The sequence below is a fragment of the Rhipicephalus microplus genome, chromosome 5 (assembly GCF_043290135.1).
Source record: "Rhipicephalus microplus isolate Deutch F79 chromosome 5, USDA_Rmic, whole genome shotgun sequence".
In the NCBI taxonomy this organism is placed as follows: Eukaryota; Metazoa; Arthropoda; class Arachnida; order Ixodida; family Ixodidae; genus Rhipicephalus; species Rhipicephalus microplus.
The window spans coordinates 53,986,613-54,108,508 of record NC_134704.1 but is presented as its reverse complement, the minus strand read 5'-3'; the positions used below and the strand labels follow the sequence as shown (position 1 = coordinate 54,108,508).

General features: G+C 44.3%; 6 protein-coding genes, 1 long non-coding RNA gene and 1 pseudogene across 11 annotated transcripts in view; 5 read left to right on the top strand and 3 right to left on the bottom strand.

Moving 5' to 3' along the window:
- The first annotated feature begins 4,754 nt into the window (after positions 1-4,754).
- LOC142817256 (uncharacterized) lies at positions 4,755-9,247 on the top strand. Its single transcript, XR_012895134.1, has 2 exons — positions 4,755-5,032; positions 9,058-9,247. It is a non-coding gene; the product is annotated as an uncharacterized LOC142817256 (long non-coding RNA).
- Positions 9,248-19,899: 10,652 nt separating this feature from the next.
- Positions 19,900-24,300, top strand: LOC142817790 (uncharacterized). Its single transcript, XM_075895485.1, has 2 exons — positions 19,900-20,241; positions 22,108-24,300. The coding sequence occupies exons 1-2, from the start codon at positions 20,017-20,019 to the stop codon at positions 24,184-24,186; spliced, it is 2,304 nt and encodes a 767-aa protein (XP_075751600.1). The 5' UTR covers positions 19,900-20,016; the 3' UTR covers positions 24,187-24,300.
- A 1-nt stretch (position 24,301) lies between these two features.
- On the bottom strand, positions 24,302-51,177 carry Caf1-105 (chromatin assembly factor 1, p105 subunit). Its single transcript, XM_037425483.2, has 14 exons — positions 51,079-51,177; positions 50,688-50,812; positions 49,131-49,236; positions 49,011-49,037; positions 47,404-47,506; positions 47,224-47,327; positions 46,124-46,220; positions 44,229-44,316; positions 42,888-43,054; positions 42,197-42,291; positions 39,091-39,130; positions 38,882-39,007; positions 37,628-37,759; positions 24,302-25,270 (listed from the first exon to the last, which is right to left on the bottom strand). Exons 2-14 carry the CDS (start codon positions 50,808-50,810, stop codon positions 24,559-24,561), a joined length of 1,920 nt encoding a protein of 639 aa, XP_037281380.2. The 5' UTR covers positions 50,811-50,812; positions 51,079-51,177; the 3' UTR covers positions 24,302-24,558.
- LOC142817168 (protein GVQW3-like) lies at positions 35,031-36,167 on the top strand (annotated as a pseudogene).
- A 421-nt stretch (positions 51,178-51,598) lies between the features above and the next one.
- Positions 51,599-52,355, top strand: LOC119174537 (cysteine-rich PDZ-binding protein). Its single transcript, XM_037425485.2, has one exon. It carries the CDS (start codon positions 51,720-51,722, stop codon positions 52,017-52,019), a length of 300 nt encoding a protein of 99 aa, XP_037281382.1. The 5' UTR covers positions 51,599-51,719; the 3' UTR covers positions 52,020-52,355.
- A 1,254-nt stretch (positions 52,356-53,609) lies between these two features.
- Positions 53,610-88,988, bottom strand: Cul5 (cullin 5). The gene is made up of 16 exons (XM_037425484.2): positions 88,883-88,988; positions 88,025-88,134; positions 86,137-86,236; positions 84,911-85,120; positions 82,967-83,205; positions 81,441-81,744; positions 78,648-78,755; positions 77,276-77,340; positions 73,475-73,607; positions 71,430-71,561; positions 63,306-63,429; positions 60,017-60,189; positions 56,852-57,013; positions 55,643-55,761; positions 55,442-55,565; positions 53,610-54,140 (listed from the first exon to the last, which is right to left on the bottom strand). Exons 1-16 carry the CDS (start codon positions 88,898-88,900, stop codon positions 53,946-53,948), a joined length of 2,316 nt encoding a protein of 771 aa, XP_037281381.2. The 5' UTR covers positions 88,901-88,988; the 3' UTR covers positions 53,610-53,945.
- An 84-nt stretch (positions 88,989-89,072) lies between these two features.
- LOC119174538 (PEST proteolytic signal-containing nuclear protein) lies at positions 89,073-92,731 on the top strand. The gene is made up of 5 exons (XM_037425487.2): positions 89,073-89,227; positions 89,632-89,858; positions 91,994-92,071; positions 92,146-92,198; positions 92,267-92,731. Exons 1-5 carry the CDS (start codon positions 89,173-89,175, stop codon positions 92,382-92,384), a joined length of 531 nt encoding a protein of 176 aa, XP_037281384.2. The 5' UTR covers positions 89,073-89,172; the 3' UTR covers positions 92,385-92,731.
- An 11,755-nt stretch (positions 92,732-104,486) lies between these two features.
- Positions 104,487-121,896, bottom strand: part of LOC119174539 (SAM and SH3 domain-containing protein 1) — a 347,279-nt gene continuing 329,869 nt past the window's right edge. For 4 of the 5 annotated variants that reach the window (XM_037425489.2, XM_075895481.1, XM_075895482.1 and 1 more), the window contains 9 exons: positions 118,105-118,185; positions 117,439-117,573; positions 116,599-116,686; positions 115,513-115,670; positions 114,550-114,756; positions 113,296-113,446; positions 109,955-110,661; positions 107,757-107,888; positions 104,487-105,032 (listed from right to left, as the gene is read on the bottom strand). In XM_037425489.2, coding sequence (XP_037281386.2) covers positions 104,757-105,032; positions 107,757-107,888; positions 109,955-110,661; positions 113,296-113,446; positions 114,550-114,756; positions 115,513-115,670; positions 116,599-116,686; positions 117,439-117,573; positions 118,105-118,185 — 1,935 coding nt within the window. In that variant the 3' untranslated portion in view covers positions 104,487-104,756. The remainder of the gene's footprint in view (positions 105,033-107,756; positions 107,889-109,954; positions 110,662-113,295; positions 113,447-114,549; positions 114,757-115,512; positions 115,671-116,598; positions 116,687-117,438; positions 117,574-118,104; positions 118,186-121,896) is intronic. The other variant, XM_075895480.1, reaches the window with a different exon arrangement.

The window sequence follows — 121,896 nt, the reverse complement described above, 5'->3', positions numbered from 1 at the left end:
GTGTAAACAGTTGGCAGCATCAGGGGTGCAGGGAACACTCCTCCAGTGAGTGCACACAGTGAACCGCTTTACACTCTTGAACGGGTTTCATCTTTTCTAGGCAATGAAGAGAAAGCTACAGGGGCGGAACTTCTGTACAGGTACTATACGACGCGAAGCAGTCCGGTATGTCATGCGTTCTGTATACTCCCCTGTGCAAAGTGATGGCTGTGCGCGACTATAGTGTTTCATATCGACGCAGACGCCGCTCGGCGTTCGAGGGACATGCAAAGGGCGCGCTTTTCTGACGCGTTCGACCAAAACCACAGCATATCCACGGAGCGAAGGATGATGAGTGGGGCGAAGCTTCCGTCAGTTCATCTGTTCATCCGTTCATCCGTCTGTGCGTCCGTCTGTGCGTCCGTCTGTGCGTCAAACAGACTGACAGTCGACGAGCAGACGCGGCCGGCGGATTATTGATGGTTTGCCGATAAAACCCTCCGGAGCTTCGCCCCACTCATCATCATTCACTCCGTGGATATGCTGTGAGGTGGTTACCGCATACATGCATACATACAGGTGACGACTGACCCACGCCTTAAGGAGCTTCGCCCCTGAAACGGAAGTGACAACGAATAACTTTGAAATAAATACGAATGTCTTACTGGTGTGAGCTGCATCCTGCGTCAAAGAGCTACATGCAAAAATGAAGGTAGTATTTTTCATGTCTCCTGTCGAAAATAAGGACACAATTGTACGACTGAATTCATTAACGGTAGGATATGCGCGATTTGGCTCTGTAGCCTTCACTGCGCGCATTGCCAAGAAAAGCTGTCCACGACTATTGCAACCTTTCTCCCTAGAAAAAAGGTAGTATCACAAAGGAAAACACTCATGCCCGGGGGAAGGGAGCGCAAACCGCCGAAATATCCTAATCCCTGACAAACGGTAAAAAAAAAAATGCTACTACGCAGGGAACAACCAATCATATGAACATGGAAGGCAGACGATAAGGAGGCCACCTATGGCTTTATCGACGCCTTTCACGATTCGCCATTTTAAACGACGAAATATATAGAGACGACGTAATTCAACCATCGGCCAGCCCATGGGTCCGTTTGCTGAAAGCAACTGGTTCTAACAAAATGAGACGCGCATGATCATGCATGGTAGTCAGAAAAAATTAGAAAATAAAATTTGGCGGTTCCCACGTACCTTGTTAATGGATGTTATGCGAAGCATGCGGATGGAAGGTGACTGCAGTGTTGTAATTTTTTTAAAGAAAACATTACTAAGTGGCGCTGAAGATATGTACAAGTGCACACACAGATACACGTTAAACAGCTGCATATGTTTTATATCACCCGTTGTTTACAGTTGCGTAACAATGCCAACAACAACACGGATATTAACAACACCAGAAGCAGTGAGCTGATGTGAAGCGCTGGTGCTCGAAGGTGGTAGCCCTGGACACTGCAACGTAAATCGACTACAGTGCATTGAACTTAACTACAATTCACGTTAACCCGGCGTGACGGGGCTGTATCACAGAAATACACTGGCAAGGTTTGTAAAACTGAAAGCGAGCGCTGCAACCACAATTGACGTTTCGCAAACAATATGACTTATCTCAAAAGTAGTTCCGAGACCTGGCGTGACTTCGTGATAGAATACTTGATTGGCTGATTGCTAAGCTTCGATTCATTCTGGGAACCTATTTATTCTTTTCATTCGTCGGGTCAACGCTGCCAATTCCAGCTTTTTCTTAACGCTTTCGAGTTACGATTTCCCATGCCTGTTCTTGCCATTTCTGGGTAGATGTAAACTGTCAATCACATGTGGCACATACCCGCATACCTTTAGCATACACATACAGGACCGCGGGTATATGTCATGCGCCTGGTGAAAAGGGCTTGACGACATACGCGATGAGATTGTGACATTCATGTCATCACCAGCGAGTCGTATTATCGTACCTAAAAAAGGGCCCCAAAACACTTTTCCAAGTAACCTGAATTGGATTAAATAAATCAGGTTATTGCCTCACCAATTCAATGCCGCATTAATTTAAAGAATCCGTCCAGTACGAGCGGCTCTGCAAAGATTTGTCACACGCTGAAATCGCATTCTCTATTCTCTCGTGCCGACGAAAGCCCTGGAAGCTAAGCAAGGGGGATGGCATAGGAAACGAAAATACGCCACGCGCGTCTAATGACCTTGAGTATTTTTTTTTTTTTTTTTTAAGATACGTCGGTTTTTTAGTGTGATCGCCCAAGCACGCATGGACAAGTCGCGGCCTCCCGCGGTGATCCCTGTAACGACCAAGCGCGCCGTGTTCAAATGGCTGATAGATGGCCTTCTACGACTCTTTTATCTTCCTCCGTCATTTGTGGAGAGAAGAGAAAGCAATTTTCAGCTGAATTTGATAATTTATAGCGAATTGCAGGCTGCGTGGTGCGAGATATTATTTGGTTCGCGTGTTCTCGGGAGGTTCTACTACCGATCGGCAGTGTTTTCTGACCATGCTCGAAAAGTGTTCCATGGCCCCTCTAAAGCTTTTTTTCATAGCATAAAGTAGTGCACAATAGCCATTATTGTAATAATAAAACATTCCAACCCCCCCCCACCCCACCCCAAAAAAAACATGGTTGATCCCTCCACCATAGGAATCGGTATAACACGAAAGCTAAATGTCTCTTTACAAAAGTGGTTTAGTGCTTATTGTACATTGATACAAACAGAGCTTATACCGTCTGTTGGTGTTCGACAGCTGAATCACCATTTTTCGCAAATACATCCACGTTGACATTTAGTGATGCATCTCCATCTCGACGACTGACGTGCATGATTAATGATTGATTAATGGTTAAACATGTCCCGGTGGTTATGGATGCCTGTGGAAGCTGTAGTACTTAATAACGGTGAAAGCGGAAAGTGGTGTGACGGCCGGAGGAGCATGACTGATTGTACGCTACTCTTGGGCTACGGTTTTCTACTCGCGGCATGTTAGAGTTATTGAACGCCACTGCCCCATTAGAGGGCAATACAACGCGCGTTGCGTCGTCCCTCTTGGCCAGCCACGATTTTTGGCCTGGCGAGTGTAAGCGGGGAACGCGAAGTTACATCCAGGCAAAGCAAGCGCGTTGCTCTATGCGTTGCAGAACTATTGTTGGTATGGATGGATGCTATGAGCCATGCCGACGCTTTGGGTGAGGTCGCCACTTCGCAGTGTGTTAAGGCGCTCGTAAGATTGAACTACTTCTATTGGAAACGTACCGAAAACAACGGGCGCGTACAAACGACGTGTTGAAAGAAGTAATCATGAATTTTGCGGAAATATCTGCAGAGATTATTGTGAGCGGGCTGGGGTAGAAATAAAGAGCATGTTTTGAAAGCCTGCAAAGAGTGTGGCCGGGGCACAGCGGATAGTGTACGCGGCAGCTATAGTCGCCGACCGAGAAGTTGTAGCTTTGTAGCTTCGACTCCCGTTTTAGACGTAGTTTCTATGACGGAAGTACGCTACGGAAACCTTGGTGGACCCAGGCATAAAGCACTTTCGTGTTAATAAGTCCTTACCTCAGCAGTGTGAAAGAAAGAGCTGCCTCAGCTAAATGCTAGAGCCACGTGAACGCCTCCACGTGTAAATCCTTCGATCACACGAGACCTCACTTTCTTTAGTCGACCGGGTTGGCAACATGTGTAGAGCAGATGTCATAAGATGAATTGCACCGAAAGAACCTTTTTATATTTGCTAGGTGGTTGCTAACCAACCTACACATATTATTATGATACCCATTGGAATAATCCTGCTTGAAAGGGTTAATAATGTTCATCACTGAGATCGACGGAGCCACGAGTGCGATGGGAGGCTGGAGTTGGATCTGAACGGGTGCAGGGGTTCTTGGGTCACGAGAACCCCGATTACCTCGAATGCGCCGAGTTTTCCGTCAAACGCAGAAGCAAAGAAACGTAAAAGAAACGCACCGTGCATTGCCTCGTTGAAAAGTAAGGGCGTACCGTGAGGATTTCGCGCATTGTGTTATCGCACAACGTCGGCTGAACGAGAGAGCTCCACAATCGCTTACGTAAGAAAATTTTCCTTCAAACGACTACCCCTGCATTGACGTAACATTTACGTAACGATATATGATCTGCGCGCCATTACACGTGTGCGAGCAGAAACAGGAACTTTCTTTCAATTACATTCATTGCGAACTGATTTTTGTACAGTGCTCAACTCTCTTGTCTATAACGATGGAGCATCGTGCATGAAACAGCACGAGCGACATCTGTAGTCGCAAATACGCCACATCTGAGCATGCACGGCGCCGTGCAGTGATGTGCTTGCCTCGCAGTTTCCGCCTTCCTTTATATCCACGGCTGCAATGGCTGCTTTGGCCATCGAAGCGCTGTCAACACTATAGTAGAACCGAAAGAAAAGGAGAAAAAAAACAAACCAGCAATTGGCCGGATAGGCACCTTTTATACTCTAAACATATTATCGCTTCGTGGTATTAAATCGCGGCGAGAACTGTTCGCTTCGTTTTTCTCGCTCGCTTTTTGTTTTGTTTTCGCTAAATCATTCAGAGCGCTTTCGACGGCCGAATCGGTTATTGCATATGCGCGGAGATAAGCAGGAATCAGTATTGCAAGGCAGGCCCATCTTTGGCGTCGCGCATGCTCAGATGGGACGTTTTTGCGACGGCAGATGTCGCTCGTGCTGTTCCACGCACGGTGCTGAGAGTTGAGCACATGCTAAGAAGTGCAGAGCCAACACGTGTCAAACATGTATCACCGTCTCCTGTTACGTCACAGGCAATCATCCTATGCATTTTCCGTTGTCTGCCAAAAAAAAAAAAGGCTGTTCTGTGCTTGTTCCTGGCCCGGCTATGTCACCATTTACAACAGTGGCTACGAAGATGACCTCACTCCGGTGCCTACCCACAATCATCGGCGACACTGGGATTCTAGGACGCTGAATGTGACCACCGCCACGGAACGTCGACAGTCATAGTCATAATGCTTGGCATTCAAATTTTCGGTGAAAATCAAGGTAAGTAGAACATTTACTCAGATGAACGCACTTTTTGAAGCGAATGACAGTGGCACAGAAGATGAAAAGGGCGCTTTTGATTTCAACGCTCCCAGCGAAGGTGGTCGGCGTTCTTGCGGGACACTGCGCTCTCCACAAACTAAATCAGCTAAGTTACGAGGAAACACTTGCCCTGTTAAATGCCGACTTCACACCGAAGCGCAATAGTAATATTATAATAATATGAAGTTTTACGTTCTTAAACCATGATATATATATGATAGACGTATAGTAGAGGGCTCCACAAAAACTGTCCATCTGGAGTTCTTTCACTTTCACTGACATCTCACAGCACATGGGCCTCTGCCATTTCGCCTCTATCGAAATGTGACGGAAGTCACCCGGAGATCACCCGGGATTGAACGGGTGACCTCCGGGTCAGCAGCCGAGCGCCACAACCACCGATCCGCAGAGGTTGCCGCAAGTGATCAGTTCTTCACTAGGGGCCAAGCTGCCACCGATTCTGTCCAAGAATACATGTTGCTGAGCTCCGCAAGCTGGCAAATAAGAGTAACTTCGGCACCTGCCTTGACCGTATACGTCACGCGAGCGCATCGTCTGTGGCATCCGAAATCGCGCTGTGGCAGAGAACACTGCTCGAAAGAAGCGAGCTTACACTGGCCAGAACTCAAGTCGTGACTGCAGAAGCCACTACGCAGGAAGCCGTGAGCAAACGTGACGAAACAGCCCCGCCGCGGTGGTCCAGTGGCTAAGGTACTCGGCTGCTGACCCGCAGGTCGCGGGTTCGAATCCCGGCTGCGGCTGCTGCATTTCCGATGGAGGCGGAAATGTTGTAGGCCCGTGTGCTCAGATTTGGGTGCACGTTGAAGAACCCCAGGTGGTGTAAACTTCCGGAGCCCTCCACTGCGACGTCTCTCATAATCATACGGTGGTTTTGGGACGTTAAACCCCACATATCAATCAATCATCAACGTGACGAAACAGTGGTGTGCAGTTTAGCTGGAAAATCGCGCCGCTATCGAACCCCCTCCAAAGAGAAGAATCAACGTGTTACAGGTTGCGCATGCTGCAGAAGCTATGATCAGCAAGCAGAGGCACGTGGCCCCACCAAAGAGAGCGATCGATGTTTTAGCTGTCGGAATACATGTCATCTCGCAAGAAAATGCCACTTCCAGACGAGGCTGTAGGGGCTCATGGCAGGCGTGGTATGGCACCGCTTACGCAGATCAGTATGAGAGCGCTGCATCTGAAGCAAAATAAAGCGATATTTTACGTCTTCACAATACTATACACTGGATAAGCAACACCTGCTACAGGCGTTTCGCAAGGCCATTAGTCGAGCAGAGAGAGGGAAATGAAAAAAAAAAGCTTGCGTTGCTTTTGAGATTCCATACATGTTCATGCGGAAGGGTGTAGTCAGACAAACTGGGTGGTGCGTTAATGATCGCTTGCGAGAACCTATTAATAATTTAAAAACCGGTACAGAAAAACGGTACGAAGGTGCGCGAGCTGCACTCGTTTTTGTCTGTTAAATGTCTTATCACCGGTTTCAACCACATCTGTCCGTGACGTCGGCCGCTTTATATCATCTTGCCTTACGTGGTGCCAAGTACGGATGCATCCCCAGCCTGTGTGATGTCACCCTTCTTATACGCTATTGAAATAGGCGCACTCGAGAAATATTTCAGGGATTTCTAGTCGCCTAAGGAGATGTGTATCAGTGTGCCATCACATGGCCCATTATTGTGCGAATCTGCTACCAGACGTCACGTCCATGACAGAAAAAAAAATTTTACGTATTTTTTGTTCAAACTGCTTTCATTTTTCCACTTCTCATTGAACGCATGCTGCAAAAAACGAAACATCTGTGCGAGTAACTGGGGCTGTTAATTCTCATTGTTATTGTGGCTGTTTAATATCCCAGAAGATGCATGAAATAATTATCGCAACGACATATATTCAACAATGTTCTGACGAAAATATATCGCTAGTGTATAAAAAACATGCGAAGCTCTATATGATTTCCATAAAAGACATACAAAAGAATTATAGATATGGCACAGATTTCCGTAAAAATTGAAGTAGATCGCAAACATATAAAATATGTAAACTTTATATGAATTTTGTAATAACCATACAGATTTACTGCAGTGGGCTGCGCAAAGAGTCAGTATGGACGTGAAAAGTAAACCTTGTCAAAATAAAGAGAAGCCGCAGTGTCCTTGAGTATCTTGGGCGAGTCTAGTGACCTCAGTCCACGACCCATATTACCTGTCACAAAGCAAGCTTTTTTGACCAAATCTAGCCGTTCCTGAGAGTCAACTCACTATGCACATGGATACTTTTTCACCGTTGTGTCGAGGGAATGTTTCATACCTGATGAAAAGTGTATAACGTAACGAACTTTTACATCGGAGGAAAGCTAAATACTCTTTGAGAAACAGTTTGAACAGCGCTCCCCACCTTCAACTACATACACCAAACTAGCCCCTACTTTGACCCTTGTGGTGTTTCTTTTTTAAAAAATTGGTCACACGAGCTTATATATATATATATATATATATATATATATATATATATATATATATATATATATATATATATATATATATATATATATATATATATATATATATATTCAATAAACATTAAACATTCAGTTATCAGTAAGCACACGTGTTGTTGTCATTGTCGCTATGACGTCAAGAGTGGCGATGTGGGCTTGTTGGTGAAACATTTGAAAGAAATTTATGTAGCGCGAGGTGAAAAAACGAACACAGGGAAGAATAGACTGAGAAGACTGAGCGCTACTATCAACAACATGTTTATTTTTGACCTCCAAGCTGCTTTTAAGCCATAATAGTCAGGTGACCAAGAAGATAAGCACGTGTAATTCAGATACATGCACGACAATGCCATCTACCTACAAGAAAAATTGTTTTTTCTTGTAGGTAGATGGCATTGTCGTGCATGTATCTGAATTACACGTGCTTATGTGCTTGGTCGCCTGACGATTACGGCTTAAAAGCAGCTTGGAGGTTGAAAATAAACATGTTGCTGATAGTGGCGCTCTGTCTTCTCAGTCTATTCTTTCCTGTGTTCGTGTTGTCGCCTCGCGCTACATAAATTGCTATGACGTCATTGTAGCAAAACATGCGGTGGTCCCGTGGCCGTGGATTGGATCAGGAAGAAAGGAAGGAAGCAAGCGAAATTATATATAATATACCAAAAAAATGGCTGCAATTATTGTGCAATTATGCTATGAGACTCGAAAGACGTATTTGTAGCCTGACCAGAACAATTATTATCCCTCTTCATTTCTTTCTGCCTTGTAGGAAGGGCAGGTCCAGACCACGCCCATTGTACCTGCAGTGCTACTACAATGCGCACATCATGGATGGGACACTTTCGGGTGCCATTTAACCCTTTCAGACGCCATCTATCAAGGACTGTCTGTAAATGTGTCAAATCACTACGTTACTTCGGGGCACTCGCTGTTCTATTGCTACAAAAATAACAAGATAATTGTTGAATCTATAGTGTGTGTATCATAGTAACTTGTTTTAATTAAGTTGCAATTAAATATATATTTAACCTGAACTCATTGATGCTTACTTTTGGCATAAATAGAATCTAATCTTAGGCTAAAATATAGTGCGAATTCATTTTTGCTAATGTCAATTGTGAGCAAGAAAATGTTCTGCTTTTCACATTGCTCTCAGGAAGTGGCACGTCGCACGACTCGTCAAACGTGGTAGTGCATTCAGAAAAGTGATTATATGTGTTATTACACTGCAAAATGAGGTTGAATGAAGAAAAATTAATCACGTAGGAGGTTCAATTCATCTAATGCACGATATATCTTACTCTTTCTTAGCCTCTACTTTATGCAAATAACAAAAATGAGTGGTGTACACAGCTGTGTACATAGCGTCTGAAAGGGTCAAGTATATAGTTGAGGGTTTGGAAACACCCGATTTGCAATTTACGCCACGAAATTTCCTCTCTTTTGTCGAATTGTTTAGCTGCATCTGGACAGATCTTACGATCTGATCCTTGGAGGCCTTACTACGGAGCCACGACGCCGAAGAACAACGTAAAAATAATCGGTCTCGCCCTGACCGCCGACAACTTGGGATATGACGAACGGGACAGAGGCCAAAGCCTTCTTTCCCGTCATCCCCGACGGGTGCAAATAAACGTCATTTCTCTCTTTCCATCTCTCTGCTTTACACAGTGACCCTGCACCATGCTCTCTTGTAGGCAACGTCTCGCAATGTTTCATTACATTTTAATAAAATTGGTTGTGAGTTGATTTCTGTCAAAAAAGGTAAGCCTATACTTACATATGACTTTGAAAATATATATAACTTTCATCTTCGTACATTTTATTCAATTTAATTAAAATTAGATGTGGGCGTGGCACAAAAAGTAAACCTATATTGTGTTTAATAATATAGTATTCTTCGGTTTCGGAATGTTCCGTCATGTTTTATTAAAGGCAACTGTCGGAAAAAAGAAAAGGGCCATAGCCTTCGATAAAGTGGCAATCTTGTCTCATAATATTTCGGCAAATATCTGTGGAAGTCATTGTGGCTGCATTTCGGCAAAAAAAGAAGGTAAGTCTTTGGCAATCTAGTAATATTCTGCCTCTAAGTGTTTCGTCATGTTTCAGTAAAATTGGCTGTGGGTGAATCATCGAGAAAAAAGGACGTTCTTCAAAATTTTAGTATTTGAATGAGGATAGCTTTTGGAAGTTTAGCAATCTTCGCTGTCCAAATGCGTCATCAAATGACATCAGATTGGCTGTGAGTGAATTCCAAACAAAAAGGAAAGGTAAGTACAGCCTTTGTTAACTACGCTATCTTACGGTATCGTACCATTGCGCCGAATTTCATTAGAATTGCTGTGAGCAAAGGTTTTAAAGTGTGTAAGCCTTTTACATTTAGAAATTTGGTCAAATTCGGTCTCGCACTGTTTCGCCGCATTTCATCAAAATTGGATGAGGGTGAGCTTCCCGCAAAAGAGAGAGGGAGAGATAGAAAGGAATCTTGTAGTGTCCCTTGGCCACCTAAACATTAGTTTAGCCAACGTCTCCTTCATTTCTTTAGTTGCCAGTGCAAACGCGCGCTCCTCAACAGGAGCCATGCATCGGTCCGCTTTAGTTCAGGGAGTGGTCGTGATGCGGCGCCACATAAATGGAGAGGGAGGGGGGGGGGGGCAAGTTCTTTTAGGTAAGGTTGCTTGCGTCACAAGTGCGTATAAGTGCTTTCCCGTGCATATGCGATAGACCTGTTTCCCTCCCCAATATCGTACGCTTGTCAGATTTCTTCCTTCGTGCTCCTCCTTTGTCGCTCAAAGCAATAACGCTGCCAACTGGCGGCACTCCTAAAGGTGGCGCGTGCACTGGAGCAACATCGCAGAGACGATTCTCCATTGGTTGCCTGCATAGCGCCACGAACGGCGACACGCTGTCTCGGAACGCCGTATCAGAGCCAGCGTGACCGCCAACACTGGCACCATAAGGAATGCAGAACGCCGCCACGTGGATCTGTACACAACTGAATGTAAAATTGCTTCGTATGACTTTCGCCGGGTGTCACCACATGATGGGCTCTTTCCCATATGACCGCAAAGCACACGCCGAGCCTAGGCGATGGGCGGGAACAGGAAAGGACTAGAAAAGAGAGTAAACGGCTTGATCGGGCGTATCTGGCTAGCATTGAAAGAATAGAGGAGTTGGTTTAGCATTGAATTTTCGTGAACGCTAAATGTTCCCGACGTTTGCAGATTATTCCACGTCGGCTTCACAAATCTTGCACAAGAGAGTATTTATATTGAACTAACACGAAATTCAATTAATCCTTCATAGAGGCTGTTGTGATGTTTTATTTTCCTTTAAAGTTTGCGTGACCCATCGGGATGGTTCAGGTGCAACCTTCAGCGGGGATATGTAGCCCAGTAGGCCAGACACTCGTCTCCGCAGCGTGAGGTCCTGGTTTCGAAACCCAGTGTCCCCAAGATGTGTCTTTTTCTTTTACGTATTATAACAATCAACATGTTGCGGGAGGGGAAAGCGATGTGGACGGACGAACCCCTGGATTGCAATTTTCTCACTGGGTCCATATAAAAATGGTTGTTATGTAGCTGTGTTGTTTTGTTTTTCTGCGTCACCAGTCGTATGGTTTAGATATATTCATTGTTTGCAAGCAGGGGTGTTTGGCCGAATGGTCAAAGCACTGGGCTTGAGAGCGTGAGGACGCGGGTTGAGACTTGGCACCGCGAAAGTGGTCTTTCAGCGTTTTTTTTTCTTTTTAATAAAGATTCATCTTCCATGAAAGAGGGATGGTCGGGCAACAAAGTACACCAGTTTCTCGTCGAGTCGGCACAGAAATGCTCGCACATTTCAATACCCCCCTGCCCCTCGCATACTATATGGTTTTAGTTTATAGAAAGCTGCATCGAAACTACCTGCAAAGTGAGCTGTTTCTTAATGCTATGAAAAGTAAAATTACGCAAAATTGACAAACCACAAATTAATGTCTTCAGCGTAAAATTTCCGGCACTACGGCGTTTTTCGCAATGATATGGTTGTTTTGAGAGGTTAAACCTCACATGCCAATCAGCTAGATGTTTCAGCATAACAAATCTATGCACTATTGAGCACAATTTGATTATGAAGTAATCATCCTCACATTTAATTTATTTCAGTTGTTCGAATAGGTGCGCCTGCTTGGACAGTTCTCATGCATTTCAATAGCAGAGTTCAGAGATACAGATTTCCCTGATGTGTTGGCTTCCCCGCAACGAACGTCAAAAACCACTCGAAAAAAACTCCCAAGCATTTCCCCGAGGGTGAACATGGTTAAGTGCGAATACACGGGGTGATGCTATGAGGGGTATTTATTAATTCGCACTATTATATTTATGAATCACACTATAATGCCTCTATGGTGTAATGGTTCGTGGGAATTGCAATTTGATCACAAGGGGGAGTTTACCTTAACTCACTGGTGAATGCCAACGGATTTTAACTTTACTCCCCCTCACGACCCGCTCTCGACGGGAGACTGAGAGAGAAGGCGGGCGCGCGAGAGAGGGGTGCGCGCGCAGCTGCAGCGAGCGAGGAGAGCGGAGGAGCGAGCGAAGGGGGAGGGCGTATAAGGCGCGTTACTGACACCGATATCAGCGTCGCGTCCGTGGCTTAAGGCCAAACCTCATAAGCGCGAAAATGCACGCGACAGCGACAAGCGACGCGACGTAGATCGGCTTCGCGCGATCAGTCGCTAGCGCAGGCAAACCTCATTCACGCGACGGCTTCGGCGAGCGAATTCCACTGTTGCTGGCATGAGGCCGTCTACTCGCACCAAGGAAACCGCGTAGCGAGCGGTATGCAATTTAAAAATAAGATATATTGTTGTGTAACGAAACGGAAAATGTTTATTATTGCCTTGCAGCATTTGTATATGCACATGCGTAATGAACATTGCGTTATTTCTTGTTGCGCATACGTGACTCGGGCCGGGTCACGTGCACCTATGTAGTCTTTGTATTTTCCGGTATTTCGCTATTGGCTGCTTGAGCCCAGCACTTCCGGGCGATGAGCGACGGTTTCCAAATCTGGAGAACCGAGCGATCACGCGAAAACGAGCACGCGACACGTCGCGCGAACGCCCTGTTTCGTCGCTCATAGCGTCGCTCGTCGCTGTCGCGTGCATTTTCGCGCTTATGAGGTTTGGCCCTTATTCGGTAAAGTGTCGCGCTGCGGCCCGCCAAGTCCTCTTTCTTTTAAAGATAGAGAGAAGGCTGCGGACGCCGCCGACGGCGGTGGATGGTTTGGGGTCGCTTATAAAGTCTATTCACTCTTAAAAGTTGAGGCCCTTATCGCCCATTATAAGGCTGAACTTTTTTCTGACGTCACACCCTGCAGTCACGGAACATCTGTGCGGTTTTCCCAGCTAATGATTCCTCTGATGTGTCAGCTTCACCTCAAGAAACGTCGAAAACCACTGAAAAAGTTGAGGTGCTTATCACCCTTGATAAGGCTCAACTATTGTTTGACGTCACGCCTGGTGACGTGGACATACTGTACGTTTGTTTCGAGCTAAAGGTTCCCCTAAGAAGTTGGCTTCCCCGCAATGCATGGTCGAAACCCAGCGAAAACTTTTGAGGCCCTTATCACGCATGATAAGGCTCGACTTTTGTCTGACGTCACGCCTTGACACGTGGGCGTACTGTACGTATGTTTCGAGCTAATGGTCCGCCTCAGAAGTTGGTTTTTCCACCATGCATGGTGAAAACTAGCGAAAAAAGTTGAGGCCCTTATCACCCCTGATAAGGTTCAAATTCTGTCTGACGTCCTGCCTTGTCACGTGGGCATGCTGTACGTTTGTTTCGAGCTAAAGGTTTTCCTGAGAAGTTGGCTTCCCCGTATTGCATGCTCAAAACTAGCGAAAAAAGTTGAGGCCCTTACCACTCACGATAAGGCTCAAGTTTTGTCTGACGTCACAACTTCTCACGTGGGATTACTGTACATTTGTTCCAAGCTAAAGGTTCTCCTGAGAAGTTAGCTTCCCCGCAATGCATGTTCGAAACTAGCGAAAAAACTTGAGGCTCTTATCATCCCTGATAAGGCTCAACTCTTGTCTAACGTCACAACTTCTCACGTGGGAGTACTGTAGGTTTGTTCCGAGCTAAATGTTGTCCTGAGAAGTTAGCATCCCCGCAGTGTGTGGTCAATACTAGCCAAAAAAGTTGAGGCCCTTATCACACCTGATAAGGCTAATTTTTTGTCTAACGTCACGCCTTGTCACGTGGACGTACTGTACGTTTGTTTCGAGCTAAAGTGGCCCCTGTGAAGTCGGCTTCCCCGCAATGCATGGTCAAAAAGTTGTGACGTCAGACAAAACTTGAGCCTAATAATGAGGGATAAGGGCCTCAACTTTTTTCGCTAGTTTTGAGCATGTAATACGGAGAAGCCAACTTCTCAGGAAAACCTTTAGCTCGGAACAAACGTACAGTACTCCCACGTGAGTTGTGACGTCAGACAAAACTTGAGCCTTATCATGAGTGATAAGAGCCTCAACTTTTTTCGCTAGTTTTGAGCATGCATTGCGGGGAAGCTAACTTCTCAGTAGAACCTTTAGCTCGGAACAAATGTACAGTACTCCCACGTGAGAAGTTGTGATGCCAGACAAAAGTTGAGCCTTATCAGGGGTGATAAGGGCCTCAACTTTTTTCGCTGGTTTTGACCATGCATTGCGGGGAAGCCAACTTTTCAGGGAAACGTTTAGCTCGGAACAAACGTACAGTACTCCCACGTGAGAAGTTGTGACGTCAGACAAAACTTAAGCCTTATCATGAGTGATAAGAGCCTCAACTTTTTTCGCTAGTTTTGAGCATGCAATAGGGAGAAGCCAACTTCTCAGGAAAACCTTTAGCTCGAAACAAACGTACATACTCCCACGTGAGAAGTTGTGACGTCAGACAAAACTTGAGCCTTATCATGAGTGATAAGGGCCTCAACTTTTTTCGCTAGTTTTAAGCATGCAATACGGGGAAGCCAACTTCTCAGGAAAACCTTTAGCTCGGAACAAACGTACATACTCCCACGTGAGAAGTTGTGACGTCAGACAAAACTTGAGCCTTATCTTGAGTGGTAAGGGCCTCAACTTTTTTCGCTAGTTTTGAGCATGCAATACGGGGAAGCCAACTTCTCAGGAAAACCTTTAGCTCGAAACAAACGTACATACTCCCACGTGAGAAGTTGTGACGTCAGACAAAGCTTGAGCCTTATCATGAGTGATAAGGGCCTCAACTTTTTTCACTGGTTTCGACCATGCATTGCAGGGAAGCCAGCTTCTCATGGGACTCTATCTCAGTACAAACGTACATCACGTCCACGTGACAAGGCATGACGTCAGACAAAATTGGAGCCCTATCACGGGTGATAAGGGCCTCAACTTTTTTCGCTGGTGTGATCATGCATTGCGGGGAAGCCTATTTCAAGGGGAACATCTCGCTCGAAACAAACGCACCGTACGACCACTTGACAAGGCGTGACGTCAGAGAAATGTTGAGCCTTATCAGGGGTGATAAGGGCCTCAACTTTTTTCGCTGGTTTTGACCATGCATTGCGGGGAAGCCAACTTTTCAGGGAAACGTTTAGCTCGGAACAAACGTACAGTACTCCCACGTGAGAAGTTGTGACATGAGACAAAAATTAAACCTACTTATGGTTGATAAGGGCCTCGAAATGTTTGGCTGGTTTCGACCATGCATTGCGGGGAAGCCAACTTCTCAAGGGAACCTATTGCTCAAAACACACGTACAGTACGCCCACGTGACAAGGCGTGACGTGAGACAAAAGTTGAGGCTTATCAGGGGTGGTAAGGGCCTCAACTTTGGTAAGCACATAGCTCATAACGGGGAAGGAATATACAGCTGATAGGCGAGCCGAGGGCATTAATAAATTCTTTCAACACACGAAAAAGTATAGAATTAACACACTTCAAGAGGAATATTAAATGCATTCTTCTTGAAATCTCAATTGAGATTGTAAGCGGGGGTGACGTTGACAGCTATTTTAATTTGAATTAACGTCTTGAGCGGACGCTAGGTGGTGCCAGAGTTGGATGAGCCGTTTGGTGGCGATTGCCAGTGCAAAATTGGCGTAAACGAGATGCAAAACAGGCTAATCAAATTCTCCGGGTTCAAGCGTTCACGTTTCCATTCAATTAACATAGTCCGGAAGCCGTTTTGTATTCATTCAATGAAACCACTGCGCGGTATTCTGAGCTAAAGTTGAGCTAATGTCTCAATCAAATGAACGTGTTCTACTGGCGATAGGAACAAGATAGGGGAATGCTTTGTAATTCGTAAGCATTTCTTTGCCAATTCAATCGGAAAATATCCAGTCCTTTCGTCCGTCCCCCTGTTGCGCGAAACATGGCCATCGATGAAAAGAAATAAAAAGTAAAAGAAACTGTCTTGGAAGAGTTGGGATTCGAACGCAGACCCTGCGCTCCGTAGGCGAGTGTCTTACCTGTTGAACTACAGGCCAACGCTTGGTTAGGGGGGGGGGGGGGGGAGTGTATCTGACCCAAGTGATTGTGTTTTACCAGAGATAAAAAAAGCGAAAAATTATTATGCCGCCTTTCTTGAAGTGGTTCATGGTGGTCGAATAAAAGCCCCCTTTAGAAGGAAATGTCATGCCGACACGATGCGCTGCAATATCAGCGTCAAATGAAACCCGAACAGTGGCAAGTCTTGTCGACAGTGTAGTGCGCACCGTCCAGTTATCATAGCTTGATGGCACGCACTATACCATCGCAAAGGCTTGTCGCTGTTCGGGTTTTATTTGAAGCTGATAGTATACGTAAGAAATGTATGCCTCTGCGAAAATTGAATGTCAGACATGCGTTTTGATGACTGTGATATGGGCGGGTCAATCGGTTTAAGATGCTTAGAAACGCTAAATGTATGACTCCATAATTTCCAAAAAGTAAAGGCTTGGTTTTAACTCAAGTTGAATGACTAACTTAAATTAGATTTGATTTAATTTGACGAAACATTTCTAGACCGAGAAATACTCGGGGGGCTACTGATCAGATGGAACTAATTACCACGATAAAAGTTGTTATCGCATGCTTGCCATTAGCGTTGGCCCGGCAACAGTTCTGACGTAACCAAGCCCGCAGCCCCTAGCGCTGGGTCAGAGTGCTATAGCGCTGCCCGCGTCGATAGACGATGGCTATAAACAAGGCTACGCATGTTGGCTCTAAGCGCAGGTGCGAAAGTGATTGATTTCAAAGGCTTATGACAGGTTTACCTTGATTGCCTGAAACTCACCCCCGGACAATTTTAATTACATTTGACGAAACATTCCTCGACCGAGGATACCAGTTAGCGGGGCTTACCTTCATTGCTAGAGATCGCCCCACAACTAAATTTAGCGCTATGTAACGGGACATTCCGGGATCGTAAAAATACCAAATTTCCAAAGGCTTACCTTTATTAACACTTACCTTTATGGTAGAAATTCATCCACAAACATTTTCTTTAAAATGACGCAATGCATTCTGACACACAACCCACAAGGAAGAACTGCATGAGCAGGGTCCCGGAGAAATGGAGAGAAAAGGGGGGGCTAGTGGTTGTCCTTGTCAGTTTATTACTGCAGCTGTCGTTTGATTACGTCGCTGCCCAACAGTTGTTTATCTTTTAAGTATTTTGTACTTCCCCTTCATTTATTTTTTATTGTGTACTATCCACGCGAATGTATAAATGTTCGGATGACCCGAGTATTGCCCAATCTCCCTGGATATGTACAATAATAACGTGAAATCAAACAAACAAGCAAACGAAAAATAAAATATATTCGGCGGAGGCAGCCTGGACGCCAACAAGAGCCGGAGGGTGGCCGATGGTGAAGGATGGCTGGTGACCCCCGTCTTCTCCAAGAAGTCCAGTAGACTGAGGAACGATTGGATGTGCGGACGCGCCAGAAACATCAAGTTCGTGAAGGTCGCAGAAGGGAAGCCCGGTACCCCGATGCAGGCTGCTCGCGGTGGCCCTCTCCGCATGACGTAGTGACGACGTCACAGCAGAGCGCTCAGGCATTCTCTTACCTAAGTAGTGTTGCCTGTAAACTGTAATGACGCCGGAGCGTTCCTGGGCCAGGGCTGCCCAGGCCCTAGGTGTTTGTCATGCTACTCCAGGTGCTGGGTCATTATGATACACTGATGAACAAATAACACATGTAGCCACACACGCATAGACTACAATATTTACAAAGTTCCATTCAGGCTTGAGGCTCGAAAAAAGTCTGAAGCGTTTTCGTGGCGCGTAACGCGCTGGAGCTGCTTGACCAGGGGCCCAGAATGTATCAACTAAGTTCGAGTCCCGTAGCAGGCTCAAGGCCGCCTTCAGAGAATATCTGTAGTGCGTTTCGCCTGTATTCACAGAGGACATGATTGAGATCTTCTGGAAGTATCTCTGGGACGCTCGAAATACGAGTGAATCCCCCACTGGGATAAATATGCGCCTCTTGGATGGAAGACCTGTGCACACTGCACGCTTCATGACATTATGCTACACGCACAGAAAATCTGGCCTCATCGCTTCCGTCGCTACGGGCCTGGCAATGCAAATTTCTGTCCAAGTATCATGATTCGAAGAACTGTAGTCCACAGACCTGCCACCAAGGAGGCAATTGAGCGTGGTCTGTGTTATCATTACTGTATATGCAACCTGGAAAGCTCGACAAGCATGAAGGCCTTGCAGATGTAGCTAAAGACTTGAAGACTCTCAAATCCATTATGCATACAATGAAAGAATCAACTGCATCAATGCATGAAAAGGTGAAGCACTTCCACAGACCTGCCACCAAGGAGGCAGTTGAGCGTGGTCTGTGTTATCATTACTGTATATGCAACCTAGAAAGGGTCCTGCAACACTCGCAAGTAACCATCTAGTGGCTTCATTCAAGGTATTTAGTGCCTCGTGCACCAGCCGCCACAAGTACGTAAAGTACGAAAGGAGTTCCAGATTTGTCACTCGCTGTGATTGCTTTACGTCTACTCTCTTCCAGACGAGCGCGCTGGAAGCTAGACTGGGAGGGATGGCACGTGATAAAAAGTGTGACAGCGCGTGTGCGCGTGGCGACCTCGGAAGCTACGCAGCTCACGACGCTCAAATCAGTCAATGGCCGCGAATTTGGGTATACGGCGCGATCATTCGGTTACATGGCACCATTGGTAGATAGAAAAAAGGAACGACTTGATGAAAATTATTTGCAAGTTCCAGGCCACATACGGATCTATATTGTTTGGCTCCCGTGTTCTCACCTTGCCGATAAAGTGCCGCGGGGTTAAGATAGCTTATACAGTGACTCTAGTCAGTCTCTCTCCCACTGGGCTTAGCTGCTGCGCGCGCCTGCGACTTTCACCATGGCTTTACTCGCCATTCCTGCGAGTGTGTCAGTGACGAGACACTTACAATGCTCTTGAAACCTTCCTTACCTTTCCTTCAAGAACTATTATCGGCTTTGGTGGCTGCTGCTGCCGTCTTGGTATTTCGTCACGCAGGACTTCGGTGGTCCTCCGGTAGGCGACTCTGGCACAGCCGGCTCCTGCATCTTGCAGGCTCACACGTTCAATTTCACATTGAATAATGATGCAGTAATCACGATCCACAAGTGTTAAAGTATCCCGGAATTTGTTCCGTTTATGAATTCAAAAGGTTATAATAATTCCTGGGGTTTTACGGGCCAAAACCACAATATGGTAATGAGACACGCAGTAGTGGAGGGCTACGGGTAATATCGACCACCAGGAGTTTCCTAAAGGGACACTAAAGTGAAACAATGAATGAGTTTAGATTTAGAAACTATGCTCCAAGAATTCTAATCTCGCTAATTTCCCTATCATAAGTTTATTAGCAGAGTAGATAAGCAAGTTCAATGTTACATTTTAAAATTTCGCGCTGAAATCTGAGCACGTAACATCACGGGTATTAGTGTACTTAACTCCTTTTTGACGACATTGGCTCAACAAAATTAGCCGAAGCTTCGTATGTTAAGTCTATGGTCTCGTGGGAGATCAATTTGCTTCATCTTTACCAATAAGGAACTAAGTAGGACCCAGTACACGTCGAAATTTCAAGTCCCCCCCCTCCTCTACACCCACTGTCATTTGCCAACCCTCATCCTCATCGACGGTATGCCGTGTGCGACACCCCGCTGCGTAGAGTTACTCCTTTAGATATCTAAAGGTAGCATCCACAGTACATTTACCGCTGTGGTCATTTGCTAGTAATCATTATCGGCAGCATGCCGCGTGCTAGAGCGTGCCGGCAGCAGCTAGCGCACGGCTCGTGCCCTCGCAGGAACGTTGGCTCGACGTGGAGCTGCGGGAGCCCCGTCCGCCACGCTGACCGCGCGCAAAGTAGGCCAACGTCCCCGCTACGCCTGGTCCGGTCCGACCATGGCCAGCCTGTCCGAGAAGAGGCTGCTGGTGGGCTTCGACGACTTGGGCATCCCCGACTGGACGCAGGTCGAGTTCCTGACCTTCTCGCGCGAGATACGCCTGTGCTCGCTGTGCGGCGTCGTCTCAGCGAAAACAGCCACCGTCGGCTGCCAGCATGTCCTCTGCAGCTTTTGCTTCCGCGACCAGGGAGAGGGCCCCAGCATCGTCTGCCCCATTGACAAGGTGCGGAATAGCGCGTGCCATATATGGATCTTCAGCGCTTCATATACAATAAATTATACTAGAGAAAAATCTGGTGACCGTTTAGGGAAGCTTCCAGTATGGCGGGCTCTTGCGCCGATTTGACCAAACGTTGCTTTCGTGGCATAAAACTGAGTTGTGGCTTAGGAAATGAATCGCCCAACATAAGACTGCAGTGTTGTGCATGCAGTCATATGAAACGCAGAAATTTGATCTAACTGGTAGTAACCGAACTTATACATCTTAACAAGCGCAAAACCACAATCGCACGGGGGATACGTGAAGAGGAAGCGCGCTAGTGCTGTTCACGTCTTTACTTTGCGTGATTGTGGCTTTGCGCTTATTAAGACGTGCAAGTCTTACGCGTATAGAAAAGCAACACAGCTTCGAAAATTGAGGCTAAAAGCAAATTCATCTAGCTGCAGCCCGCAGGAACGTTTTTGAGCCTTCTCACTTAACTCATTTTGTCAGTTGCATGACGTCACACATGACGTTGCCTATCCAGTCACGTGATTCCCGCCAGTGAAGGCTACCAAAGTTAACTTGTAGCGTTCTTTAGAATATTTTGACATGTTCTTCATTCTTTCCGAATAAAAGGAGGTGGGGCCAGTAAAAGGGGCTCTGCAACACTTTTACAGTCAACCATCGGATGACTGCATTGAAGTGTATGGCCTCACGAATCGACCACCGCAAAAATTTTCAGAACCCGCAAAGTACGGGCGGAGATAGAGATTAGTCGCACGCTGCAATTAATTTCTCTCTCCTATCGTCCCGACGAGTGCGCTGGAAGCTGCACGGCACGGGGAACGAAGTTCCGCGCGCATCACTTCTTTTTTTTTTTTTTTTATCGACCGCGCGGCTTACGTTCAGTGTGCCGGGTGCCTCCAGTGGCGGCCGCGGTCAGTATGCAGCTCACGATGTTCAAATAAGCCTATGGCCGTGTGTTTAAGTATACGGCGGGGTCATTTGGGTATATGACATCATCTGTAGAAAAGAGAGGGAAATATTTCTAGCTGAGAATCATCAGTTTCGGGTCGTGTGCTGCGATATGTTTGGCCCGAGTGTTCCCAGGAGCCTAGACTACCGATCGACAGCTCTTTCTGACCACGTTGAAAAAGTGTCGCAAGACCCCTTTGAGTGAGCACGACGCACATGCTCGCCCGTAAGAAGTCGGGAGCACGCAAGCTCTACTTTGGCAGTGACACTCACTTCGCGGTGGCGAGGCAGGGGCATAACCTGGGGATGGCACACCTTGCTCCCATGCCCCCTCCCACCCCCGAAATACGCGAAAAATAGGGCGAAAATGACCATTTCAAGGGGGTGCCCCTTGCGAGCTCGCCCCCCCCCCCCTCTACCCCGGGAAAAATTTCTGGCTATGCGCCCGTGGCAAAGTAACAGTGAGAGCATTATCATATTTAGTTTGCCTAACAAGAATACGATTAAAAAATTCTCTAAATTTCAGTGGCGTCTGGTAAGGAGGTCCATTATTAAAGGCGTCCGACATTACAGAACCACCCCGTAAACTGACAAGACACTAACTAAAGAAAAATTTTAACACTCTCTGTTCTTGCCGGATCAGCAATATCTCAATATCTTTGTTCATCCTCTGCTGCCTTGTCATGTAAATGAGAAAACTGTGGGCCAGTAAACAGCAGCACACTTCTACTGCAAAATCTATGACACCAATTTGTAGCACTATACATTCCCTCTGACCATATATCAATTCTGAGAAAGCTACTGGTCCATTTTCTATCTAGGACATGAAAGTTTTTTTGTCTGCTATGCGTGGATTCGCTACATTGTGGTGTGAAGGCAGAGCTGGTGTCAATTACGCTTTATTGGACCCAGGTGGAGACTTCTACCAGCAAGGCCAAGTTCGAACGGAACAACACCGAGCTGCTACTGTCGCTGCGCGTGGCATGCGTCAACCGTCGCAATGGGTGCCGCCTGCTGGACACACTGCGGGGCATGAAGGATCACCTCAAGCAGTGCGAGTTCCAGGCCGTCCAATGCCAGATGTGTGGCAAGAAGATTAAGCTTCACGAGGTTCCAGGCCACGCACGCAAGGACTGTTCCCGCATTCCCAAGTCTGAAAACAATAAGCGAGCCGCCGCAGCGCCAGCTGCCCAGCCAGCAGTACCTGCGATGCGCACAGCGCCACCGAAAACCATGGTTGAGCAGACAACCATGGGACCAGTGCAGAGCCACGTAGTGCAAACTGGGCCGTCTCAGGCCATGCAGGCTCCGGCTATGCCACCACAAATGATCATGCAACCAATGCCCATGACACCACAGGCAATGATGACACAGCACCTCCAAGCGGCACCTGTCATCATGCAACAGGCACCGTGGCTTGATGAAGTTACGACGCTGCAGCAGAAGGTGAACAAGGTGCATGAAGACGTACGCAAGATGGCCACCAGGATGCAGGCACTCAAGGATGAGACCACCCGGGAGCTAGAAGTAGTCAAGAAGGAATTGCAGAAGATGCAGAATGAGAAGGGAGATTACAGTATGATTGTCAATGGCATTTCTAGCTTGCGCAACCAAATGAAAGACAACATGGCAGATGTGACTGAGGAATTCGATGCCATTAAGGAAGAGCTGAGGGTTTATGGAACAAGCATTGAGGACCTTGGAGTACTGAAGGAGACCATGGAACTGAGGATCGGAGATATTGTTCAGCATGTGGAGTTGCTGAGTGAAAGTGTGGAGGAATATGCAAACCTGAGTACCACAGTGACCGAGATGAAGAACTCAATTGCTGCTATTCAGGACATGAAGCATGTGATGGAATTCGTCACAGACTTTGAGCAGACTTTACTTGGTGACATTACGAGTAGTTCTGGCGACAAGAAGAAAGCATTTACCCAGCAAGTGGAGATGCTTAAGAAATGCGTTGAAGTAATCGATGAACTAAAGTCTACGGTCAAGCTTAAGGATATGGAGCAAGTTGTCAATGAACTAAGCACTATCAAGGATGATCTGGGAAAATATAGTGCCCTTAATGACAAGGTTGAAGGAATATCATCAGATCTAACTGGGCTGAAGGCAGTAGTGAAGGAGGCTGGGGACTTCGCCAGGAGCAATCCTGTGCTGACTCAGGAATACCGCACCGAGCTTGACGGGTACAGGACGGAGGTCAAACTGATACAAGAGAAAATGCAGAAAATCGGCACTGACATCGATCATCTGAAGAGCACCTCAGAAGATACAAAGAACAAAGTTGGACTTGATGAAGTAGTTGCTGAAGTTTCAAATCTAAAAATGAAATTTGAAGACATTGATGCCATAGAAGAATCGCTTCAAGAAACTAAGGATGGATTCCTGCGTATTAATATTCTGTCAGTGGAGCTTGACAAAATACGCGAGAAAATCGATAAACTTGAACAAAGCGAAGCAATTAACAAGGACACAGCCAAGAAACTGGAAGAGGCCACCACACAGTTGTCTTCCATGCAGACAGTAAACGACAGTATCCAGAGGTTGCAAAACAGCTTGCAGACACTAAACAAGCGCTTCATTAAAAAGACTGAAGAGCTGCAGGCAAGCATTGGGGCTACTGTGTCAGAAAAGCTTGAAGCTTCAGAAAAGTTTAAGGAACTGGCAGAAGTAAAAGCAACTCTCGCCGAGGTAAAGAAGGATGTCCAACTGTTGAATGACCTGAAAGACACATTCTCTACAAAAAGCGATACCAAGCAAGAAGGCCTTGCAGATGTAGCTAAAGACTTGAAGACTCTAAAATCCATTATGCATACAATGAAAGAATCAACTGCATCAATGCATGAAAAGGTGAAGCACTTTCAAGAGCTGCGAAAGTCGGTTGATGCGATAAAAGAAGACATGAAGGATTACCAAGAGTTAAAGACAAACTTTGCCACTCTAAAGAAGACCGTAGAGAAACTACTGAAGAGTGCCGACGACTGAGCATTCCACATCAAAGGCTCTAGTTGTACAGTGCCCACGGTGCAGAACTCTTGTGCTCAATGCAGTAAGGACATCTCGCGAGACGAAAATAAAGGCTTGCTCACTACAACCATAGTACATTGCCACAATACATTTATTACAAAAGCATCGTATAGGCTTAACATGCAAAGTAATTGGCAGCGCTACAAAATGTTAAAATTTAAGTTACAGTGTCATGTACAATGAATTGCAAGTGAAATATCAATACAGGAATGCCAGCTCTCCTGGTTTCATGCTCAATATTCTCCAAGTGCTTCTGATGCACCTCAGGCCAGTTATCATTCCCATATTGGGCTTCCACTTGCAACTTTACCACCAAAGTCTGCTAATTCGTCACAATTTCTTTGTACATAATGTAACCAGCTGAACTCGTCGTGGAGCTTTCTTTGGGAGGTCTGCCGCATTCCCAGATTCTGGTTTTCCACCACCACTCGGCTCGGGAGATTGTTTCTTGTCCTTGATTTCAATGGGGGCAGCCGTATCACAATCCTGACCACTTAAGGGGTTATTTGCAACTTGGGCGATGCTAGCCCCCTCACAAGCTTCCTTGGACTGCTGAAGCTTTTCCGGCGATTGCTGCTCGATTTCTCCCAAGTCCATCTTCACGTCGCCTACGGCTTTGGGCACCATATTGTCTTTACTGCACTCATTTACCATGTCATCATTACCACCGCTGTCTTCTTGATAGTTGTTGCTTTTAACTGCATCTTTTAGAGTGGTGCTGAGTTTTTCAACGCTGCTGTCTCTCCTTGTCTGCTGGCCTTCCTCAAGCCCAACTCCATTGCATTTCTTGTTTTCCAGAGCTGCTTCGACATTTCCGTTAGACTGTTCAGAATTTTTCCCATCATCAATGCTGTCTTCGTCAATGATGATAACCTCACTCGGTGTCTTAATGGTGCATGGACTGGTACTAATTTTTGTTGTGGCTCCTGATATTTTGGAACTGGCACTTTTCCTTTTGCTGCTTCTAAATATGTCCACCTTCTTGGCTGAATTATTTTTGGGTTCTGAAGGAGAATTGCTTTTTGATCCAGACGGGGAGTCACTGCAATTAAAAATAACAAAGGCGTTAACGGGAGTTTTTACTTAAGCAGTACTGTGAAGTTCAACTACGGCTAGGCATCAAGAGCACAGGGAGCCACTGCGTCTACGACCTGAGAAATGTAGTGATGTTCTTAAAGGGACACTAAAGGCAACTATTAAGTCGACGTTGATTGTTGAAATAGCGGTCCAGAAACCTCTAGGCATTACTTTTGTGCCAAGAAAGTGGTAATTTTGAAATAAAATAACGTTTTAGTGGTTTGCATCAGGTTAGCGCACTTCAAATTACCTGCCTCAAGTGGAACATGCCATGTCACTGTTGCGGCACACAACGTTGCCCGACTGGACTGCGCGGCCACCGACACTATAGCAGCAGAACGAAAGCAGCGAACCGACCATTGAACAAGTCCTGCCATAGGCTCGAGGTGGCAGACGTGTTTTGGTTCAACTGGGCCCCACTAGATGTCACGACCTGTCCTATTTATATTTAATCAGGCAAAGATTGAACTTTTGAACCACTCGTGCCATTCCCCATAGTAACGTCCGACATTTTTTTTTTGCGTGAATTGAACAAACGAACAAGCAGCATTTTATTACGTCTCTTAATGCACAGGTTTGTTATTTAGTGCAGCTAATTCAATTAATAGTGATTAATTGTAGGCGGTACGTATGATGTAATAAGCATCATTTTGCTAGTGTCCTATCATAGCGCATGTGTTCTCATGCATTTATTTTAATTTCTCAGTAAGTAGGGCACTGATGTTGATAATATAGTTGTTTTAGACACCATACATTGAGCTTTTACTCTGACAAATTGTTGTTTGACTTTAGTGTCCCTTTGATTTCGCAATACTCCATTTTTATCTATTGCTCCCAGCTAGCTGATAATTTAGACAGCTTGAGACAAACAATTGGACAATATAAAAAAAACAGATTTGCAGCAAACCCATAAACTATTTCTGCAAAAAGTATGATTTCTGAAATTAACAGCCAAATGTTGCTTACAACAGTGGTGCAAGGGAAATCAGTTGTATATTTTTAAATTATTTTTTTTAACAGGAAGAGCTACAATACTGCCTTGTTTTCAAGAGCTCTGAACAAGTTCAAAAGATGTACCGTGGTGAAGAAACAACACACGAGAGAAGCAGCAACCACAATGCTAACAGTGCTTATACCCCTGTCTTATGGGCACTTCAAAAGCCTTCCAATCAATGGTCTATTGACTCAAGGGTCAAATTTGCAGGCGTGAGTCAACAGTCCATTGAGCCAATGGAGCACCCCACAACTCTATCGAAACTTCGATGTGGACGGAACAATGGAAGTGGAAACAGCATGAACATGCCCTCTTTCACAATGTGCATGCAGTTGCAATTAGAAAAAAAAAATGTGCTTGCATGCTTTAAAAGCACTATTATATGAACATTACGAATTATTGAATAGGGCATTCTTGCCACTTGAAATGTGGCAACAGCACGTACTCAAAATAACAGCAATGTGCTAGTCTTAACCCCACCATTTTGCTGAATATAGCCCGCCACAGTGGCGCTGGTCAAGAACTTAAAAACAAAATGTGTATTCACAACAAATAAACAATTTATTGAAATGTTTGAACAAAAACAACACACGTGTTCAACCTTTTAACTGAATTCATATAATTTAACGGTATACCGCATGAATACGAAAATAAATATCTGCAGCAGCACGCAATTTTTGTGAAACACGCCACAAACGCACAATAGCTATTCAAAGCCCATGTAGCAGTGTGAAAACTTGATTGAGCCAACGAGGTCATGGCGTTTTGATGGCCATGGCCTGGGTGGCTTTTCGAAAGTGCCTGTGTGACACAGGCACTGAACACTGAAGTGTGCCAGAAATTGCGCTGCCAAAAAACAATGAGAACTTCTTACCAGGTTTACCAATGAAACCCGCCTAACTATGTTTTTATTTCCTATGACTATATTCCCTTGCGCACAATTGCTTAATTAGGAACGGCTCCTTGTAATCATCCTGTGAGTCTCAAGAAGATTTTGGTCATTGCGCACAGCTTGTCCTAAAAACTTGGAGAACGCTTGAGCTTCGCCTTGAAAACTGAAATGTGATAATATGGTCGCAATCCGTTCATATCACCTTCCCATTCTATTGCAATGCTTCACTTTTCAAAGGACAGCTCAGCTGTGTCGCATTGTAAGGAACAACGATGTGCATAATATTGGTTGTTTTAGTGGGAGATGCAACTCGAAAAAAGTATTTTTTAATTACATATTTTTTGCTTTTAATTGCTTTGACAAGTTTAGTTTCTCCGCTTTCATGACAAAAAAAAAGTCAAAGATTTAGTTAAATGCGAAGTAGGCTAAAATCACCTGTAAGAGGACAAGGTGGCTAAAAAAACTAAAAAGGAGCTCATTGTCTAGAATCCCCTAGAAATAGTCCCCTGGCTGTGTTTGTTTTGACCAAGAATAGTCCTGAGCTATAAACGGGCTGATGCCATTTAAACAGGTGGACACATTGAACTCAATGTGTACAGCAAGGCGCAGGGATATGGAATTGTAGCAAAATGGCAGAATTTAACCATTGCTGGCCCTTTGATACTATCACCTTAATACATGAAGGATAGGTTGATATACTTAGATGCTCTGAAATAACAGTGAACATTAAAGAAACAAAACAAACTGCGATAGAGCTGAGTGGCTGCAAAAGCTGGTTTGTACGGCGAGTTCGATGACAAATGTCGCCTGCCTTTTGTGAACATGCCAGGGGTTTGCACAGAATCCTCCTTCAGCAGCCTTCTGGAAAATGCATTGGAATGTCATCAAATGCGGCACATGTTTACTAACCCTCAGACATTGGCACACCGACGGGGAGGGGGTTTAGGGGGTTGTATACCCCCCCCCGCTAGAGGCCACCCTAACCTTCCTATTATAAGTCCCAATGTCCTTGTCGCCGAGTCACCTATGTCAGTGGTGTACTGAAGGGGGCGGGAATCAGGGGTTTTAATTCCCCCCACAAGAGGTCAACCCCCCTCCCTCTGTAAGTGCAGCCTTGTTTTCAAGTTGTCGTCATTTCAATCCAAGAAGTGGCTGGAGGGCAAAATTGCCTGATTTATTCTATTAATTATGTCGTATTCACATATATGCTTCTATACTGAAAGAGCAGAAACTGCATGCTATGTAACTTAAGCTGCGTTCATTTCCAGTGAAGTAGCTTTGTACAAAAATAAACGGAGTGTTGTGACGAGTCGTTAGTCTGACCGTTCTTATTTTATTCTTGGTGGAAGTCTAAGAGGGGCTGTGTACAATGACAATGTCCTGCGTAACTTGGTCATTGGCTTCGGTGCACAGTGCATGTCCCTTCAAAATGTATCACATCTAGCAGCTCAACCAGCTGTGTATGCAATGTTAAATACATGTACGTTGGAAATGAGCAACATTTGCAACATACATTTACAATACTTGTGTCTATTTGCTTCGAGTTGTCGATGAATACACCCTTGTGTTGTCAAATGCTAGCTTCCTGGTTAGCTCAATTGGCACAGCGACTACCCCAGATAGGTGTTGGCACTGGTTCAAACCGCGTACTAGGACGAATTTTTCGGCAACTAAAAGGCTTTCTTTTTGAGAAATTAGTATGAATTTCCTTGTGGCTTCATGCTACAAACATGTGGTGTCTTCTTTCCCTTTCATACATGTACGTCCAGAACAAGAGTTCGCAGTGTTGTTCACTGTTTAGAACATTATCCGGTTCACACGGGCAAATCTACTGCACTGACTTGTATACATGCAAATACCTGGTTCACTTGGACGCTCCTAATGCAATTAAATAGTGTGATGTGGCGAAGCTGCAAAGTAATAACAATACGCTCATGTTGCTTCAAATGTGCAACTTTCTTCAAATAAAAAGTCATGAATGTAATTTTATAGGAATAACAGGTAAGTTTATTCAATGGCCTTACTCGCTATAGAAGTGAAACACGTGGTGCCCATTTCCAGTTTCGATGCCGTTAGTAGTTTTGTTACTTTTCCCCAAATCTTTTACATTATAGCGAACATGAACTGTATCTGTCATGTAGCTTGTTTGCCTTTAAATAGTCAACAATAAGCACACTACTTGCTGAAAAACATTCTTTTTGATTCACGAAGTAAGAACAACGAAAAGACTCAGTAAGAACGAAGGCAAATGCGTGTCGCCGCTACAATGCTCTTCAAATTTAAAGTCTTTTCAATTAGCGTCACTGTTGACGTGCAAATGGTGTATAATTCAAATTGGCACGATGAAGCCAAGTTAACTATCCTCTGAAAGAAAAAAAAAGAAAAAAGCATTTCAGGCACCCTTGCCTTTCCAGATACATTGTGCGACTCTACTTTTTCATGCCTCATCACAATGCATCAAGTTTGCTAAATATAGAAACTTTATCATTATTATTTCACTATTTGGAACTCTGAGCACGTGTCTGCATGTCGCCGTGACAAATATAACAATAAAACACACAAGGAACACGCTTTTATTCTATTCCAACCGTATCTGTATTTTCTCAAGCACCAGATTCATCTGAAGGACAGTCGTTTCATGAGATCTTAAGTCGCATTTATTCTCTCATCTAAATTTATTGATTAAGTATTCAGTTCCCCCTTGAAACAGAGGCTCATAGTCACTTTTGGATGTTCTCGCAACCTGAAAATAAAACTGCAAACACAGCTACCCGAACTGATATTATCAGTTCACTTCAGACCACCCGAAAATCCGCGATACATCAGAAGTAAAGACAGTAATGAAAAGAGCTGCAATCCAGTGAGCACACAACTAAAAAAAAGAAGAAAAAATGATATATTTAGCAATCTCGCCAGAAACGGTTACCCAGGATTGTTTGTTCAAAATCAATTCCATCCCGAAAACACAGCGATGCAACCTTAGAAATGTTGCAACAGTATTACCCCCCTGAACACCACGACAGAAACGTATCACTGTTAACATGCGCCAGCGAAACCATCGCCCGTTTGAAGGGAACTCGGGCGACGTGCCATTCGTGGAAGGCTGAGTTGGGTGATAGTAAGCACGCGAGTGGCCCGTCCACTTTCACTGCGGCCACACACACTCACACTCCGAAAAAGGAGGAATAAAGGCCGAGCTAGGGTCAGTTCTAAACCAGAAACGATGCTGCGCACGGGACTTCAAAGTGAAACCACACGTTCGAAGAACTGTTTACATACTCAGCTACAGAAAAATAGAAAGCAAAAAAGTCTCGCTGACTTCTGACACTCCGAATGCGTTTCCCGCAGCCCAGAATGGGGAAGCGTGGTTTGTGCCTCCCCTTTTTGAACTCTAAAGAAAAACAGTATGCATTCCAAAATGTCGGGACAATACCCACTCAAAGTCCTAAAAATAAGAAGGCGCTTCGAAGCACATGTTTTCTGTTTTCTTCAGGGTTTGCATTTTCTGCAGGCAAATGGTGTCTCCAGACAGCGGACATACTATGAGCACTGGAGTGGCGAGAAGAAAGACGACCTTGCACGCGGCTTGTTCGTCAAAGCTACCGCAAACCGCAGAGGCTTTGCACCAGAAGCACATGGCCATATTAGTTTAAGCGCACACTGAGGTTCCTGCATTTCTTAGCAAGACTTATAGCGTGTGCGCTGCCAGCATGGTCGCCAGCCACTCCGCAGCACCGCACACATGCAGGGACCCCAAGCAAGCACGACTGTTATGCGAAACCTACAGTTGCGAAGAAGGAAGTAGTAAGACGCCGTGGTATAATGAGGGAAAAATGGCTTTGGAAACTTGTGAAAGGTATATTGGTGGAGCTCACCTTTTCTTGCTTTTTATTTTTCAGAAGCAATGTGTCACGCTCTCTTCTTTCACCCCTTCTTTCTTTCTTGCACGTGGTACATCGGACGAAAGCCACCCATGCATGCATACATTCAGTTCGCTCGCCACAACTTGCGCTCTGCGTCTGCTGCGCGAAGGTGCGTCAGTAGGGCACTTCCAAACATACCACAGGCATCGCTGAAGTGCCAGTAGAACGCGATCCTCACCGACCTCCCGAAAGAGATTCCGCATTGAGATGCAAGACACGCAGCAACAGCACCGGAATCCTCGATTACAGCCAAAAAAAAGCAATTACTCAGCACATACCGCCGTGAGATGTGTCCATCGATTAGTCATTACTGAGGATGCTTCAGTCGCCAAACTTGAGCACCCGAATGACATCTCAAATGGGTAAGCGTAGTTACAATGCAGTTGATCCATAAACTGACAATTTTACTACACGTGTGCTGCGTTGAGCTGTACATACTCATTATACTCAATACTACAAAGCTTATAAACAATACTTACAGTGCACTTTTACACTTGTAGTCTGACGAGGCTCAAAGGAAGTTAAATATATAGGATATTCTGTTCGCATTATCCAGAAAATCCTCAGCTGCATTTCTTTAACAGCTAAAGACACAGCGCCAGGTGTGGCCACGTGTCTTTCTTGAGTTACTTTTGTTTGCTCTACCATAGAAGTCATATGCTCAAACAGCATTGTTTGACCGCGAGCCGGCCGACACGTCAGCACCAGAATCATTAAACGGAGCTTGAAAAGCTAGAAAAAATAAGTATTTGCCAGACATCTCTATTGAGAACTGTGTTACGCCTTGTTTTATTCAATTTCCCCTTTATTTTATATGTGCACTGCTTCATCGGATGGTTTCTTAGCCTTCTCAAGCTCTCCCAGTAAAAACACCCAGACATCGTTGTCATTGTCATCTCATATAATGTAGGAATTGAGCCTAGCCCGCTGCCTTCGCGCAGGCTTTGCCGCCTTTTCTGCCGTTCTCATGTCTCGACATGTCTCCCTCCCCTCCGCTGTCTGCCGCGCTGAAAGAGCGGAGTGACATATAACCCCCTCACCCGGTAACGGATGTTGACTGTGGCGCCGTGCGCGGAGTCTCCCGAGAGGTTTTCGCGCGCTGCGTCGGGAGCGGGACAGCAGACGGTGAGCCACGTAATCTTTTCCGTCCATCGTCTCCCGTCGCTCAGGGCTTGTCAGACCTCGCTGACGGCGCCTCGCGCCCGAGGCGAACGCTCACCTTTTGTTGCCCCACTGGGTACACTCGGCCGAAGGGTGGTATGGTGTCCTAGTGCGTGGCCTAGCTACGCCGACCCGTCTCCCTCCGAAGCCAGCTCAAGCGCCTTTGCCCTCGCTCGAGCGACCGGGCCTTCGTCCTGGTGTCTCCGTGGATCACCTTTACCGTGGAGACGTGCTCGTGGCACCCTGTGTAGTACTTTTATGCCCATAGCGTGGATAAGCCTATTTGCTTTCCCACTGTACTGCGTTTGGTGTTGCCACAGACAATAAAGTGTTGCGACTTTGAGCATAATCGTGTTCTCGCCACGGCGACGGTAAACGCGTGCCCTGCGGCTCGCTAAGACCGGACCCACGCTAGTGGCCGCACTCTTTCGGGATACGTGTCACTACAATAATAATAACAATATTGATAATATTCATTATTATATTGCAGGTAATATAGCCTATAATAATTATTTAGTAGTGGTACTTTAGTTTTATCTCAAGTTTCGCCGCCCCCCCCCCCCCCCTCTTAGAGAAATCCTGGGTGCACTAATGCCCTCAGATATCAACAAAGTATAGTTTTTTGCTTTTTTTTCATACTGTCATTATTCTTCTCAAATTTCCTTGTGGTCCCTTATGAGTCAGCAGAAAAAATGCATCAGGGACAATGCTAAGATGTTGAATTTCGGTACTGCAAAGTGAAGTGCAGATTTTATGAAATTTATTATATTAAGGTATAACTGCAGTCTAGTTGATGTAGATTTGCAGCACTGATTGCCAAGTGGTGTCCCTGTGAATTAGTTGAAAAATAGCAGCAACTACTGAGCAATTAGCAGTAATGCTGTGCTAAAATACTTTGCGCCTGTAGGTCAGCGTATGGTTCTTGCAACAACTTTAGTGTTCACACTGGTTGTGTACCCAACTCTGTTGCCTGCTAACGATGTAGGTACAGTTGATCCGGGTGTATCAAACTCGAAGGGGATCGCGAAATAGTTCAATATATAATTTGAAACACAAAATATGCATATTTAAGGCCTAAATTAAAGCATTTCAGGCCTCGGAAATCGTTACAAGTGCTAACATATTGATTCGCTCGCAGTATAAGGAAGAACAAGAAGTGAGCTGCAAGTTTCTGCACTTTATTTTGTCCGTAAACATGTCTTGCTTCTTGTGTGCCATGAAGTTCCAGTCATTTCCAATATCATTGAAACTTTTCAAATAATCGAATTCAAATACTTTGGCCACAACAGCGTTGATTGACGCAGAACATCGATGCAAGTTTTATAGCGCGGCGAAGTTTGGTTAGCGGTGGCAGCGAAGGCATAGGCATATTCATAACCGTACGGGCACACTTCCGCGGTACCGGCAACGGCAGCCATGATCTTGCACCGATGAAGTTGCTAACTGTCCGAGATGATGCCCAGAAATGCTGATAAGTCGCAGAATTCACTGAGGCACTGTAAGCCGTTGTCAGTGGTCATGACGCACCTGAAGTCGTCACCTTGCCCTCAAGAAAAGTTTATGACGGTGCTTTACTTAACGTCCCTCCAAGCACCGGTCATAATTTTCACTACTGCATGCGGGTTAACGTTCTGTTCAACTCCCGAAACAGGATTTATCAGGAACGGGGCGAGAAGTACACAAGACCACAAGGCGCAAAAGACAACGCCGAGTTCCCAGCGTCGGCATGTTGGTAATACCGATGTCACTCGTGGCTTTGTAGCTGGCAGCGGCTGCTTTCAGCTGCTTTCATGCGAAAAGCTAGAAAAAGCGTAGCCTCCGAGACATGCATTTTAAAACTGAAAACACTGCATATATGGCACGAGATTGCACATCTCAAAGGTTATGCTTTTCAGGCTCGCATGCTATTGTGCGCCAACAAACAAGGAAGGGAATGCGAACATTGCAACGAGATCACCGAGTCACTTCGCATTCTCATTTTGGTGTCCTCAGCAATTGGTCTTTTTTGAAACACTATGCTAGGCCCACACGTTAAGACCTGCAAATTGTGCATAAAACATACCGGTGCACTCGCGAGCGCCGCGCGACGAACCAGATGAGCGAAATGGAATAACACCGCCTTTTTGTCACCTACACGCAGACAGGAATCGAAACTTGTTAGCACGCGGCCGAATATTGATCAATACTTGGTCGGAAAAATGCACTTCTTGGGCTTTGCTTCAGCGTATGATATAGCTGATGTCTTGCTGTGCGGGAGTTCAATATACGGGTGCAACGGTCTCATTCTTATGCGTGGGACATACGAGGGGATTCCTCAACTGTTCAATATAACCAATAATTCAATACATTCGATTTCGGTACATCCAGGATTGACTGTACCTATGTAGGGACTAACAGGGTACCCAGCATAAAACCGTTAACTCAGACGTAGATTGGGAACACTCATGATAGCTTGTGAATTTGTTTCCTGTGAAACTATTTGATTTTGACTGGAACCTCTAGCTGTTTGAACCTTATTGAGATATACTGACCTTAAAAACAGCATAGTTGCACTTTAAAAGGTTTTTAACAAACTAGAGATCGAAGTTTAGTTGTATTCCAGTTGTGCTCGAGTCTGGAACAAACATGCAGCCGTGACAGTTTTCCGGAACAGTGCCGTAGTAGCAGAGTTACACGTGGCTGATGACCTAAGAGAAGCCCTCGCTCATTTTGCTCTTTCTTTTGCTATGCTCCATTAGTTGGATCATCTATCCTAATGGTTGAGTGCTTCTCCTCGCTGCGCAACCAAGAAGAACAGGGAGTGTGCGTACCCTCAAGCAGACAAACAGGTTCTTTTTGTGGACGACATGACAAGAAGTGCATGGCGAAGCTACTACCAACTTTGGGGATACCGAAAGACCACGAGAGAAGCAAAGGACTGTTCTTTTCATTTTGTCGCACACATGCAGCTCATAGCGCTGCCGCATTTGAAATTGCCGATCACGGCGGCATTTAGGGACTCGATGCTAGTGTTTACTTGAAATGTTAACAAGTATATATACGAGGTCTGTTAGAAAAGTATCCGACCTTACTTTTTTTACGAGTACCTGACGGATGTTAGACAAGCGCGCTTGCATTAGTCGACATTGATCCTTCGTGCGCATTTGTGAATTTTTTCCCACCTGCCAATAGCGTCAGTCACTGGGACTCAGAGATTGAGTGGGTAGTGCCCAGTGCTCTCGTCAATTTTCCATTGCAAGGAAAACGACGGAGCGACTGGAGCAGCGCTACTGCATCAAATTTTGTCAGAAACTGGGAGACAGCCAAGTGGAAACCATTCGGAAGATCAAGACGGCTTTTGGTGACAATGCTATGAGCCGCACAAAGATTAAGTAGTGGTACGACCCATTTAAAGACGGCTGCACATCGGTGGAGAGCGAGCCACGCTACCGTCAGCCATCAACATGCCGAAATGACCAGGTCATTGCCAAAGTGAACGTTGCGGTGATGTGGGACCGTCGTGTGACTATCTGGGAAACTGTAGAAAAGGTTGGCATCAGCACTTTCTTTTCACGTTCCATTATAGCCGAAGCTTTGGGCATGAAGAGAGTTGCAACGAAATTCGTGCCAAAGCTGTTCACGGTGGAGCAAAGGCAACTTCGTGTTGAAGTCTCACAGAACATGCTGGATTTCACAAGCAGTGACCCTAACTTTATGAACATCATTATCACCGGTGATGAGTCTTGGGTGTACGAGTACGACCCGGAAAACAAATCCCAGTAGTCACAGTGGAAGCATTCAACATCACCAAGACCAAAGAAGGCCCGCCAAGTGCAAAGCAACGTCAAAGTGATGCTGAGTGCACAACGAGAATTCGCTGCATTGGAGAAAAGCATCTGATAGTGAAGGAGCCAAAAGCAGCGCATAACATCCGCAGCAATCAAAAAAGACATCGTTTCATGGACAGACTGCAGTACACCCCGAACTGGAAACGCTACTCGCCAAATTTGTCCAGGAGCTGCGTGCAAGGCTGCTACCCGTAACAGCGGAGTGTATCCGCGTGAAAGCTCTCGAGATAGTGCACGACTTTGGGCTCACGAGGCTGCAATTCCAGGGATCGCCACCGTGGGTGTGCCGATTTATGAAGCGGAAGGGCTTTGAGCTGAGGCAGCGTACTTCCGTCTTTCTGCAAATGCTGCATCAGAAATGCACTGGATGGTACGGAGGATGATGCACTCTGGGGCATTACTAGTGAAAAACAGACGTCGTTGGACGAGTCCGAGTGATAGTGCTTTGTGGCCTTCTGTCGTTTAACTACATAAGATTGGTGTCTAAATAAAAAAATGTCCCCACAGTGCAGCTGGTTGCATCACGTATTTATCAACGTATGGGTGAGCCACGATACTTTGCGATTTTTAAAAATTTCTTATTCGGAGATTCAAAGTTTGAGGGGGTCGATCTATATTCCGGTTTTTACGGTACGTGCACGGCCTCCAAAACATGAGGGAAAGGGAAAGTCGGAGCCTAGGACAAGGCGCGTCGACGCTTCCCTGACCATTACAGCCACCCCTGAGGAAGAGACCAAGCCGGTCTCGAAACGTCGGGTTCTCTCCAAGATTGTGGCTGGAGGCAATTCAACTTCCGTAATCTTCCACCCAGCCAGATGAAGTTCTGTCAAAATGTTTGCATTTAAGACCACATTTGTGTCGGCAGCGGTTGCGGCAGAATGCAGTTATGCTGGGACTGCTCGTGTGTGCACATTCACGACGTGTGGTTGTCATTCACGATCGCATGGTTAGTGACGACGAGCAGTAGTTTTGTTTTGAGCATGACTTCAAAAACATGGTGGGGGTTCTTTAAACTTGTGATTCTGTCACGGCCCGCACGTACATCAAGTCCACTGGCAATGTCAAGGTGGATGGGCGAGTTGTTGCTGAGAATCTCAGTGGCGATAAATTTAGCGGGATGTGCATATGTGGTGGCAGAAAGTGTGATTCCGATGAAGACACGGTTGCTGCGATATAAATCTATGACCATATATGGCCGTGCACTCTGGATGTCATGAGTTGGTAGCGGAATTTTGCGGCAATCCTAGGAAAGTTCCTTTTTTTTTTCAGGTGTAGTACTCGAAATAACTTTGTTAAAGCAAGAATATGCAGGAAAAGCATTTGTTGTGATGACACATTTTTCACATTGTTTTCTATGGGCGGCTGACGGGGAATTGAAAATTATTTGTTGTGTGTAGCGAACTTCGTTGTAGCGGGATTTGACTGTATTTAAGTACAAGAGAAATTTTCTCCAGGTATCTTGGGTCTCACTTGCATGCGATATGGGATTTAACTATACATATATAGAAAAAGTTTATGCACGTACCTAGTGTTTTCTACAGTTTCCTTGTAAGGGAAAGAGCCATCGTAGACTTCGCCCAACTCTTTCTCCCCAAAAGTGATCAAGGAACAGTAGCCATCAGTCGACGAAGCAGCTAACACCCGGCCGTCGGAAGACCTAGAGAAAAACAAGACAAATTTATCGGGAAAAGATGCCTGCCAAATGGGCTAAGATGCATGTCAAAGAACCCCAGCTAGTACTATAGCATGCCTCAATCATATCACGCTTTTGAAGCATAAATAGCCCCCCTCCCCCCCTTTTTTAACGATGAAGGCTCAAAGCTCACTCCAACCTTCGTAGTGTGAAGTGCCAGGGAAATTAATGAAGCAAGCATCAATGAACAAAGTGAATAGAATCTGATTGCTACTACAGTAACATTTACGGCTTTCTTGTTGCGTTGCCACTTTTGCAAACTAATACTGAGTTAAGCTGTATTCTCAGACAACTTGGGAAGTAAAAACAGTGCAAAAATATAGACAAGGACAGACGAAGAGACGGCACCGCGCTGAACTCTCAACTAAACTTTATTGAAAGATACACGCACATATATCAAGCATTTGATGCAGTCCTGTGGACAACCAAAGGCGTCTGCGCATCAAAGCGAACAAGGTATGAAACAAGCCTAATCATATTGATAATCAACATGATTAGGCTTGTTTCATACCTTGTTCGCTTTGATGCACAGACGCCTTTGGTTGTCCACGTGACCAGATCAAATGCTTGATATATGTGTGTGTATAATCAATGTGATTAGACTTGTTTCATACCTTGTTCGCTTTGATGCGCAGACGCCTTTGGTTGTCCACGGGACCGGATCAAATGCTTAATGTATGTGCATGTATCTATCAATAAAGTTTAGTTGCGAGTTCAGCGCGGTGACATCTCTTTGTCTGTCCTTGTCTATATTTTTGCGCTGTTTTTACTTCCCAAGTATGAACCACCAACTAGCCCAACTTTCGCTATTATTCTCAGACAAGTCACAGTTAATGAAAGACTGCCGAGATTTTCGTCTGGCCACTTCCATAGATTAGGGGAAAGCCGGTTCATCTTTGATCATACCAACGTGGGCAAGTCCATTACCCAATCTAACTACTAAGTAAAATACTTTCCGAAACACTAATGCAGTGCGAAGCCTGATAGCAGGAGACAACGTTCTGGTTGCCAGAGCAACATACAGTTTCCTTGATTCTTGAGCGAGACTTGCAATTAACACAGAAGGACCAATGGAATGGGACATACCAAGTCAAGTCGCTGAGCCTTGTGTAGTGAATGTTGGAGATGTGGGCAAAAGGTGCACTGCGCTGAGTGTCATACAACAATATGGCCTTCTGCGTGGCCACGGCAAACACCATTTTGTATGGCAAGCTGCGAGCAAACAACAGAGAAATCATCAACAGACACGCAGGAAACGAAAGGAGTCAGCCAAGAGTGATGTGAATCAACATTACCTTATTAATGGCTCCTCAAATTCTTCCTTGCTAGTTCCATCTATGAATAAAACAGAGACAAACTGTCTGTCAGGTTCCTTATGCAAGTATTTCTATTCATATCCACGACAGCATCAATTACAAGCCAACATCCAAAAAATAGACAAATGAAAGCTAGGAAGGTGTTACTCTCAAATGCACATCGATCTTTCATGCCTTACTTTCAGCACCGATTCCTTGATAGAAGCGAAGCCTCCTTAGGCCCGCGCCCTTTTCCCAACTGTCCGCTTTCCTCTCCCTCTTTCTTATTCTCTGTCCTTCCCCTTAAATGTTGCCTGGGCCGGCTTGCACTGCACCACCCGCAACGCACTCTTACTTGCTCAGTCATTCCCGCCACCAAGTGCAGCAGATGCTCTCCCTACCCAACCACCTTCGTGAAAGCCAGCGCCGAGATCAGGCGCATAGTCATCTGCATCCCATTTGAATAACTACACAGAAGCACAGCTAATTTTTTGTCACTTTTACACTTTAGTGAGTATGTCTAATTTTATAATCACAGGATACGTAATCATAAATGCTCTTATGTAGCATATAACATTGTCGTGCATATACCCTCCACCAAAAATACAGAAAAATGTGCTTAAAGAGTACGGGTGTGCAGGTTACACGCAGTTTCATTTTTGAAGAGGTTAAGTTAAAGGTTCATATTAAAAGAAAAGCAGCGCACAAAAAGACGGAGACAAAAAAGAGAACCACACACAGCGCTGCATTCACAACTGTGAATGCAGTTGTGAATGCAGCGCTGTGTGTGGTTCTCTTCTTTGTCTCGGTCTTTTTGTGCGCCGCTTTTCTTTTAATATGAATATACACCAACTCGCCCAACTTTCTATTCTGTTACTTTAAGTTAAAGGGGCAGATTTATGTAGGAGTTAGTTATACTGAAGAAAATATGGTAATTAATGAAATCATCCTTGATTATGACACATTATGCCATTGCTTCACATCCAATATTGCAAACTTGCATCCTGCTACGGTGTTTGCAACTGACCTGGACATAATATCTCGTGCACTAACTTTGATGACATTGACGTGGGCATTTTTTTTAAACTGGGGCCTCACATGTGATAAAGAATGAAACAACATGGCTGTTGCAATATCAGCCAAGCAGCACACACGTAGGCATGCGACTATTTCGAAATTTTCGTCCGTTACGGGACACCAAGTATAAAGCGACAATGCAATGCATCCACCTACCCAGCCTGACATTCATGGACCAGAGCCTGCACCCTCTTGAAAGGGTTTTAGGCCCCTTAAAATGTTATTGCAGTGCGAACCTGGAAACAACTAGACGGCACGCCAACAACTGAGCAAAGGGCGAGAAAGACACTATTCCTTATTCTGAATCGCACAAATTCGTCTACTGTACTATCTGTGATCTCAACAATACTCATGAAAAGAGGAAAAATGTCACAGATATGCAGCTCTTAGACACATCACTGATGACAATGTTGTGTGGCCCTATCAACTAAGACGAGGACTCTTGACTACTATGAAGTCGTATTAGTACACATTCACGTTTAACTTTACCACCAATAATCAGTCAAAGGTACCTACATATACAGGACAACAGAACAAAACCTAACCATCTCGAGTTTGAAATCTCTATGTGAACTGCCCTTTAGAAATCCCCCCTCCAGTAGGACACACACGCCTTCATTTCTCCATATGTCTGTTACGATGCAGTTGCTCAGTTTTACAACTAGAAAGGGCTCTGACAGTAGCATCTATGAAATATTCAAGTGTGGCAGTTTAAAAGATCCTGACAATGGCCAGCACATGGATTTACTTTGTGCCCTTGGCTTCGGGCAACTTTGTATACTTGAAGCCGATCCTTTCATCAAAACATTCCAAATCGTCTCAATTGATTACATATTTGCAGAAATAATAAGAATAGTATTTAGGCTTTCACATCCCGCAACCGATGATATGATGCCGTAGCGAAAGGCGCCAGAAATTTCAATTGTGAGGTGTTCTCCTGCACTGATATCCCACAGTACACGAGCCTCTACGTTTTAGCGTCCACGGAAATTCGACTGTCACGGCCGGAATCACACCTGCGACCTTTGGGTCAGTAGTCGAGCACCATAACCTTTGATCCACTGTGGCGAGATCCCTGCAAAAAATCTTACTACTTTCTGTATGTATGAAAACTGGATTGAAATGAAATTTAGTCGAGTAAAGGTACATAAAGTGTACTACAGAAAAGTGAAAGCATACAGGCAAGCCATATGCATGTACAAAAAGTAGGCTCGTGTGAATATTCGAACACTTCGAATATTCGAATGAATAACTTATTTGAATTTGCTATAATTTGAATTTAAATTATCAGAAAATTCTAAGTGTTCGCAACGAACGAATAGCTGCATAATAGTCCGCATGCAAACAAACCCCTGCCGTGTGACGATATATCTGGTCATTGTTTGATTCGAGTAAATGTGCTTTTTTCTCCTATGGACGGAATATGAAAGTCGTCGTAAGATGAGAGGTCGGCGTAAAACTGCGTCGTATAGACAAGGTTTTTAATACATTATTCCTATGGAGATTTCGCCGGGACCAGACAGATTCGCCGTAAATTGGGGTCGTCGCAAAACTATGGGACGCATAATCGAAGTTCTATTGTACTTCCTTTGAACCATTAAACATTTCCTCGCACCTTGTTTCAATAATAACAATAAAAAAATATTGCCCAGTTTAGTAGGGTCATGACAAACATTCTCATTTTTCTTTATAACATGTACTATTGTACATATATATTTATATATGTACTTTGTAATATGTAATATGTACAACAATATGTACGAATATGTATATGCACTATTCGAATTTGATTAGGAATTATTCAAAACGAATCACCATTTGCCTTGAACCTAAAATTTACTATTCGCACAAGCCTAACAAACAGTCTTTCTAATTACAGCTGAGTACTTGCTATGCTAGTGTTCCCTCTAGTAATTTTAGTGAGAAAGTGCGAGTACATCTTTTCCTTTCTGCGTTATGAAAATGTAGAAAGTTGCAGTATGAAGGATGCATGCCAGTGGCCCGTACACTGGGCTTATTGAAGACTTACCATCGTTCACACCAGGCATCTGCAGCTTGAAAAAAAGTGGACAGAAGCGTATAACCAAACTTGGCTTCTCTCCGATGGGCAAGTAGTAGGCCGGTCTGCAAGGTGGCACGCTTTAGAACGTAGCACGTAGCAGTCGCAAACCTATCATCAAGCACAACAGTGACTGCAATTATACATAGAAAACATTAGTAGTGCCTGCCTCATAAGGATGTTTAAAAAAGAATGCCGATTCACATTTGACTGAGAGGCTATCTTTTGCTCTATTTTTATTGATACCAGTGCAGTGACAAGTTGATAATTATAATCTGAAATATATAAAACACATCAATATATAGATGTATAGTTATATTAACTATAAATAAAACAAAAAAGAAAAAGCTTGCACATGCACTTCTATCGGGTTTACATAACACTAAAACCTGTGTCATACTAAACTTCAAGTTTTCTTTAGAGCTTTTATGACTTACAGGTGATTGATGCAGTCTGGTTTAGTTTCTAGCTCATTTAGCATACAACCAATTCCGTTTTAGCTAAACGAAATACATAACAGTGCTCCCTCCTTCTGATATCAGACCTTAAAATTCAAATCTTTAGTACGAGAGTTAGTACTACAGTGCCAGAGTTGCAGAAACACGTAGTGAACACCAGCACACCACTGCTGCAGGTAGGCCAGTCTGAAGTAAAAACTCACTCAGAAAGATCGCTCCGAGCGAAGACGTAAACCACATTCACCACTCTGCCGCTGTCCTGCTCTATGATGCCAGAAGGTGCCACCAGCAGTTCACCATCGGGCGAGAATGCTAACCGCCGACAGAAGGACTTCAATGTATCGTCATAAAACAACCTAGTTCCTTTCTCCTAAAAAAGAAAAAAAAAAGAAAGAGATGCACCAAATTTGGTTACTATTTCGCTCTGGAATAATCACATGTTACAAGAATATACTGTGAGCTCTCAGTAAATGAAAAGGTCTGTTGAACTGCTGAATAAAAGAAGTGCTACCTATAACATGATTGGTTTCATACTTGAATTCGCAATCCTGTTCATTTTACAGTAAATGAAACTCCTGTCAAACAGAGCACATTTTCCTGGTACTTTACAAGTAAAAAAAAGAGAAAAATTGTGGGACTTATCTTTCTTGCTAGGAAGTGCAGCCACTATTCCACAGAACACACAACACAAGCGCTTAACATAAGCGCTTGTGTTGTGTGTTCTGTGGAATAGTGGCTGCGCTTCCTAGCAAAATGGATCCTTACCAACTGGCTTGATACAATTGTTTATTGTGGGACTTAATGTCCCAAAATCACGACATGGTTATAAAGAAGGCCATAGTGGAGGGCTCCGACAATTTCTGCTACCTGTGGTTCTTTACCGTTTATTTATATCTAAGTACACGAACCTCAAGCCTTTTTGTATCCACTGAAAATGCAGCCGCGGAGGGTGCACGCAAAAATAAAATCATCAACATCCTATTAAAGGCGACTCTGTCAGTTTTGGGGGGTCAAAGGACTTCGAAGAAATTCACTGTGCCTGTTCCCTTGCACACTTCCATGTATGCAAAAGAGTGGGCTTGAGAAATGTGCAGATTTATTATTAGTTTTATTGATTACAACAAACTGCTCACTTGGTTTTTTAGCAGGAATTGGCCTCATTGTACGCGACTTGTGTACAAGCATGCGGCACATAAGTGACGGAGAGTGTTGCCGGCCGCATCAAGGGGTAGTTACAATGTACAATGTTTGTGAGCTAGCATTCGGCGCTAAATATTGCTGTTGCTAGAAAGAGAGAAGGAATATAGGAAAGGCAGAGAGGTTAACTAGGCTCTGCCCAGTAACATTATATGTGGAAGATTGATTCTCAAGACATGCTCAGCTTTTGCTCCCATAATTCAGTGACTTACTTTCAAAAGACATTACCTTACAAGCCTACTTGTCATCAACACTTCCTTTCCAAGGTTTCCCTCATTCATGGCTTAACATTGAATGAATGTCCAAGTCATGATCATATGTGTTGAACTTTTTATATCAAGAATTACCTTATCGCTGAGCCCTTCATGGGGGACGACTGCCTTGTGTATCTTGTAGGCGACCTTCTTGTTGCTGACCTTGAATATACGCAATGACCTGCATGAAAAAATTAAACAGAGAACTGCAAGTTACACTGTTTCCTTTCCAGGATCAAGAGTGAGACATTTGTTGTCGTAAACTACAATGGCAAAAGGGACACAAGGCCAACAAAAAGGATGCTCAACTTGCTAGTAGAGCTTAATAGACATGAGGACTCATTCGACATGAGGGGAGGTTATTTGCTCACAAAATAAAATAAAACCTACAAAGCAGGATATGTTATCCATATGGATAGAGAGAGAAAGAGAACAAATCGAGAGAAAGGCAGGGAGCTTATTGTCCACGTGGAATATTTAACAGCTCAATACAGGTCGGGAACAAATGAAGAGGCTGCACCCAATACTGGCTTGAAGAAAGTTATTATAAAAGGCAAGTACGGTAAATTTAACACTTTACCAGATGGAGCTAACAAGAAAGCCAAATGATCACAAGAGAACAATGTGATGCATAAAAAAGAGCAAAAACAGTGCCAACTGTCAGTGCCTCACGATATCGATATTGCTCTGTACAAGGACGAGCTGCACCTTCCCTAGCAGCAGCACCGAGACAAATTGCAGCACGCACTGCAAGCTTGTCAACTGAGAAACATAAAAAGCGCCAGAATAGAAAACAGCGCTAGATGGTACGCATTCATACCTCGGATTGAGCAGCATTCAAAGTGTCGACAAAGTTAAGAAATGACCTGTTGATTTTTTTTTAAATTGTCCTTGCTTGTCACATAAACCTAAAGATGAATAATGGCTTTTTCATGTGCAATCTTCGCGACGTGCCATCATCTTCCAGTACACAGCTGAAACGTGGTTGAATGAAGTGGTGGCGGCACCCAAATTATTTCCTTAAACTGGGATGTTTGTAAAATCAAGAAAGGAATTTACTGGTCCTTTGCAATGAAAAATCGTACCATAGGGACAGCCAAAAGCTACCGTGGCATTTTGTTTGCCATTGACACACGCCTGTGCATGTGAAAAGAGCGCGAGGGCAGCCTCGACACGGTGCTTCCCATGTCCACACCATACACGCAAGGTACATTGCCACGCGTAGCTACGACAGGTTACCGACATGGCAAGGAATGGGAGAATGAATGCCGTGGTTGTGCGAGCAGGAAGGACAAAAAAGATGTAAGGAGACGATAAGTATCAGCTGTTGCAAAAGCCTATAAATGACCAAGTTAGCCTCCATGTTCCTGTGGGAGCATTTACAGGAACAACAAACCACCCCCAGTGTCCTTAAGTACACAAAAGCGCTACCGACTGTTGAGTATGTTCTGCGCGTGGGCACAGCTTGCAGCCTCGTCCAAATAAAAACTGCGGCCATCACTATGGCGGCCAAGGGTTTTAGCACCGCACCGCAAGCCTGTAGCAAAACTTTTGATCGTCAAAGTTAGAAAGGTATCTCTGAATTTTTACCCATTTGTTCATCAAAAAGTTTTACTGAATTGAGTTTAGTGCCATTGTAGCTTCGTTAATTAGAGTAGATGTCAACACTGAGCTTTATGGGCCTCGGTCAGTATATGGAGATTCCTTCATTCGATTGGAGAATTTGTAAAATTGGGCTATTGCAGTCTAAACTACAATAATTGTTCTGTGTAAGCACACCCTGCATATTTCCTAGCACTTTCATGGCAAAACGAGAAAGCCTAAATCTCGAGGGATAACCCGACTTACGTGTGATGAACTCAAACATTTCTGAGGTTCGATGTTGTTGAGGAAGCAGGTTCCAATAGTAAGGCAATACTATGGCAACTTGGAAAGGTGTTGTAGGGTCCCTTAGAAAAACATGACGCCAGTAAAATTCAAACATTTACCGGTCAGAACTGAGGGTGGTGAAGTAAGTGTCCCTGGGATCCCAGGCGACGCCTTGGACGAAACCTTTGTTTTCATTCAGCAGAGATATCTTCTTTCCTGTAAATCAAACTTTATTAGCTAACATCAATCTGAACACACTTAGCAAAACTAGCCTATGAAAAGCCCCCCTCCATACTGTCTCCATGCAATCGAGATCCACTGCATATGTGTGCAGTAAATGAAATCATGTATCGTAATACAATGCAGTAGATTTACGATATGTGTGGTTAATGTGCACTAAAACTTGAGCTTCTTGTAAATAGACACATAACATCAGTTTCACAGTGAAGTGTACATTATTCGCTTTAATAACTGTTCACTTCCTTCTAATGCTAGTTTTTAAGAAAGAATCCTCCGCAACACTTCATAGCTGAAAGACCTTTCCATACGAATGCTACTTGTTAACGGAATGATGCTTGTTAACACTATATCCAACACCAGATGCTACGGTGTGAGCAAATCACATGATACCACAGAAAGTAGCTATGCTTAGCTAGTGCCGATTTTTTTGTGCAACTGCTCGAAGTTGCAAATAGCAATTTTTTATTTATACTGAAATACAAAGCAAATATTTACGTAAGTTGATTGGATCTATAAAAGGTTTGAGTAATGTGCAGCCACTTTCACAGGTCACATTAGTACTCTAGAACTTATGTTGATAAGTTTCCATAGTGTACTGCACATAATAAAGTATCGGTCAATCACACAATCTAATAACTAAAAATAAACCTTTCAATTTAACACGGCTATCATTTATGGGTGTCCTAGAACATTCAGAAAATTTTTATATTTATGAGTACTGAAGCCCCTCTATGGGATAAAATGCAACTTGTTATGTTAAGCAAATATTTCAATATATGCACACCCCAATCCCTTTTTAGAACACTCGGCGATGTCATTTAGCAACAACTAACCCTGAAGTTATCGATCGTGTCCTTTTTAAAGAAAGGCAAGGCAATTTTTATTGATATAGTTAGATACCAGAAATAACACGCAGTTCACCTTCAACGAGACTCTTACAGTAGGCCACAGATATTCAGACGATAAGAAATGAACACACCTTTTTCAACGTGCCAGATGATGGCAGAGTTGTCCACTGAACCAGACAGTAGGTAGATATTATCGGGCGACCAACAAATGTCACAGACGTCATCGATGTGCCCTCTGACGCAAAAAAAAAACAAATGGCAAGCGTGAACAAAGCTTAGCTATGACGTTCCTGCGCATAGGCAAACCTCACCTTAGTACTTTCTGTGCAACCCAGTGTTCCTTGTTTTCTATCGTGTCATCGAACACGTCACCGGGACTTTTGTCAACTTGTTTCCAGATTATAACATTTGCATCTGCAACGGAATCCATGAAATGCCCTTGCAGACAACGTGCTGACACAGAGCTGGGCTGGCTAGGTCAGCACCGGTACTATTCTTGCCGATAATAGAGAATAAAGTAGAAGGCAAGGGCTATAGGAAGATGATTGTCAAAGTTGAGCAATAGCTTTGAGGTAGATCAGTTAAAATATGGTGCTGGTAGAGAAGGCAAAAGCCTACTGATGGAATTCAGGAGAGATTTGCCTCAGACATTACTCCAGACGGACATGATAAAAACTGAAATCATGTGCATGGTAATAAGCCATAGCACGTACAAAACACACCACAACATTTAACTAAGAAGTTCTCATTGAGACAGTTGTCCTTAATGAAGCTTACGAGTGCCTCGCAAGCGCCTCACTGCGGTGGTCTAGTAACTAAGGTACTCGGCTGCTGAGCCGCAGGTCGCGGGATCGAATCCCGGCTGTGGCGGCTGCATTTCCGATGGAGGCGGAAATGTTGTAGGCCCGTGTGCTCAGATTGGGGTGCACATTAAAGAACCCCAGGTGGCCGAAATTTCCAGATTTCTCCACTACGCTGTTTCTCATAATAATATGGTGGTTTTAGGATGTTAAACCCCAACAATTATTACGAGTGCCGCGCAAGCTGCAATAGCATCATTATTTCTGGGGCCACGCACGCGTTGCATCCCAAAAGATGATAGTCAATTCATTACATGTTCAGAGGAGCAATTAGAGGCATTCTAACATCAACAGATCTGCATCTCGAAAGTTGGTATTCGTTTTATGACAAGTTCAATGTGGCAATTAGGAATCCTCTAACATGAATAGATGTGCATCTCAAAGGATGAAAATCGCTTGATGATATGTTCAATGGAGTGATGCATTCGATTAATTGATGCTGTGAGCCATATGAGTGCTAACTAAATTGGTTTCTGAATCGAGCCATGTTACGACTGATGTCGACGCACACTGAAGGCATGAAGCTGTATGGGGAACAGCCTCAACGAATAACCGCACTTGATAAGCTTCATGGCTGAACTGAAAGACTCGTGCTAAACTTTTTGAACTTGCGTCACAAAATGCTACTAATTTGTAGTCAAAGCTCCTTATATAGCACTCTTTAGGATGAAAGGGGCACTTGGGGCTTCTGATAACTGCCCACAGCAGTTATAGTTAATGAATTAGGAAACATATTGCAGTGGGAGATTTGTAAGGCACAGAGACCAGTTGTGATGTTTTATGGTTACTCTAAAACATACTGCGAGGTTTATTCAAGGTGGTAAAATACAGCCGTCTTCATAAAGTGACGGAGGGGAGTCGAAGAGGATACTTTCTTCTTTTTGAAGTTCGGGTGTAAACGCGACTTTGCAGAAAATTCAGATCCTGCTTTGAGTTGCTGTGGCCACGGAGTGTTTTTGCAGCCTTCTCCGATTATTATCAATCCCTTCCTCTGTGCCTCGGTCAGTCAATGCATACACAAGGACTCGAAAAATAAAATAGGTAAGTGGTAAGCTCACCATCATCTCCAGATGCAAGCAGCTCCCCTGAAAGACAACGAAACAGGTTCAATGTACGAACGAAAGCGTGTCGCTAGAATCTGCAAACTTGTGGGAAGTGGGGAAAGCGTTGCTGCTCACCATTGTTTGAGAATCGTACAGCATTGACGGTCTTGGTGTGCCTGTTCAGGTCAGAGCGAAATTCGAGGCTGGTTTCCCCATTGTGGTGTACAATTATGAACCATATCTAAGCACAGAGAAGAACAGCAACAAACACCAGTTAATAATGAACCTTTTCTTAATTTACAGCATATATGAGGAAACATGGAAAGCTGACTAGCTCACTCTATTAGTGTCAGCTAGTTGATCAAGATGACAGCAGTATTGAAAAAACACAAAACAAGAAAATTAGAAAAGAATAAAAGAGAGAGAGAGAAATAAATGTTTATTTAGAAAACAGTGTTCCGAGCGAGGCCCGGTGTCACCCTAAGGTAAGAGGGTTCCCTAGTCCAGGAACCCTCTGGCTTCGACTGCCCGCTTGGCCCTGGCGACGAGTTGTCGCTGGTCTTCTTGGTCCTCGAGGACGAGCTTGGCCTCCCACGTTTCCATTAGGTGGTCATCGTTTCTTCTTGGGGCTTGGTCCCGCTCCAGTTGCATGTCGTGGTTAGCATGGTACTGGCATTCCAGGAGCAAGTGTGCCAGGGTGTCTGGTACGCTGCAGAGAGGGCACATGTAGCTATCTTTCGTTGGGTAGAGGCGGTGCATTAATATGCTATGTATGTAAGTATTACTTAGTAGGCGTCTGAAAATCAGGCTCTCTTCTTCGGTTAGTCTTGGATGGTGTGGAGGGTACACCCGTGGCTCCAGTTTGTAGTGCTGAGGTGGCGACGAGTAGGTGTTTTCTACTACCATCTACAGCCACGGATCGAGTATCCTTTGGTCTCAGGCCAGTCCGGCTGACGTGCTTCCGGGCAGCGGCGTGAGCCGCTTCATTTCCCTGTAGACCCTCGTGTCCAGGAACCCAGATTACACAAGTATATGTAAGTGGAGAGCTTCGCCGTTGCAGGATGTTAATTGCGTCGACTGAGACGCGGCCCTTCACATAATTCCGGCAAGCGGCTTGCGAGTCAGTGAAAATCACCGCGGCGCCTTTACATGTGGTGGTGGCGAGAGCGATTGCCGCTTCTTCCGCTGCGTCTGAGTTGCGTGCCTTGACTGCAATTAGAAGTGCTCTACACTTATACGATTTCTGGAGTATTAAAAATGGACAGATTATACTGGACCTGATCAGGAGGACTCGTGGGAAAGGGACGTCTATTAGATGAAGAAAAAAAGTTAGAAGAAACAGCAGTAATTATCAGTGACAAACGTGAACACATGACGCGGCTGATAACGGTATTGTAATTTACAACCTTTGATAATAATTTAGATATTATACATACGTGCAGGGCCAAACGAAACAAGTGAAACTATATTTACTCACCAGAGATAGCCTGTACAGATATGATCAGCGACAAATCACTAAGCTTGGTATGAAAGTAATTGAGAAATGAGAACATGGGCGTCGCGCCTTCGCAACCGAATTAAAAGTTAAAAGAGTTGAGCACTGCAGCGAGGCAACATACCTTTGATAAATGCGCAGTTTCAAGTGACGCGATACGATGGTCGAATTATCACGCTGAAGGAGAATGAAATTACCATGACGTGCGTGTCCGTACCACAGCTGGCCAGCCTTCGGTGTTTGTCATTTGACGGCTGGAAGTCGATGCTCAGGATAGGATCTCGACTGTGCCAAGATATCTCCGGTACATGGCACTTCATTCCTGCAAGATCAAGGCCCATTCCAGGGGTAGAAAGAAAGAACGCCTCAGAGCCAAGCAAATACCCGCACGTAAACCTTCCAGCACAAGAACAAACTCTGTAGCACGAGTACGTGCTTCGAAACAGCGCCCGATCGGCTGAACTGCGCGCAATTTACAACGCAAGAAGCGCAACGCGCAACGAGGGCGTCGTTAGGTTCTTTTGTTAAGCAGTGATTAGGCCGAAGTTGTTTAAGTTTTAAAGAGTTTCAGCGTAAAACTAAACAAACCTTATAAAACGGCGCCGCCAAATCAGCCTGAAAATCTGCGCCAACTACAAAGCGCGCCAACCGCGAGTTCCCGCAACAAAACAATTCGCCCCCTACCGGATAATAACTGGCCAGTACTTAATAACATACAAAACTCCGCTCAATCATAACATTATTAGGTGCTAACAAAATTATAGTTGTATTTATAAGGTGGTAACCTATTTATTGCATTTACTAGTGTAAACAATTATTATTTTTGAGCGTTGCCTTTGAATAGCTGTGAATAACTGCGTGTAATATTTCAAATTTTTTGCAATATAAAAAAAGTAAACGTAAATATTTTTGAGTTTTTTTTGTTATTACGAGTCACTTAATCAACAAATGGTAGATTTTTATTTTTATTTCACCTAAAAATTTTAAAAAGTGTAAAACGTTAATCTCAAAGGCAATGTTTTGTGCGTTTTTGAGATTAAGTTTACGTCACAACCGCCATGTTTTAGATAACGTATTGCTCTTGCAAGTGGGACGGAGCCAAGTAGAGCCAAACCAAAGCGATCCAGTTTGCGTCGCAGCGCATCGAAGGCAGTCGTCGACTGTTCGCTGTACGCAGCTGATTTGGTCTATTTAACGTTCCTAACGAGTTGCGTTTTGTTCTAAACACCATGGTGTGCGAAAAGTGTGAAAAGAAGCTCGGCAAAGTGATCACCCCGGACCCGTGGAAAGCCGGAGCTCGCAACACCACCGAAGGTGGCGGCAGGATGATCAACGAAAACAAGGCCCTGACAGCGAAAAAGGCACGGTTCACGCCTTACGGGAAATTCGCCGAGTGCCGCATCTGTCGCCAGAAAGTGCACCAGGTGGGCTCAAACTACTGCCAGGGCTGCGCCTATAAGAAAGGGATCTGCGCAATGTGCGGGAAGAAGATTCTCGAGACCAAGAACTACAGGCAGTCGTCGACTTGAGATGTGCGTTTGATCGCTACACTTCCAAGACTATCTGTTTGAACGCACCAGCTTTCCGTCAGCCTGCTTTGTGAACCATCGCGGAGTGCGCAGTGCTCGCGAAACGACGACAGGGACTCGTCTGGTGTGTTGTTCCAAAGCTGTTTTTATTCACATGTAAAACACATTTACAAAGGCGTTCACCCGTCAACCGAGTCGTACACTACGCACCCCTCCCCGCTTTTTTTTTTCTTTCCTTACAGGCTTAGTGCGATCGGGCACAATCTGACAAAATAAGTTACACTTCTCTGTCATTGAAGGCCTAGTTGGTTGTAATAAATAAGTATGTACAAACTACGTCGAGTTATCCCTGCAATTAGTTCGGCGTCATGCTGCTCGTTGTGGCAACTTTGCAAGACCTGGCAAAAAAATATCGCCGCTGGAAAGGTTTGGTAATCAAATCACACTTTCGAGAATTCATTGTACCAAACCAGCATATTTTTTTTGCATAACATCGAAGATATCGACATGTCCTGACAAACAAACTACTATTTGAAAAAATAAAAAATCGCCGGCCAATCTTAATTGTGCGCTAGTTTCGCAGGTTCAGTTCTGCATTTGAAAGACATTTTCTTGTGTGCACGACTGCAGCGTCAGAGCACGAATCACAGCGATATTTCAGATGACTCGGCAATTACTTAGAACAAAAAAGTCACCACGTTGCACTAAATAAGTCAACAAGAATGCCCTTTAAAGAATTGCCTTCCTTGCTAAACTACACTTAGATTGTGCTTGTCTCTTTCCACTGAAGTGGCATCGAATGTTTTATTTACCATCACATCATGCACTAGAGTTGTTGCAATAATCACGTCCCTTGTGGAAATACTGGATTCGAAAATTCACATTATCAGCACAAGCAACAGTAATGCCACCTTTCTACAAGAACAGTTCCACTATTCGTTTCAGCAAAGCTACTTTATCATGTTATCAGCACTGATATGTGCGTACAATTCATTATGTATAATGCAAGTATAGCTTTTACATTCAACATCGACACATTTGCACAGTGCAAAAGTTGTGTCCTCTCATCTGTCTTCGTTCATTCCATGCTGTGCAAATACGTCGATGCTAAATCATCAACCAGCTCAAGCCTCCCGTTCTATCATTTTACATTTAGAAAAATAAACACACAATGCCACCTCTACACGCGATTCGAGCGCAATGAGTGTGAAGTTTACCAAGAATAGCCCTTTACATTAGGCTGTATTACGAATGCAACATTTCGAACACATTTCTATATAACTCTCCAGTGTTCTTAACAAAGCGTGATTGCAGATTATTCAATGGCTTATAGGTGTTGTAAGGATGCAGAACGTTTGCTGTCTGTGCCTGCGGAATAGAGAATGCTGGCTGAACAAGAACATATACGTTCAAGACACAGTACCATCACAGTACAATCCTATGTTTCTCACGTGTTGCCAGTATTTCAAGTACCGAGGGCAGGAAGTTGCCCAACAATACCTAGCAAATCTGTTGGCAACAGAAGGCAGCATTAAGAACGCAACTCTCTTTTACATCTTGCCACACCTCAGGAAAGGCAAGATGAAACGGTCAAATTTGTTCACGTCGCCGGTACATTTCTTGTACTCTATCGGATGTACAACCAGTATACGCAAAACTATGAGTTGACTCGCTTTCAACATGAAATTTCGGTGCGAAAAGCGAATTAAGTTATTCTCGAATAAAACAGCCTTCCCACGAAAACCAATGTACAGCACTCTCCTTGGCAACGTGACCGCCGCTGCAATTGATGGTTTGTCCCAAAAGCCTAGACTTGGAAGGGGGTTTGGCGGCTTTCAGAAAAGAAACCGAGTAGACCTTTGCAGCACTCAACCGGTCCATCAGAGGAGCGCGCACTGTTTGGAGACCACTAGTCACGTGGCTAAGTCAGGCCATGTAGATGAACTCGTTGATGTTCTCCTCGTCCCTACGCATGTACTTGTGCTCTATCAGCCACTCAATTTGTTCCTTGATCATTTTTTTCGAAGGCAGGAACATGTTCTTCAGGATTTCCACCAGCTCAGTCTGCAGCTGGGCATTGGTGATCCGCTTGCGCATCTTCATGATTTTCACTATCGCTTCCTGAACATACAATGAATACAAGGTTATTGTAAATGGCTAGGATTAACTGAAATTTTTCAAAAGTTATGCGGAGAGGTTGAGCCACAACCGTGATATTGGCAAGCCACCTTCTACCTTCATGCAACATGATTGCGCAGAGGGCTAAGAAATGGCCATAGAGTTCTTAAAATGTAGAAGCAGCAATGACACAAGTGCAGTGAAGCAAGCAATTAACACTGAAAATGCACATTCAGGTGATTATAAACTCGTATCAATTTAAAAGCACAACTAAAAGAGTTTGTTGGCAGGAGAACTGCTATGTGAGATGATCCCTTGAGCACGAGTACCATAGCAACTTATACATTTCTTCAACAGTTTTTCTCGAAATGATGCGCTGTGAACCTTCTATACTTGTAATTAGAAGTATCAAATTTATTGAAAAAGCCTCATAATTGTATAATATGAAAAAAGAAAAAAACATTCCACATCAGTTTTCTCACACGAATGCAAGTCAAATTGCTTATGTCAGGTGGCATAAAGAGAGTTTTTGGAAACATGTTTTATATTTGCCATCTCTTTAGAATGATTCTTATCAACCACTCAAGTTCCATGGCACACAATTTTCAAAACAGGGCTAAACTATACAACTTGCTATTCGATCTTTTCATCACCACCGCCAGCCTTTATTCTTGTTGTAGACTACAGGATGAAAACCACTTCTAATGACCTGCAGTTGACCCTGCCTGGCACAAGCAGATTTCATTTCTCTTTAGGATGATTCCTATCTACCACGAAAGTTTCATGGCACACAATTTGGAAAACAGGGCTAAATTATACAACTTGCTTTTCAATCTCTTGATCAGCACTACCAACGTTTATTCTTTTAGTGGACTACAGGATGGAAACCCCTTCTAATGACCTGTAGTTGACCCTACCTTGCACAAGCAGATTTCATTTTTAACACGATAGTGTTTGAAAACTCTTTTCACAGTAATTCCGGTGTCTACATCATTGGTTGTGATCAAAAGAGAGACATCTTGCCCGTGACCAAAAAATCGATTAAGATGCAAATAAAAATAGTAAAATTCTTCAGTTTGAGTTTTTCACTGTGTAGTTTTACAGTTAGGCTGCTTGCACAAAAAGAAACCTGCACTTGTACGAGCTCCTTGCAGAAAACACCATTTGTTAAGCAAACTACACTGCAGGAAAGCCTGCTACCCAATTATTAAAATGGTCGATTCAGTTCTGTACCTGGGTCTCCCTTAGTAAGAATACCGCCAAGTATAAAGACACCACACTATAAAAAATACGAAATGACGTACTTGCGTTCGGAATATTCTCAGCTGAACGATACTTTCGTTATCATCTTCCTTGCTTTTCTCTGTCGATAGCTGCAGCCTTCCTATAAGGTTGACTTTGCCTCGTTTTTGAACTTTTCCATTTTTTCTGGAAGTGAGAGAGGGAGAAGGTCAGGAAGCAAGGATCATGAATAACCGCTCAAGAGAACGCTATTCGCAGCTTACATGACTCCGAATTCTTGATTGACCCAGAACTGGGTGCCGTCGTCGAAGTCCTTGGGCGACTTTGCCTCGACCCCACACAAGAGGACTTGTCGTTTTAGCTTGGGAAAGGCAACCAGAGACTGCAAAGGCAATGAAAATGTGTCCCGAAAATGTAAGTATGAATTTTTTTCCTTTTTTTTTCTTTCGCATTTTTGAAAACGCTGTAGTAGCGTTTCAAGCAAATGTGATGCGAGTCCTCTTACACTAAAAAACTAAGATATAGTTTTTGTTCGGCAAGCTAAGCAGCATTGCCCATACAATATGCTCACTTCTGTGATGGCTCGGCTACTGATGTTGAAATGGTGACAGTGGTCGCACAATACACTATCAATAAACAAAGTGCACGCAGTGGGAGAGCTCTTCTTTCCTTTTGAAATTCAGTGCAGATTCTTCACTCTATGTTGGTTGGTGGGTCTCATTACTTTAGCAGCATGGAACTATGGAGACAGTCTCAAGTGGTGTACAAACTATACCCTCCTTTGTGAGTGAATCTAGCAACTAAAATATTTACAAAAAAACCACAAGTAGACTTTCTTGGAAGGCATTATTTTTCATTTTAACAAGATACTCTCAATTACAAACTGCTATCCTTGCTTTAAATGCCCTTCCAGGGCCTATTACTTCCATTGAAGATTCACATGAGCCCTGCGAGTTTTTGACAAATTACTGCGGTTATGTCAAGTCGAGTGGTTATCTAACACATGATTAAAGGGAAATCTGTCACTGTGTTAGCTCAGCAGCGTATGAAAAAAAAAAGGATGCAGGCGAGTATTAAGTGGATGCATATAAGTTTGTCCTGCTGGCCTGTAGCTGCATTTGCAACAGCATTTCACAAACTAAGGGTGAAACAGTAGGGTTAATGTGCATGCACTCAAATGACACTATCAGTTGGGCCATTCCATGCCAAATGTTCCAGACATTTCAGTGACTATCTCCAATTTATTAAAAAAAATGATGCAAGCGACATGCTAGAATATTTTGAAGAGAAAAAAAATTTTCATAGAGTACATGCCTTTCGAATTTTGCAGAATGTCATGCGATTGTTCTTTTCTCAGCCAAACATCTCAGCCATTTCGGCAACCATGTTCTGACATGGTTGCCATTTTGTGTTTGGCATGGAATAACCCAATCTAAAGGTATTCATGCTTGCAACAGTGCAGTGACACGCACCCAGAGCGTCCGTCGAAGTTCAGCGTCTGGAAGTTCAGTGGCAAGGAGGAGGTTCTCAAACGAGATGCGCTCGTTAGGCCGCTCATTCCAGGCAAACATGACGGCCATTTGGAACGTCGTCACATCCAAGTCGAACTTGCCTACTTGATTACAAAAGGTGATCTAGAGAAAGACGAGAAAAAAAAATAATAATAAGACATTCTTCCTGCTGTCTGAATTTTCTTACGGTATATAGAAACATTTGTGAATGCCTTCGTCTCTTCGACCTTCCATCTTCCTTTGAAATTTTGCCTTTTACAGCATATTAGCGCACAAAAGCATTCAGCATTTGGAAAGTGAGCTCCTTGTAGCACATAAAAAAATAAAAGTTGTAGCGGTAAAGCTGTTAGATAACCCAAATCATACACATATTGCAGAGTGCAGATAGCCATGCTTGAAGTCTTCACATGCAATAATGCTGCAAGTAAGTCAAGAAGCTTGCAAATGCTCAATACTAAACAGTTTGGAACATTTATTGCATCCCGCACTTTCCGTGCAAGATGCATAGTAAAATAAATAACAGTGCAAAAGAGAAAATATGAATTTTCTTTCAATGTTTGTAATTAAATTATGCTGTCAAGGCTTGCGATGTTGTTATTCCTTCGCTACTTTTCTGTTTTCCTTTACATTTCACTGAAGTTTTACAAAAAAAACTCTTCAGAATACTGGCATAATTGTGACGAAAACGGGTAGAGCTGGCTTGTCCAAGTGAAAACTGCTTCACGAACTCTTGCATTAACTGTGAGGTGAAATGGCTGAGTCAGTGTAGGCCTACATTGACTCAGCCCATCCAGCTTTCAGTATGTACACTCTGAACAACTCCAAGCTATTGAATTGAATTCACTCGCATACAGCATCTAACACAGACTCCAATCCACTCACAACTTAAACTCTTAAAACAGATTTCAGATTTCGCGATGCTGGCTCAAGTCTACAAACCAAATGTGACACGACAGAGCAGTATTGAATCAAGCTGTGAGTAAATGGCAGGTAATGCCTCACTCGCCTAAATGTTCATTGCAATGGTAACCTTGTGCTTTGTCAGAGTGCTGAACAAGAGATTTGGTCTGTCCAGTACATAATTGTACGTTAATGCAGGTCACCTGGGTCTGCAGTTAACCCTCCTGGAAATAAGAACTAAGTTATATATATATACGCTGTCTCTTAAGAATAAGGGCGAGCTACCACTAAAATACTGTGAAAAAAAGTGAAATACGTAATTATTGTTTTAATATACTAAGTAGGCCAGTAGCTTCTGAATATCAAATATATTTTTTCTTGTACGCCCTAATTTTTGTTGTAGAAGGACTTGGAATATCCATTTTCATTTTTCTGCATACAGTTTTCATTCCAGAATATTGTGATATGCCAGTATATTTTCTTTTTTTTTTGCTCTCACAGTTTAGAATGAGATCTTTCTGCCAGCAAGGTGCAAGGTACATAAAATATTTGACACTTTAAAAACTGAATATTGTACTAGAAAAATTATTGAATGTTTGAAAAATGTCAATTCCATTCAGTCTCTCTGCATAAAAATTAAAAACAGTGATATGGCTTACATTCAGAGGTCCCATAGTTACAAAAACTGATGGGAGAAATCTCCCGAAACTAGGATTTCCCCTTACATAGTCAAACCCATCTATATCAAAATCAAGTAAATCGAATTAACCTTTCTATCAAACTCTTTTCTGACACGGCAATGTTTTAATGTTAATGTACAGGAAAATTTGTCGGCACATTGAGCAGAAATAGGGGGACAACTTGATATACAGAATATGGGGCAGTGTTATACATCCTAAAAAGCTGGCTTCTCCTTGTGGGAGCAGACTTTCAGCATGCATTTAGGATAATGAGCAGTGCGATTAGGAGAGCACCGCACAGAGCGAGTTTAAGCTATTGCTTGCCATCGAATGCCTTGACTCCTTAACAGACATGCGGGGTTGCCAATCACTTCCCAAAAGAAGAACCGGGCTGTTCTATGCGAAGCCACAGTTAATCAAACACAGTTGAATGTAGAGAAAATAAGACCGATGTCGGCACTGTGCACAGCACTTCAAGAAGCACGCTGGATATGACAAAAAAAAAAAAAAAAAAAAAACGCCAACATCAGGGCCAAGGCAGACTAGAGGCTTACGGTGCTCTAGAGGCAAGCACACAGAGCAGAACGTTAAGATGCTGAATGGCTGTTTACATCAACACCGTATTTTCTCACCGACAACCAGCCCCTGTATACAACAAGCAACCCCAACTAAATGTCCCCAAAAAACAAAAGCTAAAAAAAAAATCCACGCATATTGCCACAAGTCGCCTTCCTTGAATTATCGCCAAGCAGTGCCGCAAAGCCAGCTTGTGCACTGCAAATAAGGTGAATAGTTAAGAAGTTCGATATCAAGTTACATTATAAATCGAGCTCATTCGCACTTTTTAGCGAGTTTAATATATGCAAATTTGGCTGTACTTGAACACATGTATGTTTAGTGCCAAATGCAGAACCAGAAAAAATGATATATTGACAAAATTGTTGCAGAAAAGCCAAGGAAAACTCAAGAGTAATAGATGAAAGTGAAAATTGACATGATATATAAAACATGACTATACAAAGTTGTGAAAGTACACACACACACTATACATAAGCCTTCGAAATTTCGAAAAAATCTGCAAAAAGAAATTAGGCATTCCGATGCACCCCTTTATAGGAGGATAAGAGAGAACTGGGTATAAGAGATTCAACTGCACCTATATCAAGATCGGAGTTGTTCAGAAAATGAAAGAGAGAAAGAAATAAACAGGAAAGGCAGGGAGGTTAACCAAGCTTGGCTCGGTTGGCTACTCTACACTTGGGGTGGGGGAAAGGGAAATAATAGAAAGGAAAGAGAGAGAGAGAATAGAAGATAAGAAATAGATGGATAAATAGTTATCTTGAAACTACAGAAGACGGTCTCTTGATGTTTGTTCACAAGTGCTTGTGAAGTCTGGTAATTCTCAAGAAGTTCAAGAGAGCTTTTGTTATTGCCCTTATAAGGGACCATGCACTTGTTCGTGTCTCTCATTAAGGGGCTCGACCGCACACTCCTAAAGTAAGATTTCCCCTTAAATTAGCTTTTACGAAAACAAGCCCATACATACCGTTCCGTTGGACATATGGTGATACCACTGGAGCTTTCGTCCGCTGTGCTTCCGCCGGTAGAATTCCTCCACTTCGGGAATGAAGTCTTCCAGCTCGAGAGGTAGCGATACCTGAACACGCTCGCTGCCTCGAGCCCACGCGCCAGCATTTAGAATTTTGATGTTGATCGAATCTGAAACACATCACATTTATTTGAAAGAACATACGAGATCGTACCCGTGAGGCAAGCTGAAACAGACAAAATTTGGCAAGGTGGTATAGATTTATGGCTCACTATGACATCGCGGCCATACATGTTGCCCTTAGCGCATAGTTTGTTAACCAAGAACTAGCTTTGTTGTCTAGGATAAAAACTGCAACAATCACAAATAATGCTTACTCACTGCAAAAAAAAAAAAGGAAGACTGTGTGTCCTATTAGGCATTTGAACAAAGTGATAGGTGGAAATGTGTTGCCACTGCCACTCCTGAAAAAATAATAGGGTAACTTAATCGCACTTCTCTGCAGCTGCATGAAACAAGTCACTAAAAGCAGTTTTTTGGTCTACGTTGGCAAGTTGGCACACTATGAAATATTTGACAACTCGAACTCGCAGATGAATTCACAAAACAAACAAAACAGCAGCAAAAACGTAGTAATGTCTTTCACTGAATGAGTTGCTGTGCAGAACTTGGCTGACAGGTAGGAAAAAATTATCTCCAAATAATAACATCATTGGTGGGACAAATGAAAGACTTGTTTTTCTGAGCTAGATGCATCAGGTAATCATGAAAAAAAAAAAAACAAGCACTTTAGCCATTTTAATTAATCAAATAGGATGGGGCAACCCACGGAGGTCACATAGAGGCTATGAGTTTGAACCACTAGGCATGTCTGGTTCTGTGTCACAATAAAAATATTTTAGCCGTTGCAAGATTTGAAAGCACCAAAGTACTCAGTGTAAGGTGCATATTGTTGTACCACAGGTGATCAAAATTAATTTAGAGCCCCAGCTACGCTGTGCTGTGTCATATACAGCACACTTTCGGTAAACAGAAATCTGTTAAACAAACAAAACTGCTGCTTAAATGGAACAAGCCCTTCTGACAAGATTGGTTTTGTGATTGTATTCTGCACCCCTGGCCATCTCTCAGTGAACCATACTCCGGTTAAACTAAACATATCTTCCTGGTCCCTTCAGGTTCCATTTAATTACTGTAGTTGAACCTATCAAGAACAAAAAATGTCGTGACAATGAAGAAATATGGCGTCCTCTGCTAAGGCCCCTAGAGTTCAATGCATTTGCCCCCTCTTGAGAATGAAGAGGTCTTAAAAAGCACTCCCACATACCGAAGGTTTATAGTAGCAATTTGCAACGTTTGTTTTTTTTCAACTCGTGAGCCAATTAGAGAACCCAGAAGTTGAAAAATCACAGCACTGCTCAGCTTATTTGACAAGTTGGGCACACATGTTTCAAGCATCAGAAATGACCAATGCCCTCTAAATTTGCCCTGGAAATGCTTGCTGTGGCGTGGACTGTTACTTCAGCTACTGTCATTGACAACTTCTTTTTAAGCATGCCGGTTTTACGACCTGTCTGCATTCCTCGGCAGCCTTGCCACAGCACAGACACAAGTGGGTGCTTCTTCTGCAAGCACCCACGACCTTCAGCGCCTAGCTAAAGCACGGGATGCACTTCACCGTGTCAATGGAGCAATACCAGACGCTGTTGAATGGCACAACCTAATCGTACACAAGTTACAGTGACGATGCAATCATTGAAAGAGTGCGCAAAGAATATGACGAGAATACGACGAGTGAAGGAAACGACAAAATGCAAGAAAGGCAAGTGAGTTTGGTGAACTTCTTGATATTTTTTTTACATTATAAGCACGTTCCTCGATACCCACGACAATGAAGCTATGCGAAGTTAATGGCGTATTCGGTTGGGCGTTTACGAGCGCTCTGGAGTGCTCTGAAAGTGACTGAGCCTTTGGTTGGTACTAGAATTTGAGCGCCCGGACTACCTTTGTTTGGTTCTTTCGGACTGTCAGCCTCCGACTCAGAGGGCTCCCGATCTATGTGACTTCACAGTGAGAGCGTGACGCAATCTGACCAGGAGGACAAATCACGTGACACAAGCCGGAAAATTGCGTGACTGCCAGCAGGTGAACAGCGCCAGCACAAATTTCGGAAGTGAAGATCGTCAGGCGCGTAATACTTTGTGCATGTGCGTTCTTAGTGGCGTTTTTGAGTATTTGTGCGGCGAGTTCACATCTACGAAGCCATAAATGCACCATGTCAATAAGGGGGCGGTTAGAGAAGGCGGAAGAAATGTCAATGCTGTTGTTACAGCAGCTCGCACACAGCCACGTGATTTGCTTTAATTATAGCAGCTCGTACGATGACGCCAGATTTATGTGCTGAGCTCAGAATGGTGCCGCTGTGTCTTCACATGTTGGAGATATCTAATGAACTGATCGGCGCCATTTGTTGATGTGGCGCAGGAACATTAACCCAGCAGCTTTTCACACTGGGCGCATGGTGGCGCTACATGCGCTGCTCTGACGGCCACGTATTTGGTTGGTATGCTGCGTCTCAGGCTCTGATTGAGAACTGCCTCGGCATCTGCCGACTCCAAGCCAGTGAACCGGAGCGGCCAACCGAATACACCGTAATTTTCAATTGTCCGAAGTGATTCTTGGGCATATTTTTCTGTTTCCATGACAATGAAATTGTCACGAGAATGAACAAAAACTGCTTCCACTGCGATTTCAGTATTGAGAGGTTCAACTGTACAGTGATTACGACACACAAAACACCAGAGCACAACATTTTGGGAAGCTCTGCAGCATTCTGATATGAAAACTTATTCTTTACCAAATATCATCTTGTGCTTATACGTTTGCTTTCATATATTTTTACAGCACTCTATCACAGCATGACTGACCTCGATACAGAGATATCCCAAACTGTAAGCTTATATGTTAAACAATGCCTGTTAACAAATACAAGCCAACGCAGAGTATTAGTAAACATATAGTATTGATGCAGATCTTCACATAACTCTAAAACAAAGAAAGAATACCAAGCTGTACAGGAGGCCAAGCAGCCACTAACACACATACTGTTAGATAGTCTTCATCAATACAGTATAACTGCAATGCCTATCACGGGCACTGTTATTTAACAGGACTAATACATACAGAGTGATTGTAAGCAAAGCAAAATATTTAACGCGAACTGTCTAAAGTGCACACATGAATGAGTGGTACCAAGTCGCCAAGATAGAAATCAGGTGGCACGAACCCGCCAGTAACTCGTTGCTGTTTCTATGCACGTCCTTGAACTGCTGGTTTAGGTCTTCACTCACTTTGATGTCTTGAAACATTCTCGCTAGTTTGTTCACATAATCTGCAGGCATGCCTACATCCTGAAAATAAAAAACAAAACACATCACCAGAGTAAACACTAACGAACCGAATGATTTTTTTCGTTAGTATGAGTGCAACTGTATAGGTTAGTAATAGAAGTGTAGAAAACTAACAAAAATATTTAAGTTATTTAAACTATTGTTCATAGCAGAACTGATGCGGTGGGATGAGGAGCAACATTTAGAATGACCGCTGGTCGGAAGTTTTCGTATACGTTCATGATGGTGAAGCACGGGTAAGAACACAGACTACCTAAATTATTTAGCGCCTTGTACTGTGGCCTGTGTTTTGGAGCACCTTGTCCCGTGTTTTTCAAATGTTTCCATTCTTTCTAGTGCTTCACCATTGGGAAGTAGCACACATACAAGTACGAACTTTCAACAATATTTCATTTGGATCTAGTACCTTCGATATGTTTAATATTGCCACGCTGTGTTGGCGGCAGAAGACGAGAGCGAAGAAGTGAATGGCAGCTGTGGCTGAGTAAACAGTCCTCCACTTCCAGTTCCTGTCTATTGTTTCCTCTCGCGACAGACTGGTGGAAGTGCTGGGTATTGTACTGCAACGTCTAATGCCTGCTGGTTCTGAACCAAAAGCAACCACCGCCAGTGCACCAGGGTCTGCTGATATCCATCGAAGCAGCCGCCGCCTTCAAGGACTACCACCACAGTACGGCCCCTTGGCAAGTTCCGTGAGGACAATGTTTGCCACATCCACAACCCAAACCGAGCATGACCCATTCGCTAGCGTACCCTGTGTCATCAACACACCTCGCACACCCAACCTATTCCATGGTGATGCCGGCGAGGATGTCGAAGACTGGCTTGACCATTTCGACCCGGTCGCTGCCATCAACGACTGGGACAATCACCGTAAGTTGAAGAATGTGTATATATCTCCCTCTTAGATGCGGCAAAAGTGTGGTATGAGAACCACGAAACTTCATTCACAAGTTGGCAGGAATTCCATCGGCAGTTTCGCGAGCCGTTCAGTAACCCCAAACGGAAAGAGAGAGCGGAGCAGGCACTTTCTTCGCGGTTTCAAATGCCGGACGAGAGCGTTGACATGTTTGTCGAAGATATGTCGTGATTGTTTCGACGGGCTGAAAGACAAGAAAGTGCGCCTGCTAATGCGAGGCGTAAAGGAGCAACTTTTCGTGGGCCTTGGGCACAACTCTCCCAAGACTATGTCGGAGTTCATACGTGAGGCCATAATTATGGAGCGCATGCTTCGGCAGCGGTTGTCGCAGTATGAGCGTCAGACGGCCATGTCCGCTGCATGCTCGCTTGTACCAGGAGGTGATAACAGGGACGTCCTCACAGAACTCCCTGTTATCATATTTTAGCTTCTTTCCACGAACTGTTGAACTTTGGAATAACTTATCCGGTGGCATACGTTCTTTGCCCTTAAATGAATTCTTGTTATCCATAAATACCCTTTGACAGTTTTTCTTTTTCTGTTTCACTGTTTACTGTGTTTACTGTGTTCTCTTTCTTGCCACCATGTCTTCATTATGCCACCATGCGATGGCATGTATTGCCACTTTGTATTTTGCTTTCCTTCGCAAAGTATTACACCATGTTTGTTTTGTACCGGCCTGTTACCCACTCCTGCCATAGCCCTTATGGGTTGCAGTATGTAAAAATAAATAAATAAATAAATAAACTCATACGGCAAGTTGTACGCAAAGAACTTCGCAAATTTCATGTAGCGTCCCCTCCCAGTAGCGCTGCTTTTACGAACATCGTTTGTAACGAAATTAGGCAGTTAGTTCACTCCTCACCACCATCTCAAGTCGAACCTTCCACGTTTTCCTACGCGGATGCCCTACGCGTCTCTACGCCGTCGACGGCACACTTTGCTCATCTACCTGCTAAGACCCCCAGACGCTCTACAAGTCCAGCCCATCGCATGCCCCCTCAGGCCGATTTTCGTCCTGGCCCACGGAAGTCCACCGTCTGGCGTGCACCCAGCAATTGTCCTTTGTACTACCATTGTGGCATAGTTGGACACATGTACCGTGACTGTTACTACCGACGAATAGGCCTACGCGGATTCCGCCGAGATGTACATTCTCCAAGCTATGATGAGCACCCACAAGAAATTGCGGATTACTTAAAAGGTAGTCATCAAGCTCCAGTCCCGCCGCGACGACAGTCGCGGTCACCATCATCCCGTCCGTCCACATCAACGCACCGCGCCCGACCCGCCTTTGGGTCCCCTGGTGTCAGTGGCGCAAGCCCACACCGGGGAAACTGACAACGGCGACCTCCGTAGGTGAGGCCGCCGTCACGAGAACCGACAAATACCCTCCGCCGCTGCCTTACGACATGCCGTTAAACCCTGTTACCGAAACCGCCAACAGAACATCCGCTGCCATTAGCCTTTTCGTTGACTGTTATCCGGTGACTGCGCTTGTCAACACGGGAGCTGATTACTCAGTAATGAGTGCTTCATCGGCCACCCATCTACACAAGGTGCTGACAACGTGGAGCAGCTTTCAACTAGTCACCGCTACAGGGCACCTCGTATCCCCTATAGGAAGGTGCACTGCCAGGCTTGAGATTTGTGCGTCGGTCTTTGTAGCGTCATTCCTTGTACTGCCCAATCGTTCTCGGCCGGCCATTTTGGGCATGAAATTTCTGCAAGAGTATGGAGCAATAATTAATCTGCGTGATTTGTTCGTCAGTTTTGCCAACTGTGTTTCTCCAGATTCCGACATCGAGAACGAACATCGTGGCGTGGACCTTACGCGTAGTCAATGATTGCGTCACGTTGCCACCTTGCACTAGTACCTTCGTGCTTGTTAAGTGTCCACAGGAACAGTCGATTACGGGCATCGCCGAAAGTAACCTGACGTTATTGCTTGATCAGGAAGTCGCCATTGCTCCAAGTCTCGATCAACTCCGAAACGGCCAGACTGCGGTTTTAGTTACGAACTTCAGTGGCAAACACAGGCATTTTGCAAAATGCACAACCATAGCTTACTTGGAGGCATTGGATGATTTGGACGCCTTCCCTTTGATTACGACGATCTCGACTGAGAACAGCTGCGATACTGATGTGATTAGTCGCCTCAACGTCAATCGCCAGTTTGAAGAACCTAAGAGGGCAAGGCTCCTCAGTCTCCTCTCATCCTTTAGTGACTGTTTTGCCACTACTTCGAAAGTCCGAGACTCCTCTAATGAAGCACAGAATTATCACTGAGCCCAACGTCCAACCCGTGCACCAACATGCTTACCACGTGTCGCAGGAGGAGCAGGATGCTATCCGTCCTCAAGTGAAACGAATGCTTGACGACAACGTAATTCGACCATCGACTAGTCCTTGGGCGTCACCAGTTGTTCTGGTTTAAAAAAAGATGAATCACTACGGTTCTGCATCGACTACCTCAAACTGAACAAGATAACGAAAAAAGACGTATATCCTCTTCCTCATATTGATGACTCCTTGGATTGCCTGCAACCCGCCCGTTACTTCACTTCCATGGATCTCCGTAGCGGATATTGGCAGATTGAAGTAGATGAACGGGACCGTGAAAAAACAGCGTTTATTACACCTGACGGTCTCTATGAATCTAAAGTTCCCCCTTTTGGCCAATGCTCCGCTCCAGCCACATTCCAACGAATGATGGACACAGTTTTATGTGACTTGAAGTGGCACTGTTGTTTAGTGTACTTAGACGACGTAGTCATTTATTCTACGACTTTTGAACAGCACATTGAGCGGCTTGAGGCGGTTCTTCTGGCTATTCCCACTGCCGGCCTATCTCTGAAACCGGAAAAGTATTATTTTGGATATGAGGAACTCAAATTCCTTGGCCACATTGTCAGCCCCAGTGGTGTTCGCCCGATCCTGAGAAGGCTATGGCAGTTGCTTTGTTCCCGATACCGAGAACAAAGCATGATGTACGCCGCTTTCTGGGACTTTGTGCTTATTACCCCCGCTTCATGCCGAACTTTTCGAAAATCGCCGACCCTCTACAACAACTCGTCAAGGACGACGTCGCCTTCGTCTGGGGCCCCAAACAATTCGACACTTTCCGGAACCTTCAACAATGCCTACAAATGCCACCGATCCTTGGTCACTTCGACACCGAAGCAGACACAGAAGTCCACACTGACGCGAGCAACCTTGGCATCGGAGCTATTCTCGTGCAATACCAAGATGGCGTGGAACGCGTCATCGCCTACGCTAGCCGCACGTTGTCATCTGCGGAGAAGAACTACTCGACGACTGAAAAAGAATGTCTGGCGATTGTATGAGTCATAATGAAATTCAGGCCCTACTTGTATGGACGCCCCTTCCGAATCGTCAGTGACCACCACTCTCTCTGCTGGCTAGTGAATCTGAAAGATCCTTCGGGCCGTCTCGCAAGATGGAGCCTTCGGTTACAGGAATTCGATAAAATGATGGTTTACAAGTCTGGTCAAAAACACACCGACGCTGACTGTCTTTCCGCGCATCTGTTGAGGTCGCTGCAGAAGACAAGGATGAAGACTTCAGTTGCCTTGCTATTCTCGCATCATTAAACGTGGCTGAGCAGCAACGCGAAGAATTGAATTACAATGCGAATTACAACCACTGATCGAATACCTTGAGGGACGTCGGCCATAACGCCCACGTCAGTTCGCGCGTGATTTGTCATCTTTCTGTCTACACCAAGATACCCTCTACAAGCGCAACTTTCATCCAACGAAAACTGTTTACCTCCTTGTCAATCCTGCTGCTCTCCGCGATGATATTTTGCGTGCTTGTCACGACGAGCCATCATCAGGGCATCTTGGCTTCGCGCATACTCTGGCGCGGATTAAGGACAAATACTACTGATGGAAACTTGTGAAAATCGTAAGGCAGTACGTCAAGACGCACAGCCTGTCAGCACTGCGAAAATCCAATGACGAAACAAGCCGGTCTGCTTCAGCCTTTGCGACCCCTTCACGCACCTTTTGAAAAGGTCGGGATGAATTTACTCGACCCATTTACGAAGTCTACGGCTGGTAGCCGCTGGATTGTGGTTGTCACCGACTACTTGACCAGATACTGCGAAACACAAGCCGCCCAGCGAGCAACTGCTTCCGAGGTGGCTGACTTTTTCATCAAGAACATCGTTCTCCGCCACGGTGCTCCCGCTGTTGTCATCACAGATCGTGGTACTGCTTTTACGGGACAGTTGCTCAGAGAGATCCTGTTGCTGAGTGGCACGACGCACTGAACAGCAACTGCGTACCCCCTGCAGAGTAACGGGTTAACCGAACGCCTTAACAAAAAGATTGCAGATATGCTTTCGGTGTATGTCGCGAAGGATCAGAAAATTGGGATGAAATCCTCCCATATATAACATTTGCCTACAATAAGGCTCTGCAGAAAACCATCGACTTTGCTCCTTCTCATCTGGTTTACGGCCGCGACGTCACCACAATGCTTAACACCATGCTGCAACCAACTCTGCCGGACACGATTACCCCGGACGCAGATGTATTTGTTCAGCGTGCCGAAGACGCCCGGCAACTGGCGCGCTCTCGCATTTTATCGCGGCAAAATGAAAATGCTCGCCGGTACAACACTCACCACAGAGCAGTATTATACGAGCCCGGTGACCTAATCTGGGTTTGGACGTCAATGCGGATGCTCAGAAAAATTGTTATGTTAGTACTTCAGACCCCACCACATTCTTTATCGCCTCGGTGAAGTGAACTACGCAGTTGTCCCAGCAGACACGTCACACCGTTCTTGTAGACCACGCTCCTCGGATGTGGTTCCTTGTCTCCAGGATGAAGCCTTACTATTCGCGTTGACTGCAAGTCAAGAACTTTGTGATGCGGCAATAGCCTTCAAGACAATTGTACATTTATTTCTTGCTGCTTTATTTTTCATCTCTTCTTTTTTCTTTTCAATGGACACAGACATTTTTGACTACCTTTCGTGGTTTTTTGCAGCTGCGGCATTCATGTGATGCTTTTTTTTTTTTCTTTGGGGAGAGGGTAATGCCACGCTGTGTTGGTGGCAGAAGACGAGAGCAAAGAAGTGAATGGCAGCTGTGGCTGAGTAAACAGTCTTCCACTTCGAGTTCCTGTCTATCGTTTCCTCTCGCGACAATGGACTAGTTTCATTGTTAGCACAAGTGAATGGCAACATTGCAGGAAGAGATAACACAATGCGACTTGATATATAAGAGACAATATTAATAATATCCAGCATTTTACATTCCAAACACAACGATATGATTATGAGAGACGCCGTAGTGGAGGGCTCCGGAAATTTCGACCACCAGGATTTCTAATGTGCACTGACATTGCACAGTACACTGGCCTTAACCAATTTGCCTCACCACCACTGCGGAACACGCGATTGAATTCGTGACTTTTGGGTCAGCAGCTGATCACGGATACATAAGAGACAACTGTCTCACGAGAAGAATTTACCAAGGCAACACAAAAGGTGTGATGAACCTCATGTGCACCATTCTGCCACTGCACTGCAAGCATTTGAGAACAGTTTACACGTTTCTTTGGCACTTGCTCAACGAGCTGTGCCTCCAGTTATTCTGGTAACACTTAAGGCAGACAGTCAACATACCGTATACGCCAGAATAAGGGCTGCGCTCGTAGAAGGGCCGCTCCCACTAACTTGGCATTCCAAATTTTGTAAAAAAAATATCGCCAGCAAATGGCAGCGTTGCCACATTTCGTGTATGGCGCATTTCTCAAAAGCCACCAGATGGCAAAAGTTGTTTTGTGGCTTCATCACATGGCGCCATCTGTGAGCTTCGGGCATGCAGCACTATCTGGGAGGTCTCGTTGCTTTTCTCGTCGGCGCCACTGATACATTGTGCCGCTGTCTATAATGAGGACATCTAGCGAGAATGGCCACAGCTAGGTGCCAGATATCGCATGGTTAGATATGTATGGGACGATTAAACAAATTTTTCCATACCTGGATAGAAAATTGAACAAGAATTTCGAACTTCCGTGGAAGAGCCGCACCCCATCAAAATTGCAGAAAAAAAAAAAGGTGGCTCTTACACGTGTGTATATGGCATTAATAATTGTGCATCATGCATATCCTACTGTTAGCATTGCTCTCCTGTGAAAGCAAAGGAACCATCTCAACCTGAAGGCTATGCAAGAGGTTTCTCTCATTCACATAAAAGACCGCCAGGCCTGCACGGAACGTGCAGCACAGTTACAACGAAAGCTGGAAGAGCGGCCTTTCCCTTTTTTTAAAACACTCTCTGGGCAACTGCTACAAGCACCCTTGCTGGGTACCCACTACACCATAAATAATCATAATTTTTGTGTAGTAGGCCGGCATTTACTAGCTATCATTCGTCATTCTGCAGAGAAGCACGGCATCCACTTACACACTCGCAAGAAATTTTGTTCAAACTTTTATGCAGTGCATGACAATGATGAAAAATTATGCCTGAAGTGAGTATGCGCACAGTTATTAGGTGACTAAGAACAAGATATTGTAATGGGTTGGAGCATTGAAGGAGCCACTCGTTACCCCATTCACATTGTGTGATGCCTGGTTAGTCCTTTATTGTTATAAAATGCTTCATTACTCATACTAACACAATTCCTTTCCTGACATTAAGCCTACCTAAGGCTAGTTTGCAACGGATTTTCAAGCAGCGGCCTGGCTTTGTGGGAGAATGCTGGACGCAGGGGACCCGGGTTCGAATCCCACTGCGTCCTTGGTGTTTTTATTTACTTATTTACAAGATTCTTTTTGTTATTTCATGCTGTACTTGTTGCGGACACTGGCGGCGGCCGCAGCGAACAACTACAGTGCCACACGCGATCCTTGTTGTGATCTCGTAACAGCTTTCGCTGTACAACAAAGCCATCAGGGTAACAATTTATGTAGCTAAGATGGGTTACCGCACTGACATTGAAGGCACACGACTACAGCACAACAAACAATGGCAATAGCACACACATGACTGACACAGCAAGATATTTATGAAAAAAAAAAAACGCATGCAACCACTTACTCTTAGCCACTCAACCATGTTCTCCTCCTTCTCGCTGTCGGCCGACGAGTCCAAGATGAGTCTCCTCGTGAGGTGGGCCTTGTGGTACCGCATAAACACGTCCTTGTTTTGAACATAACGTAGCACGAGTAACTGGAAAGCATATGAATATGAAAGGTAAATGCTTGCATGTAAACTCATGGTGAGTACTCAATGTAATATGCCTCGGATATCACTTCCAAAACAGAGAAACCCACTTTTTTGTAATTCACGAGCAACCTACTACGACACAGTGCATGTAAAAAGTGCTGTAAACTCCTACAAAAAATGCACTCTTCCTAGCAAATATTGATCCATTTATGGCCACATTCTATGTTCCAATCCCTTTTCGCGCACAGGTGACAAAAAGGTGGTGTTATTCCATCCCGCTGATTTGGTTTGTTGCGTGACGCTTGCGAGTGCACCGGTATGCTCGATGCGCGATCTGCAGGTCCTAGCGCGGGGGCATAATGTTTTTAAACAGACCAATTGCCAAGGACCACAAAATGAGAATGCAAGGTGAGCCAGCAATCTCGTTTCAATGTTCACATTCTTTTCCTTGTTTGTTAGCACTTAATGACATGCGAGCATGGAAAGCTTAGCCTTTGATATGTGCAACCCTGTGACGTATTTTGTGTTTTCGGTCTTAAAATACATGTCTCGAAGGCTACGCTGTTTCTAGCTTTTCACATCAAACCAGCTGAAAGCAGCAGCTGCAAGTTACAAAGCCACAAGTGACATTGATATTACCAACATGTGGAACTTGATAGAAACTTGGCTTTTTTTTTTATTGCGCCTTCTGGACTTGTGTACTTCTCGCCTCATCCCTGATAAATCTTCATTCGGGAATTGTACTGAACGTTGACCCACACATAGCAATAAAAATTATGACTGGCGCTAGGAGCGACGTCAAGTAAAGCACCGCCATAAACTTTATTTTCAGGCCAGGTGACGACTTTAGGTTCGTCATGACCGCTGACAACGCTGTACGATGCCTCAATGACTTCTGCAACTTATTAATGTTTCTGAGCAACATCTCAGACAAAGAGTGATTTCATCGGTGCGGGTGACGACGTAGCTGTTTTTGACTGCATCGATCCTGAGATCATGGCTTCCGTTGCCAGTGCCGCGAAAGTGTACCCATGAAGTTATGAATATGCCAATGCCTTCGCTGCTGCCGCTAACCAACCTTTTGCTGTGCTACAAAGCTTGAATAGGTGTTGTGCGTCAATCAACGCTTTTGCGGCCGAAGGAGCTGAATTCGCTTATTTGAAAAGCTTCATATGATATTGGATGACTGAAATATGACCGTGCACAAGAAGCAAGACAAGTTTATGGATTATTGTCATGCCAACTAAAGTGGGGTAAAAGGACTGAAAGCTGGGCCATTCGGTGATAGTACTTGAACATATTTTAACACAGCGCACGTCTGCGCGGACACAACTATGGTTTGTCCCTTTTCCTCTTATGTCCGCACAGTCATGCACTGTGTTAAAATATGTTCAAGCGGGGTAACTTGCAGTCCCCACCTTGTTCTTCATTACACTGTGAGCGAATCGTTATGTTAGCACATGTAAGAATTTTAGAGGCCTGAAATGCTTTAATTTAGGTCTTAAATATGCACATTTTGTATTTCGAATTATCGGTATATAAAAATATTTCACCATCCCCTTCGAGTTCGGTATATCCGGGATCGACTACATTTGTCATCTGTCAGTCTACACTGCATCTCAGACATAGTTTATAAACCCCTACTTTTGCGAAAAACATACTTTACTTTTATTGATAAAAACAACAATTACATCCCAGAAATACACCTAAGCCTTCATGACTTCCCAACGATGCTGGAACGGGAACTTTTAATCAGCACTGCCCTTGTCTTCAGTTGCTCATGCCTTCAATTAGTACATCTCCTCTCACCCTGGGCGGATTTTTGGATTTACTACTACAATACTACAGAAGCCCGAAAATGTTTTCTATCTTCAGTGTCCTCATTAACCAATATTATCATTCGAGCATGTACTAACCACTTCTTTTAACTTGGCCTCGATCTGGTCAGATGTCAGCTTTTTGCTAAGTGGGGTCTTGCGTAGTAACATGTCGCAATAGTTGGCTAGGAGCTCCGGACACCTCGACTCGGGCTGCGTCTTGTTTGCTACCCTGTTTAAAGAAACCAAAAATACAGGACAATTGATTAGCGATTGTATTTTTGGAGTGTTGTCTCGTTGTAGCCATAAAAAAAACACAAAGATGTTTTGAACTTTCTTACACTGTAATTCTTCTCTCATCAATCACCTTGTGGAAGCCATCGAGAAGTTAATCAATAGAAATATATCAAATTGACATAAATGTAAATATAAGTACAGCAGAAAGCAAAGCCAAGCTCCCAGGTGGTAAAAAGTGCACACCCGAAACCCGGCGCAGCGCCCCCACCCCTCCTAATGTGGTGGAGGTTGTGCAAGTAGCTCTGGCCCTGAATAATTTACCTCACAGAAAAATTAAAATGGGGATGGCCTGTGTTGAGATTCACTAGCCCTGCAAGACTTCCCCAAATTTTTGTACATCATGAATACTGCTGTAAAAATTTGTGCCAGTGCTTCTTTAGTGCGTCTCACTTTAACAAATGCAAGAAACACCTACCTCAACATCAATAGGAGTAATCAATCTTGATAGACACTCTAAATTATGTGCTCTGCATTTATCATTAGACAATCCTTGTTTACACGTGTCTGTCACAGTCAACACTGAAACCAGCTAATCACTACAACGGAGTATATGAGCACTGTCAACTTCTATGAATATGACGACCTCGTAACATGTATAATTAATCCAACATTGACACTACAAAGCTTTCATCAGTATGAGTGTTCTTTAAAGGTAAGTACTAGACTTTTGCGAATATTCTAATTTTTCAAATGAACAGTAGAGTATCCGGATTTGCAATTAACAGGTGTACCGTATTTATTCGAATATAAGGCGAGATTTTTTTCCAAAATGCGTAGTCTCAAAGTCATACCCCGCCTTATATTCGAAGCTCAGTATACCAATATGCCGATTTTGGTGTGACAGTTTTGGTTTCCACTTTTCAACCATTTCCAAGATTCCAAAAGAGCCCGACAACACTGTTGGAAATGTAACAAAGGTATTTCAGAATAAAATGCATAAAATTTTACACAAACGCAGGTTACAAATAGTAAATACCGAATTTCGGTCGCTGCAAGGTTATTGAATAGCTCGCGATACAGCAGAGGCCATGGCAGCGGACGCCTTTAACCGTGTTAACATGCTGAGCCAGCAGTAGCCGCTCCAAGCCAGTAGTAGCCGCAGTCGCAAAGCTTGTAAACAAGCCGGGACACCATTTTGCATTTTTTGTTGGAGTGCTGGAGTCCCTGCTGCAAGATTTTCTTTCTCAGTGCTTGTTTCTTATTTATGCGACCAGCGCAATGGCGAGTCGTCGTTGCCACTACGATGCAGCCTTCAAGAGAAAAGTCATAGCATAGGCGGAAGCCACTAGAAACTGCGCGGCGGATCGGAAGTTCGACGTTCCGGAAAACAACGTGCGTCGTTGACGCAAACAGAAGACGGCGCTCTTAGCATGCGCCGCTACGAGGAAGGCTTTCTGTGGCCCGCGAAAGGGAGCTTTTCCCGAAGTGGAAGAAGTGCTGACGGACTCTTTCAAAGAGAGAAAATGCCGCGGTTTGGCCGTTACTGCCAGCATCATGCAGATGAAGGCGCACGAAATCGCGAGAGAGCGTGGCATCCCCGCTCTCAAGTTCAAAGCCAGCCGGGGCTGGGTGCAGGAGTACATGAAAAGGCCGGGTTTTCGTTGCGAAGGCGAACCTCCATGATGCAGAAGTTGCCAGAAGACTACGAAGAAAAACTAATTTCTTTTCAAAGATATGTTATCGGCTTGCGACGCGACCACGACTTCCTACTCGGGCAGATTGGCAATGCCGACAAAACTCCCATTTTGTTTACATGCCGTCGGCAAAGACAATTCACCAAAAAGGTGATCGCCAAGTGATCCTGCACACTACAGGCAACGAAAAGGCTCGGATAACCGTCATGCTAGCCTGCACCACCGATGGGCGGAAGTTGCCCCCCTACATCATCCTAAACAGAAAGACCATAAGACCATGCCAAAGAATGAGGTGTTCCCGCAGAACGTCCACATTCGTTGCCAGGAGAAGGGGTGAATGACGGAAGAGCTTGTTCTGGACTGGGTAAAGTTGGTGTGGTGCCGAAGACCTGGGGCACTGCTCGCCCGGAGTTGCACTTTCGTCTCGCTCCGAATAAATATCTTTTACAGATAGTTCATGAATATTTGGTGTCTGCTTTGCTGAAAGGTAAGGAATTTAGTTGCCTTTTTTTTTGTTTCTTTCGCCCTATATTAGTGTGCAAACTTTTTTCTTTTTCTTGGGTCTTTCAACTTCCCCCTCGCCTTATAATCGTGACCGCCTTATATTCGAACAAGTACGGTATATTAATAAGCATGTAACCACCTGTAAAGGTGGTTTCACTTCAGTGTAAGGGTGCCAAGCCATGAAAGCACAGAACCAGGGTAAATCCGCTCTGCTGCATGGTCAGACAACGCTACCAATCGGTAGTTGAGGCTAGCGAGAACACGCAAGGCAAATTTTACAGCGCATCACGCGGCCTGAAATTCACGATAAATTCTCAAAGTCAGATAAAGATTGCTCTCTTCCCTCAGCAAATGACACTACAAGCTCAAAAATCACTTCTAACAGCCATTGGCTAACTTAAGCACGGCGCGCTTGGTCGTTACCGGGGCTGCCGCTTGTCCACGCGTACGTGAGCAGTCACACTGAAAGGCTGCGTATTCAAAGAAAAAATAAAACAGAGAAAAAGTGCTCAAGGTCACGAGGTACACATGGCGTTTTTCATTTCCCTGTGCCATCCGTCCATGCTTAGCTTCCAGATCTTTGGAACTCCCCTCATATTGGACTGATTCTAAAAATTTTGTGGTGGTGAACTCGTGAGGCAATAGGGTTCTTTAGTCGCTCCATAGCTACTTGAAAAAGTGTTGCAGCGTTCTTTCAAATGAATATGCACCCCCAAATCATCATTTTATTAGGCTTAAAAGCTTCTTACGATGGATTACAAGGTCCAAGTATAATCAATTTTAAAATGTTGCATATTCTACAGGTTACCACCAGCATCCTACTAAAACTCAAATCCCGCTACTGCTCGAGGTTGTTTCGACTTCCTTTGAACAAAAAAAAAAAATTCCATAGAGCCCCTATTTCAATTTAAGAAATATATTGTGCACAATATTTTAAAATATTTAAACAATATTTAAAAAAATATTGTTTATGATATATACCATTCAAAATTGATTCAAAATTATTTGACAAAAATCACTATTCCCTTTGAATTCGCTTCGAACCTAAAATTCACTATTTGCACAAGTCTAGTAAATACGGTACCTAGAAGTTGATTGATTGATATGTGGAGTTCAACGTCCCAAAACCACCATAAGATTATGAGAAACGCCGTAGTGGAGGGCTCCGGAAATTTTGACCACCAGGGGGTTCTTTAACGTGCACTCAAATCTGAGCACACGGGCCTACAACATTTCCGCCTCCATCGGAAATGCAGCCGCCGCAGCCGGGATTCGATCCCGCGACCTACAGGTCAGCAGCCGAATACCTTAGCCACTAAACCACTGTGGCGGCGCTGGTACTTAGAAGTTCATTAACATGATCGAACCAAAGCGAAGGTCAGGCTGAGCAACATTCATCAAACCCAAATAAGCTGCATCTCCCAATCAGCCAAATTTGAGAGTCGTATGCGTGTACAGTGCTTACCCTTTTTGTCTGGATGGAAGCTCGAGACGAAACACAGAGGTATCATTCACAACCTGTTTAAATGCCTGAAAAAAATATGTGCAGATGAAGGCCAACTGTATTAGAAAAAGCTGAGCTGATAACAATGCAGCAGCAAATCTAAACATCGTTAATATGTCGAATGAACACATGCTTGTGCATAATACAGTACAGCACTGAAGAATACAGAAAGACAGTGAAGGCGTGTGAATTTCCAAACTTCAAATACTCTATTAGACTCGTTCAGTAATACCACGAATATTGATAAGGTTTAACGTTCTGAAACTCCGTTGCAATGATGAGATACGCCGTAGTGGAGGGCTCCGGAAATTTTCACCACTTGGACTTCTTTGATGTGCACCTAAATCTAAGCACACGGTCCTTAGACTAGCTGGGTATTCAAGTGAATTCACAATGTACTTTTACTATTCAAAATATTCGAACACCACAAAGATTTAATACCAAGTTTTTAAATCAACAAAAATATTACCTAACTTCTGTGAAATTTGATGCATGAATAGACAACCTAGTTTAAGTTGACAAGCATTAACTTTAGAAGGAAAAGGGTGGAAATGAGTAAATGAAAACAACACTGAAGACAAAAAAAAAAATTTTTTTGCATGCAGTACGTACCATAACTGCCAGTTAACGCAAAGGCAACCTATTCACCACCTCGATATCACTAGCGGTCAGATCTCATAAGCTCACTGATTCTTGGCTACTTCATTTAGTTTTGCCATGAAACGTTCATTAGCAGTTTAAATTGCACTGTTACTGCATCAAAATGGAAAATAACATTCCTGCACCGCAGATGTTAATGAGAGAAAGCCAAGACAGTAGTACACTGCCTTGTACATGTTTTACTCAATCAACACTTTTTCTACAGTTGGCAGCATTGACATATTATAAAGAAAATAGATTGTATCACTGTCTCAAAATAAATTTAATGAACTGATTAGTGACACTTTATGCATTTTCAGCGTAAGGCAAATGAAGAAAAAGAAACGAGAAAAGAAAGGCAAAAATAACAGAAATGTCTTTACAAATGACAGGGCAAACACACAATTGCTTGGCTCATGAGAAGCGGCAATTCCCACCAGCATGCCAATAATGAAAACTCAGTGTAAGTGTCGATTAGTGGCTTCAGGCTTGACAAGCAAAAAAAGCCTACCCTTGCACTACTGCCGATGAAATGCGGCTCACCAAACGTCCTTCGAAACATGACAGTAATGCTTTTACTAAGAGGGCCGTGTGGAAACTACATGTCAAGTATCTGGCTTTGCTTTTATAAAGGTGCCTTCAATGCCAATGAGAGTAAGCACGAGTTGTTGCACACATTGGTAGGACCACTCACTTTATCACGTGCTGTAAGAAACCTAGGATCATCGTTGAATGCTTCTTTGACTAGCTTGCTGAACCTCTGAAAGAGATCTAAGAGTTGCTCGACATATTTTTCAGAGTCCTGAAACAGAGAAAAACGAAGCATGAGACGAGACTGACAAATACAAAAATAATGAGAAAACAAAACGACCATGTGTTCTTTTATAGCCCTCTTTTCTATGCCATTTATTCTTGTTTCACAACCTTGGCTTGTGAACAAGAAAGACACGCTATTCAAATAGCTCCCAGCCTCGAAAACTGACATCTCTAGACCATTTTTTTTCTCTTCTTTCAATTTTTATGAACAGCAGCTGCAATTTTTTTGCATGTGAACCCACTTCGACAACCACATATCTGGTGAATGTTTTTTGCTAGATATTTGCGAAGCTAGATTATGGAGGTTATGTGTGGAGGAGCTAGTAAAAGACACAAAGCAGCTTTTAATGTGTAATGCCCGCTGTAAAGGTAAATGACCCAACATATCAACTAAAAATGACTGCAACAATACCTCCTTGCGATGTCACCCCAGTACCTCTTACCTGAGCCATCCTTAAGATGGCAAACAATTCAGAAGTTCCCATTTAAATAGTCCTCCAGCTTTAGGAAAAGTGCAGCTGAATACAAAAATTCATATTTGAGGTAAATTGAAGTGGCATTCAATGGCAAGCTTTTTGCATTACATGCACCCCTTGTGCTCAACAAATGCACTGATTACGCCTCGAAGCGACACAGCAGGTGCTTTAGACAAGAAGACAGGAACACTTAAAACATACAAAGCATTCTTTTAATAACTTTTACCTTTTTTTAATTAGCATGGCAGTTAGAGATGTATCTTTTCCAGCATGTGGATTGTTGTTGAATAAAATCTTATGATATATCTTGAGCTTGGCCTCTGGCACTTTTCAAAAATGAAATGTGCACTCAGGGGCCACCTCTTCTTCAGACATGCACGATGATTATATCTTCCATGATCAATAAGCAGACTTGAAAACATCAAGACTAGAGGATTCCAGCATAGCTGCAGGTCATTAAAATGTACACGTGCACCAATCGGGTTCTCTCAACTGAGTTTAATTTGCTTGCTACGTGCCACAAAGATACTAATGAAAAAAAAGAGGCTTTGAGGGCGTATCCATTGCAAGCGAGGTCACTGCACATGCTCAGATGAGCCTTTGCATGTTCGACGCTTAGATAAATAACTAGGAGCATGTGAATATTAAAAGAATATTTTTCAAGTTGTGTTTGACATTCAATTCGATTTGCACCAGGGTTTAACTATCCGAAGAAATCAAACTTCCGGAAGATGAATACAGTCAACATCCAATTCCTTGGATGACTTCAGCGTTCCTTTTAGACTTCTTAGGAGCCACAATATCATCCTGAAAATAGGGCAGTCCCAAAAACAAATTGATGCATTTTTATTCCCCCGAAACAACGGGCAAAATAGCTTTAACGCCTCCCAGCAAACTTGTCACGTATTTCGGTGTGCGCTCGAGCTCTCATTAAAACACTTCAAGTAATTTTTTTTTATATTTAAAGTAAATGCACACATTGAGTTCAGAATGCAGTAACGATGAACAATGCCAAATGTGGCAGCATTACGAGCTGTTTGCACACCACAAATTTCAAAGACCAACCCAGTCGGGGTCTTTTAGTAATCCCCAGCGTTTGCCGTGATGTCAACATGTGAGCCTTGTCATGTCATCCAAAAAAGCACCTGTTTGTCTCTTAGCAGTTCAGTGCCCTTGCCGCTCTCCCACCTCATACAGTGAGCACGAGCACACGGCCAGGACGGGAGGCAAGCCGACGAATGCAGCACAGCAATAAAAAGTGAAGCAAGCGAGGGCCTTTTCTGGATTATTGAACGTGTGAAACTCCATTATTATGGCACCGTTTTGAAAAATTACCGCAGCTACATGTTTGTTGTAGACTTGTGCACAACTGCAATAAAAGTAAATTTCAACCTCTTGGTAGTTTAAAGGGGCACTAAAGACGCATTGATTAAGTAGACATTGATTGCTTAAGTGGCAGTACAGAAACCTTGAAGTGCCATTTTCATGCCAAGGAAATGCTTATTTTGAAATAAAATCACACTTTAGTGGTCCGCACGATGCTAGTGCACTTAAACTCAGCCGCCTGAAAAAAGGACCTCTTGACGTAGCAGTTGCCTTGGCTAACGTTTCCCGCCCTTACTGTTCAGCTGTTGACACTAGCAGCAGCAGAGCGAAATTAGTGGGAGCCATAGTAGCAACAATGGCCTTTGAAAACTTTTCTGTTTGCTTAGTTCAGCTGGGCCACACTAGATTGCACCACCTATCCAGCTAAAACCAAGCGAAAACTTTTGAAATGCTTGCGTTGCACCATTCCCCATAGCATTGCCAGGCAGTTCTTTTCTTGATGATTCAAATATAAATGGACAAGCAGCATATTATTACGTGTTGTAATGCATGGAAGGATTTTTTAAAATGCAGTTTCGTCGTTGTAATGCATGGAAGGATTTTTTAAAATGCAGTTTCGTTTCATTCTCAGTGACTAATCGAAGTCAGATGCTTTAATGTCATTGGTACCATTTCAAAAATGTCCCAATCTTGGCGCATGTGGTGTACATTTACCTTAATTTCTTGATTAGTAAAATACTGCTGTTCATAATGTTGATGTTTTGCACATTCCAATCATTGAGCTTTCACTCTGACGTAAATCGTTATTTGCCTTTAGCGTCCCTTTAAGCCATGCTTTTTGTTGTCATGACAGTGTAGAGTTTGCCTGCCTGAGTGATGATGTCGGCCGAGGCGAGCATGTCGGCCAGACCCTGGGAGAGCACGTGCTGTTCGAGGTCGTGCAACATTGGCAGCACGCCATCAGGCACACGATCCATGAGTCCGAACATGAGCTGCAGTTTGAGCGTCTCGCCGGCACGAATCATGCCCGGGCACTCGGCCAGTATTGGTTCCCGGAAGGCCGTGACGAGGACGCTGACACAGCACTCTGTCAACGCAGGCACCGACCCTGACTGCGACTCCAGGTACTTGGCAGCACGCTGTTCCTCTTCCTTCAACTTCTGCTCTGCGTACCTGTCCAAAGAAGGGTAAAAAAACTCAACTTTAAACACAGCAAGTCTAAAAAAAATTGGATGAACAAAGTCTGGGTATCACACGGTACAAGCAAGGTACGATTTTAAGGCATACTGTAGTGGAAGACATAAGATTTATTTCATTTCAAGCAACCGGCTTTTTTTTGTTTATTCAAGAATGCACTTCCATACACCTGCGCAATCTGGGTTCCTGGACACGAGGGCCTACAGGGAAATGAAGCGGCTCACGCCACTGCCTGCGAGCACATCAGCCGGGCTAGCCTGGGACCAAAGGATACCCGATCCGTGGCTGCAGAGATGGTGGTAGTAGAAAACACCTACTTGTCGCTACTTCAACACTACAAATTGGAGCGACGGGTGTACCCTCCTCCCCATCCAAGACTAACCAAAGAAGAGAGCGTGATTTTCAGACGCCTACAAAGCAATACTTACCTACATACATGACATATTATTGCACCGCCTCTACCTAACGACACATGGCTACATGTGCTCGCTCTGCAGCGTACCAGACATCCTGGAACACTTGCTCCTGGAATGCCAGTGCCATGCAAACCACGACGTGCAACTGGAGCAAGACCAAGCCCCAAGAATAAACGACGACCACCTAATGTAAACGTGGGAGGCCAAACTCGTCCTCGAGGACCTGGAAGACCAGCGACAACTTGTCGCCAGGGTCAAGAGAGCAGTCGAAGCCAGAGGGTTCCTGGACTGGGGAACCCTCCCACCTTAGGGTGACACCAGGCCTCGCTCGGAACACTGTTTTCTAAATAAACGTTTACTTCTCTCTTTCTTTCAAGAATGCAATCATTTTCCGATTCACCCGCAAGGAAACGAGGCTGCTGTGGCTTTGTTAGAACCACTACGAGCAGCTCAGCAGCACAAAGACTCAAGAAAGACGAACTTGAAAAGTGTTTACTAAGGCATTATTTACGCTGCTTCTCATAGTATATTAGAATTGCACACTTTATCTCCCACATGTAAACCAAACCTTTGCAATAAAGTGCCTCCTTGTGGTAACACGTTTTGCACAGCAACGACGTCAACAAGTCATATAAATGTTTGTACAGGTTTTACAAAAGGGCATTAATGCTCCTAATGTAGGCGTTGCACCGAAAATGTTGCAGTGAAAAGATTCCACCTAAGTGGTTGCAGAACTTGTTGGTCATCACAGTGAAAAGTGAAAGCCGTATGGCTCGCCGTACTTCATGTAGTTCTGGACTCCATTCTCCTCAAGGTACTGGGGTGCTTGCGCCCGGTAGAATTGCCGAGTCGCTTCGATGTAGGCCCGCTCGAAGTTTTCTCTATAGATCTGCAGCTTGTCTTCCGGGTTGGAGCAGAGGTTCACGTACGACTCCCGCACGCCAACGACCAACTGAGAGTCGATTGTCTCGCCCATCCTCTCCGCATGCACCAGCTTCATTGCACTTGCTTGCAGACGGCCCTAGAACGCAGAGGTTAACTACCTTCAGAAAAATAGTGAATGAAGCCAGATATTGGTATACACAGTAGACTAAGCAAAAGGAACTAGAAAAATATATTCGATTAAACAGAAGTTTTGTTTACTGAAAGATGAACAGCGGTACATAATACAAGTACTAAACCGATCATATAAGAGATAGTTGTGTCATTTAAGCAGCAATTCTGGTTAACAGATTTCCATTTACTGAGAGTCCACTGCACTCTAATAACACTTGCAACTTTTGAAGAGTGATTCCCTCACCCAGAATGACATGAGACAGATTGGCAGCAATTGTGAGCTCATCTGTATATATTTGTTTTCTTTACTACATGGCACTCGCTACCAAGCTACCAAGAATGTCACATCACGCTGATAGTACACACGTTGCTTGGGGCCGAGGAACACCAGGCATGCAGCATTAAAGCAAGGATATTAAGAATATTGTCTTAAACTTTAAGTGCCAAGACCATGGTATGATTATAGGGCACACCATAGAGGAGAACTACAAATCAATTTTGACCATCTGAGGTTCTTCAACGCGCACCAAATCTAAGCACACTGGTATTCTTGCATATTTTCACCATCTAAATGTATCCTTGTAAATTAATTCAGTCTGTTAACTCCTATTTTGTAAGCAACACAGGGGAGCTTATAAGTCTTAGACGGAATGGCAAAAATAAGACCCCTCAAAAAAATTACTATGTGCATAAATGTGTTAAATGGGCTCTGCAACACTCTTCCAAATAGCCATGGAGTGAATTCAGAAAAAGGACTTATCGCCGCATGAATTGACCACTGTGAAAATTCATCAAATCCGTCTAGTACGAGTGGAGTTACAAAGATTTTTCGCAAGCAGGGAGGCATAGCACGAGAGAAGAAGGTACGTCACATGCGCTTCATGACCTTGAGTACTTTTTCTTTCTCTTTTCTTTTTTTCAAAGAAACGGCTGTTCAGTGCATACGTGCGAACACGCGGAGACATCATGCCCTATCGGGGTGGCCTCAATCCATGCTCAAATCAGCCAATGGCATCATACTTGGGCCTGTGACACACTGATTTTTTAGTGTGTAGCATCATTTGTCAAGAGAAGAAAAAGCGATTTTTAACTGACTGAGATTTATTGTCAATTCCAGGCCGCATACTACGCTATAATATTTTGCTGGCATTTCTCGATGCCTCAACTATTGATTGGCCCCATTTTTTTACTACGCTCAAAAATCATTGCAAGGCTCCTTTGAATACAATTCCAGGAAAATTCTTGGCTCTAGTTCCTTTCAAGAGAGTTAAAACTGCAGTTGATTGATTGATTTGAGAGGTTTAACGTCCCAAAACCACCATATAATTATGAGAGACGCCGTAGTGGGGGGCTCCGGAAATTTCGACCACCTGGAGTTCTTTAACGTGCACCCAAATCTGAGTACACGGGCCTACACCATTTCCGCCTCCATCGGAAATGCAGCCGCCACATCGAGGATTTAATCCCGCGAACTGCGGGTCAGCAGCCGAGTACCTTAGCCACTAGACCACCGTGGCGGGGCTTAAAACTACAGTAAAAGTTTTATTCCACGCCGCCCTAGAAACGAAACATGCAGCTTGCAAGCTCTTTTCTTTGTTTGTTTGTCTCATTACAATGTACCACCCATAAGCCCACCCACTCTTTGCAAATGGTGCTTGGACTCTGCTCACCTTTATGGTCGAGAAGATGCTCTGGTTCCAGGTGTCGAGCATGAGCTTACGAACGAGGCCCTCCTCGGTCTTTTTCAGGCTTTTGCCAGCCAGCACCGTCTCCAGCTGCCCAAAGGGCATGGGCAGGTAGCTGCACTGCACAAAGAACTTTCGCCACTCCTTGATGTACGCATTTAGCAGGGCTTGGTCCTCCTGGTGTTCCAGCACACGCTGCAAAGATACCACAGGAAGACAGGTGCATCAAAGCACTAAGCAAAACCAGGTGATAAACAAAACCAATTTGGGGGCTTCACAAGCCAGATGAAAAGGCGAGTTGTGCTGGGTGACAATGAATTTAATTAAAACCTTCTGGGTTTCTTCAAATTACACGTTCACTGAAGGAGATGGGAGTCTCTATTTGGCATTTTTTGCCACAATGAAATCTGGCTGCTGTGGCCAGGAAATGAACCACTTACACAGGGATCACTCTATGTGCATTGGAGCTGAAAGTACCTACATCACATGTTATTATAAAGTGATAACCCTTGGTACCCGTATTAAAGTGAAAGGCAGGAGAGCCAGGTACCATTGTTTATATTACTAAAACAGCATTCAAGGTGCAGCTTTCATTGCTCTGTTAGCACATAAATTCGTAAAAAAATTGTGGATGTGAGCTCAGTAAATAAAAACTGCATCACCAAAGACTTACTAGACGTCATAAAGACCAGCCAAAACAAAGGTCAGTGCTCTGGTTTCTCTCGTTTATGAAAATTTCCACTGCATTGTATAAGAAGCCATACTTTAATAAAAGGACGCATTACTTTAATAAAGGGACACATTACAGATGAGCCAAATATTGCCATAGGAATTTCCGAAAAGCATTCGCTTGCAAAACAATGAACATGATTTAAACCAATTCACATTTTAGACAAGCTGAAATTTTCATATACACTGACACTCCCATGATGTTGTGTTGCCCATCAGGGAACTCCCAAACATGGTGGCATTGGAATATTTGTGCGAGGGCCCGTAATCAGCACATCTCTCTGTCGTGTGCCTTTTTTTTTTTTTTTGTAAGTCAGCATGCAAAGGGGTTCACCTCAAAGTATGGCACAGATGATTGTGAGCTAATGACAAAGAGCTACCACAATAAATGTGGAAAACGATCATCAGGAAATATGGGTCTATATTTTCTTGCAGATTTATTCGATAGAAACAGCCAAAAAAGTTCCGAGGCTAGCACTGACCCTTTGTGCAACACTGATAAATTCAAGGATGTCCTCCTGAAGAGCAGCGTAGACCTTTGAAGGCCCACGCTCATCCCATAGGCACACTGCGTGGATGTCCCTGTAAATAAATATGTCAATGTTTAATCAGTGCTCCATTAGTCAAATTAAGAAAAAGATGATCAAGCACCCAAAATGTTAATAAAATTGTAAAATGCGCAGCAGAGGGCAGGAGCCATGAAAGACATACATGTACGTCATCCGCTAACAGAAACAAGACGGTAATACGTACACATTTTGTGTTTGCCTGTATGTATTAAATGCGTACTTCCTTTTCTTTTTACACTGCTCTTCCTTGGCATGTGCTGCCACACTGCAGAAAGTTGCTTTACTACGGCGGTGCTCCAGCCAGCTAGTTCAGGCTTCATTCTTTGGCCGATTCCCGCTTGTGCCCACAAAACTGGTGGCTTTACGATTTAGAATCTTTCAAAAGGTGACCAATTTGTTACTCTCCCGCCTATTGATCCCCGGGATGCAATTATGCCTGTTCCCATGCAGGCGCTGACACAAATGATGCCGCTGCCATTGTGTTTGTTGTCTCGTGGACTCATAAAAACCACTTCCATCTCATTGCTGATATGACGAATGATTATTACAAGTTTCCCACCTGTTTTTGCTATCCGGACGCACTCATAACTACAGGTTAAGTGTGCTCACCCACGACCCACGTAGCTCGCTTGTGCTATGGGAATGCACATAGACTTTTCTGCCACAAGCGAGTTCAGTGGCGATTCCTCCGAATTGCCACTCGACTGTCGAGCGAAAGTACATTGCATACTTTTCTTGTTCATTTCTAAAGGGGTGTCGACACAATAGTTAATTACTTACAGGCTTCTTATTACTAACCAGTCTCAGTCCTGTTTTGCAGGATTTCCGAAAATGACAAGCCACCGGGTGCAACTACTACTGCAACTTAGCATGTGGAACGCTCAACCAAGTCAGCACACAAAACTGTGACACTTCTGCATGGTCCCCATCAAGAAGTCCTTCCGAACAGGAAACGGAAAAGCAGTGCCACCAAACACAAAACTTTCACTGCATGCACCGTGGCCGCGAACTCGCGAGCAGCCGCCGAAAAGAAATCTGCTGGTGAAAATGCGGAAAAACAGAAATGGTGATTATGACATCATTATAACTTGTTGTACCAGCTGAAGTGTGGTGACATCAGAGAAGCAGGCAGCCTACCGTCGAGTCACTTTTAAGGGTATCAATGCCGCGAGGTATGGCGTATAGCGCTGGATCATGCACGTGAACTTCAAGATTCATATTAAATTCTTTCCAAGCCTCATTTCTGTGTGATATTTTGAGAGATCAGATGTCTTCAGCAGTCTTATTGCTTTTCCAAAGGCGGTTTCAGAAGGCAATGAGAAGAGACATCTTTTGGGCATTCACATTGGAATGACTACACAATGAAAGTGCACAAGGCAATAGTAATGAGGCAGCAAATTCAATAAACAGAAGGAGCAAGATCAGATTACAAAGGTCATGAAGGAACAGATCAATGAAATATATTTGCATAGTAAAAACACACATTCATAAAAATAAAAGTGGTCGAAAAAGTCAACATGATTTGTTATTCTCGTATATTTTTACAGCAATTCACATATTTCGTAACACAGCTTCCTGTGGCAATGCATTTGTGCATTATATGCTGTTTGGCTCTTACACTTCAAAGACTTCATACACTTCAGATGTATGCGTGGTTAACAATATAATTTTGTTTCAGTTAACCAAAAGACTGATAGTACCAGAAAATTTTTTGTAGTGTTCTGCACCGAACTCAAACGAGAGTTTTAGAGAAAAATGGGTCATTCAGATCGTTCAAACAATATCTCGAATGGGCACTCACCAGAACAATCCTTGCCATTCGTCTCTCGTGATGGGATCTTGGTGAAGCAGCTTCAATATCGTCGGCCGCATTTTGGGCCATCGCTCGTCAAACTGCAGCTGGGGTTTTTCCTGCATGAGTTTCTTCCAAGTCATGACGGCGCTCGCCAAGTTTCATTCGTTTATTGCAATGCGCGAGTTGAGGGTACTTGATTTCTCTTTGCACAGTTTTAGGAAGCTGCGTAAGCTTAACGAAAAACCAGCTTGTGGCACGTCGATGCAGAGTGAATCTGTGTTGTCAAGTAACTAAAGGCATCGCGGGCTCTGTACAGCCTACGATGCGCATAGCATCCAAACCGTGCAGACTTATCCTCGAAGTTCAGTGCGCGACGTAGATTCAAGGTTCAACGGCACAAAACGAACTGCGCCATAGCGCCAAGAATAGAAACTATCGCAACGGACAATTCTGAGATTACTGCGAACCTAAAGCGGCGCTCTTGCATCAGAGCGAAACGCGCGATTTCTTGGTGTCATTCGACCATAAGGCCATCAAACATCTACCAAACTACGCTGAGCGGGTTGAAATGAATGCGACTGTTCGACCACAAGCAGACATCCCAAACAAAAAATTTTTTTCAATTGTATGGGCAGCCGTCAAACTAAAAAAAGTTTGTTCACAACTATCAACTGCCGTTTCATTTACTTGCCATTTCAACCTAATGCGACCGGCCTTACGGACACTTAATTCGCAGTGCCGAAGCGAGTCAGTTTAGCGGCTAGCTCGGCCGGTGCATGAACTACACGATGATCAGCAACAAGCGCGACATTTGCGAAGCAAAACGGAGAAGGCCTTGGGATGAACGCAGCTAGAAAATCTTACCTTTATTGCCGCCGCCATGCTAGCTGCAAGCACGACTGCAGCGCCGCCGCGAATTAATTTGCATCTTGCGTAAACTTTTCCTCAAATAGTAGACAAAACGCAACGTTCGTGAATGTGTTTCTCAGTAAAGTTGCCACCGTAAGAAAATGCTTGAAGCGTGTATCTTGAGTAAACAATCAGAAAAATACTAACCACTTTTACATAAATACGAAACAGTTTGTTTTGGCCGTTTCCTCGTATTCTGGCAGTGTAGCGGTCCTGTCGTCTAATAACAACAATCCACGCGCAAAATGGCGAGCTCTACTGGAAGAAGTCGCTGGGACGATAAAGGAAGTGCTAGTCTAGGTAATTTGGTGCACGTTCGTTTCTCACTTGTACAATTTTAAATTTCTGACTCATGCGAATAGCTGGGTTCGATGCATTTGCCGATCTTGCGGCTTGTGCGCTAATGCTAGTTGCAAACCTTAGGACTACAACTTCGGGTGGTCTCGTTTTCCCGCAGAACCGATCTTTCCGTAGTGGAATGCTTGGTAGTAGTTGAGAGAATCCTGTAGGGTAGCGTGATAAGCAGCGTGTTATCTTGCCTTCTTTCGCTTTAGAGACTGCGTAGGAGCATTGCACGATAGGCTGACGTAGCACGGCTATCGGGAGCGCGGTGGTGTTTTGTTGTTGATTGGCGTGTCACTTGCCGGCATTTGATTAATCAAGCCGTTGCTTTAAACCTGCCAGTGTGTTTGCCGTTGACCTAGGCGGTGGCACTACTGCGGTAGCGTCAGGCCGCCATGGTGACGATCAGGAGTCGACGAGCCCCGCCGACGCGGAGAAGCGAAAGCACGACGACGGAGAAGGCGCGACCGACGATTCCCCCAAGAAGCCGAAGCTTACCATGGGGTTCTCCCGGACTTTCAGCAGCGCCAAGGCAACCGAGGAGAAAAAGCCCGGACCAGCGCCGATCTTGATCAAGTTCGGCGGACCGGTAAATAGCATTGATGGGTTCTGAGCGCGTGGCGTATTGCTGGTGTTTCCCGCAACAAGACGGCTTCGTAGATAGTGGAAGCAAGGTTTTAATTTACTCTGCAAGCACGCAGGCTTGCAGCTGCGAATGTGTCTTTAGTCTCGTCACGAGCGTCTACTTGTAATTGGTTTAGCAAAAAAAAAACTGAAGTCTGAGTATTGTGAAAGAATTATAAGCATAATAGGTGTTGGGTGGTTATTTGTCCCATTGTCATACGGATATGATGTCGTAAGCTGGTTAACTTCAAGTGTGTTTCTATTTTTGCACGACGTCACGCCAGGTTCAAAGCCTTGACGTTTGTTGACATTCATGTCTAAAAGATTAATTGGCCATGTTGAACCCCCACACACAAAGCACACCAGGAAAAGGTGTGCCACAAGGATCCGTCCTTGGGCCCCTTATGTTCTTAATTTATATTAATGATTCGCCTTCAACAGTTTCAGCTAACATCAGAATGTTTGCAGACGACTGCGTCATCTATTCAACTATAAATAACTCTTGACCAACATGCTTTACAGACTGATCTTAACCACGTAATAGACTGTTGCCAGCAATGGCTAAAGACTCTAAATCCTAGTAAATGTTAATCTATCTTTCTCTCGATGTTCTGCTCCCCTTTCTTTTCCGTATTCAATTTCTGGTGTTCGCATCGAGGCCGTTAACTCATTTAAATATTTGGGGGTGACCTTATGCAATGACGTATCTTGGCGCACTCATATTACAAATATTGAGCATCTGCCAATAAAACACTGGAATTCCTGAAACACAACTCTTATCATGCCCCCACGCACCTAAAACTACTAGCCTTCAAATCGCTCATCAGACCGAAACTGGAGTACGCATCCAATCCTACCTCACATCTGCCCTGGAAGCAGTCCAAAACTGTGCTGCCAGATTCATTCATTCCACTTATCATTACCGAGCTAGCGTATCATTATTGAAAGTGGAATCCGGTTTGTCTGATCTCTGTCTTCGTCGTCATATTGCCACGCTATCTTTATTCCACAAATTTTATTACAGTGATCTCTGTCATCCACCTTACATCGTTCACCTTAGGCGCATACTTCATCGCCGCGGACATGAACTGCACGTGTCACGCCCACGTGCTCGCACCCTCACATTTTCCTCTTCATTTTTCCCCCGAACAGCAACAGATTGGAATGGTTTTTTCCACACCATTGCAGCCATTACTAATCCGCCAAACTTGTTAGACAATGCAGCAAACTTTCTTATTGAGGGAATTCACAAGGACACACTGTATACCCACCCCTTATGTAATACCCCCTTGAGGGGTCATTAAGGAAATAAAGTGGTGTGATGTGATTAGAGGGCCTAGTTAATCTTTATCATTGTATTGCAATGACTTTTGTTGTTTGGGGATGATAGGTACTCTGTATATATATATATATATATATATATATATATATATATATATATATATATATATATATATATATATATTATATATTATATATCGGTGCAGACTGCCAACAGCAGTTTTTTTTTGTCATAAAAGTCGAACATTTATGCAGTCGTCACTGAGTGCATAACAGCTGAATGTGTTTACGAATTTTGCTTATTGTATCATGACTTTTCGTTGAGCAAGGTTGCGTAGCACTTACTGAAGCAGGATTGGCCATGCTTGAGGAAACGAAAGGCTTCGGAAATCTTGCATCTCAGTTCTTGCTTACTTCTTTAAAAGATCATGAGTCTGTCAAAATCTGGGGTGGGCTCCATGAGTGCAGGCAGCTTGATGAGATGTTTCCTTTATCTTTTTTTATTTTTTTCACCACACTATTCACTATTCATAAGTATGTTCGATTTCGTTACGGTAAACTTTCCGCTTTATTGCTAAAAAATACCAAGTTTCTTGAATGTGTCTTGCCATTGTGTGGTTGGTGATGATCATAGACTTTCACTGGGAACAATCATTCAAGTTATTCAGTCGGTAAGGCCTTTTTGTTGTTGTTTTTTAGCATCTCGTTTTCTTTAGTCTGACCCATGTTTCTCATGCCCTAGTAATGTATAAACCTGCCCGAACTAGGCTGCTATTGACTGCTTACATGTTTCTTCTTTTTCACTGGGCATATCCAAAGAAATCCAAAGAGCAGAAGACAACCGTGAAGAAGAGCTCTAGCTTATCTGTCGCCGAGGCCTTCAACCAGAGCAGTGATGTGAGTTATCTTTTACTTTCCTCGCTGAAGTTTGTTTGAACACAGTGACCGAACGGTTACGCTGCCCACTGCAGGAAGAAGAGGAGATGCCACCCGAGGCGAAAATGCGCATGCGAAACATCGGCAGGTAACGGGGCAGACCTGTTAGATGATGAGAGGAAGGGGGCTGACAGTTTTTTTTTTGGTCACATGCAGGGACACTCCTACATCTGCTGGACCCAACTCGTTTGGCAAGACTCGCAAGGGCTTTTGCGATATCAAGAAAGTTTTCGAGCGAGACCTGAAATCCAAAATGAATGAAGTAGCCGACTGAGAGCAGCTTTTTTTTTATACGTGCTTGACAAGTGAGCTAAAAACTAAGGAATGCATTGCTGGCTCGCATTTGTTTTTGTTTTGTTTTGTTTTTTTCAGGCTGATTGGCATTGTCTGCGTCATTGTTTGATCGTCATACTTTTGCTTTGTATAGGTGGTACACGGGGAGAAAATTCATAAAAATTGTATTGGAAAGTTAGGACCAAAAAAAAAAATAAAACAAGGCTCTCATGATAACGTCCCATTATTCAAGATATTGTAGCAGCATTTACCCTAGATGGCACTGCAATATATCTTTTGTTACTTTCTGCTTTTGGTCTGTAAATAAACATGTCAAAACCTCCTAAACTTCTTTTCTGGCTACATTTTGAATTCGACCAGTCATGAAAGAGGCATATGGGAGCTAGTTTGAGACTAACAGCCAGGTAAGATGTGTGAAGCGTGCATTATAAATAAATGGAACATAAATGTATGGAGGCCTTTATGCTTTATTGCCTAAGTACTTCTCTATTCGCACTTTGCTCACTCCAGTATATCGAGCCAGTCATCTCGTTAGTGTGGAACCTTTTATTGCAGCAGAGCTATTACATTCAAGTTTTGCCATATGTCCATAGAAAAGTATCATCATGATTCATCACGTGTTCGTTCACCACCCAGGCATCTTGTACAGATAGTGAACGAGAAAAGCTGAAACCTCGTGCGATTATGGTTTAGAAAAAAACATATTTGGGTGAGTTTGTAATAGTTCTGCTTGCATGGTGCACGCCTATTTTGCTCGATACTGGGGTCACATTTGTCTGGCAAGGGTTGGCACAGGCTTTGGTAAGAATGCCCAGCATTGACTTGGCTTCACTGGAACAGTATGAAAGCCTGTGGTCCTATTGTTGCCCAAGGACAATGGCAGAGCTTAGAAAGCAATACTTTAGCAAACTGAGGCAGCAATGAACTGCAGAGCCTCACAGCCATGACCCCACCAATTTAGGTCAATTTTCTTGGGTGTAGCATATACCCTCATACGAGATACATGTATTGAGAACTAAAATTACGAGCAAGAAACAAGATTCGAAAAAAAGGAACACTTGCACAGAATTATACAGGGAAGTGTAATGAGAAATATTTTGAGAAAAATTGCTTTTTGGAGATGGCATTGCCGCAAAGTGAGGTGAACCAACACCGATCCACTTTTCTCACTACTCCAAGGTACATGTGCCCTTCCTATAGCGGTAAAGTCATGAAATGCCTTTCAATCTCAAAGGCTTTCGTTCTGGTGATATCGGTTGACCCAGCCCAATACGTCAGAGGGGAGCACAGTAAAATGAAAAAAATTGGCAGCATATCCACGGAGTGAATGATGGAGAGTGGGGCGAAGCATTCGTCCGTCCATTCGTTCTTGCTTCCATCCGTCCATGCGTACGTCTGTGTGACCGTCCATGCGTACGTCCGTCCCTGCGTTCGTCCATGCAGCCGCCCCTGCGTTAGTTCATGCGTCCATCCATGCATCTGTCTATGTGTCCGTTCGTCCATCTATTCAACACTCCAAGTACCACCATCTCGCATCTTTTCACCATATATTCCCCATATAGAAGCACCGCCATCCAGCGGACATTCCAAGGACTAAACGTGAGGTGGCACACGCACACTTTCTTACGGCTTGCTCTTCGGGTCTACTTCCCACCTTTAACCACCTCGAGTTCATGGTATATACTAGTTCACTGTATTCATGGCACTGCGGCTCAACGCTTGCTAAACCTTTCTAAAGCTAAGGAGGTTACACCCAGCGAATATAACGTAGCAACCCTTTCTTGTCAGATAGTGCTCAATGTACATGCCAATGGCTGCTAATGGGGATCGCAGTGTGCGCGTTAACTAAAAGCCGAATGCTCCTGTCTCTCATTCCCCATTAGCAGCCATTGGCATGTACAATGAGCACTATTTTTATTGTTCAACAACGCACAGAAGAAATCTCTCACCGGCACCACCTTGGAGGTCAAAATGTTATACTTGTTACACACTACAATGGCTACAAGGGACAAACGAGTGCCGCTGTAAGGAGCTTCGCCCCTAAAAAGCTATTTGCTCTTCAACAGTGTGCTCAAAATGATCTGGCAGGTTGGTTGTGGCATTCTGCTGGACCACAAGTTGTCTGTGATACTTCGCTTACCATCGTTTCTGGTTAAACATAAATCGTGTATTGCATGTGGACTTCCTACACCCTGTTTTGCCTCTGAAGCGCCAACTGGCACTTTAGAGTGCCACTTATTCAAGAATCGCTTCGTAACCCTGTGCAACACCGCTGAACGTTAACACTGCAGTGTCTGCTTGGTAGAGAATGTTGCCACTCGTGTTGTGGCATTCTTGCAATCTTTTATTAGCCAATTGGCAAAGCTGGTAATGCAGATATCTTCTTTTACCCATGCCACGCCGCGCTCCAAACTAGCGATGCAAAACTATTGGTACAATGGCTATCCATAGTACTGTTGGTATTTTTAAACCATTAATAGCATAAGGAAATCGGTAGTGCCATCAGTAGTATTACTGCCAATAATACTATCGATAGTGCTGTGAATAATTGGGCTGTTGTAGACTAGAAATATTGCCAAATATTTGCAATAGCCGCAGTGAGTATGCTAAAATACGTCAGTCAACAAGTTCATTCATAGTCAAGAAATCAGTTGCACGTTACAACTAATAAACCTAGTTCGTAATATTCTTTTTTATTTTGAAATAACAAAATGTAGAATAAATTTAAAGAGATACTGAACAAAATTCTTGCCACCAAGATTTTTAACCAAATTCAATATAGATAAACATGATAATAGATAATTAACCAAAATAGATAAACATGATAGTAACTACTGGATAATAATGAATACAATGTGTTTTTCACGAAATGCTGTGCCTAGTGGCTACACCATAAGCTAGAGGGAGGGACGTTTGGAAACATCGCTCATGCCTGAAATGGGCAAGCCAACAATGCCGGCAGTCGCCGGGGCATCGCTCGATCCGCTATCAGCTCCCGCTATAGATATGGTTCCCTGAACCACGAAGAACAGCACCATTAGAGAACAATGTGTTTGGCCAGGGTAATGCATCGGTGCTTTTGTGGAAAAGAGAAAGTGGGATTGAAGGAGAGGTAGAAAAAAGGAAAAGGAGAATATAAGATGTGCACCTTGCATGTGCCTTGGCTGCTGCTGCATACCGGAGCTATAATGTCCTGAGCACCACCACCAGTCAATCGCTCCACCCGGTACGCCCCTACATTCCGGCCCTCCTCAGCCTTCCGGAGTTTGTAAACTCCAACGGGCTGCTCTATCACCGCTAACCATCGACCTTAATCAGGCCCTTCACGTTGCTCCTCCTGTTCCACCGTATACCATGCACTTGAGGAACCGAAGGGTTGACGCCGTTGATTTCACTCTATTGATAATGCTACTGGTAGTTATTTTAACCACTGATAGTTCTCAAGTACCACTTGAAACACAAAGGCAAAAAGTGTGTCCTAAAGTTGTGGCACAATCTAAAATGAAGGGGAAAATAACGAAAAAAAAATGGACTGGCGTTTGCGCGACACATCGCAATAATTTAGCCATATTATGAGCCCTTACGGGCTCCAGCAGCAATAGCCGCGTAGTATTTAATCCAGGCAAGAACTGTAAAAGAACTTCCTAAATTGTGTCTGCAGAGCTGGCAATCATTCTTTGCCTCCATCAGGAGCACTTGCTTTCAACCCTTCAACTATCCTTTGTTGTCCACGAATTTGTAACAAAGCTAGAATAATTTGTACGGAATTCTCTAAAGAAAAGCTTTTTTTTTTTACAGCGAAAGCTGTAACGCAATCACAATAAGGGCTGTAGTCTTTTGGTGCCGTAGATATCTTCCGCTGCCGCTCGTAACCACTGTCACGCGATTAAAAAAAAAATGCCGCCATATCCACGAAGTGAATGATGATGAGCGGGCGAAGCTCTGGAGGAAAACCTGGTAAACCATGAATCTTCCGTACATTTTGCCTACTCGATTTTATTACAATGCTCCCCCTAGCGTACGTCGCCGCACTAAATCGAACGATTGCCTTCCACCAATGACACGTGCCATATGTGACATCTTTCCTATTTTATAACATCTCGCATCTTTCATCATCAACTACCAGTACCGCCGTCTAGTTTATAACATCTTGCATCTTTTCATCATCAGCTACAAGTCCCGCCATCTAGTGAGCACTGAAAGAACTAAACGAGAGGTGGCTACATGCAGGAGACGGTGCCGCCATCTAGTGAACACTGCAAGAACTAAACAAGAGGAGGCGACATACAGGAGATGGTACCGCCATCTAGTGGACACTGCAAGAACTAAACTAGAGGTGGCTACATACAGGCTACAGGGGACGCACAGCCCACGCCCTAAGGAGATTCGCCCTTAAAAAAACGCAGCATACCCATGAAGTGAATGATGATAAGTGGGGCGAAGCTTTGAAGTGTTTTATCGGCAAACCGTGAATCTTTTGCTGGCCACGTCCGTCCGCCTGCCTGTATGTATGTATGTTTGTCTGTATGTCTGTCGGTCCGCCCGTCTAGTAAACACCCCAAGTATCGCGATCTCGCATCATTTCTTCATATATTCATTATATACAAGTACCGCCATCCAGCGGACATTCCAAGGATTAAAACAAGAGGTGGCTACTATACATACAAAAGACGCACGACCCACGCCTTAAGGAGCTTTACCCCTAAACAAGCTCTAAATAAAAAATAATACTCAGGGTTTAACGAGGTTCAGACCGGAGTCCTCTCCGTGGCAGCCCAGTGTTCTATCACTGAGCTACACCAGCGCTTGAAATTACGTTGCAAATGGACCTTATGAAGGTTTCTAGGGTAACGAATTACATTAACATGTGTAATAAAGCATTTTAGAACAGTAAAGTACAGCCAGGTGTCACACAATGCAAATTGCATGCTGAGTGGGTCGTTAAATGCTGCAAGGTTCAATGTTGCAAAAGGCATGAACATAGTGCACGTAATGCCTAACAGGTGTGAAGTGGATACCACGCTACTCCGAAGAAGTATGAATAATGACATAGTCGATGAACAGATCCGTGAACTTTATTAGATCCTTCGAAACATGCTTTAGCACGTTGCGGGCTGCTCTCACGTCGGAGCAGAAAGACCAAGTTTCTCTGTTGCGTCGCGGGACCATTGGACTGCCCATAACTATTGCTCAAGTCCGGAGCTTGTAATAGCATCCTCCCATTTGGACAGCGTTATGACTTCACCACACCGTAGTGTGGGGCACCGCCAGAGCGCGTGTTTCAAGTTAGCTATATAAGTTAGAAGTGTCCTTCGTGTCCTTCTTGTCTCTGTGTCATCGTTTTGTTCTCGCGTTTTGTTCTAAGCTTATATAGCTAACTATCGTTAGCTATATAAGCTTAGAAGAAACATGTATTAGTTGGCTGTATTTCCAGATATATCTTGTGCAATAGCGCGTGGTTAGGGTGCACCCTGACCTGAACAAGCCCGGGTGTCAGAGCCTGAGGTCTGCTTAGTTTTCTGTGTGATGGAGGGTATTGTCTCTGCGCCAGGTAAAAATGTCGTGCCAGTTCGTTATATGAAACAGAGGAATCCCAGTTCTCCGAGATGTCAGTGCTGTGTCCGCCCGCACTCCCTCCTCGATAGCTAGGCAGTTTACTAGTCCTTGCGTAGCTAGGTGGGCTGACTCATTAAGATGGGGCAGGGCTCTCTCAATGCCTCCCATGTGAACTGGGAACCAAATGAGTGTGTGGAGTGGATGCTTCATGTAATTTGTCGCTTAGTGGATACCATGCAAGTGTGCTTGTTGTAGCTGCCCCAAGAGTGTTGATAAAAAGGCTTTCTACGGAGACATGGTTTTTAGGGAGCTTTAGTGCTGGGTACCCAAGCGGCTAGCGTACGCAGGACGTTGGGGCGGCGGTATTGCGCATGCGCGAAGCCCCAAACAGATGCGTCGCAAGATGGCTAGGGCGATGCGTCTGTGCGCCCATAAGCAACGCTGCCACCACTGGCCTCCTAGCGGAGATAAGCTGCCCCGGCGCACATGCTGGCGCATCATGTTACCTTCACGGCGAGCAAAGCCGAGGCTGGCCAGAGCCACCACTTTGACATTTAAGTTTTAAGCGCAAATATTATAGTGGCTAGCCACTATACAAATAGCATGACACAAAGGCGCGAAATCTCGGACGGCATGGATCGGCCGCCTTGTAAGGTCCACCTTCGCAAGAACTCACAGTATCCACACTGCGGACACTCTAGCCGTCGAGTTAAAATAAGCCAAAGTGCGAGCACTTTAGCGATTACACGGTTTCAGCCAGATTACCAAAGCTAGAATGGCCTGGAACATAGAAACTAAATATAAGCCAGCCCCGACCAGCTGAATAGGTGGCGCCATCTAGCGCGGCTATATTGAAACAGGCAACCACAACATTGTTATTGCAGAAACATTGTGAATTGTACATATGATGCAAAAACTGCGCAGCGACAATGTTACAAATGAGTAACGTTTTTATTTGTTTGCATCTCAAAAACATTACGCGTAAGCTAACAAGTTCATGACTGTGGTTGCACAAAGTGTCACGAGATGTCGACACTGTCGTTATATTAACCATGTATTTTTCATTTTTTTGCGTATACCAGGGTACTGTACACAATGAAAAAAGTGTCCTGATCACTATGTATGTTTAATTTTACATTTTCAATCATAAAAATAATTAAATAATACTTACGCGACAAGACGCTATGGTGCTGCGAGCACGTGTGACCTTCGGCTTGCGTTTGCGTGCGTGCCACCGTGGCGCCAACTATTCTGGTTGGGTATGGGTTGGGCACGCAACGCCGCGCGCTCCCAAGCCCGCATCGCCCCAAGAGAATGCGTCATCATCATCATCATCAGCCTGACTACGTCCACTGCAGGACAAAGGCCTCTCCCATGTTCCGCCAGTTAACCCGGTGTATGCATGTGGGAGGTAGTGGCCAGATACTGCACCAGGGTGGCCAATCCTTCTCTGGTGAGCGAGTGCATTACTGGCAGTGGTTACCGGTGAGGCCGCACCCCAAGCCTCTTAATGCAGTTCCATCACCACGCGGATTTTTTTTTTCCGGTTGCGTACCCAAGAGAATGCGTACCCAGCACTAAAACTCTCTTTTGTTTTTTGTTGTTTAATAAACATCTCTCAACTTTGCCGGCTTCCGCTGAACAGATTTCTAATATTCAGTGTCCCTTCAAAAGTTGTCGATTGATTCACCATTGTGCGGCATTTTGTTAGGTGGTGGAGAGCAAGACAGGACCAAAGAACTCTGGAAGTCTGATACTTGTCCTTCTGTAGTGCTTTGTGTTGCACAACCTCAACACAACTGAAAATAAACTGGGCCCAGTCATAATCCTTCTTACTCAGTAATTAGTTAGCCTGCTGTTTAGCTCCACTGAAAGAGTGAGTGCTCATAAAGGTGTTGGCTTCTGACTGGAATCCCCAACCAATTTTTCATCAGCTTGAACCTTTCTTCAAGAGTGAACCATATGAAGTATGCTTGTTGAAAGTACATTCATTTTGCATTCCTTAAGGACTCCCTGTAATGTGATTGTGCACGTTTGAAAAGTGCGCCACGCCATCAGCCTGTACCAAAGAGGACGATGAAGATGACACTCGGTTGCGGCACGTGTTGGCGTCAACATTTTGGGCCAATAAGGTGCCTCCACGGAGATTTAGGAGGGCCGCGGGAGAAGAACAGTGAAGCCAGGTAGACGTGGCCGAGTCGGGACCGAGTGAAGAAGGTGGCCAGGGCGCGGGAGTGGCGGCCAGCAAAGCTCCTCCATCAAGGTCCCAGCGGGATCCAACCTGGGCACAGAGCTTCTTCAGGTCGCCCGACGTGGGCCAGGCTGGTTCTGGTCTTCTGGCGTTGGCCAAGAAACATCTCTAGCTTCGTGTGTAAGCTGCGGCTGCCGAACGCCGAAATGTCACTGACTTCGACCACCCCGACGCTTCCTTCCATGTCAGTTAACCACGTGAGCGTCTCAAGCTAATCGCCAGTTTTTCCCTGCTGCACGAGTGCGTCTTCACCATTACTCCGTCGCATCAGTTGCAAGTCCCGCATCACCGCTGTCATCGTTTGCGTGAGTGCATGCATGCCTTGGTAGCACAGCTTTCGCTGCAAGCACCTCGTCCCACTATGTCGTGACAAGGTTCATTTTCCACTGAACATTTATGTAATGGACTGTTCACGTCTTTAGCCGTTTGTTCTTCTTGCTAACCTCTTTCTAGTTATGCATGCTGTGTTCTTTTTCTGCTATTTGTCTTTTAGGGGTTTTTAAAATATATTGAGTGTTAGGGATTTAGTGGGAGCAAATGGTCTCGTCGGCTCATTTCTCGACGGTGGTTATGTGGTTTTTGCTTTACACGAACCTACTTCGAGAGTTTGCCTATTAAGTAGCCTCGTGACACTCCCAACAGCAGAGTTACAGATTTAACAAGTTTGCATTTTCGATCGCCCTGTATATGTCGGCATTTCTGACCAATTATTAGCGGGAAACGTTGCTTTTAAGATATTTTAGCTTGGTGTAGGAGTAAGCGTAACTGCACGTCTGAGTTGGCAGCACCTCGCAGCATCGCCACTTGTATAACACAAGCCGTGGACACCGTATGATGCCCCATGAATGAAGTGAGCATTGTCAACAGCACAGACGAGTTTGTAGGGCAAACACAATATAATGACTGCTGCTCAACCGAGGCTGTTGTTTCTCGCCACCTACTAGTCACTGATCATGGCACTAAACCATCATTTTGCTTTTCTTTTTGAATCTTTTTTCTACAAGCACAAGCCCATCTTATGGTTCACACTGTTAATTTTTTCAGGTGATTGCTCGCCATTTTATTTTGTTACAAATTTATAAGAGTAATACTGGTGAGTGAACTTCTAATTTATACTTTGGCTTTCTTTAAAAGGTGTACTTCAAAGCATGATGTATGAGCGGTGTGCATGCAAGGAGCCAAGCACTGAACCTTCTGTTGATTGGCTACTGCCGAAATGGTGTATAATAAGCCACCGAATGAAGTAATCTATCGCTGATGGAGCTGTCACCTTTGAGCTTCATCACCACCTGCTGAATATGAAGCTCCCGTAGTAAAACTTCAACGGCAGCTGCATTCCGATTCATTCACAATGCACAGTAATGTACTTAAAAACATAAGTTTATTCACAGGAGCTTTTACTGTACATACAATAACAGCTATGTCGGCATCTCGGTAAAGTACAGGGCACAGAGAAAGACGTGACTCGATTTCTTTACAGCACTATTTACATTTCCCTGTTGGAAGTGAGTGGATTTCTGCGTTGATATCGAAAGTGCACATGGGAAGCACCAGGCATGAACCAGGACTATAGTATTGTGAGAAGTACACCTTACGCTTGACTAGACAAATGCACAAGGCAGTAACTACTACTGATGGCTGAGGAATGCAGCACTTCACGGACTTTCGTTATTTATGAGTGATCAAAGCAGCATTTTTTTTTAAAGAAGTGATTCGCAAACTCCGAACGCCAAGTCAACATCACTGGAGCAGTGGCCGCACCTTTTCATTTCTCATTAGTGCTGCCCAAAATTTCTTCATCTTAAGCCTCTTAAAGATTCGAAGCCAAAAAGAAAACCATTGCCTCTGTTGACAACACAACGAAAATGGAGGCTTAATGCTGCACCTAGGTGAATGGTTTGGTAGCTATGATGGCCCATATTGTTTTGCACACACCCTGGATCATTTTTGCAAAATCTTGTGCAACAATGCCTTGGGCGAGCATTCATTTAACTGTTACATGTAAATACACCATTGTACAGACATACATACATCATGTGCACACTTTCTTTCATGCATGCAATCATTATTTTTTTGTTATTTACAACATTATTATAGAACACTGTCTTTTGCAACAAACATGCAATGGTTCAACCTCGCAGACAGTTTTGTTATCACTTTGGTAATCTTAGGAACGCAGAAGCAGAGCGTGTCAAGAGTTCAAATACAGCCATCTTTTACACTAAACAACATACTGTGTTTCATCCTGGTGGTAAAGGCCTCGACTTCAGAGAGACTGGCACATTTTGACCACCGCATGAAAACGAATGGCAAACGGGGTGAAAAAGTTGTCTCTACCGTGCGTACAGTTACAATCTTTCTAGGAGTATTGCTTTTCGAGATGCCAGAAATATAAATGACTGTGCTCTCTAGTCATCAACCGGTACGATTCTGTGGCCCCCTCCCGCTTTCCGACTTCATTCCTGCAGCATGGCGCAATATTTTGTCAAGCTTGGATCATGGTGCCTGGGCCTGCTAGTATAAGCACACGCCACGCCTTGCTAGTGACAAAAACGCACCACTGCATACAAAAAAAGTGCTCATAAAGGGCAGCTTTCTGCGAATGCACAAGTCCTTGATTTGAATGCATGACGGTTTAGACGTGCAGCAGAAACATCTGCGTACTGCAGCACAAGGCCCATTTTCCTAGGAACCACTCTTTCCATTCAAAGCCCGAGAGGTGGCTTCGAAGGCAGAATGGAGCTAGAAAGCAAGTCTCAGTATTTCAATATGGATAAGAAGGAACTTAATCGCATGTTTTCCTTTACATGGGTTTCCTGTCTCTACTGCAGGTGCATTGAGGAAAGCCACAGCACAAGGATGTTTGACTTCTATTGAATTTGCATGTGAGACACAAAGGTACTGGAACGAAGACTCAATGAGGTTCACCTGCACTATGAGAAGTGGCTCATGGCGCTCTGTACTTCACCATCATTTCACGAGACTGGAAGCGTCTGCATGTGATCATGTTATACACCACACAGGCTTCTTCCTCCAAAAAGAGTACTCGGCAGTCCTTGCTTTTGTTGGAGAGGCAAGGCTGGGCTTGCACAGGTCATGCTGTGGTTACTTTGCACGAGCCAGAACTGGCACCGAACCAGCCGGTACTTGTTGACGAAGTGCATGGCATGTAAGTACGATCGCGAAACATGCAATGAAGGCATTTTCCTCCCAAAATACAAAAGATTTCGTGGCCTTTGGCTCAGTGACTGTGACTTTGTGAGTGATGGGTATTGAAAGAAAAAGATACTCTAGCCTCGCAAGAAGTTTCCAGCAATTTTTCAGCGAGCCACAGAGTGAAAATGCAAGCTCCTTACACATGCCACCGAAAGCAACATTTTACCAAGAAAGTGCAACTTAGAATGCCATACACAAGAACAATGCACATGGAGCCATACCAGGCACTCACAGTGATCAGCAAGCAATATAAAAAATGACGCGCACAACTCGTTAAATGCCACAAAACAGCCAAAAGCCAAGCATGAACAGGTAGCAAGAAATACATCATAATGGTCATGTTTGGTTTTTGAACAATTTTATACTTTGAAATGAATTCTAACCAACAGGACCAACTTGCTCTGCAGTCTCGTGCCCGATTTTGCCACACGAATGTACGTCGCTTGCCGAAACAGAAAAGTTGACACTAGAAGCATAAATACTGGGAGTTTTATGTTACGTTGTGAACATAAAAACGCAGAGTGTCAGGAGTTTGTGAAACTCCTGACACTCTGCGCATTACCAGTTTTTAATTGGCCTATGCCCATGGTCAGAAAGTAGAAAGGAACTAAACTCTCAGCTTTGCCATGAAGAAAATACAAAGCACTCATCAATAGCAATTGCACACCCAGACCCCGATAATGTTTTCCGGCACTTGCGGACTTGACACTTCGCTGATGTCCAGCACCATTAAGAAGCTGGCTTCTGACATCATGCAGCACTCCACAAGTGAAGACTGCATGCTGAGCAGGAAAAAGGAGTAGCCACACTAGGAGTCTACAGCAACTGAAACGAGATGCTGCTGAAGACTATGGCAAACCATTGTCGAATGGAATAACCTTTCATCAGGATGGGACTCCTTGCACTGTAGTCATGTACAGAATACTAGTCTTTCATGATCAAACCAGCACACAAGTACGAAGAACGCAACAAAAAGAAAATGATGGTTTGCTGGTGAAATGTAGTGTCCAGGAAAGAGTTGACTGGTTTCGTCATGCAAATGTATCAACTCGCCTGGCTTAATGAGCTCCTACAACCACTCTCGTTTCGGGCACCTCGTAAACACAAGCTACGGTGGCCAAAAATGTATCTTTTTCCACTCATAGTACGAAGTCGCCAGCCCCCTCATACACACAGAGAAAGTGAACCGGCCACCCTCTCTCTCTTTTTCACCTACTATGGCGATGAGGCCCGCCGCCACAGCGCCCTAGTGTCGCTCCCGCTCGACAGCAGGCGTTCGCAAGTGCGCGCCACTTGCTCGCGAGTGGCATGCCACCGGTGCAGGATCTGTCATCGCAGCTCCAGGCCATAACGGCTTTGCTCCATTTGAAGCGCGCCAATGGCGGCTGCCAAGTGCCGGACGTGCCGCACGTTCGAGATGCCCAATGCGCGCAGGTCCTGCTCTTGCAGCTGGGCAATGCGAGCCAGGTCGCAGAGTCGAGCCTCGAGGAACAGCGGCTCATACATGGGCAGGCCGAGCGAGACCAGCCAGGGCCGAAGGCCACCGGAGTAGTCGGCATCAACGCTGCTGCCGTGGCAAGAGTCGGCCAGGAAGTCATTGGGAACCTGCCACAGAGAATGCAGTATTTCATTGGGCACTACAGACATTCCAATGAAACAATGCCAGCGGTGTCAAAGTAAATGCGAACTGGGGCAAACATCAGCAATGCCATAGTTTAGGGGGCTCCGAGCAGTCATGATCACCGACAGGCGCACACATTCTGTTTGGCAGCACTGTAGACTTGTGCATATATTCGAAAACTTAAAATATTTGAACGAATATTACTGTGTTCAAATTAACTTCGATTCGAATTTCAAATGAAAATTTCGAATGAATACATATCTGTTAATAAAACTTGTTTTTGGGCTAGTTGGTTATCCGTCATATTGTAAGATATTCAGCCCAATCTCGACTTTCGCAAACACTCACACAATCACTCATACAACCACCCGAGTAACACACACAGCATAGAGCGCTTCTCTTAATAAATGACACCACCCTATTCAATCTTCTGCTACAGCTACTATCCGGAACTTGGGCAGTACATTTGGTGACGCAGTCCATACCGTCTAGCAGGCACCTTTCTCGATCCTGGTTGGCCTTGGCTGAGAGATCCCTGTTCAGGCAGACCAGGTCGTGGGCGGAAACCCTCGGTGTGTGCTACTCGGGTGGTTGTGTGAGTGTTTGCAAAAGTCGAGGTTGCGCTGAATATCTTGCAATATGACGAATAACCAACTAGCCCAAAAACAAGTTCTATTGAGCTATATTTCTAGTACAATGGGCCCCTCTTTTTATTTTCCGAATGTTTCTGTGAGGATTGACCTACTTGTGTGTTACATCACTGAAGCCACCTGCAGAGCAAGGACTTACGCATTTTGCTTCGGGAAAGCTATCACTCCAGAAGAAGTAAGTGCCTTGTTTGGGTGTGTGAAACCTTCTTGGGGACACGTCAAAAAAGTGCTGAAAATTCTTAAAGCAGAATTGTGGTGCCAAGTAAGGCTGTTTTATGACTGGCTACGTTTCATCCATCACTGTGAATACCCGGAACAAATTGCCACTTTTAAACTCTGAAAAATCAAGCCTCTTGTAACTCAGTTAACTGAATCAAGGTGGAGGAGCGAGCTGACCCCACTACTAAGGCTTCAAGGAAAATGAAAAATGGAAAGAAGTCAGGACATTGTTGTTCTCAGGGGTGCAGTGCTGCCTGAAGACATTGAAAAGCTGCTACGAAAGGGACCAAAGTATGCGTTGTACACCAAGGGTTTCCGCCCATGACCTGGTTGGCCTGAACAGGGATCTCTCAGCCAAGGCCAACCAGGATCGAGAAAGATGCCTCTAGACGGTATGGACTGCATCACCAAATGTACAGCCCAAGTTCCAGATAGTAGCTGTAGCAGAAGATTGAATAGAGTGGTGTCATTTTTTAAGAGGCAGAATTTGATTAAAAAACGAGCGCTGTATGCTGTGTGTGTTACTCGGGTGGTTGTGTGAGTGATTGCGTGAGTGTTTGCGAAAGTCGAGGTTGAGCTGAATATCTTACAATAAGATATCTGTTGGTCCTCATAGAACTCCTGTACATGTGGTTTCACAGCAGTATAGAGGGGCTAAACGGTTAAAGCATTTATCTAAATGTGTGTTAGTTTGCTCGCAACTTCCTGTAAAAGTGGTTTCACTACAGTACGGAGTGCTAAGCCATGAAAACACCAGCTCAGGGAAATCCACACTGTTGTGAAGCCTCACTTCAAGATTAAATGAACATATTGCCTTCGCAACAATTCATCATTTTTTAATCTTAAAAGCTTGTCAAACTGGCTTATATGCTCTAAATATAGTAAATATTAAAACATAACGTCTTTTACGTGTTGTCACTTGCATTCCACGGAAAGTAAAATCCTGCTACTACTACAAGTTGTTACCACTTCTTCTGAATCAAAAAGAATGGCATTTGCACAGACCTTGTTTCAATTAAAAAATAAAGTATTGTGCAGGTCTTGAAAAATGTGCCCATTTTCTTTGGAATATGTGATGTATATTGTTCGAATTCGATTCGAAATTATTCGACCAAACTCACTATCCGCTTGGAACCTAATATTCAGTATTCGCACGAGCCTACAATACTGCACTATCCCACAATAGTACGATGTTTTCAATTCAGTTTTTGCTTTAGTACATTAAAGGAAGCAAATAAATATTAAAATAAAATAGAAATGACAAGAAGTCGCCCTAGCTGGCCATTGTTATTAACAACCTGAAGAAAAATCTCACTATACGGGAATGGCACAATGCTGTTAACCCGCATGTGTACGCCAGTCAGGAGTGATGACTACACAGTATGAACATATATAATTACTAATGCTTGCTACTGTTTGCAATTCATTTGACACTGATAGTACATTTTTAACTGATAAAAAGAAAGTTTAAAAATTAAAAGCTATTTTTTCTAAGGTTCCTGTATTACTTGGATTATAAGAAGGGGAAAACGGGGCTAAAGTTCCATGCATTTCATTTTGTACTCAACTGAATCAGCCAGTATGTGAGTCGTGGTCGCCTGTCATATTCAAGGAGAGAGATATGGTAGCCACCTTATGCTCTACCACTCATTGGTGGTTGTCTGAAGCATATTCGAGCTTGTTATGAATGGGGATTGTTAATGCCACAGCATTCACATGCAACACAGCATGTTACTGTTGACACAGCATTCATGTTGCGATTTCAGTTTACGCAGACATCTATCATTCCATACGCATTTTTTGTTCTGTTGCTTCATGGCAAACACAAAGAACACTCACCCCTTGTTTGCCAATGCGGTCCAATTCCGTGATGCGAATCTGGTCCAGGGCTTCCGCAGTTTCTGCTATGTCCCTTTGCAGTTCTTCAGAATACCGCTGAACCAAGGCTGGTGGTATGCCACAAAAGCCAGTCTGTTCATCACATGGGAACACAACAAGCCTTAATCAGGGTGCGATTGCCTTAATGCTTTCACTTAACAGGCAGTCTACACAGGACTGACTCTAGTGCAGCTAACATTTGCGTGCACATCCCTTGATCTGGTAGTTTACAACAGCACTTTTTATAGAACTAAATGCAAAGGTTTTTCATTACACATACAGTGGAACTTCGATTATACGACTTTCAGGGGACCATGCAAAACCGTCGTATAATGGGAAAACTAAGATTATAGGCAAGGACACTTAGCCTTGCACAAAAGACAGACTGCCTGAAGAAACCCACGACACGACCTTGTGCCTCTGCAAGAAAGGTAGATTAAATGATTCTTGCCAGTGGCAGCTAATGGCAGCATTATTTAATTGAAGGAGGTGCGAGTAAATGTTTACTCTCAATAAATAAGAAATCTAATCCAATGCATATCTTTCCACTGATTATAAATAGAGTCCAAAAGTTGCCTGCGCCTGAGAACGAAACCGGATTGCCACCAACCTCCCGTCAGAAGAGTTGCACACAACGTCATCGCTGTCATATAATGGCGACGAACCATAAGTTCGTGTAGAATGCCTTCGTTACACAACCTACCTTCGTGCGCGACTGAGCTGTGCGAGTTGTAATTTGTTGCTTTGAAAAGTGCAACTAGTGGTCTCCCGCAGTTGTAATGAACGTTGACGTTAAGTGAAAAGTAATTTTGCATAGTGGAGACGGCTGCGTCACGCCTATACGCGTGCGCAAGCCAGTGACGCAAGCTATGTGTCGACCAGGAAAAGTTTCCACGAAGCCACGAAAACGGTAAAACGAGGAAATATCAGCTTTTCCGCCGGCTGAACGCTTGACTAGGTAACGTCCCAGGACACATGCGCATGTGATCGAGGTGTATGTAGAAGCACATGAACTTCCAGGAGAATCAGTTTCCCCTTCAAAGAAGACATTCTGTCCCACTTTCTACTTTTCCAATCGTCAACCTCGGAGAACGCAAGCTCAAGTTGTGCACTCGTGAATATTTGGTCAACGTTTGATCCAAGGAAAGGCGTTTTTTTACTCTTGGATGAAATATGAAAGTCATGGCAAGACGCAGGGTCAGTGTAAAACTGTGTAGTATAACCAAGGTTTATAATACATTATTTCTGTGAGGATTTTGTCGTAACTCAACCCATCCGTCGTAAAATGCAGGTTGTTGTGAAAACGGGGGACGTATAATTGAAGTTCCACTCTAGTTTGTACCAAGAAGCTTACTCTAAGTTAAGTGCATTAGGTTGTAGTGTATCCTTCTGTTTCACATGCTCAGAAAGCCCTGCTTATGGCGCTGCCAGTGTGTCTGCAACCAAGCGCCGACAGACTCTCTGTACTTAAACACATGCGCACTAAAACTGCTTTCATAACACAGTTCCCAGTGCTAGTGGTTAGTGGTTTAGCTTATTATGGTCAATGTAACACATACAAGGGTCGCAATACCTTTGTGAGAGGTTTTCTGTTAGGGGTCATGCCAAGCATCTGACGGAGAGTGATATGGACCACGATCATTTACAAATTGTTTTATGTACTGGTGCTTATGTAGAATTAAAACAGAATGCAAGAATGAGTTTCTGTGTTTCATTGACTGTGTCTCTGATGCGTTCGAATTATGAGAGTCTAAGTATGTTGATCTTGTAAGCAGCACACTTTGACACAAGCCATCAAGTCGACACCATTTTTACCAAGTAGTCCATAACCATCTCAGAATGATGTGGCAAACAAAAACCTGTGGTTCAAGCGAAAAAAATAAATTTTTTTTCAAGTTCAAGAGCCAATTGCTCATTTGCACGATGGTAAAATAGGGGCCACTATTCTCGATGCTGACAACTCTAGGAAGCCATCTTTTGGTGTGCAGAAGTGCAGGATTAGCAATATTCTTGGGCGGTGGCACCTGCACCGATTCCAAACGTTGTTGCCAAGTATGTATGAAATTCAAGAAGTCTTGCACTCATAGTGTGGCAGTCCAGCATTCATTCCCTGCTGCCCAAGTCTACGTTACAAGAAAAACCAAGTTTAGGGATCTCACCTTGTCTGTGTAAGGCTCCTGGCAAAGGTCAATACCCTCGGCAGCGAGCTTGTGTTCGATGCACATGTGCAGGGAGAGTGCCGCCGCTGCAGCAGTCTCCTCCGCATTGTGCAGGCTAGCCTTCCTATCGCTGGCCTTACGGGGGTCGTGAGAGTCCCTCCGAAGAAAGGCCGATGCTTTCACTTTCCGAGCGAAGCTCGAGCCGTACGACGTCTTGGCGGGTGACTCAGCCAGTGCCTCTTCGTCGAAGGATGCAGAACGGCCATCGTCGTCACCTCCATTGCCGCTCAGCTTGCGGAATACGTTCTGCAGGCTCTTTGGAATGTGGTTTCGGATGCACTCCGCCGAAGCTCGACGCAGCTCAAACCGTTCAACGGCTGCACTGACTATCGACGACGGAAGAGGGGGAGTGTTGGTGCCATTGAACGCCCTCTCTTTGGAGTCGTCACACCTCGTCGAGAAGGCTGGTGGGCTATCCGGTTCAGGCACGGGGATGTTCATTGGGAAACGCAAAAGATTGCTACCATTGTTTAGCAAAGAGTCGCCGTCGCCGGTCACCGCAAATGCCTTTCGGTCATTCTGGAATGCACTTGGCGCACTGTCGAGATCGTTGATAACACCGTCGAGAGTTACGTCGCTGTCCCCTTCCTTGAGAGGTGGAAGTTCAGGGCTCACAGGTGCCTCCAGGTATTCGCCAAGTATTTCACCTGTAATTTGCCATACAAGCAGTACTATTAGTTTATGCAACAGCTTCTCATAAGAAATGTACATATTTCCTGTTTTTACCTTATACAAGCATGGCAGAGAAAATTTTAAAGACGATAGTGTTTCTTGGGGACCTTCGACGCCAAAATTTTGATTTGTCCGTCTTTCTTTCTGTCTGTACATTTGTCTGTTTGTCTGCGGTAACAATCCCTTTAAAGGCACTAAACGATACCTCGAACGGCCAACCCCATCCGCAGCACCCACCAATATTGCTCAAGCTTCTGCGTTCATACTTGTGCGATTGTAAACTAAAAAGCAATTATTATGCATATTATTATTATTTATTAATATTTGATTTGCATACACAGATACACAAGGACACAGAGGAAAGAGGGAGAGAGCAAGCTAGCAACTGCCACCTGGAGGGACACAATGCCTGCTCGCTCTTTCGGGAGGAGGGAAGAAACAGAGGAAACAAAGATTAGAGGGGAGAAAGAGGAAAGAAGATGAGGAAGGGAAAAAACGCCAAAGACTTCGACGAGCTTAAGTAAAAAACATAAATAAAAAGACCGTCTCATCATAACAACACAATGTTTTGTATGTGTGCCTTTATACTAGAGAAGGCACACACAAGTAATTCTAAGGACCGTAGGGTTTATCACGCTGCGCTGACAGTGCAATGCGATGCTCAAACAGGCGTTTCCAACGCTTTGCTAAGACGACATGGTGGTGGCACCTGCCCATGGCTTTGCGTTCTACACCTTATCGCCTCCGAGACAGGCGCGCATCTTTCTCTGCGGGCGCATACACCTTCCTTCATTTTCGAAGATAAGTGCTATATGGCACTCGTGTCTAACGTGCCTCGATACACTCGTTCGCCTTCGCTGTACGGATCGAGACTATCTAACACAGCGCTTCCAGAATGCAATTCACCGATTTTTTCGCGCCGAACACAAAGTAAATGTTTTGTTCACTCTCTCCACGCGCAAGACTATCGTCTTTCGATGACATTTGCAGTGAAAGATGCAGATTCGGTGCAAATATTTTACTTTGGTTTTAACACCATGCAAATCCCATCAATCTTGATCTGTGCATCATGATTAAGCCTCTTGATTGCGGCCATAGGCTGACATCTGCACTAGAGGTCATTTGAACATCAAGCACATTTTCACTAAAAATCTATACTCACTAAGCCACCAGTAACTTGCTACAATTGTATTGCAATTGTTATACTTCACGTAAAAGCAATTAAGTCCAGTCGCAGCTAAGTAAATCAGATTGCGACTAAGCTCAATGATGAATAACTGCGTGGTGCTGGTATCACTGTTTGCTAAGGAGGTTGAAAATAGAATCAGTATATTTTCTTTGACCGCTTAACACACCACACAATGAAAGGTGCTAGACATATTCCACTTAGGTCTAGTTAGTTTGCCTTTGCCAGCTTCAGAGGCAAATTTTCTTGACCTGTCACTATAACTGCAACCCTGCTTTCCTTACTTTCTTGTTAAGTGTTTCTGTTCGAGGATAGTAATATAAACAAATAATCTTACTACTGCAAGAACACACTGAAGTAAGCTAACCCCTCCCTGTGGCGTCGCTACTTATTCTGTCAGACGACATTATCATACATCCTGATATATTATGTAGCTTCAAGTGCAGAATGGAAAGAAATGCACTCGATATCTGCCAGATTACATAACCTATTAACTATCTCCTGCAAATGGATAGCCAGTATATCAAATATGCTTTGATTTAAACAGTTAAATTCCTGTCATAACCGTGAGGCTCAATCTCGAAGGCACACAAGTTGCCTGTTCAGTTTCTTTTGGATTGACAAAAACAACCAAATATAGCATACCATATCAAGACTGTTTGTTGGCCTAGTTGGTACTTGCTAAATAACATACTTTCGAAAAGTGTAAGAAAAGACAACTTGCCGCCACAAAGGATCGAACCTGCAAGCTTCAAATAGTGGGGCCAATGCTCTACCAATACATGCAGCGGCCACAGTCATCCTCCCATTCACTTTATCGAGTATTTATGCGCAAGAAAACCTCGGAGTGTTAAACAGACATAACATGCATTCGTGTGCGTGTGTGTGTGTTAGGCAGCGCTACTCGTAGCCATGACGGTGAGTGTGGAGCACATTTTCTTTTTTGTCAGCTGGCAGCTGACCAATAATCTCTCGCGTACTGCTACCTGAAGGCATCGGGTCTGCTTGAATGAGACCCTCGCTATGAATTGTGCGACATAAGAACGAGCGCAACGGCAAGCATGGCAAAGCAGCCTCCATAATATAACAGCAAAGCGATCCCGGCCCAAGTCTATGCCTTCCCGCTGCTGGTCAGTTCCTGTGAGGTTGTGGTTGGGAGACATGTACGTAACCGACTGGAAGGGCTTCTGCAGTTAGTTTTTATTGAAGCCTGGTGATAGTGCTTTATACTTGCTTGTAATGATGACTACAAATATAAGGTTGGAAACAGATCCTGCAGAATTTGAGAACTGAGCCTAAAGCAATGAGTGAGAGCACGACATAGTGTGCACATGCTGTCACCATCTCCCACACCACACTGCACAAGCTTTGTTTATGAAATGAGCAGTTTCTAACAAGCGAACCCATGTCTCTGTAAGCTTACCATCGTGTTCGAGAAGCGCCTCAGCGGCCCTGAGGATCTGCATCTGGTGGTCTTCGTTATTGATTCCCAGGCTCTCCAGGTCTTCCTTCATGATTTCCTTGAAGGTGTCGAGATCTTGGTAGCCGTGCAGCATGAACACGTTGACATAATTCTGGAAAATAAACAGCGACTGTTGTGTAAGAGAGCAATTTGAAAAATGTCAACGTGATGAATGATTAACCAAACGAAAAACTTAGCAGGGGTTTCATCATTTCTTACACCAATTTGACCAGCAAGAGTGATTGAAATGTTAAAAACACGTCGCTAGTGCAGTATACATGCAGAAAGGTTTGCTGAAGATGATGTGTTTCCCTTGTTATTAAGAAATTAAACTTTCTCAGTACTGAAAAACACCACTCTTGCCAGAAGCAGACACTTTGCAAGCCAGAAAAGGGACGGAAAGAAAACGCAGGTTGCAATGCCATGTCAACGTTAGAGCACTAGCTTGCCACTAAATCTTAGGTCTTAATGGAACCTGCAAGGAAAATGCAACTGCGAATTGATTACAATTTGTTCTGATAGGGTCAGATACTTAGCATGGCAAGTTTCATAAAGCTTTATTGGGAAAATGTTGCCAAAACACAAAAGACATGAACTAATGTATGTGACATCGCACAGACATTTAAATGATGGACATGGGCTTTTATTTTTAGGTGAGCTATTCATGAACAGATTGGTGGAACAGCTGAAAAAAAAAAGTAAACAGGGCAGTTAGCGCAGCGAGTGTTGTGTCACATTTGTTTAATGCCTGGTTCTTTGCCCAGTTCACCTGAAATGTTGGTGGGTCTTGGCTTGAAGTTCAAAAATTAAATTGCTTTTTAACGATGAATGTATGACGGAAAACTTAGCAACCATACAGTTTGAAGAATAATTCTGCGTACGGTACAACACAATGCATTGGTGGACTAGTTGGTGTGAATCTATAGAGCTTTCATAACCCCAAAAAACCACCACAAGAAAGAAAACAGGACAAAGCTCTTTGTCCTGTCTTGCTTGTTATGGTGTCGTTTTGGAATACATTGCATTTATAAAGTATTTCAATTCAGTTTTTCACTGCATTTTATTTTATGGTTATACAGTGTGTGCTTACAGGCACCAAGTTTGAGAACGTGCAAAATATCAGCAGTGTAACCTATGCTATTATAGAAGCGGCAATAGCGCTTAAGCTACAACACTTTGCTTTGGTTGGTACGAAACCCTGGCCAGACAACTCACCTGTAGCGAAAACATTCCAAGCAACTCTTCCAGAGATTTGGGCCTCTGCTCCAGCTTCGGAACGCTTGGGAACCTTCGTTTTCGGGGCTTCGTTTCGGTCGGGATTTCCTCTACATTGATGAACTTGAAGTGGCCCACCTTCTTGTTAGCAACACCGACCCAGGTGCCTGTCGTGTTCTTAGACAAAATGTCGATGATGTCTCCTTTCTGCAGCAAAGAATGAACGAGCTTAGACTCACTATGAAAACCAGAAGCAGACTACCACTTTTACTTCAAGAGAAGTCGACAATGTTTGTGTGCATACATGGTCATCTGGAATGCTTCAGCACAAATATCGATTCACCAAAACTAAATTGAACTCGCTTAACAATGAATTTACTTATTGCAAGTTGCCTTGTGATGCATGCCCTGCAATGCATTGTTTGTTGCGAGTTTTTGTGGTATGCCGCAAAAGTTCAGCACATCAATGTGAGGAACGAGGGTTATTTCTTGCAATGGTGAAACATTTAAAGAAGTTTTTCACAGCATTACCACAGTATAGAAATGACTTTGCCCCCATTTTCAACAGCTGCTGGAGCATTAATAGCATTCTTGAAACTGTAGGTATTGGCAGTGAATGCGCTAGTGTCTGCATTTGATGATCCTAGCTGTAGTCATGCTAGTCGGAGTGCGGCAAGTGCGTTGTAAAGCAACTAATCTTATGCTCTACAGGATGAACTGCCAACCATTTAACATTATGACACTAGATAGCCCCCACTTTATTATATGGGTGGACAGCAGACACTAAAAGCTGTGAAACAAGCCATTGCAATAGGTGCCAGTTCGCAACTGGAAGTTCTGCAGTTACAATTTTCTAATGACAAAGTGTTATTGCTAGTGGGAGAGTATGGCGGTGATGATAGTGTGCCTCAAGCATCCTCATACTGATTGCCTACCACGATGAAAACAAGGGATTCTGCGAACCTTGAAAGCCAGGCCATCCTTGTCGTATGGAGAAGGCACACAGTCGACAAGCGCGCGTGCCCGACCGACAAAAGGGCCAAAACATTGAGGGTTGCACTCTTCTTCACCAATAGAAGATGAGCTCCTATTGCTGCTGGTGGGAGTGTGTGCCTGTATGCCTGTGATAAAACAAGAAAAAAAGATGTTTTATCAACAGTACTCACAACCTGAAATGAGACAGCACTTTATTTAATTCTATTATTTCTTTATTGATGTTGCACAAAAGGACTGCTATGAGCTATTGCTCATTATAAACATGTCATGTCGCTGCAAGCCTGGCTGCTAAAACCAATAATGGCACTAATGCGAGCGTTTGAGTCAAAATTCCGCAGATACGGCACGAACTGTACATGCTGGAAACGAGAACACGTGTATTAGTAAGCCTGATATTTTCGTGCTTCAATTTGCGAGTTATGCACTACAAAACACCAAGCGTTCTCACTGTGTGACCACATTATGTCTGCTACTGGATGAAAGCTTCTCTCAGCGACTTTCCATCACTTTGCTTTGCATCGTTTCATACACTCGAGCACAAAACTACCTAGAACACGAACATGCATCACATTAAGTGCGAACCCATTTCTCCAAATAGGTGTCATGCTGTCAGCTTATTTGCATCTATCTTGTGAACTCACAGGCAGTTTGCTAATCGCAGAGTGTCCTAAAGCAATTTGTGCAAAATGAATTAGTTTAGTACTGTTAATTTTTTTTATTATGCATATCTATTTCTCATGCCATGTCCACCTTTTCAAGTAACTCAGCTCCACAAAAGAATTATGCTTTTTGCCGGAGCCCCTTTCAAAAAAAGGTACAAAGGACACCAAAGCAACATTTTCTTCTCCTGTGCGTTGCCTTCAGAGTCACTTTCCTGTTACCCTTTACAAGATGCTGAACCAATCAGCCCAACAATTTAGCATTTACAAAGAGAAAGAAATTCTGCGTGTCCTTTGAAATAAAGAAAAAAATGCCGCAGCGATTCGCCAATAGCAGAGGGCAACAGTTTAGAGAAGTCCAATTTAATGAGAAGCATAGATTCAGGGGACGTACTTGATCGGGAGCCCACTGATCCACTGGGAATGCTTTCCACGGAGCTTCCTGGTTGGAGGATTTCATCAGGAAGGTCTTTGTCTTCCATCTGAAGAACAAGAACAGTCTTTGCATCACTGGATATTACGTGTGATGTATATTCTATACAGCAGAGTCAAGAGACTTCACTGAACGAAGTCCCAGGTATGACCACTGGACATAAGGGAAGGATGAACAGACTGTGCCTTCTTATACCCAACTGAAACAAGTTCGCTTTCTTTCAAAGGGAATGTGGTCGATTTCTTGTTGGACCTGTACGAAGTCAGAGCATCGATATCTTTATTTTTTTTAAATTAAAATGTAGTGGACTCCCAGGAAATGAAAATCTGTCAAACGAAACTGCTGCTTAAATGGAATAACTGCCAATAATATAGCTGGTTTTATAGTTGTATTTGACACCCTTGCTTGATCTCGTAGTGAATAAAACTCTAGTAAAATGGAACATTGTTTTTTTCTGGTCCTTCTTGATTCCATTTACCAAAAATGTACTGTATTTTATGTCACTGTTCCACGCACTCCACAATGGCTGCACTCTACAATGACACTATGAGCCATATTGTGCCGAATTCTAAGCCATCGAGCAGGCAATTTGACTTGACTGATAGTTATACGAAATATACCTTCATGGAACACTAAGCCTGCACACCTTGTTAGCTGGTTTAAACAGTTGTGCATACATTTACTTGGTACGAAATCTTGATAAATGTTTAAATGTTCAGAGTCAGTGAGGCACGGGGTTATGGGAAGACTTGCTCCTGTGTCAGACCTTATGAAATCAGTGAATTTAGTGAAGTAACGAACCGTTCCATCCACAGAGCTGCGACTGTTTCTGAAACGAGATATCTTTTTCTTGACGTCCTTGTGAAGATGCCTGACACGTCCTACGAGTGAGTTCCTTAGCTGCTGGTCCGGAGTTTTCTGGGCTTCTCCCATCTGCTGCAAAAAATTTGAAATAAAGAAAAAGAAAAATAATGTGTTAAATACAAACATATGGCAGCATATAAAAGTATTTCTTTAGCAGGTACAACACTTTCAGGGAAAGTAATGGAGAACTACCTTAGTTGCAAACCATACATAATTTTTTTTGCAGTAGTTTCTTCTTTTGAGATAGAAACTTCCCATTGCTTTAAAACGAAAGTGCTTTTTTTTTGCCTATACTTATGTACCTGCTCAACTAAGTGACCTTCTGGACTTTGTGCAACAATCGGAACCGCATACGAATGGCACCACGAGTGTACATTGAGGGCACTGTAGTGTATTCTTAACATCAAGAGGCCACACATCATTACTGTCAAGTGATCAGCCTGTTTCATTGCTTATGATGGTCACAATGATGGCCCATCCTCCGGCTTTCAGTTAATTATCAAGCGTCATTTGACAGAAAAGCAGAATTTTTTTTTTGGCTTTAGCAAACTAAATAATTATTTACAATGCATCAAAGTTAAGTTTGTTAGATGCATTGTCTACCTTTTCAGCCTCCTCCTGGTCTTCGTAGTCTGAAGACTGGGACTGGCCTTCCTCACTGGCAGAGTAACTGTTGCGAGTTGGCTGCAAGATAAAGAGAACGAAAAAAATGGAGGTTCTTGAGTTCATACCTGGGCTTGTGCAAGAGGCTGCAACATAGCTTTACTTAACCAAGTAGACGGCTTTCAGAATGCTGAGATGACAATCGATACGAATGAATAACAACACTTGAAAAGATGTAAAAATTGGCTGGTTAATGGCGATTGATGGCGAAACTTGTAGTGCACTATGAAGGACATGAATGAAGAAAGTGAAGACAGGACGATGCACTTAATGACACTGCCAGCAGAAGGATCGCATGCATCCAGGTGTCTAATGTGGTACACCAAAGCAACCGAGGAGCTTTTCGGTTTCATCCGAACTGTCGCCTTTGAAAGAGCCACAAACGCACGGCGGCAGCAACGTACATACATAGGTGGCATGGCAATCGACGGCAACCTACAGAATCTTTCAGTATGCAAGTTCCTGCCCATTGTCCGTCAGATGCGAACTACCGCATCCACCTAGCGACGCTTCAACAAAGGCGGAACGGAGCGTCTACGGCCATACATCCACGTTCGCGCAAAATCATCAAAGAAGGCATTATATCGCCCTGCCCATTTGATTACGGTTAGGCGGAAGCGTAGAAACCATGTAAATTGTAGGGGGGTAGCTTTCGTCCTCTCCGCATTCCTGGGCACCCCAGACATTCCTTTCAGACCCGCGGACGTCAGACGCCGAGGCGCGCGCATTCCTGAATGCCAATAAAGGGCGGCGCGGGCTAATTTACCAGTGCCGTACGCTCCCAATTAGCGGCGACAACGCGGAGCGCGCAGCCGAATCGAGAGCACGTGCACGCGGCTTTAGATGAGGCGAGGGTGGTGACGTAAACGTTATACGGTGCAGACGCTTCTCCACTTTTCACTCACTCACCTTCTCGTCTCATCACCATCAAACATCAAGGCCGGGCCACCGTCAACAATTGCTCACAGCGCTTCCCCCTCCCTTGCGCTTTCACGGTGCCAAGGACGCGAGGAGCACTTTAATTTTATTACTTTTATTCTCGCCTTCACGCAAAGCAACAACGCCGCTCGCAGGCGCGCTGGCGCGTAACATTTCCGCGGACAGCGACGAGCGCCTCCCATCGCCCACCACAACGATCTCCTCCGGGATGGCACGCGAGATGCTCGCTACACGAGATAGTGCCACAATCTCAAGCGCAGGACCGCCGTCAGACTTTCCGTAAAGCGCGGATTTGCAAACGAAGATTTGGACTGTTTTCACGCTTATACACGATGCTCGCGACTTCATGGTTTCTGTTTCCGAAGTTGTGCGCTTACACCAATCGACGGCGCCGCGACGCCGCACACCTGTACATGCAGGTACAGACGGCAAAATCGGATAAGGAATATCGGGCCACGTCCCATGAAAGGAGGCCGACCATGTGTAATGCGATGGAGCGGAGTAGTTCAACTGGGGGGCATTTCTTACCTATACTGGCACCCCCCCCCAACCCCCCCGTTTTCACCTGCTTCGCCTGCCCTTAAGAGCTAACAAACACAAAAACAGAAAACGTGATTTTCACGCCTCTCTGGCCAACTCTCGCTCTAAACTCTCATCCACACCCACCTCTATTTTTTCTCCCATTCACGCTGATGCAGAAACAACTGCTGTAATGCACAAAATTTCCATGTTCATCGGAGAAAAATAAATATAGCAAAATTAACCAGAATAGATGGATTGCTTAATCGGTAAGATCGAGAGAAATTAGTTAGCAATAATTACCTTCGTAACAACGAGTGCACGTATAATTTTTGGAGTAAGTGCAGTATAGCTAATGCTGGAATTATACGAGCAAAAGTGGCAAGTCAGCCAGCCACAAGCAACCGGCCGCCTACACACAACCTTAGAAACACTTTCTTACTTGCGCCTCCTAATGCGAGCGTATAGAAATGAACAGAAAAAAAAATCAGAAAGTCAATTACCAACGGCAACGTGCGGGGAAGCGTGCTCCAGCGTCAGCAAGGCGCGAAATATGCGCGTAACGGTCAACTGCCCTCCAGCGCGGTAACTTAATCTAAGGAACCACACGAAAAATAAAACGCAAGACTGAACCGCCTCGCACGGCCTTGAGGCAGTACATCAGCGGAAAAGGACGAGGCACAATGGAATGCCAGCGCATCGTTTGTGGGCGTTCGAAAACATTGCCCCATCCGCCGAGCAGAGAGGGCACGATCGAAGTATATCCATGCGCGGCGCAGCAGGAAACAGAAGCGATGAAGAGACGGCAATTTTCAGTGTCTCCTTGCCGGATGAAGAGCCGCGCTTTGTTTCTTTTTTTCTTCTTTCTCTTTTATCGTAGGCTGCGAGCGAGCCGTGCCAGGCATGCGCGACGAATATTTCCAAATATCTTGGAGCCAGTGGCGCATATACTGTCTTGGTATCCCCATAATGATGGGGATACCCGACGGAGTATTATGGGGATACCGAGGGAGGCAGTATTATGGGGATACCGAGACAGTAATATGGATATACCGAGACGGTATTATGGGGATACCGAGATAATATGCGCCACTGGTTTCAAGTAATGTGGAAACATTCGTCGAATGTAGCTGTGGAACAACCAGAAAAAGTGGAATTCTTCCCTTTAGAGTGCTTAAAGCGGGAAAAATTAAAGCGCAAAACAGATATTAACAGTTGAGAAACACGGAAGAGACGTCAAGTCTCGTGATGCGAATGCTCTTTTTGTTCTTCAATTTTTTTTTTCGGAAGAAATATGGTTTTGTGAAGCTATCTTTCAAGTAAGCTCGACACCACAAAAAGCCTGACGGGAAGGGTAGAGGGGGGGGGGGAGGGGGGGGCAAAGGTGTGACCCTATCACCATATTATATCACCTTACAGGCACCCAACGCGAACAGCGCGTAGCGAAGTGCGATTTCGAAACTTTACAATCTGTGCCGAAACGAAAGAAAAAATAAATAAATAAATACAATTCCGCATGACAGAAAACAAAGCACGTCAGTGCATACACGTACTCAAACGTGTCAAAGTGTCAAACCACGAGTTGCGACCCGAATATAAACGGTGTGTGTCCTCGTTCGGCCAATGACACAGCATACTCGTAGAAATGTTCTCCGCAGCAGCAGTCAAACCCAACCGCATTCGCACACACATTCAGGTCCGTCGAATATGAGCTCCGCAGGAGGCGCGCCCAGCCAGTTCTCATACAAAAGCACGTGCACAATTAAGATTTCTTAGGGGGTACGGCGCAAGAGCGAAACTGAAGCAACGAACGTGCGTCTGCTGGGAAGGGACCACCGCGGACGCGTGACCATCGTGCAGCCGTCGCAAGCCGCATCGTTTCTCGGGAAGTCAAAGGGGAAAAGTTTCTGCCCAGCCAACCGCTGTTGCATTTCTACCCGGAGGAGGATTTCCGGCCGACGCGATGCGACTGACGCAAGGAAACAGGCCTTTCTCGCCCGTGGCACGAGCAGCGGTGGATGCGACGCTCGCTTGCACAACGGCACAGAGCGCGCGGATTCGAGCGAGTTTATACACAAACGACGCGAGGGACGACGCCCGAAGTTTTCGGCAGCGGTGATGCGCTTCAACTGCGGCGGCTGTGGATGAATGAGTGAGCGTGTGTGCAATACGACTCTGTCCAGGAGGGCTCCACGAAGTTCTTTCCGGTTGCTCGCGGGTCTTGAGAGACTGCGCGCGGGGAAAAAACAGTTTGGAAAGCAACCTCGTCGCGTA

Coding starts and splice junctions, on each gene's coding strand:
- LOC119174538 (XM_037425487.2), top strand. CDS start 89,173: ATGGCGAGCTCTACTGGAAGAAGTCGCTGGGACGATAAAGGAAGTGCT. Junction 92,072..92,145: donor CCTTCAACCAGAGCAGTGAT/GTGAGTTATCTT, acceptor TGCCCACTGCAG/GAAGAAGAGGAGATGCCACC. Junction 92,199..92,266: donor CGCATGCGAAACATCGGCAG/GTAACGGGGCAG, acceptor GGTCACATGCAG/GGACACTCCTACATCTGCTG.
- LOC142817790 (XM_075895485.1), top strand. CDS start 20,017: ATGGCCAGCCTGTCCGAGAAGAGGCTGCTGGTGGGCTTCGACGACTTG. Junction 20,242..22,107: donor TCGTCTGCCCCATTGACAAG/GTGCGGAATAGC, acceptor TATTGGACCCAG/GTGGAGACTTCTACCAGCAA.
- Cul5 (XM_037425484.2), bottom strand. Junction 83,206..84,910: donor GCATCTTCTCGACCATAAAG/GTGAGCAGAGTC, acceptor TCTGCGTTCTAG/GGCCGTCTGCAAGCAAGTGC. Junction 63,430..71,429: donor ACATGGTTGAGTGGCTAAGA/GTAAGTGGTTGC, acceptor TTTTATTTTCAG/GATGTAGGCATGCCTGCAGA.
- Caf1-105 (XM_037425483.2), bottom strand. CDS start 50,810: ATGAAGTGCCATGTACCGGAGATATCTTGGCACAGTCGAGATCCTATC. Junction 39,131..42,196: donor GATGCCTGGTGTGAACGATG/GTAAGTCTTCAA, acceptor TTTTATTCATAG/ATGGAACTAGCAAGGAAGAA. Junction 37,760..38,881: donor AGGCTCAGCGACTTGACTTG/GTATGTCCCATT, acceptor GTTTTTCTCTAG/GTCTTCCGACGGCCGGGTGT.
- LOC119174537 (XM_037425485.2), top strand. CDS start 51,720: ATGGTGTGCGAAAAGTGTGAAAAGAAGCTCGGCAAAGTGATCACCCCG.